General features: G+C 42.7%; 1 protein-coding gene across 1 annotated transcript; it reads right to left on the bottom strand.

The window, feature by feature from the left end:
* Nucleotides 1–53,985: 53,985 nt before the first annotated feature.
* On the bottom strand, nucleotides 53,986–108,925 carry LOC146695050 (uncharacterized). The gene is made up of 2 exons (XM_085478505.1): nucleotides 107,707–108,925; nucleotides 53,986–54,035 (listed from the first exon to the last, which is right to left on the bottom strand). The coding sequence occupies exons 1-2, from the start codon at nucleotides 108,911–108,913 to the stop codon at nucleotides 53,986–53,988; spliced, it is 1,257 nt and encodes a 418-aa protein (XP_085334631.1). The 5' UTR covers nucleotides 108,914–108,925.
* Nucleotides 108,926–128,253: the final 19,328 nt, after the last annotated feature.

The raw sequence follows: 128,253 nt of genomic DNA, 5'->3' as shown, positions 1-128,253 counted from the left end.
AAATTATCCTCAGACAACTGGGGGATTAAAACATCAATTCAGGATTTAGATGGACTTTAATTTTATATCAGAGTGACAGGAATTCAGTGACAAGAACTCAGACTACTGTCTTATATTTTAAGCCTATTTGTCATGATGGCATTTTATAGGTCTAACCTTTGTTGTAGAAACGTTAGAGAGAAAAGAACACACAACGACTCTCTGATAAATAACTGCATCAATGGAATTGCAAGCCAGTCTACAAAAAAAAAATCTAAGTTTTTCCAGCATGCATATATACCTTTTTTTTGTTAAGTTCATGTTACTGAAATAGGCTAACTGTAACAAATGTAACATAGTTTTAAAAAAAAAGATTTTCTATGGGTATATTTGAATTCTCGGGCAGCACGGTGGCATGGTGGTCAGCACTGTTGCCTCACAGCAAGAAGGTCCTGAGTTCAATTGGCCATCAGGGTCTTTCTGAGTGGAGTTTTCATGTTCTCCCCGTGTTTGCGTGGGTTCTCCCCGGGTACTCTGGCTTCCTCCCACCATCCAAATACATGCACTTTGTGGGGATAGGTAAATTGAAAAATCTAAATTGCCCATAGGTGTGAATGCAAGTGTGAATGGTTGTCTGTCCCTGTGTGTTAGACTGGCGACCTGTCCAGTGTGTACCTCGCCTCTCGCCCTATGACAGCTGGGATAGGCTCCAGCACCCACCGCGACCCTGAAAAGGATAAGCAGATGGATATATTTGAATTCAACTGAACTGAAAAATTCTTGTTTTTCTTTATACACTTTTTGCAGGTGCACACTTCTTTTTCTAAGACAATGAGCATTCGATGTGATCAGTTTGCTGTATATAAACACACAGTTTTGGCTCGGTGTGAGTAATTATATCAGCACAAACAAACCAAACAATACTATGGCATGGGCATGTACCCGTATGGAGAACTCACTGGGTGGCTGGTTTGTTCCAGAGATTGATGAGGAAGGACACAATAAGCAAAAACATCACTGACTGCACTCAACCAGGCTGATGGTGAATAATCAGCGTGATGGTGATGACACCTTTGTGGGCCAAATATGGGAAACAACAAAGAGAAGTTTTTGGATGGCCAGTCATTGAGTTTAGTGTTTTACAGGTTTGGATGATGTGTTAAAATCTCCCAAACAGCCAGCACCAGTCCAGCATGTGGCATTTCGCTGCATTCACACTCACTCAAGAAATTTGTTTAAAAAAACAAAACAAAAAATGGCAAGCTGACAGCTGAGGATCAGATAAGTTATTAAATAAATAAAAGCATGCATGGTGTATTCAATGAGACTTGGAATTAGTGACCAAAACCCTAAATAAGCTATCTCACAGACTTCTGTAGTATCAGATATAAGAGTAGAGTCGCCCCCTGCTGGCCACTAGAATACAATAACGGTTTAATGGACTTTGGCACTTGAGTCTATGTTGTATATGTGGCTCTGAGACAGCTTTTGAAATGTTGTTAGACATGTGGATGAAGACTTCCACACAGATGCTTTGGTCCACAGTATGCAACATCAATCCATTTACAATGGCAGGTCTCCAGTGCACACAGCAGCATACAACTCTCAACTAAAGCTCAACATAACGAAAGCAAGGAACCAAAATCAGGTCTGAAGGCGTCATCAGTTCAAGGTTTAAGTTTGATGCTGATGCCTGCTCAGCGCCAGCATGTCAGCAGATTTACATTTATCTCAAAGCACTGCAGTCACTACGTATACAAGCAAAAAAACAATGGTTTGGCTTTTCTGTTTTTGTTATAAAAATGGGCTCGATTCAAAATGAACACAAAAATTGACATTAGCTTGAAGCTTCAGTCCAAAGGACCAACGGAAAGTGATTTTCCAGCCGCTGACAGAGAAGATTCCTGTGATTTCAGACACGCCATCTCAGATCTGAGACCTGATGTGAATCCATAAATTACCGGGAACCACGAGGTCAGTGAAGACCACTTCTACCTGTCATCTTTTAACACTAACACGACACCGTGGCTCACTTTGGTTTGTGAGGTGGAAAAACATGGAGATTGCTTCGAGTATTTCACAGGGACTACTTTCCATATCAAGGAAAATTCTCCCACTGCAGGATTATAGTTTGTAGTTTACAGAACAGAGTGAAAATGTAATGTCCTAGATGAGGGAGCCCTCATCTGGGACTCTCCTCAGCTCTTACTGGAACAGTGGCGCGGCTGCCCCTCTGTTGGTCTTCCATGGTCTCTTGTGTTCTGGGGGCCTCTGGATGTCTGGAGTTTTGATCTCCTCCATACCTGCTTCACACCCTGGAGGACGGGGCTGTGGCCCCCCCACACTCCCTAGCAGATCGTTACATGGAGAAACCTTTGGAATACAAGCGCGCTGATCCACACAGGTATGCACACGGGTGTTCACTGCTCGTAGACCCAAATTACACCTTTCTTGGCTGCTACTTCGAAGCACATCTGTCCTGCGTGCTGCACAACAACATTGAATATTTAGTATTTACTGCTGTTTACACTTAGCTAGATTAATGCGATGGTGTTGTGTTTAGTATGTTGCTTTGTTTCTTTTTTTTGTCTTTTTTTGCTTGTTTTCTATTCTTCTCTCAACAGGTGATCCAGGAGATTTTTATTTTTTTTCTCCCCCCCTTTCTCACTGTCCCTCTCCCCTTCTGTTTTTCCTTTCCTTCCTCTTTCTTTCTCCCTTTCCTATCCCTCACTCATGTCTGTCCCGTCTGTAACATCTGAAAATAAAATATAATAAATAATAAAAACAAAGATCGACCAAATGGACCAATACGGCAATGCCACGATGATCCATTTGGCAAAGTAAATCCATTGGGTATCCTTGTTGGTCTTCAGACAACAATTCTGATGGCTAAAGAACCAAATGGGACAGGCGAAAAAAAACAAAAAGAAAGAAAAAAAAAAAAGAAAATGTAATGTCCTTACGGAGCAATCGGCTTCGCAGGCAGCAGCCCAACACAAACACATATACAGCATGATGGAAAAGGACTCTGCGAGCCACTGAGGGAAAAAAACACGAGTATACTGGTAACTTTGAGAAAATCAAAGCTTTGACTTAGAAGTCAATTCAATTCAATTTTATTTATACAGCACCAAATCAGAACAGTTGACTAAAGGAGCTTTATACTGTAAGGTCGACCCTTCAATAATACATACAGAGAAAAACCCAACAATCATATCACACCCTATGAGCAAGCACTTTGGCGACAGTGGGAAGGAAAAACTCCCTTTTAACAGGAAGAAACCTCCGGCAGAACCAGGCTCAGGGAGGGGCGGGGCCATGTGCTGTGATTGGTTGGGGTGAGAGAAGGAAGACAGGATACAGACATGCTGTGGAAGAGAGATTAATAGTCAACGTCTAACAGATGCTGAACAACATCCTTGAGATGTCCCACGTACCATAAAGAGATCTCCTGGGGCGACATGAGTTTGTTTCCATTTTTGAGACTGAAACCCCCCAAATTGACAAATCATAGAAAGAACACTGCAATCACTTCTGTTTTTAACAATAAAACACAGAAACAACTTTGAAGACAAGAACAGCTGCTTTGCCTTTTTTACACAGAGCATTAGTATTTACCAAACTGCACCTGCTGCATCACCTGTAATCAGACACGCAGAGATGGATTTCAGCTTTTTTGCCCTCGCTGTGGTTGATGCCAGATTTTGTGTGATTCATAAACTCTGGGAGGTATAATATAAGCAGCCCACACAGGCTATTGTAATTTTTATTCTACAACATTAAAATATATAAAATTTGTTCTGGTTTTGAGCCTTAAATCCATAAAGTTATAATTAAAGATTAGCTGCGGCTTTGTGTATCATTGTTTTCTGCTTCAGGCAACTTACAGCTATTTTTTTCCTGTTAACAAATGATTGTTCTCATGATGACCGGTGCTTCTGAAAGGGATAATAAATTAAAGAAAAAGATGTCACGTCTCACCTCAACCACAGCTGCTAGCACCAAATATGAGCCTGCGGGGTAATTATTTGCACAGTGCCGGATGTTATATTGTAAAACCTTTAAATAAACCAAACATGGTGACTCATTCGTATCTTTATACCCCACCGTGTCCTCTGCTCCTCTCGTCTTGCCCTGTCAAGAATTTATTTGCTGCATGTTTGAAACATGATATGGGATTTACAACATGTGCAGAGGAAGTGGAAGTAGGAGGCATGTTTTTATATATACAGAGGCATGATGTCAAAGGCTTAAAGAGAGTGTCACCCAAGGTTTTTAAAGGTACATTTGATACACTAAAAGCCTGTGTCAAAGAATATTTTTCCCCTCAAGTTGTTTCTACAGAGACCAAAGACATAAAATAAGAAAAGGCACTGGCTCTGACGTGGTCCTCTTCAAATGTAACCCACATTTTCAAACAGCAGGAGCAGAAAGATCACTTTATTTATCGGATTTTCAGTGAGTGACTTTGCTCCTGGAGTGTATCCAGCTCACCTCGATCCCTCACACAATAAACTCACTAAATAACTGGGAAAAAAGCCCCACGTCTTTACAAGAAGAATTTCAGGAAACACTTTCTTGCCAGCAGGTGCATGAGGGGATATACTGTTAGCTCGCTAACAAAGCAGAAGGAGCAAAGCGCAGCCTGGCTAAGTTCTCAGGCAACATTGAGAAGGAGGACGCTTTATTTCTGGCCCAGTACACATAAAAGGAATAACAGGAGTAGAAAAAAAAGACGAATCAATCATCCTAACCAGCCGCACCTCATACCTTCATCCACAGATATATTCAGTAGGAAACCACCTAAACATCCATATTACTGCCTGATCCTTTGGCCCATGAATCTTTTTCTACTCCTGTTTAATGACGGGAGCAGTCTAAGCAGACCCAGCAAACATGGTTAACACAGCAGCGTCATCTGTGCTACCAAGCATCATCTCATCCGGGTAACTTTGGGGTCAAACCTGGGTTTTCTGTAGTACGAGGGTGGATCACTTCTCCTTGGTAACTTATGCTGTGACCCTAACCTTCTCCGGACCAGGCGTGATCCAGATTAGAGATCGGCATGTGTGAAATCATTGATCGACCTACTGACCGACCAAGTCTGCAGAAAAATAAAGCCACCATTCCTCGAAGATCCATCGACCTTTGTGCATCCATAGCCGGAGGGTGGGAATGTTTTTTGTTTCCCAAATGAGCGTCAGGAAAAATACAGATTGTTTGAGGCAACTCGGTTCGTTTGTTCTACAAACAGCTTTTTGCACTTGTGCACTTTATATTAGTCGCACGCAGACTACATTTGTATTTATTATTTGCTTACTCTCAGACCATTAAACTCCATCAGTGCAGCAGCATAAAAATAAAATCTAAAACTATCTGAACATCCATTTAATGAAATACTTGATTAACACTCGATTAAACTAAAATGAATATAGTAGCTCTTTTCCAGTCTTACTGACCAAAACATTTAAAGCGAGCACACATTCATACAGCACCTTTAACACTAAACTGTAAAGTCCTTTCCTCTCACATCGATGATTCATCTGCAGCTGCTGTGTTACTTGAATTCTTTATTATGTTTAGAACCCCTTCATATTTTTCCAACTATCGTTCCCAATCAGCGACTGGTACAATAAATGTGCACATCACTGTATGATCCTTACAACACATTATTATTGGTCAGATGTTGCCAATGTCACACCTTTCATGTGAACATGCTCATGACTGGATCAGCCGACAGATCGGACCTAGCTCCGGGTGACCACTTACCCACTAAGACACCCTGGGTCTGTTCAGCTTGCTTAGTAGTAGGAATATTTTTCACATTTGTGATGCAGCATGCAAACAGGCCCAGGTCTATTCATATGAATTTATTTTATGCATCAGAAACTGTTCAATAAACAATATTTGCTTTGATATCATGAACACTGAACTTTTGCTGCTTTGCACTTTTGCAGAATATAAGTTGACAACATGAGCAAGAATATTTGACTGACCACAAAGTTGGTTAATTAAAATACTCTTGACATACACAGACCAGTATCACAGGAGCCTGTTCACTGTCATCATCATTGTCACCTGTGTGTAAGCTCAGTAGGATAAGGAGTGGGTAAGAATAATAAGAAATCAGGAGTTCGATAAGCCTTCATGCCAGGCATTTTTCTGTTGGTGATCATAACAAAAGGGTCTCAAACTATTCGAATAAAATTTTATTTAAATATAAAACAATTCTTGAAGACAAAGCCTTGCAAAGCCCAACAGGATGTTCAGGACACACTGAAAAGTCACTTCCAGCAGTTGTGGACTTGTATTTTTGATGCCGTTACAGCTTCCATGTTGGAACTGTTGTTCAGCCAAGACATCAAGATTACGCTGAAATGTTTGCTTTCTTCAGCTTGATACATGACCGCTTCTGCCGATAAACACAATCGCCTGCGTCTACCTCGAGTTCCCCTGTTAGAAAAGTACCTCACCTAGACATCCAAAATGAAGCATCCCATAGAGATGCCCAAATGGCCTCAGTGAGGGATGGGAAAGAATCACTGCAGACTCTGAACCAATCACCCATCAGTCTCCAACTCCTTTGTTTCCTCACTGATACATGAAACACCGAAGCTACAAAAGGATCTCAGCTTGGAGTTGTTCCCTTTTCATTTTTGGGATAATCGTCCCTATTCCCACAGCACCAAATCACAGCAACAATCGCCTCAAGGTGCTTTACACTGTAAGGTAGAGCCTACAATAACACATACAGAGAAAAACCCACCAATCATATGACCCCCTATGAGCAAGCACTTTGGCGACAGTGGGAAGGAAAAACTCCCTTTTAACAGGAAAACTGGTTAACTGATTCTCAGCCTGGCAGCACCAGACGCAGGGAGGGGCGGGGCCATTTGCTGCGACCAGTTGGGGTGAGAGAAGGAGGACAGGGTAGAAGACATGCTGTGGAAGAGAGACAGAGATTAATTTCTTTAAGCAAAATTAATTTGCAGATGTACGAAGATTTCTGCAAACACAATTAACAAGTTAAATTTAATTACTCTCACATCGATTTCTATTTAAAACTTGGGTATTTAGCCTTTTTATAACAGATAAAGCCTCAGTTAATGAAGTTTATGAGCTGATGACAGAAATATTTGCACAATTTTAAACCCAGGCTGCCCAAACTTGGTCCACCTGGCAACAAACCCGTTTAAAGCAAATCATGAGCAGGTTTTACAAACACACCATACACACAATGGATGTATTAAAGGCTGGAGACAAGCAGGCAAATCTTCCATCTGGACCACATTACCCCCAAATTCCAACTCCTGCAAATAGCTCTCATCTTCAGACAGGACAGAGTCAGAAGAAATGACTGCATAACAACATGAGTGCAGCTTGAGGAACGCTTCAGGTGTGTAAGTCCCCATCATACTGCTTAAAAAAGCAATATTTCCCAATTACGTTCTGTCCACAGAAGAAAGTCGACAGAGGCTGTTGTTCCTGCAGCGATGGCCGCCCAGTAAACGCAGAGTGCCACAACTTTATAAAAGAGTCACTGTTTCATTTGAAATGTACTGGAGTGAAGAAACGCCGCAAGAGAAATCATGTCAGTGGCCTAATAAGCTCTGACTACACTACATCGTCTTGGTAGGAGCTATTTTCTTCTAAGCAACAAGCAGTAAATGATGTGTCCATTCCCTCTGGGTTATGTTTAGCCAATACAAGCAGACACTTACAAACAGCCCTTTAGTTTTAAAGGGGACCAGCTGTTATTCTTTTCCTCATTTCTGTATTTTAATACTTATGATGGTGGATGTTTACTTTATAAATACGTTTGTTGCAAATTATTATAAATGTATATTTCTAATATTGCACTTTTTCCCCATTATCAATACATTTGATTAATGAAAAGAAAATGTAAAAACTGAGGGAAACATCATAGCAGAGGTTTGGGAGAGCTGCAGATGAACAGGAGGTGATGTGAAATGAGGAGGTCTTATACTGTATCCTGGAAGTTCTTGGTGAATCATGTAGGTTATAATGAACTTTGGCTGTAAATTCTCTCATTTGTTTAATGACAATGGCGAGTCAGGACTAGAGAAAAAAACATGCACTCAGTGTGCAAAGTTTCCAGTAACGAGTTCGTTGCTTGCGCAGGGAATCCCTGGGAGTCAAAAGTGCTCTGTGCTCAATGATCTGCAGTTCAAAGCAGCTTGAGGTGACCGTTGTCTGAATGAGCTGGGTGCAGGGCGCTCGCGAAAACTATGTTATTTCTTACACTAACTGCTTGGATCAGACGGTGTCCCAGACAAAGCTTTCGTACAGAACAGCTCAGGATGAGCACGTAGTTACACAACATTTAACCTTCAAGGTAAGGCCCCGATACAGCCTGAGAAACACAGATTTTCCATTTAGGGGATCAAACATGGCAAAGGCTAACATTTCATTTTGTCAGACACATTAGTAACTGTGGTCATAATTGTTATTGGCGTCCGTCCTACTTGCAGTATGTCCCTGGCCCTTACAGCTTAATCACTTTGAGCATGATCTCTCCTCACAATACTGATGCCCCACATTCATACTATATTCTATTTTCTCACAGTACAAATTTTCCTTTCACTGTCCTGATGCATGCTCAATCATTCAGGTAAGTAGATCCTAATGTTTCGTCACTCATCCAGGTGACTTCTTCAGTCTCAGCTGACTTATAAACAGGACATTTGCACAATGACTGAAACCAGCCCACTGAAGGAACAATGGGCTGGGAGGTCAGTTCCTTGATCATTAATATGCAAATTGTCATGACCACTGATCAAAGCCCACTGCTCTCTCTTACAGAGATTTGGGGAATGGCTGCAATCACAGCATTGTAAGATGGTGACAGATGATCCTTAGGCCCCCTCCTTCATTCAGAGATGGTCTTTCCCTTTTCACATAAATGGCCTCCTTGACTCCGTGCTCAAACCAGCGTTCCTCCCAGTCCAGGATGTGTACATGGTCTTTGGTCAAAAGTTTCAGTCATTATGCAAATGTACTGTTTACAAAGTCAGCTGAGACTGAAGCAGTCATTTGGATGAGTGACAAAACGTTTCTCCCACTGAAAACTGTACGTCCAGAAGAACAGAATCAACTTTTTGGTACTTTCATTTCACTGTTTTGGCAACTTCTTTAATAAACGCACTGACAGTGCTCTGGGCTCTTATCTTCCGATTGTCAGCCAAATGGAAAAAAGACGTTCCTTTAAGCTGTGTAAGCCGGTGAGTGCAGAAGTCCAATCCAGCTGTTTCACCTGAGAGAGCTAGCCAAGGTAAAGCCACACCTTCCAGCTGAGGTCCAGGTCAAAACTAACCTTAACTATTCCACGGTCTAAACTTAAATCTCGTGACCACAGAGCCTTCTCTGTGGCAGGTCCTAGACTCTTAGATCTGCACCAATGCTGGAACATTTTAAATTGTTATGGTCTGGCTTTTAACACACATTGACCAAAACATTTGGTTTCAACAGCCTTATTTGTCATTTTAGTGTTTTTTATTGACTTATTTTATTTATTTTTCTATATTTTACTGCATCACTGTTGTGCATTTTATTTATTTTAGTTCACATTGCTAAGGACTTTATGCAGCACTGTTGGTAATGTGCTATATAAGTAAACTTGACCTTGACTTGACCTCATACAACCCCCCACCCCCTTTAACAGAAGCTTTAACAGCTAAACTGGCTTTAATGCCAAAATACATGTTTTTGAAGTTTGGACAGAGAGAAACAAAACTGGAGACGTGTCCTCCAAATCGCTCCGTTCTCTCTGACCCTCTGAAATGAGTCGTGGGAAAATCTGCTATCACTGAACGCGCCGCGCTCTCTCTCTCATGTTCTCTAATTTGCTGCGTGTCTGATGAGATGACAGGAGAGGTGCTTGTCAATCACAATAAGGATCCAATTATTTTTGACATTTTTCAAAAACAATGTTGCTGGTCTGTTTCCTCTCAGTGGACTGTTATCAGCTGTCACTCAAGTGGTCATACACCTTTGATAGCCCACCCCCTCAGAAACACAATACAAATTGGATATCAATCACACGCAGTGATGTGTCACTGCTACCTTTGTCACAATAATATAGGAGACATTCTACCTGAAGACACTTCCTTGAATGCCTGCATGCAGTTTTCATGAGAGACCTCTCTGCTGTGTATTTGTTATTTTTGTACAGAGGGAGCGATCGCTTCAGCTACAACATTTACAGCCGTGCATTATTTACACACTCTGACTGGAGGCAGGAGCTGAGTATAAGTCAGCCCTGAATGAAGGCCCACACAGTTGTATCCCTTCCAGCATGCAGATCTGGGTTTTGGCTGCGGCCGACGGGTCACCGGAGTGAGTGCATTAGCATCATTATTCCACCTCTGCAGTCTTTGGGTACTGACAAGCCGTCCGGAGTAAAATGGTTTATTGATAAAATATGTGTGGCTGTCTGCCCGAGTCTTTTGATTTGAATCAGTACATCTGAACATGCGATGGAGAACTATTATTAACATATTTATAATCCCGGAGAGCTGACACACAACCAGGCCACACTAAATTGGTTTATTGATAAACTATCAGTCCTCTAAATCTGCAGGAGCAGTCAGCCGCGGGAAATGTTTCAGCGTGTGTGTGAACTCCTCTTTCAAATCCATTAAAAATTGTCTGCCTTCCTCAATAGGTGTTGACCTTACACAGGTTATCCATTTTTATTTGTCAGTTTACAGGTTACTTATTTATTTATTTTCCCTCCTGGGACATTTGCTAAGCTGACTGTGGTTACTATGGTAACAGCAAACGGGTATATTTGAAACATGAAATTACAAAGTTACCAGTTCATGGCTTGACATTATTTTGATCGTCCTCGACTGCATTTCATTTACGTTGACACATTTTTATTAACGAATTAAAGTGTAAACAGATGGATGTAGCCAGCATTGGTTTTGGAGCGAGGAGCGAGCCTACCCGAGGGGTGTATTATTTTTTCCCATCTTCCTTCTCTCACCCCAACTGGTCGTGGCAATTGGCCGTCCTTCCCTGAGTCTGGTTCTGCCAGAAGTCTCTTCCTGTTAAAAGGGAGTTTTTCCTTCCCACTGTCGCCAAAGTGCTTGCTCACAGGGGGTCATTTAATTGTCGACTTTGGACACAAAAGAGAGCCACTTTATGACACTGAATATTCTTTTGACTTTCAGCTCGCCGCAGCTTCCTAACCTAATTATTTCTAAGTGCTAAGTTTACAACTAAGGCTTGTTAGCCCTGTATCAAAGCTGCATCCATAAACTGAATACGTTTATGGTAAGCTAATCAGAGGAAAGTAATATAAAAATAATCTCAAGCACAAGCTTCCTGGAATGGCTTTTAGTGCAATGAGTTTTATTATTGGTCAGAAACACACTCAGACAAAAACTGGTTCATCCCAAAGAAAAAACTCCTAAACACAAACTTAACAATGTAGTGTATGCTGCACAGTGCAGTGAGGAATGCCCAGACCTCTACATTGGAGACAGCCAAACAGACCAACGCATGGCACAACATAGAAGAGCCACCTCCACGGGACAAGACTCGGCTGTCCATCTGCATCTAAATGACTAACTACACACTAAAAGTGTGAATCTTTACTTTTCTGCTGTAAATTTTAACACAAGTCTGTGGAGATTTGGTCTGTTTTAGAGAAACTCTCAAACGACCATCAGAGAAACTGTTTGAGGCGCTTTTATCAGCCTCAGAGGTTTCTGCTTGGATTACAACATTAACAAGACAATTTGAGTCCAGCATGGGGAAAATCACTAACAGTCAAAGTGGCTATGTAAAGATGGACACACACTGTCAATAAATTGAATTGGAGAAAAAGTGCAGACTGTGTGGGAGGTAATTATATCAACGATGCTGATGCTTTATGTCATGTTAACACACACCTGACCTAAGCTGGGCAGGCAGAGACTACACACACCACGAGGGAGAGCGCGACAACGAACAGAGGAAGACACAGACAATTTATACACAGGAGAGTGATTAAGGGAGATGGAGACACATGGGAACACAGCTGAACTAAATCATAACTAATGAGACGGGGGAAGCAAAACTGAACATCACTCCCACAAGACAGGAGTCTGTCAACACACACACACACACACACACACACACACACACACACACACACACACACACACACACAGAATAAGACATGTGAACTTGACACTGGGACTGGGGATAAACAGACATGGAGACATGACAGACCGGGAAGACAAAGCGGCAAAAGACAAAGAGATAAACATGGGAACAGGAGGGGAGACACGTGTCGCGACCACAAACGTATTCACGGAGACAGAACACAGAGACACCAGACAGACTCGGGGACATGACTAAGGAGATTGCAGGGAAACCCGGGGACACTGATGACAGAACACAGAGACGAGACAGAGATGGACTGAAGGAGAATAAAACAACCAAGCCAGAAATCAAAGACCCAGAAAATGACACAAAATGTCTGGAAAGTAAGGGTTATTCAAGAAAACGCACACCTTTGCTACACAAGGGCTGCCCACCACCAGTGTTGGGTGTAACACATTACAAAGAAATCTAAACTGTAATCACACTACATTTTTTTCAGTAACTCGTTAATGTAATAGTGTACAACATTCAGTAATCACATTACAGTTGCAATTATCTTCTTACTAGCATTACAGACGTTCATTAGATATCTGCATGCTGGGTGGAATCAAGCAAACATGCTTTTTTCTTCCTGCCTTGCTACAATCAGCTGTAGGAGTGGCGATGTGGACATCACCCAAAACAGAAACAACTGCAATATGTTGCTAACACAACTTCTGCTCTTTGCAAGAACCTGCACAGAAAGCATGCTAATGCTACGCTAGCCAAGAACCCAGAATAATGATAAAGGTCTTGTTATCTGTTGAAGTTCAGGGCAGCAACATGTCATCACTCTGGGTTCTTGGTAAGCTTAGCGTTAGCATGCTGTCTGTGCACGTTCTTACAAAGGACAGAAGTTGTGTTAGCATTGTGCTCTTGTTCGTTTGTGCAATAAAAATAAAAGTAATCTTCATATCACCACTGGGAAAGGGAATTGACAAGAATTTAGCAATTCCTGTTCCATTATCAATATCACTTATCAATTCTCACTGGCTCCACTTTCCCCATCACAACAATCACTGAGCAGCATTTCACTAGCAGGGACCACATCCTTGGTAAAGGGATGAGGAGTGTGAATAGTGCTACGGTTTGGGGAAGGCTTGAAGGGGACTGGGGACGGCTCTCAGGCCAGGCAGAACCCCATGTACTAACGAGAAATAAAGGGAGGAAAGGAAGAGAGGAGAGGAGAAGAGAGGAAAGAAAAAGGGGGGGCATGAAAATGAGAACAGCAGGTATTGGAGAAGGGGGGTTTTTATAGCCTGAGGCTGGAGGGTGCGTGAAGGAGGAGTGGTCCCGCTCCTGAAATTCAGATGATATCTCCACATCAAAGATGTTACATTCATGCAAATAGAGACAATCTTCCTCTAGTGTGTGGCACTATAGCCTCAGGTTTAATTCAATTCAATTCAATTTTATTTATATAGCGCCAAATCACAACAAAAGTCGCCTCAAGGCGCTTCATAGATACAGAGAAAAACCCAACAATCATATGATTGTTTACATGGTTAACTGTAATTATGAGGTAATTATGAGGTAATGCACTTGGCCATTTTACAAATAAATGATAATGTAATGAGTAGTGTAATACTATACTATAAGTAATACTATAAGTCACTCTCTCTGGCAAGTAATTAGGTAAATGTGCTATATTACTTTACTTTGTGCTGTCTCCAGCCCTTCCCATCTTGCATTTCTATACAAGCTTAGTGGGCACTAGCAGTTCCTCGATAATGACCACCCGTCTCTCCTCAGTAAGTCCAGTTCCATTGTCTTGGACTGCGTCGATGAATATAGTCCTTGCTCTACTCTAAGAGTTGGAGGGGCTACAACGAGAACCTGTGGCAGTGGTTAGGAGGGGGACAGGGATTATCACTGCCTGCTGCCACAATTAGAATCTAATTCAGTGGGACGCACCGAACAGACTCAGCAGAGAAATCAACAGTGCAATCTGCATCTTGCAGTCCCTTCCTCAACAGTTATTTTCCTCTAACAGAGCACCTTGTGTATTCTTTCTCACACAGACCTCGCTAATGTGTTCAGCAGTAACAAACTGAATGAGCCGCAGTCATCTGTTCACACGTGACGCAGCAGAATCTCATGCTGATGAATCATCCATCTTAGCTGTGCGCTCGCCACACTGTTGTTGTTAAAAGAGTTCAAACATCACAATCAGCAACCGAATCTTCTACATGCACAATGAGAGGTCATATAAGGTAGTAATATTCTGACACTGAAGAAGTCCAAATCCAGCCTGAAGCCCATGTAATGAAACCCAAACATGGAACTTTAACCCCTCTCAGCAGCTGTTTGATTTGGGTTTTTGAACCAAAGCTGTAATCCTACGCACACTTTGACCCTGAAATCATAGATCGCAACTTTTAACCGATTTTAACCAGACTGTCGATCCTCAAGAATTTACATCCCAGACCATCTCATTCATTTTCACTGCAGCCTCCCTTTTTACAGTGCTGGAACGTGAAGGTTCTGTAAAACAAAGGATTTCTTATGGAAACAAAACAAAACAGAAAAAACTCATTACTGTGTTGTCACACACGACTGGATTAACCTTCGAGGAGGCCTGGGGTAAATAAAATAAGCTGCTGGTCCCTACTGATTCCCCCATTTCTCTCTCCAAGCGCTGCATATATGGTAGTAATTAGCAATTACTTTGTGTTCATTGGATTAAGTGAAATTTCATTTAGTAAAATGCGCCGTGGAAGCACGAGATAAAATGAAATAATCACGGCCTTGAAACCACATCTAAACTCTGTAACCTGCATGGAAATTTTGAAAACAGGAGACTACTCGGGGCCCCTGGGGGTGTTAGTCCAAGGTGCAGCCGCCCTGTTGGTATTCCAGCCTGAACTCTCCTTCACACCGGACTACAATATCAGATGGTCTGGTCTTGTAATTGGTGAAAGTGGACCTGTTATACTTTCCCTTGTCTTCTGTTAGCTGTGGATGGTTATATTGAACATGGACAGTTATAAATAATGAGCAGGCCAAAAGCTCAGGGTTAAGCATGTTTTTAGAGCAGAGTCTACATTTTAATCCAGTGGACCGAGGAACAACAAACCACAGTCAGTGTGGAAGCAGGTTGTTCATCTAAAACAAAAAAAAAAGGAGCGAAGAAGAATCATGTTATTCAGGTTGGTCCACTCTGTTATCATCACAGACAGAATAAAAGTTTTATAAATATATAAAGTTTTTATATTGTCTGTTAGATGAATGTGCAATAATTGTACATTTGATTTTTAAATGTAATTATTCAGCCTTAGATCATTTAACCGGACAGGGACAAAATGTAGGAGACAGGAACTGAGTACAAGCGTAACAGTTTACTGATGGAACAGTGAGATTAGTGATGCATCCAAAATGAAGGTGGATGGAATGATCTAGAAAATGTCTGGAGCTGAACTGAATCTCCGACCCTTCTCTGTCTGACCTGACAGCTGGGATAGGCTTCAGCCCCCCCGCGATCCTAAACAGGATGAACAGAAGAGCATGGAAAGTTATTTCAGCCTCATCGTCATTCTAATATCCACATAATCTAACTGTGACAGACATTTATTGATCAAAGTGACCGATTAGAACGCAACAAATATTGAAACACTGATTCTACAGTAAAGTTCAGAGTCTGTTAACTGCTGATTGTCCACCTGAAGAGGTGTGGATAAAGTTATGCCTGAAGTCAGTTTGTAAGGAAGATGCATACTTCTTGCCTGACGTCGTCATGAGCTCTTGTCTGTCATTTTTAGCTGAGATTATTAAGCAAAAATAAAACCAGGTTTTCTAAAAACTTTGGGCTCACTCTCCTCATTATGTAGCAGCTGTCGAGCTGTTGGCCATCACATAAAGTCAGAATTTAATACTATATATCTGAGGTAAGAAGAAGCAGTGTTATTTTGAAATGTAGATCATGCAAAGTCACTCTGGTAGAATCTGACTACAGAAACATGGAGCTGGGAATCGGCTCAACAGGTCCAACTTTAAGAACTAAAGATTAAGGTTTAAACCCAAAGAGCCCCTATCTTCATAAAGGAAGAGCTCCTCAAGGTTAACACTTCTTAGGTGGAACTGCAAAAATCTGATCTGCAGCTCTAAACGCTAATATAACTTTAAAATAGTTTTGATCTAAATTTAGATTGAGCTACTTTTTGATCTGTAAAGCTTTACAGACTTTTGTCGTCAAACCAATACTGTGCTTTACACATTCTTTTTGTCCAACAAGTGCACTTCATTAAGTACCATTACAGTCACAAGATGACTTACTTCCTCGTGCATACATAGAAAGCCGAAGATGTTCCCCATCTGAGCAGGTCTCAGTGAAAACTTGGATGACCACTGGTTGGGTCAGATAGAGCTGGGGTCGAGGAGGGCTTGTTTAGAAGTGTAAACTCAGATCAGCTGATCAGGATCAGTAGGTTGATTTTGTCCTCAACATTTAACCATCACTGCGTAAACAGCATCAAGGTGATTTCAAGACCAATGCACTCAAATTGAATCCACAAAAAGAATTACCATGTCATAGCATTTCATGAATTTTGTGTTTTCCTCTTATGATACATCCTGTGTTTTATTCTCTCTCACTCACTCACTCACTCACTCACTCACTCACTCACTCACTCACTCACTCACTCACTCACTCACTCACTCACTCACTCACTCACTCACACACACACACGTTTTCAGATCTGAATGAAGACATCTAATTGACATAATGCTTTCCCTGGCTGCTTACCCTAACCCTCCACCAGAACCTCCACCATGAGCTAACTGTAACCCTGACACTAAAACCACAGAGTCTCAAAAATTCCTTCAAACTTGTGGGGACGGGAAATTTGTCCTCACAACTGACTGTTGGTCCCCACAAGTACAGTAGCAAGCCAATGTTTTGTCCTTACAAAGACATCTTTGTAAGGACAAAAAAAAAACAAAAAACACACGCGCAGACACACACACACACACACACACACTGTGAACTATCTATCTAATCTAATCTAATCTAACTGTCTTTTTGCCTTTTTGAAAACATGTTCTATAATTTAAAAGGTGTACATTTCTGAGTTGTCTTCAAGTGTAAAAGAATACAGTGGCTTGCAAAAGTATTCGGCCCCCTTGAACTTTCCCACATTTTGTCACATTACAGCCACAAACATCAATCAATTTTATTGGAATTCCACGTGAAAGACCAACACAAAGTGGTGCACATGTGAGAAGTGGAACGAAAAACGCTGTCCATCTAATCTGACTGGGCTGGAGCTGTTTTGCAAAGAAGAATGGGCAAAGATTTCAGTCTCTAGATGTGCAAAGCTCCCATATGGAAAAGAAATAGTAAAAACATATATGATTTACTCATGAAAGTGGCCACTTTCTCATTACTTTCATATATTTTTTTAGTAAGTATACAAAACATACAAGTTTCATTATATAATTTTTCAAGGGATCTTATATGTGTTTTCACTCTTGTATGCTTTTCATACAAGTTTCATACAAGACAGATACAAACTTTATAAGATTTATATATATCTTTTCCATATGGGCTAGTAGAGACAGACCCTCAAAGACTGGCAGCTGGAATTGCAGCAAAAGGTGGTTCTACAAAGTATTGACTCAGGGGGCTGAATAATTACGCACACCCCACTTTGCAGTTATTTATTTGTAAAAAATGTTCCACTTCTCACATGTGCACCACTTTGTGTTGGTCTTTCACGTGGAATTCCAATAAAATTGATTCATGTTTGTGGCTGTAATGTGACAAAATGTGGAAAGTTCAAGGGGGCCGAATACTTTTGCAAGCCACTGTAAATAGCTATTCCCCTTCTTAAATAATTCTCCTCATTCCAACAAAACCCTGCTGGTACTGAGAATGTGTAGTTGGCACCTCAGATTACTTTCTTTGACTGCTCCAAACTTCTGTCGTTCTGTCAGTGCTAATCAGGAAACGCTGGAGAGTGTGGACTCCACATGAAGCTGTCAGTCTGAACCTGATCTGAACTGTAGATAGTCCATCTGGACTGGTTAATCTACCTTAGCACTTTAGGACAGAAGATAAAGAGAGAGAGAGAGTCCCTGTCACTTTCTATTTTCCCCCTGGCTTCATCCGACTCTCCCTCCCTCCTCCCCTCAGTCAGATCTCTTCTCCAAAAAGGTTCCCCAGTAACTACATTCAGCATTCACCAGAAGTGCTCCAGCGCTCGGTGGAAAGTGTGAGACTGTGGCTTTTACTCATGTACCTGCATTAAACGCAGCGACTCGAGGTCAGTAAATATTTTCACATCTCCAGGGATCGGAGGTCCTCCGGGTCAGTGAGGACTCTCTGTTGGGCTGAACACTGATGTTAATATCCGGTGGAGCTGTGAAAATGTTGTGTCTGGAAATGGACTATGTGAATGTACAACCGAACATGAGAGGGAAAACGAACTGAGCATAGTTTCAGTTTTTCTACTTTCCAGTCAAATGAATCAAATAGACAGAAAATATTAAAACGTATTAATGCAGTGAAAATGATAATGAGAAAAGTTCAGGAAAAAAAGTGAACAGACCTGAGGTAGAACAAGTTACACATGTCAAATACTCCAAAATGCTCACATCGCCTCAAAAGTCCATCTGAATTCACATTGAAAGTAAATGAAGCAAATTAAGATTCATTCATGCGTTTGTGCCATTCTGATGGAAAATAAATCTTTCCTGCAAAGTTCGCAGAGGAAACACATTTGAAATTCGATTCCAGGCTCTTTTTGTGTTATCTCGACATCTTTGGTATTGAATATGAGGATCTCCAAGTATATGAGACTTATTCTTATTCACTGCTATCAGGAATGTTTCCAAGTCTCTCTCCATCCTCAACAGTTTGATCGCAAGATTGTAATTTAGATATGGATACGTCTACTCATGTATGTAAATATATTACACTGACAGTCGAGCGCTCTGCTTTCAGAGTGGGGGCTGTTTTTAATTCACTAGAGACGGAAAAGAGGAAATTAGAAAAAAAATGCAAAGTAGAGGCAACTAATGGCATACAAGTGAAGTGGTCTGAAAGCATCTCTCTACTGTAAATTCTCTACACACATATTACTCATAATACTAATTAAACTTGAAACAATGATCAGCAACTTTGTAACTGGAGAAATGACAGATGTGAGAGTGCAACGTTTTCACCCTAACAAGAGATTCTCTTTGAAAGACGTCAATATTTCACCAAGATGCTTGACCCTGAAGGTGATATCACAAGAGCAGCAAAAACAACAAAGAAAAAATGCATTAAAAGTTAAACACATTAAGCTGTGAAGGTTTACAGTAGGTGACATTCCATGTCCCTATTGCCAGTCTTGGCAGCTGGGGGTCAGTCCGCCAGGGCCTCCACTCCTGGCCGCCACCCGACACACAATGCACCCGACCCCTATGGCGCCTCCTGCGGGTGGTGGGCCTGTGGGAGGATGGGCCCATGTCTCCTCTTCGGGCTGTGCCCGGCCTGGCCCCATGAACTAAGGCCCGGCCACCAGACGCTCGCCCTCGGGCACCCTCCCCGGGCCTGGCTCCAGGGCGGGGCCCCGGTAACTCTATCCCGGGCAGGGTAAACTGTTCCCTCGATGTTCTTTTCATAAGGGTCTTCTGAATCGCTCTTTGTCTGGTCCCTCACCCAGGACCAATTTGCCATGGGAGACCCTACCAGGGAGCAAAAGCCCCCAGACAACATAGCCCCTGGGATCCCTGGGACACACAAACCCCTCCACCACAATAAGGTAGCGATTCAAGGAGGAGAATCGCTAGGAGGAGTTCAAGTATCTCGGGGTCTTGTTCGCGAGTGATGGGAGAAGGGAGCCGGAGATCGACAGACGGATTGGGGCTGCAGCTACAGTAATGCAGACGCTGCACCGGTCCGTCGTGGTGAAGAGGGAGCTGAGTGTAAAAGCGAAGCTCTCAATTTACCGGTCAATCTACGTCCCTACCCTCACCTATGGCCACGAGCTGTGGGTAGTGACCTGAAAGAACGAGATCGTGGATACAAGCGGCAGAAATGAGCTTCCTCCGAAGGGTGGCTGGCCTCTCCCTTAGAGATAGGGTGAGAAGTTCGGCCATCCGGGAGGGGCTCAGAGTAGAGCCGCTGCTGCTCCACATCGAAAGGAGCCAGCTGAGGTGGTTCGGGCATCTGACAGGTGCCTCCTGGGCGCCTCCTGGGTGAGGTGTTCCAGGCATGTCCCACCGGGAGGAGGCCCCGGGGCAGACCCAGGACACGCTGGAGAGATTATATCTCTCGGCTGGCCTGGGAACGCCTTGGTGTTCCCCTGGATAAGCTGGAGGAGGTGGCTGGGGAGAGGGAGGTCTGGGCCTCTTTGTTTAGGCTGCTGCCCCCGCGACCCAGCCTCAGATAAAGCGGATGAAGATGGATGGATGGATGGTTTACAGTAGTACTCATTCTGAAACTCTTTACTCTTCACATATTTCTCCAGACAGCATTAAGATACTGCTCAACACAGCCGTGAAAAATAGCACAATAACACATCCCTTACTGCTACACCTCAAATACACTCAATTAATTGATTATCAACAAATGTAACCGCCGCTCTAAAAGCAGGAGTTTGGTTAGTTTGCTTTTATATTGTATGTATTCCTTAATTGCAAATGACACCTGAATTGTATTCAGAATTGAGCCTCACTTATGGAGGTCCACAATTCTAAAGTGTGTGTAAATATCTGGTTTTAACTGTGAATATACTGCTGTGTAGAAATTCCTCTTGTTTTGCATAGAAATATACTGAACATCATACAAAGCATAATATATAAAATAACATCTACCTGAGTTTTTTCTTTGAAAGAAGCTCCTTATGTCCATTGTTGTGTTCATCAGTACATAACTGAAACTGATTTATAGAGTTTGTTTAGCCGTGGAGGGAAACAACTGAAAATATGAAGTAAACACACATGTGAGCTAAGACTCTCTAAAGAAACAGCATTGTTGTTGTTCAGCTTTTCATTTCACCATTTGTTGATTCACTCGAAGAGCAAGTAACGTAATATGAGTCAAGTGATCAGTTTGATATCAATCTTTTGTGATGCACCGTCATATTTACATTATTTGTACAGTACGAATGATTTGCTTTGCTACCTGGTCAAACTTAAGCTCTCCTCTGTCTGCAGCAAATTACACTCCAAAAGACCCCGGGCTTCTGAAACAACAACCTGGGCTTAAGCCCAGTAAGACACCCCCACCACCCTCCCCCGCTCCGCCGATGCCACACAGTGAGTGTTCTTCAAGGATTTATGAATTAGTCCTCAGACTTGTAGGGAGGTGAAAAACCTGAAAAAGTTGTCAGAGTTGCTCAGGGCTCTTCTCAGTGTGAAAATCACTATGAAACGTTATCAGAGATCACATTTGCGTTAGATTTAAATGACTTCCATCATCTACATCCAAAACGCTACCTGCGCATTTCTGGCTGCAAGCCCTCAGCTACCTTTGCGTGATCATGACCACAATACTTAAGGGCAGTCACTGTTGTTTCATTTCATACGACCTCTGTTCCCCATCTGCTTTCACCCATAAAACGTTTTCATAATACTCCAGGAAGCAGAACAAAAGTATAATGGTGAAGCGAAAGGTCAATGACCAGGGGAAATGTTAAAGGACACAGAAACACCAACACAAAACTGTCTGCAGACGTCACAAACTCATACAAGTTTGCAGCCATTACTGAAGCTCTAAACTTTAACTTTAAATTAAATGTCAGTGGTCAGAACACGAAACATATTTTTGGAAACATATCAACATGGCCGTCGTTTGGAACTAAAGGCCATCCTCAGGCCTCTGGTCAAGCTAAGTTTAGCTTTTGGTAAAACATACAGCTCTGGTTGTTTACCCAAGCCAGACGGATGCCAGCTGTTGCACAAATTGCAGTATACTTCAGAAAGACAAGCGCACAATCAAATCATTTCCAAATGTGAATCCCCATGTTCACTTGGAAGGTTGCCCCAAATGATGGAATAAACGTGTTGTGCATCTTTCAAGGCCATGAAGGATATCCTCTATGCAGGTCTCTGAAATGTTCAAATCTTTGCATCCAAAGTTTATGTTACCTCAACAAAAGACTAGCTGCAGCCGCTCAGTCTGTAGTCTTTACTTTATAATATAAAGCTCCTTGAGGCAACTGCTGTTGTGATTTGGTGTATAGAAAAACTGCATTGAACTGATATTAAAGCTGACATCAGTGCCTGTCCACAGAACAAAGCTGTACTGCCAAATAAATCATCGTGGATGGAAACAACAATGTTCTTCCCCCAAAACAAGTCTTTTTGGCAGCACCAATAATTATTGTGCACAGGATGGTCATACTGGTGGACATGGTCTCTCCACCTTCAGTTTCTCCCAGGCTCCAACTTCTGATACATAAAGATACGAAACATTTGGTCCTCAATCACGTTGAGGTTTGGGTTGATCCTAAAAAAAGGCACCAAACAGAATTTGCTCTTGCATTAGAGTTTATTTCAGCTCAGCCACTTAATGGCTATTTTTGGAAATTACCTCAAAGAGCTCCTGTTCTTATTTTAGAGACTCTTCATGTTCTAAATCTTAATCCTTAGTATTTAAATTTGGACCTATTCTGCACATTTCTAATTTATGTAATAACTGTTTTTCAAAGTGAAGACTGACACCTGAATTTTTAGAAATGCTGATTTTATTTTAAATGAATAAATAATATCAGCTAGAAATGACGTCCAGGAGAGCATGGCTGCTCCAGGAATGCTGTTCCATCAACAGTCAACACAGTTTTGTTTCAACCATGGCACTAATACTTCTCTTTCAGTGTAGTTATATTTTGTGGTGCGATTTGGAAAAGAACAAAACCAAGATTTCAAAGTGTCCATGTCCCTGAGCCCCTCTGTGACTGCAGGGTCCCACGAAACTGCTCAGATTTTATTTCATCAGCAAATTCAGTGAGTTGAGAACATGTGTTGACCTACTGTGTGAACAGTTTCACCCTTTTCCACTTGATGTTGCATGATCTAATGAGGCAAGTAACATCTTTATGCGTGATTTCCCTTTACACTAGGTCAAGCTTCATCCCCGTCTGCCTCCAGCTAGTTTTCCCCCAGGAAAGTTGACTGTTTCCATCCAACCACAAAGCTAAAAAATACTGCTTCTTTTTGTCATCTGAACTCCAAGTAGGTCCTTCTGAGTAATGTGAGGTTCTGAACACGCTCAACAAAAGTCCTTAGCTGAAAAAAATAAATGTTAATGTAATTCAGTGCACTCAATCACAGCAATTTTCATTTGATCTCTGGGCCTGACCTGTTCTTTCTTTCCTTTTACTGACTCTGAACACTCCAGGCGGCTGGTGGGAATTAATAGGTGTTAAATGCAGGTTCAATAGCATTAGACTGTGACAGTCCACGCTATGCATGGACCCAAACCAACCAATGATGAAGAGCACATATTACATTTAGAAGCATGCAGCTGAGGCAGCAGGACACACAGATACAAACCATAATCATGAGATGGAAATAGGTCAACATGCTCAGATAAACACGCACAGCAGGGCTGCAGGCTGCAACAGTCTGGTGGCATTTAAACTGGGCACAGTGAAGCAGTCACTGGTCAGCAGATCTGAGAGGTCTCTATTTGGGCTATCAAATGAGCAGTCCACAGATATAACCTGGTGCTGATGCAAAACAAAAACATTTAGGTTTTAGCTACGTGTCTTGGGTAATCCAGGAAGATAAGCCAGGACAGGACAGATATGGTCCCTCTTTTTTGTACCGAGCTTCACTCCTACACTTTGATCAAGCTGCCGACAAGATAAAACTGACTAAGCAAGTCCTACCAGGAGAGAAAGACAATTAACAAGTCAAGGAGAAATAAAAGGTTGAAGTATAGTTTGCAATTTTTGCTCAGTTTTTGAGCTAATCTATAAAATGAAAGAAGCTGGTGCTGATAACTGAGGTGGATTTGCTGCAAAGGGTTCAATATTGGCGCCGAGCCCCATTTTAATTTGGAAAACAAAATTAAGTGTACAACCAATAGACTTTCAGTCTATTCTTTTTTTGTTATTTAAAATGAAACAGATTTATGGCTTAGTACGGGTCTCTCATTATCTTTAACACTTAAATTGATTCTACAGTTGGGAGACTCAGATTCAGTCAAACGCAACAAAGTTGGCTGGATTATATGAAAGCGACTCAAGACGTTTTGAAAGCGACTCAAGACGTTTTGAAAGCAGAGCAGTGAAATATTCTGCCCAGGCAGTTTGATCTCATCTCATTCGGTCCACATTTCACTCACGCAATACAAAACAATTCAATTCAATTTTATTTATATAGCACCAAATCACAAATACTGTCTCCTCAATACAACAGATAAAAAACCCAACAATCATATGACCCCCTATGAGCAAGTACTTTGGCTACAGTGGGAAGGAAAAAGAGAGAAAAAAGAGATGAAAAACAGGATAAAGACATGCTGTGGAAGAGAGACAGAGATTAATAACAGATATGATTCAATGCAGAGAGGTCTGTTAACACATGTTGAGTGAGAAAGGTGATTGAAAAGGAAAAACTCAATGCATCATGGGAATCCCCGGCAGCCTACGTCTATTGCAGCATAACTGATCCACCTGATCCAGCCCTAACTACAGTGGCTTGCAAAAGTATTCGGCCCCCTTGTGTGTGATCTAATGTCAGTACAAATACAGCTGCTCTGTGACGGCCTCAGAGGTTGTCTACGAGAACATTGGGAGCAACAACACCATGAAGTCCAAAGAACACACCAGACAGGTCAGGGATAAAGTTATTGAGACATTTAAAGCAAGCTTAGGCTACACAAAGATTTCCCAAGCCTTGAACATCCCACGGAGCACTGTTCAAGCGATCATTCAGAAATGGAAGGAGTATGGCACAACTGTAAACCTACCAAGACAAGGCCGTCCTCCTAAACTCACAGGCCGAACAAGGAGAGCGCTGATCAGAAATGCAGCCAAGAGGCCCATGGTGACTCTGGACCCAGTTGGTGCGGGGACAGAACAACGAACGCTGTTAGCGGCTGACATCTTGCTTTAGTGATCCATAAAATGTGCAGATAAGCTGTGGCTGCAGTGAAGCTGTAACTGAGACAAAAGAAAGCCACAATAAACTGCAAAGACAGTCTGTAACTACAACCGGAAGTCATCATCTTTCATTTTGTTTAGTATCACGGTTATTGCCAGTGCAGAGGTGTCGTGACGCCAGAGAGAACAGAGCTGAGACAAACGTCCTCCTGCTGTGTGCTTCACGAGAATGATGTCCGACCTCATCCACCTGACGTTCACCATGGCTGACGTGAGAAACGGAGTTAAATGCAGAATATTTGTCACTGTGATTGGATTTAACAGCCAGTATATGTTATTTAAATCTCCTGGTGCCTTGGAGTTTGAGAACAGGGGAAAGCAAGTAAACCTTTAGTTTATATTTAGAACCAATAAACATCTGCAGTTAATAAAAAATGTGTGTTAAATATTAGAACAAAAGCATCTGAGACCTCACCATTCATGAAGTGCATCCCTGTGTGCACAGGGTATCGGAATTAGTCACAATGTTTGCAAATTTATGTTTAAAACTCATAATCATAAAGAATAGTTTCAAACACTTGTGCATGCAGACCACAGCTGACTCGAAAAGCCAACCACTCTGAGCTGGGCTGAGCATGAACTCTGACTGTTCATGCAAATCTGCCCATGACTTTATGAGTAATTCTGCTAACAAACAAACAAACGAACCAAAACAATCACATCACCTCCATCTTTCATAATGCGCATGAAAAGCTGCGTCATCATAGAAAAAATGAAAATTAGAAGTTTGTGGTGCTGCATCTTTAACATGTGTGCAACTCCAGCGCTCTTCTGTAGCTTGTTAGGTTTTACTTGGAAACAATCAGACTTGGGCAGAGCGATTAATGAGTTGTATAAAAGAGCATAATCTGAATAATCTGAATGTAGCATTGCCTACTTGAAAGATTGAAATCTTGAAAATGGGAGCTGTCAGAAAGCACAGATTCATTTAAGAGTTGTTTTAATAAATTAAAAGTTTGCATCCTGTTGCTTTGTGGGATGAATCAGCTGCGTGCTATGAAAAGATCAGTGCTACAGTTTTCTAACTCAATCTGCCAAGCTCGAAACCTCTTTAGTGCCCGAGCTTCCTCCCCCGTAGAGCCTCGTTTCATAATGCTGATACCTCTCATTTCCTCTGTGTTCTGCTCTGCTGATTTGATTTGATTGATATGACTGTTTGACCACGCGTGCTTATTTACATACATCTACTTTTCAGTGCAAAATTTCTTTTGATGTTACAAAAACCTAATTTGCCCTTCACCTATTCCCGTGCCTCCGATTTATCCTTTTACCACCTACAGATGCTGCTGCAGCCCACTTTCCCCTCAGGGATGACAACTAATCAACTAATCTGGTCTATTGATATTTTCCAGTAGCTTTATCTTACATAATCCTAACAAACTGCTCTGAGCTCACTCCAGCTTCTTGTGCAGTTTTCACTTTGTCAGTCCCCGAGGTAACCGTTTACAGATGGAGTGTGTGCGTTTGTGTGCACATCCTAATCTGAAAAGGCTGTGCTCGAGATCCATTATCAAGATGATTTCTAAAAAGGCCAATACCGTGGAGACTTTTATGATCTATAAGGTGTTTTTATTGTGTCCCCAGTGAGTTAATTTCAGGGAAACGTGGATTAAAAATGATTAGTTGGTTAGAAAGACCTTCGCAGACTTAAACGCAGACAGATTGTGTAATTGCCAGAGTGTCCTTGAGCAAGATATCATCCAGCATGAAATGAAGCAGCGACAGTGTTCTTGAGAAAAAGAATACAGTACATCTCAGGTCAGGTTCTGTCTGCTCAGGCTGCAAGATTTACAGCTCGAAACTTAAGGGAAACATAACGCAGGAGGGGCACAGCGGCACCGTGTCGTACAGCTGACGATAGACCTTCAGATTTTGAGTTAAAACCCACTTTTCTGCTACTTTTCTACAAAGTGTCCCCCTTTTAAGGTCAGTTGCAAATAATGGATGGAATGTGAAGTGAGGAAGTAATTTAAGGCTTCCAATTTCAACTTTCTTTCGATTTTTCATACCTGATCCAACAGAATTCATTTCATCTGACATGATTGAAAAGTGCAGGATCATATTCAGAGTTTTGCACACTTTCGCGGTTACTAAGTTCCACTTAAACAGTGGCACGAATATTAAAACTGCATTCATGCTACTTGATGGAGACACTTAGGATCAAAGCTGCCACCAAATGGCAGATTTCACGTAAATTTATAGCCACAGTACAACATTGGTAGTCTTGGAAAAGGTTAAAATTGTTAGAGGAAGAAGGTGAGTGGTACAGAACTTTTCCCGGGGGCGATTAGTGAACTATTCGTGAGGCAGAGAATATGCTGATCCTTTTAAAAGGTGTCCAAATATAATAAGATAAACTAAAAGAGACGAAATTTGATTTGCAGTGGTATGCACACAGCTTTGGCAGGCGGCACAGGGATCATTGTCACCCACAACTATTCATCTCCTGTAATTCTACTTCCTGTACATTATGTAAATTAATTTTCTTAGCTTTGACTTTTCACTCAGATGGTTCAAATCCTCACATTCACCTGTGGGCACTGACCTTTGTCTGGGCTGCTTGTACTCTGTCCAACACCAAAAACCAAACATTTATACCCCTTTATACCTTAAACTATGCAACCTTGTCCTCTTCTGGTTGTTTGTACCATTTTTAGTTTTGGATGAAGTTTTAGTTGTGAGCACAATGACTCCTGAATCTGTGACGTGAGCCCCCTGTCTCCAAAAAAAACTTCATTTTCATTTGAGGAGAGAGGACAAGGCTGTAAGAAGCTGGTGAGTACGACAGATGATAAGCAAAGTGTATTTTGGTGATTGTGCTGTATCCCTGTGCACGATACATGCAGGACAGTATAGTCTTAACCACGATAACCACAAAGTAATCACACGAAACACCAAGACCCTAACCCATCGAGTCACCAAAATGAGCGTGGGCACATCTAGGCCAAATTTGGTGCCTTTAGCTTAATGTTTAGTTTTAGCTGCCATTTAAAAAGAGTGCGTTGGGGTTAAGCCTTAGTCTGGATTAGAGAGACAAAGATTGCCTTATAACCCCTGCACTGTCTGCCAGCGTTGCATGCTCCCAATGCACCACTGGCTTCAACACTTTTGACTTTTCTACTGAAATCTGCTATTTGGTTTCCTGCTTATAGTCCCAGTGATCACCTTTGGAGTGAAAATAAGGTCAGTTGGATATAGAAGCTGACATTTGCTATTTAGACGTGCTTTTGGTTCATCGCAGAGGTGCAAGTGGACTTTAAGATGAGACACTAACGAAGCAATATTAAACAGCTGCAGGGGTTCAGAGGTGCATAAGGAGAGAAGGCTGAGCTGCAGATTGGTTCCACTTATGATATGTGTACAAGAACCTATGGGCATTATTCATTTCTAACAATAATGATTCATAAATGTCCAAAGCTAGAAAAAACTAAAGCTTCTTTATAAGACTGGACACTGGAGGAGAGATGGCAGAAAGAATGAAAGAGTCTTAGGTATTCAGAGTAGAGGCAATGATGTATTCCCATCATCCCTACCATAAATTAGGCCTTCGATAAGTATAATATATGTGCTTAGTTGTCGATTATCAGTTGCACCCACAATGCACAATCCGTGACGTTGTTTCGCCCACCGTTAATCACAGACCAACGTATTACACCAACAAACTTTAGTTAAATCCTAACGAGAAGTTCTGCTCTGGTAAAATAAGTTTGGCTGGTGACTCACAGTGAGTCAGTGAGTTGCATAAGGTTCTATTCTCAGTAGAAGAGTTTCTATGTTTCATTGTGGATTTATAATGTTGTATAATTATTTGAACCATTGTGTATAATCTCAATAATAATTGTAATTTGGGCTGGAATAATGAGTTAGACAGGACCGAGACTGAAGGCAGAGCCATGCAAAGTGTTCCTTTCTTTTAGGACGTTTAAATGAAACTCAAATGTAGGTAATTTCTATGAACTGTTAAAACTTTGACCTCATTAAAAAGTGTTTATCGATCCAAAAAAACGAAGCAGTTCTCCAAACCTTCATCATGTTCAGTGTAAGCGCTGCTTCACGTCAATGACACCATGTCATTGAGTGTCCTTGTGAAGTTTATCCGCTCAGAAGCCAAACTGAAGGAGAAAGTATTCCTGTCACCATAGCAACTCTTTCACTAAAGTACTTGTAGGGCAGGATTTTTCTCAGTGATAATTCACTGGAGTTTTTTACCTTCCTCTTCAGATGAATGCTATCATGACAGAGGATTTCGTTTTTAAAAACCATAAAAACCATATCCCACAACTTAGACATTCACATTATTCACACTCTCATTACACATACATATAGGATCTTGGGGGTGGGCACAATCACGGAGTCCAATTTACCATCAGGGTGTATACCTCACCCCTGACGTCGTTGCCCACCTCTCAATTTTAAATACACTTAGTCATTGAGGGCTAGCAGGAGGGACTATGCGCTTACCTGCTGCTCCTTGGCAGGTAGCTCCATGCCCTCCTGGGTTTTAATTGCACCTTAGAACACATATGCATCAACACTACAATGAGCGGGTGGAGGGAGGTTTGGAGTCTTCTCCCACCCCCATTCTCTGCGGCCTGCTGGAGCGGGAGGGCTAGTAGGAGGAGTTGGCCGTCCGACTGCGGTCTGGGGTGTGGGGCCTCCCTGCTGCTGCGGAGTCGGGGCGGTCTGCCTCTCCCCACCGCAGGGAAAAGGGTAACACCACCTGGGTCTGGGTGCAATTCCCCCCTCCAGGGGCAAGGGTACCTAGACCCGGTTTGTAGAGTACGCTTGGGGAGTGTGATTGTGTGTACAACGTCTCTTTATGTCTGTCTCCACGTTGGTTGAGTGTGGAGTAAGTGCATATGAGAGCATGAGGGTGGGAATGGATGTTTGTATCTGTGTGTGCCTGTATGTCTGTGTCTATATGTCAGGTTGGGTATCAGACGCCACCTCTCTGGGGACATCTCAGGCCCTCCAAGGTTTGGAGGCCTATCTCCACCCACCACCACTTCCCCTGCCGGTGGCGGACTCCCTCAGGTGTCGATGTGTTGGTGGTTCTTTGTGTCTGGGGGTGGGCGTCCGGGTACACACCGGCTCACTCCTTGGCGGCCGCTTGTCGGGGCCTGGGGCCTGGGGCTCGCTCGGGCCCCTTTGGAGGTGGGGTGCCCCCGGCCTCTCGGCCTGGGGCTCGGTCACTCAGGCACAGCTGGGGGCCGGCGGAGCTCACGGGCGCGTCACTGCAACTCCCCCTGACTTCTGCTCCGCGGCTGCTGGGCGAGCCCTCATCTGGGACTCTCCTCAGCTCTTACTGGAACAGTGGCGCGGCTGCCCCTCTGTTGGTCTTCCATGGTCTCTTGTGTTCTGGGGGCCTCTGGATGTCTGGAGTTTTGATCTCCTCCATACCCGCTTCACACCCTGGAGGACGGGGCTGTGGCCCCCCCACACTCCCTAGCAGATCATTACATGGAGAAACCTTTGGAATGCAAGCATGCTGATCCACACAGGTATGCACACATGGGTATTCACAGACGCGGACTAAAGCTTTCTTGGCTGCTGCCTCAAAGCACACTGTGCGCTGTCTATCTTGCGTGCTGCACAATATCGTTTATTATTTAGTAAATATTGATATCTATGACTAGCTAGTTTATTGTGATGGTGCTTTGTTTTCTCTATTATTATGTTGCTCTTTGTTGTTTGCTGTCTCCTCTGTTTGTTTTTTTTGTTTGTTTTTTTTTTTTCTCCATACAGGTGACCCAGGAGTTCTTTTTTTTTTTCTCTCTCTTCCCCCCCCTTCTCACCGTCTCTTCTCCCCTTTGGTTTTCTTTCTTTCTCTCCCCCTCTTTCTCTCATTCAAAAAAAAAAAATGACAAAGGATGAACTGAAGCTCTGCCATCACGTAATGTCGCATACTGCTGTTTCTGATGTCATTTAGAAAAAAAAAACAAAAAAACAAAAAAAAAAAACCATAAAAAGTTACATATTTAATGAAGGTTATTGTGGTGCAACTGTCAGTTTCAGGCCGTGATTGAAACAAAACAAAACAACTATGATCTGATTAGTCAGCAAACTCATTAGAGGAAGGCAGTGCTACACCCCTTCCATCTTATTTACTGAGGAAGAAACTGCTTATTTCATCCTGAATTGCACAGAATGTGAAAGCTAATTATTTTTAGTGCTTTCCTGTTGGCAGCTGCTGCTGCTTCTTTGTTCATCTGCTTGAAAAGTGGAACATAATGACACCGAATGTCTCATCCATTACTCTTCAGGGTTTCAGAGTATGAGACTGTTCGTTGGGGGGGAAACACTGGGAATCGCAGAGCTGCAGGACTCGTGCCATGCCTCACATCATCCAGACTTGTGACAACGTGTCCTCTCTGGGCCTCGGGGTGTTTTCGTGGGGCAGGTGGCCTCTGCAGCAGGGATGTCACAGTCACTCTCATACCGATGCCTACTAAAGCAGCAGGGACAACCCACCCGATCACCACATGCTGCACGATGGCATCCAGTCCTGCACATTCTTCTCCTCCACTGCACTTAAAAAAATTTCATGGCAGTTATTTTAGCACTTTATTAAATCCACAGACATATGAAGACTCCTTAAAGCCATCTGTGTAAGTGTAAATAAATGCTGAACAAATAAAATTCCCAAATGTCAGCCCACCATGTATTTGTCACTGCTGCACAGGAGGCTGCAGGAGGTGTTGCTGAATAAAGACCAACTATGGCCCAAAAAAAGGACTAATTTTTGTGCCTTCATGGTGGAGAAGTTCTAAGACCTGCTTTCATTTTATGAACAAATATGGTTTGTAACTTCACTTCTGGTTAGGAGACAGAAATAAAGCATTTCCACCTTAAACGCACTGTTTTACTGCAGATAAATAATCGCTCTGTAAGCCTGAGCTCTGGTCTCCTGCTCTAAGCATATTTGGCACCATGACAGACAACTGACTGCAAGAAAACAGACAAAAGAAAACTAGGGCAACCGCTCTCTTCAGGTCACGCCACAGCATCGCGGTTGGGTCAGGGCCATCGAGACGCATACATTTTATAGTATTGTGTGAGCTAGCTTCTGCTGAGCTTTTTAAGTGTTTGGTTTGATCTCCATTTTAAAGTAGCAACAGTGCTGAACTTCCTAGAAAGGTTTTTGTGGCTTCATAAAAATCCAGGACATTAGAAATATTTGTTTCAATTGTCGTTGTGATTGAGGCATGGTTCCCATTAAGCTTTCCTTCTCTTGACTTTCCCAGTAAAGACTGTAGGGTTAAGTCTCTTTATGACCCAGTCTCCAATCTCATCTTAACTGGAACACAAGACAAGAAGTCAGACAAGCACAGAGGTTCACTCACTTTTCCCAGATTTGTCCCAGTAAATACTCACTTTCTTAGTCAATCCAAAGGAGGCTAATACTAATGGAAAGGTGGAAGAAAAGAAACAGATGTTTTATTAATGCATGATTACAAAGACAGCTTAAAGCTACAAAGGTGTAAATATAGAGGAAAGTTCTATGATTTCATATTTTACTGTACCTGTTCATCTAATATCAGTCCGCTAAGGTGGACTAAATGAGTCATTACCGTACGTAATGCAAGCGAGGTCAGCTGTGAGTCAGTGCTCTGAAAGAGGGAAAAAATAACTGGTGTCTCTCTCTTGAAATCTTCCTCATACTTGTAACTACGTAGCTCAGGAGGAAATGGATACATGAAATAAATGCATGAAATGAGTGAAATGAATGACTTCTGACCCATTTACAAAACTTTTTTTTTATCAACTAGCTCTGGCTATTTAAAATAATGATCTTGAACTGGAACTTTTATCTCTGGAAGATCAGTCAACTGACAATTACCACAAATGACCACCATTACTAAAGGAACCGAGACGCTAAAGCACGGGACATATGTGGAAAATCAAAGTAAGATTTATGTCTTTTAAGTGCAACACACAAACACAGACAGTAAATATCCTGCGTCAGACCACTGCCCCGTCTCTGGCTTTGACCGTCAGCAGCACTAAAGAAATGCAGCACGTGGAGCACGTGCAGCCTCTCAGCTGTAGCTGCTTATTCAGTTAATCACTACTGCAAAGCAACTGTGTGTTGCACTAAAGGGTGTTAACATGGAAACAGTAGCATTTACTAGTGTAGCTTAATGAAACAGAGACATTCGTTAGAGGTTTACAGGCGCTGCCACACATCACTGAATCAGAGAAGTCAGATCGCAAATACTCTGAATGCTTCGTAGCTGCGTTGCTTGCCTGCAGACTCCTTTTCTCAAAGCGACAAATACCACTGCTGCTTCACTGTTTTAAAAAAAATGGGGGTTTAAAGCAATGAGTCAAAACAAACAGTCATGTTCTCGACATCTTAAAAAGTGTGCCATCTTCCTGCTGCTTTGCCTGTGTTTGTATATAAATTCTAAAACTGCCTGGATTAAATATATATATAAAGTCTATTTTGGCCAGAACACTGAATCTAATGAAAAGGTGTAAAGCTTTCTCATATATCCAGCTTAATGTTCGCTGTATTCCACTTTGGACTGTAAATTCAGGCCGTTGCCGCCATAAAAATGGCTGTTAATGTTGAGATGACTTTTCAAACCTATGAACCCCTTCAGCTAAATCACAGTTAAAAAACACTTAGCAAAAGGGCACCTTAGAAAAAAAAGTTAAGAAATTGCTTTCCCCACTCTCTCTGACACCTTGTAAGAATAAAACTGGGTTTGTAAAAGATCCAACAGAAGCAGGACGAGGATGAGGCTTCGAGGGAAGTACAAAGTCAATGAAACCATTGTGACTACTCAGCAAGAGCTGAAATTATTTATGCCGAGTACATTTTTCATCAAAGAGTGAGTTCAGTGGCCTCTAATAAACAACTTTGACTTAATTGGTGTACTGTTATAATATATCAAAGGAGAGAAAATTAGGTTACATCCACTGATTGGTGCGAGTTGTAAGGAAGCAGGGAGGCCTAAAGGTTAAAATCACTGGAAATTAGGCCTCTCGCCCCAGAGTTCAAGGAACGAGCACAACGTCCTCAATACAAATGTGCAGGGTGGCAAAGGCGGGTGTGTTTAACGGCTTGGGTGCACTTAGAATGAAACACCTACAACATAATAACAGAAAATAAATGATGTAAATAATTTTATAATCATAAAGGAAACAAGGTGTGAAACTAAACGACTTATTGATGCAAATATTACAATTACATTGATTTTTTTCATTATATTAAAAAAAATCTCAGCATTTATCCAATAAAAGCCACAAAGTTTGTTTTTGTTCAATATAAGCATTTCCTTTAAGTGCAGCTTTGTCAGCAATCTTTCATGTACAGTAACTTCATGTGATCAAAAAATAAAGGTAATCTTGACTAGTCGTGTTTCTCATATCAAAGAGGCCAAACGTTAAACTTCAGCGGAGCTGCTGCGTGCGCCTTTCGATCACACGCCCAGATTTTGACAGGTTTGAGAACCGATTCGTTTTAAAATGTCGCAGACAAAATTTACTGGTGCATGTCTTGCTCTCACCTCTACTGCAGCCGCTGGCATCAGCCTTTGCAGCTTTGGCCCAGGAGTTTGATGGTGCCAGTCTGGTGAAAGTTTTTTTGGCTAGCTTAAAACCATTTTCTCGATTGGGTACCGATGAGCGGGAAAGGGTACAGTTACTTTTACTGATTTACTAATTACATTTGTGCTTTTAGCAGGAAATCACAATTTTGTTCAAAATGTGTACGTGGGTACTTTGTAACTTTTTTGGATTTTTACAGTTTATTGAATAGCTTTAATAAAATGAAGCTTAGCAACATTAACCTGTGTGTCTAACACAGTGAAAGGTGTGTATTTTCACTCAGCTGTGATTTCAAACTTGATTGCTTAAAACTTTTATATATTTATAGTTTTATATTTACTGTTTATTATCAGTCCACTACTCTGCGCTGTTTTTCTGCTATGAAGAACCTTTCTTGACACAGAGTGCTTCAACTTTACTGCAGCCGCAGGGATTATAAATTTAACCATACACAAGGAAGAATTGCCCGTCTCCTCAGTCTCCTCCCTTAAAGTGATGGATTACATCCATCAGTGCAGAAGGAATTCTTTTAAAGTAAATATTATTCATAGAATTGGTCCTTGTGACAACAACAGGATGAGAAAAAGGGAACATCATCATCTTCTCTTTGGGGAAAATAGTAGGTTTGGCTGTTTAATATCAAATATTTTATACTTAATATCATTTAATTTGAATTTACTCCCAGGCTTTGTTTGTTTGTTTCCCCCACCAAGTCTTAGCTCGAGCTCCTTTTTCATTCATCCTCAATTCTTGCCAGAACACATAGTGAGCTTTAGAGCAGGCCAGACTACAACGTTTTTTATTTGATGTGGTGTCCTGAATCGAGAAAGGAAATAACGGCTGACTTTGAACCTCTACCGGCTGTTTATGTCATGGTTCTGGGTTTTGACCCGGTGTTTCGAGTTTTGAGTAGGGGCCATGAAGTTAGTTAGGTTCCAGTTATTCATTGTTTCATCCTTTGTACTCACTCTGGTGTTTGCATCCTCAGGTCCTAGGCTACGTTCACACTGCAGGTCTTAATGATAAATTCAGATTTTTTGATCAAATCCGATTGTTTTGTCTGCTTGTTCACACTACAAATGCTCTCTCTTCAACAACTTCGCTGCAGATTGTCACCGCTTACTGCAGAAAAGAATACAAGTGACTTTAAACAACTCAAAACTGTTTAAAAGTCTTGGAAAGAGGATTGTGTAAATGCCATGTTGGATTATGACGTTCTTTAAAAAAAGAATTAAATAATGTTGCTTTTTCCATTGTGTAATCCCCCAAACCCCCAAGACACTTTTTGAGTGTCTAAATTTTTCCTGTGTTCCTCCTGTCAGGATGAGCAGCCGTCTCTAACTTTGTCATTTTTGTTGAAGAAGTTTTACTTCACCAACAGTTTATTGTACTGGACCACAGTCTATGCCCACAGTGCTTCCTGCAACAAATAAAGTATTGAATTAAGTATGAAGCACGCTACATTCAAATTGGTGCTAACACCAACATTATGTATTTGGAAACAGAATGGGTTAATGTCATATAAGAACAGAGACTTCCTTATGAGTAATTTGACGAGGCTTAAAGGCAAAAAGTCAGCACTATTTTACCCCTCTGAGTAATTACTGCTTTTTCCCCACCTCTTTGTAGTCCTGCCTCTGAGTCAGTGGGTGTAATTTGTTGCTTTGTGGCCCAGAAGAGGTGGGTTTTTTTTGTGCTCTGTGATAAGTCAATCATACTGTATGTAAACCTCAGCTATCTTAACTAACCCAGCAACTTATTAATCTACACATATAAAAGGAACGGCTGAATTAGTATCTACAGAGTCTCTTAAGTAGTGCTCATCAGTAGTGCACAGATATATGTCACTCACTCACAGTCAGTTAGATGTCTTCATACGAACCAAATATGTGTACACGCAGCTACATGCACAGTCGCAAGAGCATAAAGCATGAATTATGCATCATGACATCAGTGGATAAGAACAAGACTGGTGTGCTTACATACATTGTACATAATGGAAAGAAGAATGTCCTACATTTAAAGGAGCTGTGGGTAAGCACTCACACTGCATTCCCTGCTGTTTACTTGATCTAACGTCTAATTAATCACCTTACCACTAATTAATCATTTGGCTTTGTTGTGCACTGCAAGGAAAACTACTGCTGTGAGATACAGACCATTTTCTTTCTCGAGAATGAAGTTATTTCAGGGCTATGTTGTAATTATCAACCCAAGTAGGAGCACAGAATGTGCTTTAACAAGGGAGGCCTAAAAATAGTGCAGAGATTAGATGGCGTCAGCGCCCTGACCCACTGGTGTCCAGACAACCATCTCACCCTCAACGTCGCAAAGACAAAGGAGCTGATAGTGGACTTCCGGAGGTGCAGAGAAGTACACACCCCCATCACCATCAACGGTGCTGCTGTGGAGAGAGTGAGCAGCTTCCGGTTCCTTGGTGTACATCTGGCTGAGGATCTTACGTGGTCAGTACACATGAACAAAACAGTGAAGAAGGCGCAGCAGTGCCTCTTCTTTCTCAGGAGACTGAAAAGATTTGGCATGAGCCCCCGCATCCTCAGGACCTTCTATCACTGTGCCATTGAGAGCATCCTCACTGGATGCATCACCACCTGGTATGGCAACAGCACCGCCTACAACCGCAAAGCTCTCCAGCGAGTAGTGCGGTGCTCTGAACGGATAATTGGAGGTGAGCTTCCCTCCCTCCAAGACATCTACAGGAAGCGCTGCCTGAGGAAAGCAGGAAGGATGGTAAATGGCCAGTATTTATATAGCACTTTACTAGTCCCTAAGGACCCCAAAGCGCTTTACATATCCAGTCATCCACCCATCCACACACACATTCACACACTGGTGATGGCAGCTACATTGTAGCCACAGCCACCCTGGGGTGCACTGACAGAGGCGAGGCTGCCGGACACTGGCGCCACCGGGCCCTCTGACCACCACCAGTAGGTAACGGGTGAAGTGTCTTGCCCAAGGACACAACGACCGAGACTGTCCAAGCCGGGGCTCGAACAGGCAACCTTCCGATTACAAGGCGAACTCCCAACTCTTGAGCCACGATCATCAAGGACTCCAGTCACCCCAGCCATAAACTGTTCAGACTGCTTCCATCAGGAAGGAGGTTCTGCAGCATCCGGTCCCGAACCAGCAGACTGAGAGACAGCTTCTTCCATCAGGCCATCAGACTGCTGAACACTTCATAGACACCTCAGCTTCACTACTGGAACTTCAACATTATGCACTACATACTGTATATAAATGCCACTTGCTTTGCACAATATCCAACTACAAACCTCTGTATATTTTATTTTAATTTGTAAAATATGACTCTTATATTGTACATATATTCATTGCTCTCAGATTTCTTATATTTTGCTTGTTTTATGTTATTGTAATTTTGCACACCTCTGTTGCTTGTGAAGCTCGCACACAAGAATTTCACTCGCATGTACTGTACCAATGTACCTGCACATGTGATGTGACAATAAAAGTGATTTGATTTTGAGATTACATTATATGAAATGAAACTGTAAACTGAGACTCAGTCATTCTGTAAACTCATATCTTATTCACAACGTAACATAAAAAATATGAACGTGTTGCAACAGAAAATGTACAATTTTAAGAAAAATAAAATTACGTCAGGAATTTGGCGACAGCGACACATCTCAAAGAAGTTGGCAGAGGGTCAAGCAGACACAGGTCACAGAGCTTTATCCTGTATTTGTGGACGGCACAGAGAACTGTGTTTGCAGGCAGGGATTTCTGGAAGTCTGCTATAAGCCATGCATTGATTTCATGACAGGGCTTGAGTGCCCAAAGGTCATTCAGTACTGATATTTTTAATTGTCCCAGATTCTTTTGATGATATTACGTACCAAAGATGATGAGATATTCAAAGTCTTTGCAATTTTATGTTGAGGAACATCATCACATGGTATGGTTTTACTTCTGAGAAACTGCCTATTAAAATATTGTTTTTTAATTTTTTTTATAGCTAATAATGTTGCTGACCTATTGCTAATTAACCTACATGTAATTACCTGCAAAAATGTTCCTCCAGCTGTTTCTTTTTAGTACTGTTACTTTTCCAGCCTTTTGTTGGTCCCCTCCCAACTTTGCTGCCGCCAACTAATTCAGAATTTTTCTTAAAATGTTACAATTGCTCAGTTTAAAAACTTGAGATGTTTTCCGTGTTCTGTTGTGAATACAATGTTGTTTAATGAGATGAGATTAACTACATTCCATTTTTCATTTACCATGCCTGTCCAACACAAAAACACAGGCATGCTAATTTATCATATTGTTCTTTTCCTGTTTCACTGTACGTAATCACTGTAAAAGATAAGGTAATCAGTGAGTGTACTGGTCACTATTAGCATCACTGTTTGATGAACACTTTTACAGATATGGGACCAAAAGTGGCCCCAGAGTGTCGCTGCACTCGTTGTTTAGCAAAATGTGTTTACAAATAACATCATCATCAACATAACGTACACATCATGTAGCTGTGACGTTGCCATTCATACAGACCATCTAAAAAGCATTTTACATTCCCACACTCGGCTAAGCAGCCTTGCTATACTTAGCTGATAGTGTATGGTCAAAACAAACAAAACAGTGACAGTAAAGTTCTGACTCTACAAATGAATGTGTGATGTCACAATGACCACCATAAGAACATTCAGAAGGAGGCTCCACCGTTGTGGACTGCAGTTGCTACTAATAGTCCTTAGTTATCCTTTGCAACCCTTGTTAGCTCATAAAACAAGGTCTAGCACTGGTAGCTGCAGACTACAACAGTGAAGATAGAGCATGCCTAAGTGCGAGAGAAGAGACTTTTCTACAGAGCCTGAATGATGTTGAGGGCCAATGCATCAGACTCAGTAAGGAAACACGAGATGGAAACGGTTAAGGCTAACCACTTAGAAATGGTAACATGGCAAAATCGGTTAATTGTGACCGAGTCAAGAAATAAATATTAAAGTATTTTTAAAAAGAAGGGGGGAACAATGACCCATGGAAGTTTTGTATGTTTGTGATATTGGGTGTATCTCAGAAGCACTAGTTAGATTTTCACAGATAAGATCTAAATTTGCCTTAATGGATTTGGCTTCAGTAGATGTGCACAAAAAATGTTAGTTAGAAAGGCAACTCAAAACGCAACCATGAGCCCCCATCATTATCTTCTACCATGCCAAACGCCAGCATCGGGAGCGTGTGGAGTCTCGCTTCCGCCAGGGCGACACACAGAGCATGTGACACTGACTACGGACAATCATGGATCATAAAGCCAGAGACACTGCAACGATCAACGCAGAATCTGCTTTCACCAATGAGTTGAACATGTACTACGCCCGCTTTAAGATTAGCCAGGCGGTTAATGCTAACAACCGCCTGGCAACTGAGGACGGTGACATCATCAGAGAGGTACTGGTGAACAGCATCGCAGAGCACGACGTCCAAGCGGCACTGAGGAGACTGAGCACAAGGAAAGCGGCAGGACCAGGCGGCACCGCCAGCCATCTGCTGCGTTGCTGTGCTAACCAGCTAGCAGGTGTGCTCACTTCCATTTTCAACGAGTCCCTTGCTGAAAAACATCATCTCTTCTTCCATCCCAGACACCACAGATCCGCTCCAGTTCACCTACCAACCCAACAGATCCACAGAGGATGCCATCGCCCACGTCCTGCACAACACCCTCAACCACGTGGACAAGAAACAGGGTAACTATGTGAGAATGCTGTTTGTTGATTACAGTTCAGCGTTTAACACAATAGTGCCCGGCAGACTGAAGCTGAGGGATCTGAGACTCAACAGCTGTCTGTGTGCATGGGTGTTGGACTTCCTCACTGACAGAACTCAGGCGTGAGGGTGGGTAGGTGAATTTCCCGACAGCATCATCATCGACACGGGAGTGCCACAGGGGTGTGCACTCTCGCCCCCCCATCAACCATGAGTGACTGAGATAGGACTCATTGTTATCAAATTCTCATATTATGCCTGATCCTTCTGGCTTCACTGCAGTTCAAGTCACTTTAACTCCCCACTCACACAATGTACATCACCAAATTTTGTAACTGTAAATTTCCAGATTGTTTTATTTTATTTACTTAATGTATATAATTCACTCACTTACTGCACATAATGTCCACTTTGTATATATTTACTTACTTACTGTATATAATGTTTTCTCTCTCTTTTTGCCCAGTCGTGGAGCGTAACAGGACACATTTCACTGCATGACTTGTATAACTATGCACGTGACAAAAAGAAGATTTTGAATCTTGAATCTACCATGTAAGCTAAAGAGAGGTTCTCCTCTCGTAAGAGCAGAAAGCAAACGGAAGCTAATGTCCACAAGGTCAGTATACTTCATCCAGATTTTGACCAACATGCCAAAAAATGGCTTCATATCTCAGCCTCTCAGTCGACAGGAAATCTCGGTTGCAGTGCTGAAATAACCTCCTCAGAAAAATCAATAACCGAGCCCATCTTGGGTCGACAACTTTCTTCTCCTGTCTGGTGTGTGATACAAGGCCTAGCGGTCAAACGTCAGTTCTGCTCTTCCTCGCCGAACAACGTTAAGCGTGAATTCAATAAACTGGAGTCAAGTCACATCCCTTCAGTCCATTCATTTTGCCCCTCATCTTTGCCCTGCTTCCTCTTATCTCCCTCTGAAAGCACAAAGGACGGGAACATCCGTGGGGACTGAAACTCAAGTTGAATTACATCCTTTTGCACTGTAGCCTTTCAACCCCTCCGGTGAGTACAAGTCAGACTGTGCTTCAGCAATATCAATCACAACTTTGAATGTGAGAGACTACTGAATGCGACTCCACGGGGGCAGCGCCCAACATCCTTCACTCAGATTTAACCCACAGAGTTTCCAACGACCCTTAGGGGTGAATGTTGTTAGGTAGATTATCCGTGTGGCAGTTGTGGTCAACACAACTCCCCCTTTTCTAATCGGTTAAAGCGATCCAATGACATTATAAGTTTTGTTTCAAGTGCAGGATAGCCCTACATGAATAAGGGACATGATTTTGAATGCAATTCCTTAATATTGGACAATGACTGGAATTCAAATAAGTAAGTTGTTGATTTCAAATTCTGTGTGGTTTTGGGTTTATTATAGAAAGTCAGTCAGAAGTCTAGCCAAGTCTGGTTATATTAACGTACGACTGTCTGAAAGAAAAAAAACTTACAAATGTCATCAAATATGTCATCCGCCCTCTATGAAACTTTATGCTTACATGTTTATTATTTTCTGCCCCAGTTGCAATTCTGTTGTTCCTCTAATATTAATAAGAGTCCACCTTATTGAACATTAAACCAAATTTTACTCACAATATTATTCATGCCTAGAAGCAGTGAGGGGGACTTAGCTGCTCCCCTCAAAGCTTGTGTGCAAAGGCTGTCTACCCTCCAGCAATCTCCTTTGAACAACTGCTTTAGGGCACAGATTGTTACGGACGGGTTAGGAGGATAGTTAATTCAAGGGTCCTCAAGGCAGAGGTTTCACCAAGCTTCCATGCAAGAGCCTCAGCCATAAATCAAATGGGGGGGGGGGGGGAGAAATCACAGCTTTCTGGTACAATCTGTCCTAAAGAATTTCTCCAAGTTTTTTGTTCTTTTAAAGTAACAATGGGAAACTTTGGCTTTTGTTCCAACAAAGACTTGAGTCTGACCAACTATAAGTATAATATCAGAATCATCGCCACTTCAAAAGCTGGAAGATCATTAAATGTATTATTATAATAGTAAGAGTAGTTAGTACATAGATCCACCAGCAGTCTGTGGCTAGGTTTCATCATCACCAGTCCAGCATAGCTTAGAAACATTAAATGTCATCATTTTTCTAGGCACGTGCCTCACATGTGTGCCATCTGTGGTCATGTGGTCATCTTGAACACAGGAAAACATCAGATTCACAGGACGGAACAATCGATGGGGGTCAAGGCAGCCTCACGACTCGGTCCACGAGGCAAATGACAAAGTGGGAGGTCAAGTGATGATGGCTTGACAGAATGAAGGAAGACGTGACAGACAGATGTCATCCCAGGATATAGCCAAGAGTGAAAGAAGTGCAGAATGGCACAAAAAGCAGCGCATCCGGATTGAAAACAGGATAAACACACGGAAAGATGAACAAAGAGTAGAGCGAGCATGTTATCTCTGCATAAGCACAGCGGAAACTAAAACATACCCTTTTTAAACAAGCCACACATGCTTAACTTACCTAGCCTTAAATCTGGGATCACTCTGAGATTACTCAGATATGGGAACAGCACAATGCCAGGTTTCAGCTGAATCGCACTCATTCATCGTACATGAAGATAACTCCACCTTAATTACATACAACAGTGATTCCTTAATGAGAGTCTCATAAATGAGCAAAATAAATAAAACAAACAAGAACGATGCAATCGTACAATCACCCAACTTTCGGGGACAGTTACAGGCGGGGTTATTTAGATGCCAAACATCCTTTTGTGTTAAACCTGTCATGTGATAAAACATTAAATTGAGACTAAACCTATTTAGACTTTTCTCACAGTGAAGGCATGTCGCTCTGATTGATGACATGTAAAACCTTCCACACAGTTTTAAGCTGTGGAGAAGTTTTAAATATGTTCTTATTCTTTTATATTGAATACAGAACAGAACTGTGCCTGAATTGAATCATTATTCACCCGGTGAGATTACACAAGAGGTAATATTCTTAATAAAATTGATGTAGAGACATTGTCATTTACATACGGCACCACCACACAGCCTGACTCATATTAGCCAGATGACAGGACCTCATTTGTTCTGCATGTATTCAGTCCAAATCCACCTTAAAATTTACATTAACAAATGAATTCTGAATGCAGACAGAGAAAAAGGAATAAGAAAGGGGGAGGCTTTTGAAATGTGCCTCTGGAGACCGCCATGACACTTTGATAAACGCCTTTTGCTTAGAGAGCTACTAAGAGTCAAAGACAGAGGGAAGATCCTGAGCAGGTTCTCAGCCTCAGGACTGAGACCCATCAGGCAGATACATGATGATGTTGGAGGGGCTGCGATGTGACTCGAGAGCCAAATCCATCTTCCTTTTATGATTTCTGAATGTCTGTAATAAAAACACTCATTTGCAGCCATTAGTGGTCCAGGTAGGCTCTGAATATCTTTGGTAATTTGTTGAGCAAAAACTGGAGAGAAAAAAAAAATCCTAATGCTGGGTTTTTATTTCACCGAGGCTTTGTTATGGATCTGTGAGGCACCGAGGTGGAGCATCACATCTCTGAGCAGCACCGGCCCCGTGCTCGGTACACTGGAGAACAGAAAGAGAGCCATATAATAAGTCTGTATCTGATACAACATGTCTGGTGGGGATGAAAGGAGGTTTCATTCTCTTTCTGGGTCTTGCCTTATCTCTGAATCACATGTATGCATGCATATGATTTTTGTTCAAACCTTTTCTGGGCTGGTGCGCTCATTCATGTTTGTCTCAATTACTTGCTTAGTGTTTATACCGTTCTGGCTCCCTGACAGCAGCAAATAAAGGAAATGATGAGGGAGCATAGTATTGTAATTACAAGGTTCCAGCTGGGTTCAAGAGTAGTTGAGATAATGAGCAGTACAGTTTTCACCTCCAATAGACCAAAACCAGGAGAAACTTTTTAATTAATGCCTTTTACCCCCTGGAAAAAAAGTGTTTTGAAAGCCATCCTCAAAATGTGTTTATGGAGATGTTTGCCGGAAGCACACAAAAAGCAGGAACAAATGATGTTATCCCAAGTCCAGAACTATTACATAAGCGATGCCATTTTTAGCCAGCAAATGCCAATATAAGGAGTCCAACCTTTAACCTTCAAATTTCAGTTGACTTCACTTTCCTATATGGCTTTCATCATCATAAATCATGAAAACAAACTTTCTCATTTTCTGCACGATGATAGCGCTGAAATAAAAATAAATCTAAGAGAGAAACTGAATCTGTGCGGCATGAATGTTTCATGAGGTCAGTGTTTTGACTGTGCAGTGAAGTTTTTTACAGCTTCTATAGTTATTCATTATGGGCATCTTTGTAAATGCAGGTCAAAGGCCTGACCCCCAGATTTGCTAAATCATATAGAGTATAACACAGCCAGCCTTCCTGTAAATTAGATTCTGCTATGACACTGAAAGTCATGAAGTAAAGTCATTACACAAGGCTAACAAAGGGTAAGTCTCAGTCAGTCTCAGTCAGCTTTGAATCTGTTACATCCATCCATCCATTCGCTTCCGCTTATCCTTTTCAGGGTCGCAGGAGCCTATCCCAGCTGTCATAGGGCGAAAGGCGGGGTACACCCTGGACAGGTCGCCAGTCTGTCGCAGGGCCAACACACAGGGACAGACAACCATTCGCACTCACATTCATTCACACCTAGTGGCAATTTGGATTATCCAATTAACCTATCCCCACAAGCTGCATGTCTTTGGACGGTGGGAGGAAGCCGGAGTACCCGGAGGGAACCCACGCAAACACGGGGAGAACATGCAAACTCCACACAGAAAGACCCCGGCCTGATGGTGGAATTGAACTCAGGACCTTCTTGCTGTGCGGCAACGGTGCTAACCACCGTACCACCGTGCTGCCTGAATCTGTTACATTTATCCTAAAATGAGTGCAAACACAAAGTCAGCGTATTATCATTGAGCACCGCCGCGACACCAGTAACATAAATAAACAGGCTCTACAACAATAAAGTCATTCAGGGTTCACCGCACATAGATTTTTCTTGGGCAGGCTGCCCAGGTCTATTATTGGTACTCAAAAAATACTAACAATTAATTTAAACATAAAAATACTGCACATATGATAAATATATACAGTGTTTATGCACAACTCTGCATTCAGTCATGAGTTATTATTAAGCACTGGCTCTCTTCCACAGCGTGTCTTTGTCCCCGTCTTACTCCCCTCACCCCCATTGGTTGTAGCAGATGGCCACGCCTCCCTGAGACTGGTTCTGCCAGAGGTTTCATCCTCTTAAAAGGGAGTTTTTCCTTCCCACTGTCTCCAAAGTGCTTGTTCTTAGGGGGTCATATGACTGTTGGATTGTTCTCTGTATTGTTGTAGGGTCTGTATCTTACAATGTAAAGTGCCAACAGTTTTTATTTGGTGAAAACTGAACTGAATTTCATTTTAATTCATTTTGGATGCAGCTAGTCTCCTTGTCCCAGCCCTTCCCATTCTGAGTTTTCCCCATCAGCACGTTCCCATATTGTTATCCAGCTACATCCCTAAAGAAAAGAGCTAATCGGCCATACTCCAACTCCACCAGCTTGAATTCCAGCTGGCTCTGAAACAGTTTTCTAACCAGAAGCAGCAGCAGGTGGTTCCATAGAGTTCCCTGAAGTTACAGAGAGGAACGAGGGCAGCAGGAGCCAACAGTCGTCTAAGTGGAGTTGGAATTCATCCACAGGACGACAGACTGACTGGAGAGGAGGCTCGTTGTCCTCCCCAGTTATTTTTTTGACACAAAGTCATAAAATAAATCTTCCAAAGAACCGAGAATTAATGGGAGCTATGTTATGGGCTCATTACAACTAATATGAACATCCTCCAATGAATGTACATGAACTCTGAACAATGTACTGAATAGATTCAAACTGTCACCAAAATCATTGTAGTACACTCAGGTAAACAATGTGTGCAAGAAGTATTATAATCTAATATTATTACATTAATTATGGTTTCAGGCTCCAAAAGTTAAATCAAATAATTAACATCACACACATAGATACTCTGTGTGTTCTGCTGTTTTTAAATTCAATGCACATCTTTATTTTATTTTTAATCTGTGTCGTTAACCCATCCATGAGGAGGAGGCACAAGCCTAGGCAAACCACAAAGAGCGAGGAGGCAAAGGAAAATGCTTGTAATGAATCGAATGTGAGGGTGGACAATAAGGAACAAGAAAATCACTTCGTTAAGAGAGATAGAGAGTTCAAGTTGGAAAGGATGTGCAGCAGGTTAGGCTGATTATTGTGAAAATGTTTTGATGAAGTGAAGAGTATGTGTTGATGAGACAGAGGTATAGTTTGAGGAATTGAATGAAGAAAACAAGAAAGAGAGAAGGGACTACGGATGGTAGGAAAGTTAGGGAATCAGGAGGTGCGGAAGATTAGCAGGGAGGAAGTGAGGGTAGCTACGAAGAATACGAAGAGTGGAAAAATCCAGGTATTGATGGAGTTGTAAGGGTATGGACCGAATCTGATGGAGCAGTGGACTTTTACCAGATTGTTTTAACACAGGTTTGGAGTGAGAGGATGTCTGAGGAACTGACCTGTTTTCAAGAACAAGGTGATGTGCTGAGCTGTGGTAACTACAGAGGAATAAAGCTGATCAGCCACACCATGAAGATGTGAGAACGAGCTGCTGAAGCTAGTTTAGGAAGAAAGGTGATGATCATTGAGCATCAGTTTGGCTGAAGAAGAGTACTACTGAAAAAAAAAATTAAAGGGAGAAGATGGAAAAGTACGGCGGTCGGAAGGAGTTGAAAATATATAATAGGATGCTGAGAGAAACACTGTGATACTGCACGAACAAGTCAGGAGTGGGAGAAAGGTGTATGGAAGAGCCATATACAGGACATGCATGAGGTAAGGTGTGTGTGGGGAGTGATAGATGGGTTTAAAAATGGAGGTAGGATTACGTCAGGGATCTGCTCTGAGCCCCTTCTTGTTTGTAGTGGTTGAGGAAAGGATGACAGATGAGGTCAGGCAGGAGACTTTGTGCCTATGATCTTAACATATGACATCGTGATTGGTAGTGACAGAGAGCAGGTGGATGAGAGCCTGGAGAGGTGGAGGTATGCTTTAGAGAAAAAAAGAATGTAGAAGTGAGGTAGAAAACATGTAACAGACCATGCATAAGAGAGATGAAGCACTGTGCAGCCAGCACTGGATAAGTGGAGACAAATGTCAAGTCAGATTTTTGACACAAAAACACCAAAACTATACAGCGAGAACCGACGTGTTGCCATACCCCTGCAGTAGAACGGTAAGCTTTACCAGATGATAGCGAGACATCCTGTGATGTATGTGATGTATGGTTTGGCACTGACAAAAAGATGGGAGGCCAGACTGGTGGTGGCAGAGCTAAAAAGGTTACAAGTTTCAGCAAGAATGACAAGGATGTACGGGATTAGAAATGGGTACATCAGAGGGACAGGTCAGCTCGGGCTGTTTGGAGACAGGCAAGTTAGAGAGGCAAAGATAAAATGGTTTGGACATGTGCACAGGAGGGACAGTGGATGCTGGGTGTTGAATATAGAACTGCCAGGCAGAAGGAAGAGAGGAAAACCACATAGAATATTCATGGATGTCATGAAGGAGGACATGCAGATGGTTGTGAGACAGTGGAGGATGAGATGGAGGCGTATGATCCGTGGTGGCAACCCCTGAAGGGGAGCAGCAGAAAGAAGTCTTCCCTAGAGCCCAAACTGCCCACCAGGTAGTGGCATGTTTAGCTCTTTTAAGGTCTTTTTTAAGTTTAATTATATAAGTATTTAAAATGAGTGTTCCTGCTTATTTTATTCATTTTTTCCAAGCAATAGTTTGCTGTGACCCACACACCGTTTGTTGTATTTTTCTTTTGAACTAAAAAGAGATTTTTATGCAAATGTAATGCTTTGTGTTGGTGTACGATCTCACTGCAGAGGAGGGGTTTGTTTGCTTTGTGATTCTGCTCTTGTTTATTGTGCTGCTGTTAAAATTCTGTTTAAAACAAATGTTTTTAACCTTACTTATGGTACTACTAGCATTACTTTGGTAATCCATTTGCCTTTGCAGCTGTTCAGTCTGCCCACTCCTGCAGTGTCCATTAAAACAGGAGTTGGCTTAGAGGACATTCTCTGCCTTCTCCATCTAAAATAGAAACACACACTGACCCTGTACAAGGTATAAAAGGAGAATCAAAGACATAACGACTCTAAAAGTGATGTAACATTGTCCCTGATGATGAAGAAAAAAAACCCTCCACCCCTTTGAGCACTTTCCTTTCAGTATAGCACGCTTAAACTGATGTAGAGTGTTATAAAAGCACACTGACACATAAATCTCCATAGAATACACTTACATGGTCTCCACTGGAAGCACAGACACCTGAGAACACGCCTGTGTTTCTGCGTCAGCTGTGAGGAAAGTGCCTGCAGTGCTCTGAGTGGAAGGATGGATTTATGACTCCCTTGGTTTAATGTTTATGCCATATGGGTGATGATTATGTGTAAGTGTAAGCTATGGAGATTTAGGTGCCTGTGTGCTTTTATAAAACTCTATATCAGCACAGCTGATCAAATCATCACCTACTAACTATAGCTTTGATCGCTGCACCCGTACAAAGAGGGGGTGTTTGGCTGGTTGTGATGTATAAAACCCCAAAAATGTCAGCATCCTGAAACATCTGGACACGCAGTCACAGAGACCTTTGACCACTAAAATCGAATCAGTTCTTCCTTTAGACCAGTCAGATAAACCCTGATGCCAAATGTATTCAAAAACTTCATGACAGTGTTTTGGAGATAGTGACTTCACATGAATGAGACAGATGGGACAACCCATGAAGCAGGTGTTAAGATAGGCCGCAACAATCCGAAATGTTAATCTTGGACCTTTAATTAAGTCTGACAGACAGGTTAATGCATTTTACTGTTGAATGAGTTAATATTGTGTGATTAATTTGAGATACTGTACTTGCTCAGTAATAAAGAAATAAAAATATTCCACTTCCTGTTCCACCCCCAAAACCTCCTTTCTTCTCTTTATCTCTGTAAACTGTTCATGGTGCAGATGTAAAGTTGTTGCTGGTCCTTAAGGCGCTAGCTAGAGCTACAGAATCAGGAGGTAATGTCAATTCAATTCAATTTTATTTACACAACGCAGTTGTCTCAGGGCACTTTATACTGTAAGGTAGACCCTACAATAATACATACAGCCCAACAATCATATGAGCTGCCATTTTTGAATCCCCCCCCCCCCCATGTGCAACACTAATAAATAATTAAATAAATAAATAGATAACACAGTAAATTAAATTATTAATAAACCATTAGAGATCAGAGACTAGACAGAACCTGTCGTTAGGACTACAATGCAGACTAAGAGCCAAAATATTAACTGAGCACTTCCTGCTGCTGTTACTCTGGGGCACTATTTTTGCACTTGAATTGGAAGTGATCCTCTCTCCCAGAAGAGAGCTAGCAGCTGTCGCTCTTCACACTGGTCTGATCTGCTAATGAGAGCATTCTGTTAGCCGCTTTATTTGCGACAACACGAGGCCTTGGTGGTAGGGTATCTGGAGGTTCATGCAAACTGTTTAACCTGATTCAGACCTCAACAAGACATGGGTCAGCAGTCCGGCTAGCCTACGTATCATCTCTGACCCCTCTCTGAAATTTGTGGCTCGCCCTCCTCAGGCTGTGGATTCTGGGCATCAACCTGGACATCACGTTTTGATCCCGGCTGACCCTCCAAACCTCGGCCCCAGATGCTGCATTATCTCTCCTGAGATTGATTGGTCAGAGTTTCAGCTTAGTCTGTCTTGTTTTTGTTCTCCTCAGGAGCTCAGCTGTGGAGCAGCGCCGTGTGCACCCATCCTTATGCTGCAGATGAACAAGGACGTGAATGTTTTTCTCAGTATGACTAAGAAATTCTTCCAGACCCGACAAACAGTGTTATCAAGTGGCTCTTGTGTTATAAAAGAAAGAATGAATTTCCAAAAATAAAACCATAAAGAAAATCTATTCAATTCACACTTTTTCAAAAACATAAGAGACAAAATTCACCTTGATTTTTGAGTCGGTTTTGTTGTTACAGTTTGTCAGACTAAAAGCAGCATCACACAAAGACAAATACTAAAGCACACAAGAGGAAAAAATGTTGGTTTTATTTCGGTGAGAGGCTCACTGAATAGTTCAGTGAGTAAGAAAAAGATGTGACTCTGATAGAGTGTGCAGAAGTGAGATAAATAAAAAGGGCAGAGTCTGGTCAAAATTTAAGATAAGAGCAAGGTCACAGAAGTAATAAAAACAGTGACACTTTCAGCGTGGCCTCCACTCTCCCCAGAGCTCCTCCTAACGAGACACGGTTGGTATATTCTGCTGAAAAGACCAATGAGGGAAGATCTTTAAGGAGAGCTGGTCCCTCTATTATGGGGATGAACTCTGTCTGTGTTTGCTTAAAAGTTGGAAATCTAAAACATAAGTAACAACTCATGTTTTAGATTGATGGCAGCAACAAGTTTCAATCTTCTTTTAAAGACAAATCTCTGGGAGCTGCTTGGGATATAAATGCTGTCGCGTTCTTGTCTGAAGGAGTATCCTAGCGGCTCAACGTTCCCAAATCTCCATTTTTATACTTTTCATTTTACAACGTGTCAAATTTCTTTTTAAATTGTTGAAACGCCTGGACGTCAGGCGGGCCAGTTCAGCACCCGGGCTCTTCTACTGTGGCGCTTTTTCAGGTGGTGCAGTATGCAGTTTAGCATCAACTTGCTGAAATTTTCAAGGCCTTCTCCAAAAGAGACCTCTGGATGGATGCTTACGTTGCTCTAAAACCTGTATATAACTTTCAGCATTGATGGTGCCTTTCCAGATGTGCAAGTCCTCTGACACTAAAGCACTCCAACACTGTGCAGGCTTTTGAACTGACTGCTGAGTACGAGCTGGATGATCCCTCATCTCTCAAGACAGAATTTCAAATTTCAGTTTGTCAGCTCACAGAACAGTGTCCCACTTTGCCTCAGGCCGTTTTAAATGAGTTTGGTCCAGAGAAGCCGGCAGTGTTTCTGGATCATGTTCACAGTTGCTGCCTTCACTGCATGACGACCTTTAACCTGCATTTGTGGATGTCACAGTGAGCCGTGTTCACAGACACAGAGTGGGTGCACTGATTTCCATTACAGAGTCATGTCGGGTTTTAATGCACAGTTGCCGGAGGGCCTGAACATCAAGGACATCCAGCACAGACGTTCAGCCTTGTTCCATGCACACAGACATTTCTACAGATTCTCAGTCTTTTGATGACATTATGAATTGTAGGTGATGACATATTCACAATTTTAATATTTATTTGCTGAGAATCAGAATCTAAAAGTTGCACAATGTTTCCTTTTAGTAGACTTACTTCTCCAGCCTTGTTTGTTAAACATTCTACAGAGAATGAAGTTTGGGTTTGTGAGCTGGGACAATGGGACAATGGGACATCATTTAACAAGGAGCCGGCTGCTTACACACCTTTTAATGTCTGATCAGACTGTGTTGGGCTCTCACACACACACACATCGTCTGAGTGACGTCTAAAGAGTTCATGGCTGCAGTGCGAGTGTGAGCAGTTTAAAACTTTCTTTACCTGGAAAACTTCAAATTAAAACGTCAACATGAGCTAAACTCATCTTAGAGCAAAACCTTTCATTAATACTGTTAGGGTCCCTGGGTCGTTGACCCAGTGTTTTGTGTTTTTGGTTCTTTGATTTTGTTATTTCATTATATTCTAGCTTTGCTGTATGGGTTTTAGGATTATTCTTAGTTTAGGTTCTCTGGGTGGGGTTTGGTTAGAGTTTTTGTGTTCTGGTTTTCTGTCTGTGTTCCATGTTGCTGTCTCCCCTTTCTGCTGTATCCCCACATCCAGTCAGTGTCTGTGTCTGCCCTGGTCCCACGTCTCTGTTCCCTTTGTTATAGTGCCTGCCCGTGAGTCTGTGTTATGTTTCCTGTTTTACTTTGAAAGTCCATGTCTGATGTTAATGTGTCTGGTTTTGCTTCCCCTTGTCTCGTTAGGCCTGATTTGCCCCAGCTGTGTTTCCCTCCTGTTATTCATTCCCTGATTGCTCCCTCTGTGTATTTAAGCCCTGTGTTTCTCTGTGTCTGTGTCGCGATCTACCGTTTACGTTGCTGTGTGTGTTGTCATTTTTCTAGTTTAAGTTTGTTTTGAGTTTTTTCAGTCATGTTATATTTTGAGTCTTAAATTAAAGCCTTTTTGTTCACGTCTGTCTCCGGAGTCTGCACCTTGGGTCCTATTCCTGCTTGCACACAGCCTCACCTAACAAATACACCGGTCAAGTTTGAGATTTTAGGTCAGGTTGCATCGCTAATACATGACATCTATAGAACATATACGCAGCTTGGCGCATATTATCTGAAATTACACCTCATTTATACATTTAACCTTAAAATTTTCATTTTTCAAGTTTCATAGTTCATAGTTTTTTCAGAAAAAAAAGACTATTTCATCAGATCAGGCTGCCCCCTGCAGAAATTTACACATTTGTAGAAGATGAATTATATATGAAAACTGCTAAAAGTAATAGGTTCACCCCACAAAATTTACATTTCTACATGATAGCCAAGAAAAGGCCTCCATTCATTCATATGAAACCAAGAGTAAAGACAGTGGAAGTCCTTGATTATATTAGATCTCATTATGAAAAGTCAAGAATATGAAGCTGGCTCTAATTAACCTAATTAACACTTTTTTAGCAGCATTAATGGTGTTTATGGTAAAAATCACCAGTAGTGTCTCCCTGTAAGTTGTCAGAGGGTAGGAGATGGTTAGAAGAATGTCAACGAGTTAAAAAGCAGCCAGACTGATTGGTAACACATCCAGGTTAGAATCAGCTAAAGACAAAAAACTTACTCTGCAAGTGATCCGTCAGAAGGATTTGAAAACATTCCTTTAACAGACTTGAAGCAAACGAACCGTCTCCTCTAATTGGAATACCGGGCGCAGCGTGACATCATAACATCAGCTGTAAGCCTCTGCAGGGGGACCACCTCGGGAAAATGCGATGTGTAATGACAGATGTGCTGCTACAGCAGACTGGAGCAAGTTACTAAAAAACAATAGACAAAGGTCAAACCTACAGTGTGCAGGAGGTAGATATAATGAGAAACCATAGAACGGATTTCAAACATTCACCAGCAAAAAGAGTCTTCATCATAGCCTCTGCCTGTTATGTTTCTTCTAGGTTTGATTAAAGCACCGAAGAATGCGATGCAGTGTAGCAGCCCTTCAGTGTGGCATGTAAACCTGTAACAGACATGGATGAATACTGATCTTCACCAGTGGCAGAAATCCCAGTCCGGGAGCAGCCTCCAAAAACGAAGTGGCCTGTGGGCCAGTTGGTATTCAGCTGCCATATTTCAGCCAAATCCGTTTGGGTTGTTCTTTAGAACAAGTCGTTTTCAGGCAGCCGGATGCTGGAGCTGACTCTGGCATCTATATACACACAGGAGAGAGTGTGGGTTTACAATTACAGTCACAGCAATATGTTTGTGCCGAGCTTATTTGCACTTCCACACAGCTTCCCTCATTCCGTCCAATGCATCCCTGCCTGCTGGATGAGCCCCCTCATCTATAAGTCTCACACCAGCTCCCCGTTTGGGTATACAGCAGGCAGAAGAACACAAATCACGCACGGCGTACAGCCAAAATACACTTATAGAAACACATTTAGTTAATTCATGCTGCTCCGGTCACAGGTGGAGCTAAAAATTCCAATAAATTTCAACATGAACAATTTTACAGTTAAAATGAAGGAAATTTTTTGCCTTCAGTCTTATTTCTATTTGATTTCTGTTCAGTTGGTGCAGTAAAACACTTCACTGCACCTGTATTACTTAGTTAACCACTTCATTATTATTCATGACTTTATTACTACTCATGTTCTACTTTCTCCCTTTCTTTTTATTATGTTTTAGAAGAGTGCTGTGTAAGACAACGTGTAAAAATAACATTTGAGCTATAGATGGTATTTCTTTCATCATAAAATTCTGAAGGCTGCATATTTAAATCTTCATTTAAGAGCTCTGACAGCTGTATGTGTTTCCAAAAGGAACCATAAATTTACCATTAGGCTGTTTCTCCTAATGAAAGGAAGCTTCCTCTGCCTGAGTCCAGCAACACTATAAAAAACAACAACAAAAACACACCCTGGTAGGCTGCAAAACCAACATCACTGAAGACACATACGCCAGACACCATTTGGGAGTTAGCCAAGAGGCACCATTGTCCTTTCTTTCCTTTCATCCTGCCAGCAAAGGGACGATCTCATCCTCAGTCGGTCTCATTTAAATCACCAAGCACACCCCCAGGAAGACACCACGGTAGAGGCTGATGAGTGCAAGAAACGATGCTACGCTGCAGTTGTAGGTGAAGTCGGTAGCGGAGAGTTTGTTAGAGTCGTTTAACCCGCTGGCACAGACTAAACTAAATATTCATTAATTCACGTACAACACCAATCAACTGTCAGGTGTTACACGGTCACTGGACAACAGACAGCAGAACTCGCTCTGGGAGAGATGTCAGCAGATTTGGAGCAGCTGTATAAAAGCTGTGTCAAAATGAACTGCTGCTGCAGCACGTAGCCACACTGCACGTCAACCTGCAAGGTGCAAGCGCTGCTAAGATCATCAGCATTTGGCAAACTGATCTGACATCATCTGTGTGTTAAACAGCACAAAGTGACCGAGCTCAAGCACATTTACAAATTTATGGGATTATTTAAGAAACAGATGTTTTCAAATGCTCATAAACACACACGCTCTTTCTAAAGACAATGTCTAACTTCTGCCTTCAGAGCGTGCTTAATATTTAGTGTTTTCTGAGTGCTTTTAGACTCTTCAGCAAGTAAATTAATAAAGGCATCCTTAGTCTGTGAGTGATGGCCTACTAACAAGCTGTCAAAGACCTCAAAAGAGCTGCACAAGTGGGTAATTTATGGCTGTACATGAATAGAGAGGATTTCCTGGATTCTAGGAGGTTAAGCCAGGATGCTGAGAATCACCACTGACCATCAACAACACATTGGAAAGCAGGTTCCAGCACTCCATTGGCCTACAGCATCCAGGCTGCATGTCTCGAGGGCGTAATTAAGGAATATTAACTACAAAACCACAAGCTCTTCATCTTTCTTGCAGACTGTAGCTCGTCTACAGTGGGTGCTATACTACAGAGAGTGTTGAGACAGGTACATCTGTGTAACTAACCGTCACATTTAGCCTGTGGAGTCTCGGCTGCGTGTCTCAGGAGGGCAATTAAGGAAAATTTACAGCTAGTGCTACATAACACATTTTTCTTCTTGCCCTCGTCAGAACGCTGTTACCACCTCACCTGGAGCTGTAGTGAATATACCGACATTTGCCCGCCTGTGACATTTTCCACAGCAGTTTGGCAGCGTTTAGAGGAAGCTGTCGGTGTAGGAAACAGGGAGGTTTCCATAAGACACGTAACCAGTACATGTTTTCTTCAGTGGAAGTAACAAATACTCTGTCCCCTGCATGCTCAAACATTACAGAGATGTTCCGCTTTCTTAATAAGGCAGGAAACTGGGGCACGCATGAAGAAGGCCTCGAGTTATTTACAACTTTGTCACCCTGAATCAAGTCTCTCTTGCACCTTTAGAGGACACTACGTTAGGAAAGAGGGTGCAAATGAACTCTGGCAGGAAATAGTCATGACTGTAGACACAGACAGATGCATTAAATTCTCAGATGCTGGTCTAAATTATGCACGGTTTGACTGAACCTGGAAGATGTCCATAAAATAAGATGGATTTTTTAAATAAACAGATGGTACTTTTTAAAAAAATGTAATCAATATGACAAAAACACCATTTTGTGCTGTCACCCTCCTCATAGCCGGAGACTTATATGGTAAAGCCAGATTTTGGGTGTTCAGGACATACAAAGCAGGCATATGAGCAGCGAAGAAGAATAATGCCAAGAGTTGGAGAAGTCGTACTGGACGCTTTCATACTTTATTGATATATAAAATATATTTTTGTTGGTATTCATGATAAAGATGTCAAGCTGGCAGCAACTTTCTGAATGAAAAAGAAACCCAAAGCATTGAGTAAGACAAATCTACAACTCACATCCTGATCTGAAGTTTAATTTACGTTGAGCTTTGACTAAACAAACAAACAAACAAACAAACAATCTCGTCCTTTTGGAGCCAGCACCAGTCACGCCTGTTGTCTTTCAGGATGAGCCTAATGTCACTGGAAAGGAGGCAAACATGTAAACCGACAACCAAAGCAGCGTGTGTGATGCTCGCTGTCTAGTTAATTTAACAGTTGGGACATTGTTCCATTTTTGCTTCGTCATCTTCACAGGTGTATGGAGCTAAGCAGGAGAAACCTCACTGGCTGGTGGGTAGCTCTAGCTCACAGAAGTGAAAGATTCATGAAGAAACCGGAACATGCACGATTTTCTGTCTGGACATCGAAAACTGCGAAAAATGCAAAAACTGCATTTGGGAGGCCTCTCAGACATGGTGATGCATCAGGTACTATTACATGTATAAAGCTTATTTTCTAATAGTCGTCTAATTGTCTGGGACAGGTTGCCACTGGCTGCAGGTACAAAGTAACTGTCCCGAGCAAAAGAAGGAAAATTTGATAAATATGTGTCTAAATTATAAACCATTAGTATTTGCATAGCACTTTACTAGTCCCTAAGGACCCCAAAGCGCTTCACACTACATTCAGTCATCCACACACTGGTGATGGCAGCTACATTGTAGCCACAGCTGCCCTGGGGCGCACTGACAGAGGCGAGGCTGCCGGACACTGGCGCCACCAGGGCCTCTGACCACCACCAGTAGGCAACGGGTGAAGTGTCTTGCCCAAGGACACAACGACTGAGACTGTCGGAGCCGGGGCTCGAACCGCCAACCTTCCGATTACAAGGCGAACTCCCAACTCTTGAGCCACGGTCGCCCCTGGTGTTTACCTGTGGACGATTTAGCTTTTTGTTCACTTTTTCATGTGAACGTATCTATTTCTGCGTCAAGAAATATTGACCCAGGTATCCGCCGGCTACACCTGAAGATCCAGAAAATTAACCAGGAAGCCTAAGAGCAGCTGGCCAACAGCTCCCAGATTTCCCTCAAGTTGACTTCAGATGAAAATTGAGTTTAATTGCGAGTGTTTCATGTCTGGAACATTTGTGCACTAAGCCGTACCATCATCGTAATTGTAGAGCCAAAAGATGTACGAGGTCAGGCCAGTTCCTCCGTACTTTCTGTGTTTGACTGGAGTCGTACACAATAAGCACAGAGCTCTGTCTGGGACAGGCTTTTTCCCCATCAACAGCAACATAACAAGTTGTTATCAGCTTGAGTAATGCAATCTTCAATTCACCGGCACTGAAGCAATGATAGGTGCGATTACCGTCTCCATCCTAGCCGGTATTTTGCTTCAGAGCTCTTTCTGCAAAGCTCTCCATCTTTTTTTCCGCCATTATCAAACTGGAGAAACTTCAATAGTGTAATTAGTGCAAATACATCTTTTTCAGCAAATCTGCCATCATTTTCTTTGCTTCCCCCACAACCAACTTTAAAACTTAATTTCAAAACTTTAACAATTTACTATGATTATCAAAACTTGAGCAGCTGAGAACAAAAATAAAACGACGAGCTGTTAAGCACATTACACCGCTGCTCTAAAATGAATTATGTGGTAACAGCTGCAAATACATGCACAATTTTCCTCCACTCATAAGAAAAAGTGGCAGCAGCTATAGTTGAATTTTTTACCCTTTTACCCAAAAAAATGTGAAAACATTGTTCCCATGTTACAGGGGTCGCCTGTACTAATAAAGCTTTAGAGAAGAATTACAGCTCCCCTTAGCAGGTAATAGTTTAAAGTCACTGTTTATCACACAGAGCACTGAGACATTTAACAGCTACAGAACTGTGCAAAAGTTTTAGCGGGAATCAAACTTGCACCTCCTGCTCCAAAGGTGTGTCGTCACGACACCATCCAGCTGATATGAAGGTACATTTAGGTACACTTGCACACATTTTTGAAGGAACTCGGCTGGTAGGTTGTTCCAAACATCCCAGAAAACTAAGCATCTTCTGTGGATGTAGGCTTCCTCACATCCTTCGGTCTCTTCATGTAGTCCCAGACACACTCCATGATGTTGAGATCAGGCCTCTGTGGGGGCCGTACCATCACTTCCAGTACTTCTTGTACATTTGGGGCTAATAAACAATCCTTTAGATATCTGAAAGCTTTCTTTGTTTACAGCATTTTTTCCACACCTGCCTAAAACTTTTGCACAGTCCTGTAAGTACAAATATTGTATATTCACTGTGAATGTGTGTTCGAGAGAGAGAGGGAGAATATATCGCTTCATCAAATTGCATTTAACTTTTTTTTAATATAGTGAAAATGACAACAGTGATCCCAAGGTGCTTTAGACTGCAGGGTTACAGAGTTACAGAGAAAATCCCAACAATCAGGAGACCCGCCAACCAGTAAAACTCCATTTTGACCCATTTTAATTTCACATACTGTCGGAACCACGACTAAACCAGCAGTCTGAGAGTGAAGTCCTCTGTTTGGGTGATACTATGAGGTCTTTAAGATAATTGATTATTCAGGAAGATTTGAAATTAAATTCAGGATCAGCAGCGAGTCGGTGCAGAGAAGCCAACTCTCTCCCTTTACATCCCTAAATGATGATCAGTCCTATTCTTTCCTGACACAGCCCTCGTCAGTTATCCAGGTCTGGTACTAGAAAAACACTCATTTGTGTTTCTATATATTATATGTTGTATTATTTTATTATAATTATTAAATCAGAGTATTTACAAGCCAGATGGGACATTCTATCACTCCAGGAAAATAGAGATCTCACAAACGCATCGTTTTCTGATGGCTGGTTTGCTTTGCTTGTTTTGTAAGCAGAGAATGAGCATTATGGATCACAGATTAATCAACAGCAACAAAATCTGGCAAAAATACCAGAAAGGAGAAGGAAAAAAAAATAACACCTTTTCTACTTGAACTCAAAAATCACCTCTTAAGGACAGTGAGATTAATGTGACAGCAAAAAATAAACAGAGCACATATTTCTCCACGACGGGGTGTTTTTGTTGCAGGGAGCCTCGGCTCACAGTTCACCTACTGATGTTTTCCAAAGGGATTTATTCATTTCCGGATCTTAAATCCCTGACTATCTCCTTTTTGGTTCCATGGAGCATAAATATTAAAATCAGCCCACTAATGCGTCCTGAAAGAAATTATCTAGGCAAGGTTGTCCCCTTGTTTGTCATGGAGCCTGAAACTATACGGAATTCAAAGGGAGTCGGTGCCGTCAGTGCAGATGAGGCAAGAAGACTGCCAGACGATAGATGCAGGGTTACTTTTGGTTTATATCCTGTTTTTCTTTTCTTCACCTTTTGATTTTTCCTCAAGCATATTTTCAGACTCAGAGGCATCCCGGGACAAAGACAGCACTCTTGATAGGACACACATCAGACCTCTGTGACCACTCATCAGAGTCACCCAGCTTTAAAGTTAAGCCCTGCTCAGGGTTATCTGCACAATGTTTCAAATCAAATGTTATGCTTGTTAACATCTTTAAAACAAAGAAAACTTTATACCTTTTCTAGAGCAGAACAAATGCACTTCAAACACAAAAACATCCTCTTCTAAGAATAAACATTAACAGCAAGCAACAGAGAAATCAAAGCCTCTTTAATGACCCCAATCCTACCCACATATTTAATCTACATGGACGACTGACTGAAGAATGATCTGCTCTCAAACACAATCGCAACAGCAAAATAATAATAGAAAAACTCATTTCTTCCTAAGGCATTAATAGTTATGGAATTAATGTCATCAAAGTAAATAGACTATTATTATAAAAACAATCTAAACTTATCTTTAATACATTGTTCAGACATGCCTAAAAAACACCACCTAAGAGGCGCCCAGGACAAACCTGTTCTGAATCTCCTCTGTTGGCTCCTTTCGGTGTGGGGCTATAGCAGCCCGACCCCGAGTCTACCCCAAAAAACTCAGTTCCTCACCCTATTTCTAATGTGATCCCAGACATCATTTGGGGAAAGCTTATTTCTGCTGCTTGTATCTGCAATCTTCTCATTTTGGCCACTACCCAGTCTATGCTTGTGAGTAAGAAAGGTGATTAAATATATAATCACTGGAGATTGGCCCACATGATCCTACATCGATCTGGTAAAAGTCCCGTCCTTCCCTACGAGGTTAACTTTATTAATAACACATTTCTAAATATTCAGCTGAATGAAACTTCCAAATCTTTCAGTATATTTTTGGAGAGTCTCACAGGAGGCAAACTCAACTAAATAGGACTCGGGTGAAAACAGAGAGTGATATCAATATAAAAAAAGCTTGCGTTATTTCACAGCCCTGTGATCTCAAGTAATTTGTCTGAGACCCCAGAGACAATTTCTCTCTGATCCACAAAAATTTCACTCTGTTTGAGTGTTAATGTCTCTCTCAGAGAAAGAGAGAGAAAAACACAACTATGCCCGAGTCTTTAACCAAGCCGTGGAGAGGGAATTCAGCGCTCTGAATCCAGGCAGATGAAGCAAAAATGCAACAGAAGGTGCAAAGGATGTGACAAATGTGCCCACGCTAAGACTGTCAATCAACAGCTAATAACTGTAAACTTAATTATGATTATTTGCACTAAATCCAGCATTTAAGACACATGGTGATATTCCATAATGCATCGCCTTCAACTTCAAAGATCTTCAGAATGGCACGCAGCACTGCGTCTGTCGCATTTCAGAGACGCCTTTATATTTACCTAAGAGGGAAACAACAGTGTATCGCACAGCTCGAGCATTTCATATTCACTCAATCATGTGGGATCATCGTCAGCACACTGTTCTCACTATGATCCTATTATGTACTTATATTACAACATTTTTCTCTTTAAGTACATTTAGTGTGGCATTTAGGATGCACGCAGGACACATCTTTGCTGTTACCAGTGCATGCATGATTCTGCTCTACTTCCCTGAGAAACATATCTTGTTAAAACGTTGAGTAGAAAAATGTTATTTTCATTAAAACTGTCATCTTGTCACGTTACCCAATGTTTACAAGTTCAAGCTGTAGAGTTAAAGGCATGGCTGCAACTGTAACTGAGCTGAGTTTCACACATATTTTTTTTTGGCTAAATCCACACACAAATTCTTTTTACACATACAAATCCTGATTTACAAGTACAAAATATTTATGACCACAATTTAAGCCCATAAAAGACGGCGGTGGGTTTGAAAACGATTTGCCGGGAGTCCGGTGTTCTCACAGGCTCTAATGAGCCTTGCCCCCGGCTAGCTATCGAGCTAGTGGGTAACAGACGCCTCCGAAAATGTCGGAGCGCTTTTGAAAATATGTGGTGTCTTGATAAACTGAGCAGATATTTGAGGTTTACACAGCTACATTCTCTCCTGAAAATATGTTAAACTTTATTTTGTGACCCAGAAAGAATAATAAGAGTAATATTAAAACTAACTAGCTGCCGCCATTGTTGACAACTGTGCTGGGCCGCGCTATGAATTCTGGGACAGAGCTACTTCTTCTTCGGGGTTTAATGGCAGCTGGCATCCTTGTACATGCAGTGCTGCCGTCTTCTGTTTCAGTCCGTTATTACACTCTTAAATCCAACTGCTTATTCCTGCGTCTTTTGTGATCTTACAAAGCTTCAAACGACGCATCCACTATTAAATTAATCGTCGACGTATTGTCGACGTAATCGTGACTAGTCGACTAATCGTGGCAGCCCTCATTTTGGCCACATAATCCAATTCTAGTACCTCAAATACAACAAGACAATACATAAATAAATGAAATCTTTTTGGCAGCAAACAGCAAACGAGACAGACTTTGTGTGTGGTCCTGTTTCTTGAAACACAATTCTGGGGAAGAAGTCACAATGCCATTATCCAGCTAATCCCAAATGACCACTCTTCCATCAGACACACCCAGGCCTCTGAAAAGGCAGCACAGGTTTGGGGGAATCTGTAAAATACCACGACTGGTGCAACCTGAGTGGGATCATGCCACAGGGATAAAGGAGACAGGCTGGAGAAAGGATGCCAGAGCAATGAGCTTTGATCTTTGTTTCCTCTTTATTTTATATTTGCACCTGTTTTCTTTAATGGTGGTTACACCTGTGCGGACTGAACCATTTGTGATAAGCAGGGGGGTGCAGGAAAGACTGAGAACCTCCTGTATTTGGTACAGACATCTATTTCAAATCACAGTTCACAGTCATATAAAACTAAGGTCTTATCTCAAAATTATTTCTCACTATTTCTTAATTAAAGGTCACATTAAACATTTCTATCTATAGAGCTCTTGAATAGCTCAGCTTCTCATCTCTGTGGATTTGAATTCATTCTGGAAGTGATTAACATCTTTACCTGATGAAATGATGTTGGTCATTTCTTCTGCCCAACAGTTTGACCTTTCAAACAACAACAACAACAACAACAACAAGGCTTTAAAAGCAGGAGTGACTTTATAACGAGTGTAAGAAGCCCAGTGTAACAAAACCTTGGATTAGTTTGAACAGTGAATCATGCAAAGCTACTCTAGCGGAGTCCAAGAATACAACTATGGAGCTGTAAATTGGCAGAATATTTCCACTGAGTACACATTACAGCGTTCTCTGGCTGAGCCTGATAGCACGTAGGCAGGACGGTCTCCTATAAAGAAAGTAGGAAGTGCAACAGGCGAGACAAACACGAGCACGGACTCAGCTGATGTTTAGTGTTTCGCTCTTTGGCTCGGCTGTCGTGTGGGTGGTACTTAAAGCGATAACTGATTATTTCTTGGAACGGCAACTGTTGATCTGCTTTCAGTTCCTCAGCATCTATGGCTCTCGTGTGTCTCGTTGGAATTAAAAGAGCATCATGTAATCTGACCTCTGTCAGCCTGCTGAATGCCAGAAACGTCAGCTGCCGGTGCAGAAAACAGAGTTTTTGGCACTGATAAACACAGCTGTCAGCCACGCTGAGCTCAGTTCATGATGCTGGACACTAAATCTGTATTCATTTGACACTTTATATAAGCCGCGACATTTCGCTACTTTAAAACGTCACATAAAAGGACTGAGAATCAGTTGAAGATAAACTAAACTAGGACTGCAAAGTCAAAAATCACAAAAATTACCTTTAAAGACACTATAATTTTGGTGAATGTTAATTTTCAGGAGCACATTTTTCATATTTATCAGTGTCACTCAAATCAAAAGACAATCAAAGTCAAAGCGTAATCAGCACAGAAAAGTTTTAAAGTTAACCCAGAGCGGATTGGAGGAGAGAGAGGATTAGTCTGCGGCACGATGGAGTCACAACAGCCTGATGAAGAGGGATGGATGATGTATGCGATAAACGTGCGCACAGATTGAAAACAGAGTTTGTCAGGCTTGATTGATACGTTTCTCATTCGAAGGGGCAAATTAAAGAGTCACAAAGACAAGATCTGAATGATAAAATGAGTTTACGTTGAAAACAAAAAAATAAATCACGTCCTCGCCCAACAAAAGCTCAGTTAGAAACAGAAACACGTTTTAATATTTTAATATTAATTAGTTTAATATTAATATTAAACTAATGAATGTTGTTGAAATGTGAAAAGGCTTTGAGTGGTTCATTAGCATGCATTAATGCATTCCATTTAAAGCCTGGAAGGAAATCTGAACGTCTGTCCCATCATCAGGGCTCCGGTAGATCTGATCCAGTCTTCTTCTTTCAGCTGCTCCATTCAGGCGTCGCCACCACAGATCACCTGCCTCCATCTCACCCTCCTCTGTCATACCAACCATCCTTCGCTACATCTGTGAATCCTCTCTGTTCTCTTCCTCATTTCTTTCTGCATATTCTGCATATATATATATTATTTTATCTATTGCTTAGATGCAGTCTTAAGGCATGAAATACACCTTTTCCCTCTACAGCCATGATGTTTTTAAAAGGTTTAAGAGCAACAAAAGAACAAATATAAGAACATCATTCAAATGATAAAGCGCACGTACTAAACGTAAGATTTACACGGTCTGTTACTATTTTAGGACTTATGCAAATATAAAATAGCTCTAAACATCACTGCACAGTAATGTGGTCCTTAACATCTTCCAGCAGTGGTAATGCCCAGAGCGGTCTGCAGCTGAAGTTCCTGTGGTGATGTCACGGTCACATGACCCCTCTGGTGATTAGTGTGTCCTCATTAACTTTGTGCTTTTACTCTTTTTTCCCTCATTTTACACTCAAGTTCTACTTAAACATGACTATGAAAAGCTCCTTTTAATATTTTACTGGTAGAGAAAATGGATGGATGTATACTTAGAAGTGAATTATCTTTACATTTATTAACTTGCCTGACAGCACCAAGAAGGTCACTAATGGAGAGAAATGTGCAACAATATTAAATTATTACATAAGACAATAGCAGGAGGGTGGAAAAAGAAAAGCCCTACTTTTCCTTTAGCATTTGGCTTCTGTGAAACTTTTTAAACAGATTTACACGAATAACGACTTTGACTTACTTCTGCTTTATTGTTATTTTTATCTATATTAAGTTGTTATCTATAAACGAGGTCCTGCTGATGTTTCACATTAAAAGCATTCCAGGAAAGAGCCAACATACTCTTTGAAATGGAGCGATTTAATGAGACATTTGAATAGAGGATGAACGCTTTCTTTCGTTGCACTGATGCATTAAAGCAAAAGCAAAATGTTTAATTAAGTTTGATTAAATTTGGTGACCGTTGATGGGATCGTGCATAATGATGGGCCAACCTTGGACTGAGGCCTGGCAACTTGAGTTAGGCCCAGAGGATCGGAAGGTGTCCGAGCACGCTGATGTGAAGGGGAATAATCTACACTTTGTGACAGAACTTTACATCTCTCTCTCTCTATATATATATATATATATATATATACATGCATGCAGCCCCATGCACAGATCACCCTGTGTGTGGGGCTGCATGGCGTCAAAGCGTTAGCTCGGTTAGCTCGGTTAGCTCGGTTAGCTCGTCAACACGTTAGCGCCGTCCAGCCCCGTGCACGGAGCAATCCATACTAACTCGCTAATGGAGATTTGCCACGTTAATGCGGTAATGGCGTTAACATATAAAAACACCCAGCACGCCCCTGCGGGCGGTTTATCCTTCAAGCTCGGGTCCTCTACCAGAGGCCTGGGAGCTTGAGGGTCCTGCGCAGTATCTTAGCTGTTCCCAGGACTGCGCTCTTCTGGACAGAGATCTCCGATGTTATTCCCGGGATCTGCTGGAGCCACTCGCCTAGCTTGGGAGTCACCGCACCTAGTGCTCCGATTACCACGGGGACCACCGTTACCTTCACCCTCCACATCCTCTCGAGCTCTTCTCTGAGCCCTTGGTATTTCTCCAGCTTCTCGTGTTCCTTCTTCCTGATATTGCTGTCATTCGGAACCGCTACATCGATCACTACGGCCGTCTTCTTCTGTTTGTCTACCACCACTATGTCCGGTTGGTTAGCCACCACCATTTTGTCCGTCTGTATCTGGAAGTCCCACAGGATCTTAGCTCGGTCATTCTCCACCACCCTTGGGGGCATCTCCCATTTTGACCTCGGGACTTCTAGGTTATACTCAGCACAGATGTTCCTGTACACTATGCCGGCCACTTGGTTATGGCGTTCCATGTATGCCTTGCCTGCTAGCATCTTGCACCCTGCTGTTATGTGCTGGATTGTCTCTGGGGCATCTTTACACAGCCTGCACCTGGGGTCTTGCCTGGTGTGATAGACCCCAGCCTCTATGGATCTTGTACTCAGAGCTTGTTCTTGTGCTGCCATGATTAGTGCCTCTGTGCTGTCTTTCAGTCCAGCTTTGTCCAGCCACTGGTAGGATTTCTGGATATCAGCCACCTCCTCTATCTGCCGGTGGTACATACCGTGCAGGGGCCTGTCCTTCCATGATGGTTCCTCGTCTCCCTCCTCTTTCTTGGGTTTCTGCTGCCTGAGGTATTCACTGAGCACTCGGTCAGTTGGGGCCATCTTCCCAATGTATTCTTGGATGTTCGTTGTCTCATCCTGGACTGTGGTGCTGACACTCACCAGTCCCCGGCCCCCTTCCTTCCGCTTAGCGTACAGCCTCAGGGTGCTGGACTTGGGGTGAAACCCTCCATGCATGGTCAGGAGCTTTCTTGTCTTTATGTCAGTGGCTTCTATCTCCTCCTTTGGCCAGCCTATTACCCCAGCAGGGTACCTGATCACGGGCAGGGCGTATGTGTTGATGGCCCGGATCTTGTTCTTACCATTCAGCTGACTCCTCAGGACTTGCCTGACCCTCTGCAGGTACTTGGTGGTTGCAGCCTTTCTAGCGGCCTCTTCATGGTTCCCATTTGCCTGCGGGATCCCCAGGTACTTGTAACTGTCCTCTATGTCTGCAATGTTGCCTTCTGGTAGTTCAATCCCCTCAGTTCTGACTACCTTCCCTCTCTTTGTTACCATCCGACTACACTTCTCCAGTCCGAACGACATTCCAATGTCATTGCTGTATAGCCTGGTAGTGTGGATCAGTGAATCGATGTCTCGTTCACTCTTGGCATACAGCTTGATGTCATCCATGTACAGGAGGTGGCTGACAACTGCTCCGTTCCGTAGTCGGTATCCGTAGCCAGTCTTGTTAATGATCTCACTGAGGGGGTTCAGGCCTATGCAGAACAGCAGTGGGGACAGAGCATCTCCTTGGTAGATCCCGCACTTGATGGTAACTTGTGCTATGGGCTTGGAGTTGGCCTCTAGTGTTGTACGCCACATCCCCATTGAGTTCCTGATGAAGGCTCTTAGGGTCCCATTGATCTTGTACAATTCTAGGCATTCCAGTATCCAGCTGTGGGGCATTGAGTCATAGGCCTTCTTGTAATCAATCCAGGCAGTGCACAGGTTGGTCAGTCTGGTCTTGCAGTCTCGGCTGATTGTTCTGTCTACCAGTAGCTGGTGTTTTGCACCTCTGGTATTCTTGCCAATTCCTTTCTGTGTCCCGCTCATGTATTGACCCATGTGCCTGTTCATCTTAGCCGATATGATGCCTGACAGGAGCTTCCATGTAGTACTGAGGCAGGTTATTGGTCGGTAGTTGGAGGGGACCGGTCCCTTCTTGGGGTCCTTGGGGATCAGGACCGTCCGGCCTTCAGTTAGCCATTCCGGGTGTCTCTCGTTAACTAGCAGCTGGTTCATTTGTGCTGCCAGACGCTCGTGGAGTGCAGTCAGCTTCTTCAGCCAGTAGGCGTGAACCATGTCGGGCCCTGGTGCTGTCCAACTCTTCATACTGGAGACCCTTTCTTGGATATCTGCCACTGTGATGGTTACTGGACCCTGTTCAGGGAGGTCGCTGTGGTCTGCCCTCAGATTCTCTAGCCACTGAGCATTGCCGTTATGGGTTGCATCCTTCTCCCATATGCTCTTCCAGTATTGCTCCGTCTCCAGCCTTGGTGGTGCTGTTCTCTTATTGTTCCCTTGCCACTGAGAGTACACCTTTGCTGGTTCTGTGGAGAACAGCTGGTTTATTCTCCTGCCTTCTATCTCTCTGGTGTACCTCCTCAAGCGGCTGGCCAAGGCTGTGAGTCTTTGCTTGGCAGTTTCCAAGGCCTCAGGTATGGACAGCTTGCTGTATTTCTTAGGCACCTTATTTGTCGCACCTTTCTGCAACTCTGTTAGTTATATATATATATATATATATGTATGTTTTCCACTTGACTTGTTTTCCACTTGTCAGTAATCTTTCTTGCTGTGGAATGATGGACTTGAATATGTTTTGAAATGGCCTTATAACCCTGTTCAGAGTGAGGGACAGCAACAACTGCTTCGCTGGGATCATTGCTTCCCTTCTTGGCATTTTGTTAACACACACCTGAATGCTCCAGACCAACAACTAGCCACGACTCGTCTGTTTATAAAGCTGTGCTTACAATCGGTGAATTAAGAGCATCTGATTATTAGCACTTGGCTGTTGCTTACATGCTTCATTTTTATGGAGGCAGTGAGGGTGTGTGTCATATGTCCTGTGAAAACTTTCTTTTTCACACTCCTGTATATGATGAAAAGATAGTTTTCATCAATAGCGATTGAAGCTCCACAATTTCTTACTAAAAGATGACAAAAACAAACAGGTGGATATTGAATCACAGTAATAAATTTTCACAGAAACACTAATACAACATTGTGTGGAGTTCCCTGTGGTCAGATTAAAGCTGCGAATTCACAGATGCAATGTAATTTGCATCCAATTATCCAGGTGCTAATTAACAGCAATGACAGCTCACTGCCAGCTCCATTCAGGTAAAAGTTCACCAGAAAATCATTATTTATAGCTGTGCTGTTTTTCTCACCGCGGCTCATTTGACGTCAGTTAATGTGAATCTCACACACATCTCATTGTTCACTTAATCACACCGGGCTGCTCACAGAGAACTCCGAGTCACGACGAGCAGATGGATGACAAATTAAAGGAAAAACCCGAGTCGCTGACCCCTATGAGGGGGTGCGGTGTTTCTGACATCCTCGTGGCGTGGCTTGGATCCAGTTGTCCCAAATCAGTACAGAACTGTTCAGAGTTATCATTGTGATCCTTTATGTAAAATTTCTAACCAGATGGCGGTGGTCTCTTTCAGGGGGACAGTGCCAATCCTTTGGGGGCATGTGGGCTCATGAGCAAGAAAAGGATATGAATCATATGCTCAGGCAAAAATCGCATATCGTCAACTGTAATCTTCATTATTTAACATTATTCATTACCTTGTATCATTTTGTATATAATTCAAATTCAAATTAAAAGGCAGTGGTGGTTAGCCTGGGCTCGTGGGTGACCTTAAAGTTCCCAATGCACGGCCTACAGTCTGCCATCTGCCACTACAAGATTCCTGCAGTGGCAGATGGGGATAACAAAAGGCACTGTGGCAGCGGACTTAATGTCTCTGGAGACCCGCATGGCAGCCACATGGAGCACAACCAAAACCCAAACTGAAAAACCAACATCAACCAAAAGCCCGTGGAATCTACAGGCAAGAGTAGTGGATGATAGGACGCGAGAGGCAATGTGTCTCTGCAAAAAGAAAGCTTCATTAGCTGATTTAAACCCAGGAAAACTAATAATAATGTAGAACACAAAACATGGAGGATCGGGAAGCAAACTGAGGGCTACAGCACCAGACAGACCTGATTATTTTTGAAATTTAGTTCTACTACCACGAGAACAAAATGAGGAATATCTGTTAGAAGAATGGATTTCATTTCTATGTCTTCTATATTCTGATTTTGTGCATGTCTGGTCTGACGTCTACAGGAATCACACGACTCTTACTATTAGAGGGTTCTAGTGATATACACAGTTTTACAGACCAGTGCTGGACATGTCGCTGTCACCTCAGAGTGACGTCAAAAATATGTGGAGCTGGCTGCAAATTGGGCTGCTGCTGTTCTTGTTTCTGATGTGCTGGTGGTCCTTTGGCTTTGTGCCTACTGCATAGACGGCAGAGGTCACAGGAGAACATCTCTGTAGCAGAGGTGGGACCAAGTCATTGTTTTGCAAGTCTCAAGTAAGTCTCAAGTCTTTATCCTCAAGTCTCAAGTCAAGTCTCAAGTAATGTCAGGCAAGTCAGAGTCGAGTCTCAAGTCACTGGTGTAAAAGTCCGAGTCAAGTCACAAGTCTGAAACTTTGAATTTCAAGTCCTTTCGAGTCTTTAAAAAAAAACGAAAAAAAGCATGTTGCAGTTATATGCTAAATGTAAATATTAGACCATGTAATTTTTTAATCTGTGTTTTTCTCAACACATGACAAAATAGTGAACTTAGAAAATATACACAAATTGTGAAATTGCACCTCTTTAAAATGCAGCTCAATTAAACCTAGCTCCAAGAATAATTTTCACCGACAGTTCTGAGATAAGCTGCATGTTATTCTTGGATGCGGTTGTAGGACCGGCTTTGAAATCGCATGACAAAAATATCATACATAAATAAATGATTTTTTTTTTTTAAAATATCATTTAAAAAAAAAAACTGTATCACCAACGTAGCCTTGAAAACATTTGCTAGTTAGATGAAGTCAGCTATCTCATCTTAGCATATTTATATGCATATTTATAATCATACGGTTCTTGGAGTGAGTGCATACACTCATGAAGTTTAGTAACTTCAGGTCACTGCAACAAGCCCAGGTACAGTTTACCGACGGATGGGTGCAGGACCTTGAAATGCACCGTGTAGAACGAAAGACCATCGTACGTATCATAAGTTTACCAGTCTCACAAATCGTCGTCATAAATACACATTCCTTAACCGTTTATTAATAGGACCTTTGAGCTCAACGGTAATTAATTAGTAGTGGAAATAATTTCTGGTAGCATCACAGAAATGTAGCAGTGACAATAATACTGTATGCTGTAATCGTACTGGACAATTAGTGATACAAAAAACCTGTTTTATCCTGTGAATAAACGTATATGTTTTTGTCAATGTACCATAATAACAGAAGCGAAACGCAATATTGTGTCAGGACAATTCACTATTTATGCACAATAAATAAAGGAGCATAGCGCGACAATTTCTGTTCAGCGCCAGACTTGCTTGTAACCTATATCACCAATTATGTTAAGAAAAATGACGCATTAACTACAACAGCAGACTGACCTTTGTGGAAATGCTTGGAGCAGACTAACCTGTGAGCTGGAGTGTTCTAGGACGTTATATTTGATCTTTGAATGGCTGCAATCCAGGCCACCCGTTGCGTCTTTGTCACTTCGGAAACATGGCTCGAACAATTTCTCTTCAACGACGTAATCCGATAACAACCGATCTCTTTACCCGTCGGCTTCCCGTGGCTGTCATGCGACCGGCTATTGCAGTTAATAATACAACAGCTTCTTGACATTTTTGTGTTTCTTTTTATCGCTGTATAACTGATTTTAATTGAAAGCCTGCGTGCGCTAGTACCTCTTGCCACGAGTTCCCAGAATCCTTTGCGGTTCTACCCGTGAATGACGTCACATTTTCAATCTCTATATAATATGCATGTTAAATTTTATATTTGGGGTAAAATATCAAGTCTTTTCAAGTAAACCGGTTCAAGTCCAATTCAAGTCCCAAGTCATTGGTGTAAAAGTCCAAGTCAAGTCACAAGTCTTAGAACATTTTTTCAAGTCAAGTCTAAAGTCATAAAATTAATGACTCGAGTCTGACTCGAGTCCAAGTCATGTGACTCGAGTCCACACCTCTGCTCTGTAGTGAAAGGTGCTGCAGCACTACTGGTAGCTCCTCTTCAAGTTGAAGAGGGTTAACAATGGAAACAACAATGGAAGGATGTCCTGTTTCTGCCTTCACCTCACTTTATCCATATTTCGTATTCTTGTGTCCACTGAGGCTTCAAGTGGATTTCTCTAAAACTAAATGGTCAAAATATGCTTTGTAAGAACACATTTTGACCATAACATAACATAAGAACTTACTGGCTAATTTTGCCAAATATTACACACATAACTTATAAGATAAGAACTGAAGGAGTAAATCTATGGCGTTATTTTTGTGCCACTACAGGCATCTAAGAAAACGTCAGAGCACTTTTGCAAATATGTGATGTCTTGATGAATCGAGCAGATATTTGAAGTTTACACAGCACCATTCTCTCGCTCAAAATGCAACACATGCACCTGCAATTTGTTTTTACGTGCGCTCGGAATAGTGGCACAAATAACGCCATATAATTCTGGCTTTTGCTTCAAGTCAGATCTTTATTGTCTTACTTCAGTGTGACACTGTGTCAAGTCTTGAGTTTGTGCATTGACTCATGTGAATTCTGACTGCATCTCAGGCCCACAATGAAATTTTTAATCACATCCTAAACTTTTGTTGCAGTGGTGCTAATGCATTCGTGTGTGTAGGAGCAACTGATGCTCATCAATTCAGCTGTACACGCGGCCCTCTGTGTGCATACAAACTAGGTTGCCCATGGGCAAAATGTCTTAGCCTCATAAATATGGATTTTAAAGAGCGACCCAGTTAAGGTCCATAAGCAGAGGACTGCTGCTGCCACAGAAGCTGATAAAGTTGCTTCTGTTTCTGTTGAAAAACAGAAATGATACAATGAGAATCATTAGAATTAGACAATGAATGTAAATATTTAAATATATAGCAACTGTGTAATAACATATTTTTTCCATTAAACAACGAAACTGCATTAATAACTATTTGCAGATGGACCAGTCACACACCCAAACCACTGAAAATCTGATGTTCTGAAAACTTCTGAAAAAGGAAGGTTTTAAACTTGCAGTCTTTCTCATGGCCAGCAGGGGCAGTACAAAAAACAAAAAAAAAAGAAAGTAATTCTGTGGTTGCAAAAAAGAAAAAGACATTGCTTGGCTGCATGATCCCAGTAAACACTTTCCCAATTAGTTTATGGATTCTTTTGTTTCAAGCTTCACTGAAAACAAAAGCACATTCACTTTTAAATAAAGTTTTTGTCCAAATTAGTGTCCAGCAGAATAAAAACGTAGCAAACCTTGCGATTGCATTTTCTGAGCATCTCTGCCACCAGGTGGCGATAGCAGTGGTCACAAAAAGACTTCTGTTCCCATAGACGTCTTTGAGAAAACCGCTTTGTACCTTGACTGGTGTCGACACTGAGTTTGTGCAAAGTTCGACTCAAGCCTTCAAAATACAGCTTCAGACCCAGTGGGTGACATCACGGTGGCCACATCCATCTAATAATGTCTATGCTCCCGCCCCCGATCGCCAGAATTCTCCTTAGTTACAGAAGCAAAATGTCACGCTCCTTTTTGTGTCTTCTCTTTCCTCTCCCGGCCGAGCATTATTACTATTATCAGGTGTTTCCTGAGGTCTCTTCCTGTAAAATAAGAGCTTCCTATTGTTGAGTTCTCTCTCCAACGTTGTCAGGTCTAAAGGTTTGAATTGTAAATGAGCTTTAACTTCCATAAGCAGCCCAGATTAGACTGTGTTGGTGAATGATAAAGTAGTTGTGACATATGAAATCGTAGCTATTTAGGCCTTTTTAATGAAGCGGTAAAAAATGGAAGGAAATAGACATCACAGTCAAGCACTGTCAGTTTCCAAACGCTGCCATTATTAGGTTGGCTGTAGGTCAGGAGGCTGCACAGGGCATCTAGTGGTTCGATCCCTGACTCTCCCAGTCTGCATGCCAACTATCCTTGGGTAAGATGCTGACCACAATTTGCTCTCTGATGCATCCATCAGAGTGTGAATGTTAGGTTAGAAGAAAGTGAATGTGGCATCTTGTATAAAGTGCTACATAAGAATCAGGCTGTTTACCATTACTTTATTCCCACATGATAACAATTGATAACATTTTAATCAAAGACATCTTGTATGTGGCAGAAGGGCGCTTGAGTTGATCTAAATGATTTCTTTCCACATGAACAAAATGATCAGAGAGAATGAAGAGATGCTGGTAAAAGTTCTGGAGGTATTCCACAGGGTCTCACTTCATTCACTGCAGCTAAATTTAAACTGCAGTTCTGAGAAACAATGCACAAAAGGTCCAAGCTGTGACATTTTGCTCTCCTGCAAATCTCTGCAAGTGTTCGTGGATCACCCAGCGACTGCAGCTCCACGACCAACAGCAGTGAACAAACATGATAATAGAAAATTTAATTCCTCTTCATATTGAGCTTTCAAAGAATTGAAAGTGTAATATCCCCGGAAGAGAAAAACAAGAGCACCACAAGGGGGAACAGATTGGTAATTACCACTACTGTCATGCCAAGCCATTAGGACCCACACTTTAGACACCAGCACTCGTCTGCAGAACAGAATATAAAACAACAGTCATTATGTTTGGAACACAGAGTCAAATTTGATTTAGTCTGCTTTAATTTTCTCCATTAAACCTCCCAAAATGAGGAGGATTTTGCTTTTATAGCTCGGCTTTGGGTCATGAAATGAGATTTTAACCACTAACTACTTTGGTTACTCATTAGCACAAAGACAAGGGACGTCTCCAGAGAGGCATTACTGCTCTTAGCGTTAAACCCCAAGTGCGTGTTAGCCACATTTGTTTTACTTTAAGGAGGTCATATGTACTTTTACTAACTTTATGTTTAATTCCAGGAAAGTACGCTGAAAAAAAATCTCTGGGGTTGTCTCATAATATCGCACATCACATCTATAGCATAAGAAACACCTCCTGGAGAATACACCTTTAACAAATTGAAATTAGGCACATTAAAATGCTCCATTTGCAAGTTTTACATGCTTGTTCATGCTGGTGTTAACAGCTGCACTGACTAGCTGAGATGCAGAGAGAAACTCTCAAAGTGGTTAAAAGTCAGAATATTATTGTGATCCCTGAAGGATTTAAATGAACAAACTGAGAACAGAGAAGCCCAGAAGTACTCCATATATTAAACAAAGTGAAAAGAAGTCGTTTTAATTTATAAAAGTGTCTTTCAAAGCATTCAAAGCTCTCATCAGCACTGACAATGGTTAAAACATATTGCATAAAACAACAGCTCGCTATTGCTCTGCAGAGGCTTGCCTGTGTGCCTTGGGAGTCTGTGTCAATCATGCATTATTATTGCATCTGCAAAAAAAGTAATGATTTCAGCTTTCATTTAGTATATTCATGCTTTGTAGGCACTGATTTCCTAAAACGGGGGCAAATTCTATTCCCTCAAAAAATGCAAATGTAATGATATAAAAACCTAATGTCAAAGGCCCTGGCTGCTGACGTAGAGGATAACAAGAGCTGAATTTGTGGGAGAAGGTGTATCGCTTTCTTGTGTGGAGCGAAACACAACTACAACCACCACAGCTGACGACCCACACCAGAAGAAAAGAGAGGAAAAACAACAATCAGTGGAAACTCAAGGATGGAGGACGTCGATAGCCCTCAGCCCCTCGTTTGTCAGGAGAAGTTTGTCCTAACATGGTGGGGAAAAGAGCTTAAGAGGCTCTTGGAAGCCAATCATGTCTTCTGATGAAAATTTGGCTTACTTCACAAGAGTGCTGGATTTAAACCAGTCATTCTTTGGACAGTATGAAAGTGCCGATAAATGAGCTGAGATATGTTCCGACATATCTGAAAATGCCAAAAACTCGAGGCATTTTTCATGCCTCGAGTTTTTGGCATGAAAAATGAAATAAAGCAAAATCAAGATAACAGCACGCAAAGCTTTGGGTAGGATAAAATTGCAAACATTCAGGTCAGTGTAATCCAGTGTGTGTCAAACAAAGGTTTTGCAGAAAAAGTGAGCTGTGAAACAAAACACACAATCTAAAGTGTTTTTAAAAAGCAGCAGCGATTCAGGACAAACAGATGGCAACAAATCTGAGAGAGAGACAAGACTGTAAATACTCAGGGAAAGTTAGAACTAATGAGAATGTTCCAGGCAATTTAAAAAGGATTGGAAATAGGCCAGGAAGGATTGAGCCACTCCTCTGCATGATCACAAATGTGCTGTGCATTTAACACAACCAGAAAGATGTTTGGGCTGCCATGAATGAGTTTTCCAGGTTTGTCAGATCCATTACAGGTGCTGCTACTCGTAAAGTTTTGGTCTTGTATATCTTTGACTATTTGCTTTGTAGTTCAGGGTCATGCACAGATTTCTAACAAAATTTAATAGAAACATAGAAGCCCAAAGAATATTAGAATTTTCTAAAGTATGTCTGAAATATTTGAGGCTGTGAGTTGTTCACGTATTAGGGTAACGCCTTCTGTGGAGTGAAGGACATAAAGAGAAGTGATTGATGCAATGAGTGGGTGATTTAAATGCTGCCAGGCGTGATTAGTGTATAAACTTGTAGCTTGCTGTTATCAAATCATGTCACAGTGTGATTTAGCCTTTGAGGAAATTACAAAGCTTGAATGAACTATTTGCACAGAATTAGCCAGTGATTTACAATATTTTGCAGATCGTAGAAAATGTATGTGAGTCCATGCGTTAGTGTTTTAGGAGTTCCTTTAGGCCCACTTCGACCCAGGGCTTTCACACAGAGATTAAAACCAGTCATTATTTCCTCTTCCTTCCAGGTGTAAATCCCATCTTGCCAGCGAAAGAAAATGAAACACCTGCTCAGTGAATTCATTTGCTGCTTTGGGAATGTCACAAATGTCTTGAGGCACCCATTGACTTTGACCCTGTCTGAATAAGATTGAAGTCACCTTCACTGTGTGGGCAAAGTTTTAGTGGCTCTGAGAAAATAACACAAAACTGTTGATACACACTGTATAGATTTAATCACACATTTTGTCTTAGAGGATGAATCCTCTAAGACAACCTCTAAGAGCTGATCCATTTTCTTAAGGTTTCATGAGTCAGTACTGTATTTCTGTCATGGAAACAGACCCCTGGGTTTGAAAAACAAAGTAAAAAAAAAACCTGCTGTTCCTCTAATAGCCACTGGAGGCTGTCTTCAAGAGTTAGCCAAATCCCATCCATGTCTATGTTACATCTACGTTCGACCTTCAAGCAGAAATTACAGCTTAAATTAGTCGTTTGGGTAGTTAGACAGGAACGTGGCCACTCTGACTGTTAGCTGTCATGACACAGGAAGCTGATATGACTTTGCCAGGCTGAACTGGATCTCTCAACAATTTCGTAATTTTTGGTGTTTTTTTTTTAAACGAAACCATTTGTCAAATAACATGATTTATTGAGAGATTTAGTTCATTTCAGATGTTTGTATTTCATTTCTTATCAGTGTTGTACCTATTTATGTAGCTGTACCTGGCAGTGTTGGGGAGTAACGGAATACATGTACCGCCGTTACGTATTTAGAATACAAAATATGAGTAACTGTATTCCGTTACAGTTACCGTTTAAAAAGGTGGTATTCAGAATACAGTTACTTTGTTGAAATAAATGGATTACACTGCGGTACTTTCCTGTTTCATATTGTCGCGGGTCAGGACTGTTTGGGTTTGGTTTGACAGCTACGTTCTGTTGTTCCAGGCGGCAGCGTTACGGTTGCCATGGTTACTGGGCGACGCTCTCTCTCTCTCTGCGACTGTGTGTTTCCTGGGTGAGAGAGCGCCTTTTCGTTGTTGTTGTTGTTGTGCTAAGCTAACAGGCAGAATGCTACAAGCATAGCTCTAAAGAATGTAGCATCATGGGCAGTGTAGTCCGTGTTGCAGGAAGAATGGACTGCCATACACGTTATGGGTCTGTGAGCGAGGAGGGAGAAAAAGGGGAGTGGAAAGGTACGAGTTGTCATCGAGCAAAAACGGGAGCTGGAAGCATCTAAATATAATAATAACCACTGCAGCCAAGAAGAGTGCCTGACGAGCCCAGTTGTAAGTAAGCTATTAAGACTCGACTGTACACTGTGTTCGTGTTTTCCTCCGAAAACCATAAGTTCCGTTGGAGCAGCCTTTCAACGCCTCTCTCTGTCTGTCGCAAGAAAAGTTGACCCACACAACAAAGTAAAGCTATTTTTCGGCTACAAGCCGTATTAGTCAGAGGTCCCTTTACTACAGTTCGGAGTCGTGGACCTTCAGTAATAGTAATAAATCACACAGCAATAGTACATTCACGTTGTTGTAAAAAGCATGATAATATATTAAGTAATCCAAAGTATTCAGAATACGTTACTGTCATTGAGTAACGTAACGGAATACGTTACAGAATACATTTTGGGGCATGTATTCTGTATTCTGTAATGGAATACATTTTAAAAGTAACCTTCCCAACACTGGTACCTGGTAAATTATCACTGAGCCCAGTGGTCAGAATAGAGCAAAAGAAAACATTATGGCAACAGCCAAAGTGCAAATACTGAGGCTTCAAAATACAGGTCTAACCAGTATGAAGAGTTGGACAGCACCAGGCCCCGTCATGATTCACACTTACTGGCTGAAGAAGCTGACTGCACTCCACGAGCGTCTGGCAGCACAAATGAACCAGCTGCTAATCGATGAGAGACACCTGAAATTGCTAACTGAAGGTCGGACAGTCCTGATCCCCAACCTGCCCCAGAAGGAACCGGACCCATTCAACTACCAATAACCTGTCTTAGTACCACATGGAAGCTCCTGTCAGGCTTCATAACGCAATGATGCAATCGTCTGCTACGTCCTCTACATGGAGGACATCGAGCTGCCACCCTGCCAGTGTTCAGATACCCTGCTGGGATAATATGCTGGCCAAAGGAGGACATCAGGACAAGGAGGCTCCTGAACATGCATGGAGGGTCCTAGTGGTAATCAGAGCACTTGGTGCAGTCACCCCCAAGCTAGGAGAGTGGCATCAGCAGATCCCAGAAACAACATCAGAGAAGAGCGCAGTCCCCGGAAAAGCAAAGACACTGCACAGGACCCTCAATTCAATTCAATTCAATTCAATTCAATTCAATTTTATTTATATAGCGCCAAATCACAACAAAAGTCGCCTCAAGGCGCCTCAAGCTCCCAGACCTCTGGTAGAGGACCCGAGCTTGAAGGATAAAGACCGCCCGTTTTGTTTCAGATCTATGATGTGATTTGATGGTTATACGATTATTTTCTTGAGATGTTTTATGAAATGTTTCCTCTTAGGAAGCAGGGAAGGGCCAGCTGAAATGTTCTTCTTGTTTTGGTGGCTGGGAACTGTGCTGCAGGGAGGTTTCTGCTGATGTTAACAAGAGTGAAAGTTCTTAATGAGTGTGGACAGCAGTGCTGGAATAAACACAGTGAAAACAAGCCCGAAGCTCTCGATGTGTGAAAAACAGGCCACAACAGCCGATCCTTGTTTGATTTAGACAAAGGTTTCTGGACTTTCAAGCATATATTGCATATTTGTATAATCTTATAAGATTGTGTAATATTTGTGTAAAAATAGTTTCCAAAACCACCAGCTTACTTTTACACAGCCAAAGGTGAGCACTAAGAATCAGACACAGATGAATCATTGGGATTTTGCATCATCATCATTTGATGTTATAGACTCAGGATAGAAGTGCTTAAAACTGGCATTTTTGAGGTTGTGATTTTTTTTGTAGTTCTTTGTGTTTGGAGTGTTTACTTTCTATTAGTTCGTGTTAGTTATTCGTTGCTTTGATTGTATATTTAGTCATATTTGCTTCCATGTTGTCTCAGCTCGGTGTCTCGTCTCCCCTGTCTGTCAATGGTGTCCATGTATGCCCATCATGTCTTGTTCCCTCTTCCTGTGTCCCTTGTGTTATTTTACCTTTCTCTCTCATGCTTCCTCTGTCTCGTTCTCCTCACTCCCTCTTTCTTTCTTTCTTTCGTACCAAGCTTGTGTGTCCCAGTTTTTATCTCTCCATGTTTCCTGTTTTATGTTGAAAGTCTTGTGTTTCCATGTTCAGTGTGTTTAGGTCCCTGTGGTGTCATGTTCATTTGTGTCAGCTGTGTTTCCTCAGGTGTTTCCATTTCAGTCATTACCCTTGTGTGTATTTAAGTCCTATGTCTCCTTCTGTTTGGTGTCGGGTCGTCTTTCTGCCTCGCTTCATGTTTTCTGGAGTTCGTGTAATTCATGTTTTCAAGTTTGAGGTTTTCCAGATTCAGGTTCATGTTTACATTTTTTCATGTTGAGCTTTAGCTTCACCAGTTTAAGTCATGGTTTAGTTTCCGTCATTGTTTCCTGCGCTTTTCTAACAGTCATAATAAAGGCTCGCTTTTTGTTGAACTTCAGTTCTGCCTCTCGTGTTGTCCGCTCCACAAACACACCAGCCATCGCAGCCGTAACAAAAATGGAAAAAGTATATTTGCATTATAGCAAAACCAAAATCATTTCAACCAGTGCAGCACACCACAAAGTGGAAATGTCAGAAGCTTTTTACATTGACGGTGCATTTAGTGGCCACTATAGCTGGTGAACATCATGTTTAACAACCAGGAAGAGACAACCCAGCTCCTCCAATCAACATACCCTTTTAATTGCTCTTTTGCAAACTAGGGATGTTGCAATCTCTGTCTCTACTTTAGCTTTGACCACTTCCTTTAAAAATCTTTAGGACGTTGGCTTGGCTGTGGCTCAGGAGGTGGAGCAGGTCAACTACTTAATCGGATGGTTGGTTGGTTGATTGTTTGCTACTCCAGCCTGCATGTCAAATATCCTTGTTAGCCCACGTTCCTGATGTGGTTTGTTTGATTTTGGGTTTAGTTTTCCTTCTTTAATAAAAAAGTAACCACCATTTACTTCTTTTCAATTTAATCAATTTTGCTTCTGTTAATGTAAGGATTTAATGTATACTCTATGGATCCCCGTGGGGGAATTATTCTCTCTGCATTTGACCCATTCACTCAGTGAAGCAGTGGGCAATCACTAATCAGGTGCCCAGGGAACAGTGTGTAGGGACGGTGCCTTGCTCAGGGGTACCTCATGATAGCCGTTCAGTGGATTCGAACCCCCGACCTTGTGGTCATGGGGCGACCACGCTACCTACTGAGCTCTCCCTGCACATACTCTGTTGTCCGTGTCCAAAGGTTGATTCTGTTCATCTGGGCATTTTCAGGCATTTTCACTTCTTCAGTCTCAGCTGACTGCAGGTTTCCCCAATCTTAGAAACATTCTCCGTGTTTTCTCCCATTTTGTCTGATCTTTGAGCTGATTCATGACAGAGTGAAAGTATAAAAGTCCAGGTGTACTCCGATGGTCATTATCTGTTATAATTTGGGTCAAAGAGCCAGGGGAAATCTGCGCCTGTGATGCACCACTGTGATCCCATTAAAATGAAATGATTAAAGTTTTTAAAAGTAATATGACAAACTGTGGCTTTGACCAAACTCACTTTCTCTGTTTCTCTCTCTTTTACCTTCTTCTCGTCTTTCTCTGTATCTGCATCTTTAACTCAAATGGACATCAGCCTAATGACTGTTGTGACTCCATCCAGGATAAAATTAGTCAAGACAATTTAAATCAATCACCATGTGACATCTGAAGGTGCTCTGGATGAGCTACAGTTACAGTACAGGAAATTAAACAGTTCACTCTTTGTCCTGCTCATCTTAGAGTAATTGGTCAGCATCCTTAGAGTACATGTATCGATTAAACTATCCAGTTTTATTTTGAAAGGATTCCACTTTCTCCTGCTCATACACCTCTCGGCTAATTGTTCACTGCAGTCAACCTGGTCTCAAGCTTATAAAAGACAACATTTAGGTGCAACGATTTAACACTTTTGCCGCGAGACCTCCCTGCCTCAGTTCATGTACACATGCAGATCTTCTCCCAGTTTCTGGATGTGATTGTATTTAAAGAAGATTGGATAACATGCATAATCTGTTGCATAAACATGCAGTAAAACAGGTGTGAGGTCCTTGAGCCATTCAGTGCAAAGTTTTCTAACTGTGCAGTGGTGATGATCAGGCTCGTGTTTACGAGTCAGAATGAATGTTTTTTTCTTACAGTTCTGATGGTTTGTACTGTTTCAAAGTGCACTATACTTAAACTCTTCCCATATTGATGGACAGCAACAGTTGCTTCTTCAAGATTATCCCTGATGTCTTTCCTCCTTGGCATTGTCTCAACAAACTGATCAGAAACAAGACATAGAAATGTTTCATATTCATCATTGCCGGCTCTGAAACACAGCAAGGCAGTCAGAAATCTTGGAATTGTTTTGGATGGTGAGCTTAGTTTTAATAATCGCATCAATAAGGTCACCAGAACTGCTTTCAGTGACTTTAAAATATATCTAACATTAGAAAATTCTTATCTCAATGTGATCAATTGCTGCATGTGTTCATATTTATTTTACCTTAATTTAAATGCTTCTAGAAACACAACTTGCTGAGAATGCTTTCAGGAACTGTGGTCCTGTTATTTGTGGTCCTGTGTGTGTGTGTGTGTGTGTGTGTGTGTGTGTGTGTGTGTGTGTGTGTGTGTGTGTGTGTGTGTGTGTGTGTGTGTGTGTGTTCAGGTTCAATATGTTAAACATATTGAGTTTATGCAAGATGAAATGTAGAAATAAAATTGCCCGGCACAGCAAACTACCAGAACGTTTATAGAGGTGCTTACATTTCCTGATGTAATTAAGTGCATTTGGTTATCAGCACTGGCTCCATCTTCCCTCTTAATTCTTATGGAAGCAGTCAAGGTGTCTTTGAAATGTGTTGAGGTTTTAGTTGCCTAATTTTAAGACGTGTGAAGAACCAGATGTTTTGTCCTGATGGATAAAAAGCTTAGAATTTCAAGAGGGTGCATTTCCTAGCTACAGAAATACGAAGAGGATGGTTGGCCCCCTTTAACACACAGCATTGGTATCGATGCATGACAGTGATTTTCTGACTAAATTAAATTACCACCAAAATTTAATAATGACCACGAGTCCAGCATCTTGTGTCTCAGTTTTCTTCTCCACTGAAGCTGCACTTTGTGATTAATACAGTTTTCTGCAGCGTCAACATTAGCGCTTTGGGGTTGTAACATTAAAAACTACCCAGCTAAGAGAAACTGGCAGAGTCACAGAAACATTTGATGAACTACCTTCTGTGAAAATGAACTCAGCCAGGCAAAGTGCTAAAAATGTAAATGAATAAATAAATGAAGTCGAATGACTTGGGCGTACAGGAGACTTAATTATCCTCCTGCTCTTTCTTTTCTCTTCTCCCGTCCATTGTTCTACACTCCTGTCCCCGCTGCCACTTTACTCTTTCATCCATTTCCTTCCTCATTATTCTGCCAGAGCTGTATCACAGCCTCTCCACTGTCCTCTCCACCCTCCCAGCTGTCTCACTGCAGTGACTGGGATTATCTCGAGATGGCAGGGCGACTCACTGGGACGTCTGGGTTTAGGCTCAGAGTCCAGCTGAGAACGAGAAAGTGAAAAAGAGGCAGAGGATGGACTGGATAATGAGATGGATGCTATGAGAAGAGGATGCAGTGGGCCTAATAGGATGATCAGTGATCTAAACTAATGATGAGAAATGTTGTTAATTCCATCTGGAGGGAAGGGAGGAGACAAAAAGCCTTCTGCTCTTTCATTATGGTATTTCCTCCTTCTGTGTGGGCCCTCATGTTCCCACTAAACAGCTGAAAATGGCCTTTTCTGTTCAGTATTAAGCAACAATGGCAAACATTTGAAGACAACAAAATATCATTTTAGTTTCCAGCTATTTGTTAGACAAACACATTAGAGGAACTCAATTGTTTTTATTTACTCCAATTAATAAGACCAATGAAGAGCGAATTCAGTTTGGTGAATAATCATAGTCATACTCAGAAGTGTTCAAAGCAGATAACGTGATCATTTCATGCAAAATGAGCCAGAGGGAAAAAGCTGAGGTGTTCTTGGTAATTACACGATGTTTTGTCTCGGTGAGATTTAAACTCTCTCGCACCTTTTTCGAGGTTAAGTAAGTGTAACGTGTATAAACGGGAATTGAACTCGTGACTTGCAGACTGACAGAACAGATAAGAGCAGCTTTAGCTTGAAATACTAATGAGCTTACAGTCAAAATCAAACAGGCGAGCGCTGAGGTCTGACCGTCTGGCAAATCCAGCACGCGCTCAGCAGGTTGGGAGGCAGAGATCAAACCCAGGAGGGATCAAGAAGTGGGGAGCAGCAGACAGACAACAGTCTCGGAGGAAAGTGGGGATCGTACTGTCAGCAGTTTCATATTAGATTGGATCGCTTAACTCCTGTTGTTTTGTATTAACTGAGTATCTTAAAAACCTTGCTTCTCTTTGCCTGCAGCAGTTGTCACGGTTACACTGATGTGTAGTAAGTATATGAAATGCTCAGACACAAATAACTGCGCTGGTAGGTTTTTCTGGTGACCTGGGGTTCTCAACATGTGGTCTCCAGGCCCATGGTGTCCATTAGAAGTATTATGTGGTGCCTACTGATGTGGCATGGAAGGAAAGTAGCTTACCAATGGATATTTCCATGCTCATCTTCATATAATACTCATTGAGCCTCATTGACCCAAGTCACTGAGCTGCCAGTGTCCTTCAAGACATCGTTGGTTGTTTCCATCTTTTGCTCTTTTTTTATGTCAAGATGATCAAACACTGACTGCTTGAAAAGACATGTGGCTCAAGATTTTTACATAGTAAAAACATACAAGTCAAATAATTGTAAACTTCATTTATTTCAAATATATTTGAGAAGTCAAGTTCAGAGGTTGAGAGGTAGGTTGGGGACTTTGCTCAGTGACAAATTAAGTTCTAGTATTTCATTAGTTTGTTACACTCCACTGTTTGTTTGGTCGCTTCTGGCTCCAACAAAACCAACATGGTAGCAGCCAATGTGCTCAAATGGTGAAGCTTTAAAATATCTAACCCCAGCGGGGAATATAATGGTGGCTCTGGCCATTAACTGATTGGTGTTCAGTTAAGGTGTGCAGTTCTGCATGTGTATGATGTTGTTCCATAATTTCATTGTAACACTCATTTATTTTTAATAAAAAGGTCGAGTGAAATATCTCAACCTTGGCTCCTGTATCAGTTGGTGAGTGGTCAGCCTGCTGTCTAAACCACATGTCATCCAATCTAATATCATGGCACAGTATGTAATAGACACACTGACCAACCAGCTTGCTGCAGCTTACTGCACCTTCTGCATGCGTGTCCATTTCACACTTTTGAGAGACAAAACATGAAGTGGACATGGTGGACCAGCATGTGTGTTACATGCTTTACCTTGATACTGGGTTGGTAGAACACATGGTGAGGACAGAAGACACGGCATGAAACTGGCATCGCAGAAGACACTGATCTTGGAGCAGACTGTTAACTTAGTTATTCCTGGTGTAAATCTGGCCATTTTGGCTTGACTCGGTCTGAAATGGCCCCTCGAGGGACTTCATGTCGGTAAGCTGGGTAGTAAATATGTACACACCTATAAAGTAGTATAAGACTATTGCTGTGTCAAAATCCTAACAAATACAAAGAGTATAGATATAAAATCTTTATATTTTTTCTCGCCCAGACCTAGAAAATGCAGGTATGTGCATCCATCTCCTGAAGACGCTGTGACATGACATCTTCGACATTTGGGATCAAGTTTAATGTTCAAAATGTAAATGTGACTTAAAGGTCAAAAACAATGACTTCTTATTTATGGGTGGCCTATAAATAAGAGGTCAGCAAAATATGTTTGTGTGTGCTTGGGAAGCGCTTGACCTCTCGGCTTACAGCAATATGAGTGTCGCATCGCTGTGATCCTGCTAAGGGATTATGGTAGTCCACACAGAAAGCAGACAGCCCACTGTTGTAACACACACACACACACACACACACACACACACACACACACACACACACACACACACACACAAAACCTTGTGGGGACCAGGACAAGGGCTGTTGGTCCCCACAAGTATAGTAAACTTCCCATTTTTGGTCCCCATAAAGATATGAATACAGGCTCACACATACACACACTGGCTGTAGTATGTTGTTTTATTGCTTTATGTGTGATTTAGCAAAACCGCAGTGGGCTGTGTGTGTGTGTGTGCTCGCGGATTCTTCAACTGACCGCTGCAGCACACCTGCACCAGGGTAAACCTCCGCCTACCCCACTCCTCCTCTTTGATTTTATTTATTTTCTGCTGTGTTTTACTTGCATCTATTTGAAAGACTGAGTGTAAACACACACAAAAAAATATTTTATGTGCTGGAATGTGCAGAAAATAGGTTTAAATGTTAAACTAATTTATTCAAGTCAGAGAATGTTGCATATAATTTAATTTTTGCTTGATGCATTAAGTTAAAAGATTAAAACTAATAAAACAAGTTTTAAAAAGAGACTTTTCCATTTGATTACATTTTGTATGATGGATCATGTAGAAAAAGCAGAATTGGGCTGAAAGTAACTAAGTAACTAAGTAACTAAGTAATTAATTAATTTTGAAAATAAGTAATCAGTAAAGTAACAGGATTACTTTTTGGGGTAGTAATCAGTAATTAGTTACTGATTACTTTTTTCAAGTAACTTGACCAACACTGATAATAAACTCAAAAACCCTGGTTCAACGACCCAGGCATCGTAACGTGCAGTTTATCTCCGCTGTGTGACAGCAGGTCTACTTTCTCCCGAATGAATGTGGGTCATTCTTACTATTCGGTGCCATTTGAGTCCTAATGACATAATATGGTATATTTAGTGTAAAACTTGTCTAATGCTTATTTCTAAACCATTTTCTTGTATGTTTAACCCCCCTCTACCATAGAACACATTGATATATACACAGGATAAATACATTAAAAGTAAATTACTTTTATTTTAGCACAAGTCACTAAACTACTATGTCCCCAGTCATGCTTGCTCGACTTCAGTTACAAATATAACTTAAAAAAAATAATAAAATCTAGATTTTTCATCATTTCTGGATTGGCTTATTTCTAATGTTCCTCATCAAATGTTCTTTTTTTTTATTATTAATGCATGTTTAATACTTAAAATCTTTAAAAAATGTTGTGTCCCTGAGTCAACTGTCACCCCTGTTACTCTGATAAGAATTCCATAGAACACATCACCTGATTATTCTTTTAGTCACATGACACTCCCAGATGTAACATATTTTGGAGGGAAAACTTTCAAGAAGAAGACGAGTAAGTACCACTCTTTAATCAACCCTTTTTTCAATGTTTTAGCAAGATTTTGTAATGTGGCAAAGCATAACACGTCCAACCTGTTACGCTTATTAATAGTGGAAACAATTTTTTTTTGTAATTTTTATAATATGGCTAATAAACATGTTAAAAATGCAACTGTGTGTGTGTGTGTGTGTGTGTGTGTGTGTGTGTGTGTGTGTGTGTGTGTGTGTGTGTGTGTGTGTGTGTGTGTGTGTGTGTTTGTGTGTGTTTGAAGCTTATGCACTGCAAAATGTAAATTAAAACAGGCTACAGTAATGTGGAGCTCTTAAAAACCCATATTTGTTGAAACTGAAATATTTTTTTCCGCCTCAGGTCCAGACCTTTCCCCAACTGAGAAGATTTTAGGCACAAAACCAAAAACAGGACACGGAAGACCCAGGACTGCTGAGCAGCTAGGATCCTCCATCACACAGGAACGGGACAGCATTGCTCCGCTAAAAGTCCAGCAGCTGCTCTCTGGAGTTCCCAGACTGTTGCTAAAAGAAGAGGCGATGCTACATGATGGGAAACACGCCCCTGACCCAACTCTGTTGGGACATGTTGTTATCAACAGATTCAAAATTACACTTTTGCAGTTTAAGCACTGAATGTTTGGAATGCTTTCTAGCTTATATTGTACATAAAATATGGGTTTATGGGGTTTACAAATGACATCATCCTGCTGTTGTTTACATTTACACAGAGCATCCCAACAGCTCTGGAGCTGGGGTTGTATTTGCTAACAGCACTTCACTGACGGGTTGTTACTATATTTGATATTTGTAAAGGATGATAGCTCTACACACACACACACACACACACACACACACACACACACAGTGTTGTTGCTAATATTATGTTGTGAAGTTAGTAAATGCAGTGTCAGACAGCCTCTGACTGTCATTTAAAATGATATTGATTGTAATTAGTTTCTTCATTGCTCATTCATTTCTTTATATTTTGAATAAACTATGCAGTGTTACGTGCAGGCTGTGTGCAGGCAGGAGTGGTAGTAGGAGGACCCAATGTGCAGACACTCGGAAGCGGAACGTGAACTCAAAAGGGTAACAAAACTAAGACTCCAAGGAAAACTTACACAAAGAGACCACACAGCAAGATAAGGGTAGATCATGACACCGACAAACTGAAACACAGGGCTTAAATACACAGAGGGAGCAATCAGGGAATGGGTAACAGGAGGGAAACACAGCTGGGGCAAATCAGGCCTGACGAGACAAAGGAAGCACAACCAGACGCATTTACATGACAGACGGACTTTCAAAGTAAAACAGGAAACATAACACAGATTGAATTTACAGACACAGACTCACAGGCAGGCACTACAGAGGGAACAGAGACGTGGGACCAGGGCAGACACAGACACGGAGATATAGCCGAGAGGGGAGACAGCAACTAAGGATTACACAGAGACATAAACCAGAACAACTAACAAAGAAACCAAAGACTAGAAATGATAAATAATATAATGAACAGAGATGGGCGTTACTGTAATTCGATTACTTTTTTCAAGTAACGAGTAAAGTAAGGGATTACTATTGCAAAAACGGTAATTAGATTACGGTTACTTTACTTTCCCGTAGGAACGCTGCGTTACTGCGTTACTAAAACCGTGATTCTTTGCGAGAATGTCTCACGACAGTGAGAAGTTCGTGACAACAGCTGTGTGCAGATCAACAATGGATCATATATCGATTGTGGGAGAGAGTATGAGCGTGCAGCGTTTAAAGCGTGGAAGTACTGACCTTACTTTGAGTTTGATTCCATAAAAAGTGACAAAAACATTAGCATCCGTTGTGCGTGAGAAGAAAACTTCTTTTTACAGCGAAAAAAACCCCTAAACTTCCGAGCAAGCACCGAGTGCGCTACGACGTGATGGGAAACTCACAGAGAAACTCGCGGATTCTTCAACTGACCGCTGCGGCACACCTGCACCAGGGTAAACCTCCGCCTACCCCACTCCTCCTCTTTGATTTTATTTATTTTCTGCTGTGTTTTACTTGCATCTATTTGAAAGACTGAGTGTAAACACACACAAAAAAATATTTTATGTGCTGGAATGTGCAGAAAATAGGTTTAAATGTTAAACTAATTTATTCAAGTCAGAGAATGTTGCATATAATTTAATTTTTGCTTGATGCATTAAGTTAAAAGATTAAAACTAATAAAACAAGTTTTAAAAAGAGACTTTTCCATTTGATTACATTTTGTATGATGGATCATGTAGAAAAAGCAGAATTGGGCTGAAAGTAACTAAGTAACTAAGTAATTAATTACTTTTGAACATAAGTAATCAGTAAAGTAACAGGATTACTTTTTGGGGAAGTAATCAGTAATTAGTTACTGATTACTTTTTTCAAGTAACTTGACCAACACTGATAATAAACTCAAAAACCCTGGTTCAACGACCCAGGCATCGTAACGTGCAGTTTATCTCCGCTGTGTGACAGCAGGTCTACTTTCTCCCGAATGAATGTAGAGAAAGATGATGTGATTTTATTTAAAAAAGAAAGAAAGAAAGAAAAACTGAATGTCAGCGAGGCCAGTAAAGATTGTGTACCTGCTGTTTACTACGTGATCTTCTGGCACCGATCCATACACAGAGCTCCTTCCTTTGTGCCTTTATGCCTTAAGGCAGGTGTTTGTGCACAGACTCTGACTTCCTGAGATAATGAAGCAATTTGCATCACTGTGTTCAGGCTATAAACATGATTCCAGCAGCTCAATATTTCAATTATGTTGGCTGGGCATTTGACAAAGTTGAATTAGCTTGAACAAATAACCTTTCTGGTTGGCTTAAATCACAGTGGAATGGTGCAAAACTCAGCAATTATCTTAGTCAATTAATGTAATCTCAGCATCACAGTCTATGCAATTATCCAGCAAACATTTTGACCACGAATAACGTTGGATGGCCATCTTTTCTGGGCATCACGTCTTTGTTAAAAGATAGCTCCAAAAGGACCATTGTGCTAACGTCTGTGACCTCATTTCACTGTTGGATGGATGTATTAAATTAGCATGCCAGATATCCTTGTTAGGCTCTCCAGCATGAGAAAGCTTGTGTTCAAGAATTGGTTTATACTTTTTATCAATGAGAAAAAAAATCAACAAGGACTTCTTGATCAAGACAAGGTAAAGAACGAGAAATGAATGAATAAATATAAAGCTCCAGAAACTCCTGTCTGCTCTGCACTTTTTCATCTGCATGAATTCCTGTTCAGTTCACCTCCGTTTTTCCTGCCCGCCTTTGTTCCTTTTTTGTACACTCATTTTTTTCTTCAATACACACATAAGGGAGTGGGATAATAAAGCACAGGCTAACTCATTTAGTCTGCTTCCCACCTTCTCATTTTTAGTAAATCCTTTATTCATCTCTTCATGAAATGTGCAGTGTGAAGGAAAAGACACTGAGAGAGCAGTCAAGGCATCAAAAATGCAAAATAAAAGCAACTGAATAAGACATCTGGCACAGCTGTATCTGAGACATTAATGCTGTATTTTATGATCTCAGATATAATATTGTCCTTTTTATTTGTTTAATATATTTAAGGCAATGTGCCGTGAGCTGATTTGGTTACAGAAAATCAAAACCTTTACATAAAACAAATGATGTGAATTATAATTGTGAGTTTTCTAGATTAGACACTTTGTTAGTTTTTAATGAAAGCATCTGAAAATAAGTCACTGACATTTACAATTAAATTATATTTTTGACCAGAATTCCCTTCATGGCATGCAGGTGTCCAAGGTAGTCAAGCTTCAATACACTCTGGCTAATGAGGTCTGTCTTGGCTAATTTATTTCTGCCTCCAGAGTCAATCTGGTGCTTCAGAAGAAATTCCAAGTCGATGGGATGTCAAGGGTCTTGAGAGGAGAGCTGGGGCCTGAATGCAATTAAAATTAGAATTTTGGTGTGGTTGAGAAAACTTTTAGCAATCTTCATTAACGTTTTTTCTTCAAAGGGTGTTTGAATTAATGAAATTAATGCTAACAAGCTCAAATGAAAACAAACTCCCAAGGGAGGAAAATGAACATAATGCAAGTAGAAAGCGAATCCACGTGCAGCTTTGACTTTCACGGTTTAATTTGTTTATGTGAATTTATTCTCGAGGGAAGGATTGCATCTGTGGCAAAAGCCACGAGGAATCAACAGACCTCTCCCACACAGCAGGCCTCTGGCAGCGCCGGCGGGCTCCTGGCTGTATTTTCTTGGCATGGTTTAGGTGAGAAGAGCAGCCACACAGGGGAAGAGTCTGCAGGGATTTATTCTAATCAGACAGCACAATGACTAACACGCTGTCACTTCGGCCGCTGTGGTGTTTTGATGGACAACAGTTGCCCAGTCCTGGCTGTCGGTCAGTGAACCATGAATAGACGTTAGAGAAAAAACACAACCAAATACAAACCTGTCTGAACAATCACATCTGATGAAGCGTCTTTGACAAACCAAAGTGATTTGATCTATTAAAGAGTTGTACATGTTGATATGGGACATGTCACAGTCAGGCCTAATAAAAGAACTGTGCACATTCAATTCAATTTCATTTTATTTATACTGTAAGATATTCCCTACAATAATACATACAGAGAAAAAACCCAACAATCATATGAACCCCTATGAGCAGCACTTTGGCTGCAAAAACCACTCAAAAAAAGGATGCAGTCATGTGTTGCTTCAAAACCACTTAAACGGTCCGATTGTGGCTCTTTTTCATCAGTCCCTCTCTGCATTAACCTTTTAGAGTAGCTGCTGAAGCCAGCTGAGTGGGAATATATTTACAGACTGATTTACTGGTGAGACTCATTAGCTCCTATTTCAGTTAAAGAAATGAATAGATGAACTTGTGACCTTATAATAGCGTCTCTGGGCAAACACTTGTTTAGAGAAAACCGCTCTTAACACAGATGCTTGCAGCTGATGGTTGACACTTGTTGTGATTTGTAAATGTCCCCATTTTGAAGCAGCCATCAACACGCGTTTGGTCATGACTGAGGTCAGTGACCTTTTTGTGCAAACCACACATCTGATCCACACTGTTGATTCTACATAAAGCAGAAGCTTTTATGTGACGTGTAAGCAAAGGTCTTAAAGGAAATCTCGGCTCTTAATTCAAGTTTTGCTTCAGTAAACAGGACTTTGTAAAAATCTTGACCTTTTGAAATTGAAAATAGCACTGCAATAATTTCACTGATCTACGCATCATACTGTAATAGGTAGCAGCCTGTTTCACAGCACTGGCATTGGATTGTAACGTTACGGTGTGCCCTTTAATCCTTTTGCTTTCTTCTCTATTGAGGTAGAGAAAACAGTTGGATGTGTCACCCGTGTGACCTCAGTAAAACTAAAACTGAAATGGATTTCATGTCCCTTGGTCCATCTCCCTCTTATCTTCACTTGAGCTGAAATATCTACAGTCTTCTGTTTTATGCGAGTAGTTGATATCAGCGTCAGCACTGCTTTTGTTTACATGCATCATTATTTTGCTCTAACTCTGTGTTGCAGTTTGTCAGAGTGTATCTGCAGCTTTTCTATTATTTTTTCGTATTTTATATTCTGTTAACGTTCATGGGCTGAATCAGCAGCGTCTCCAGACTTCCACTGAGATGATGATCATCTGTTCCTTCAAAGAAGTCCTTATCTGGTCGCCTCATTTGACTTCCTGTTTGTTTGCCCACTCACAGGGCAACACAGCTGATTTTATATAACTCCGTCTGATTGTAAGGAAACTTCTGTCCATGAAAAAGATGAGCCAGCTGGAGGAATTTGAACTGTTTGTATTGAATCAGTAAGACAAAGTCTTTCTGCAGTGCAACATCTTTATATTAATGTCCTTGAAAACTACGTTTTGAAACAAATTGTCACAAACAATAAATGCATTGCAGTTCTTTGGCAGATTATGGGACTATGTGGTGCATAAGGCCAGGATTATAATCCCTTGTGGATGGTCACATGGGCAGCTGCAAACATGCGGGAAGCATAATTGTTGTTATTATGCTACACTAGTTTGCTTGGAGGATACGTACACAGTCAGTGCCCTCGGCGCTGTGCAGTCTGGACACACTGGATGATGCAAAGTTTCAGTGTGCCTGCTGACGATCAGCTACATTGTCTTATATCCCTACATGTCTAATTGGATGCACACTTTTACTTGTGGAAGCTGTAATTGTGACAGTGTTAAAATAAGTGACCTCCAGTAGTGTGCATCTGCTCAGATTGGCTGCAGGAAGCCAAACATCAGCCACTAACTTGGAGACGAGGCAGCATGTAGAGCCGATGGAGAGAGGAACAGAGTCCAGGATTACACATATCAGTCAATTAGAGTTCGTCACTGTGGACATTATCGAGCACTATAAGGGAACATGCATGATTTAGAGCTATAGTATGTGTGTAACACTGGCTAGACTCCATCCATGTCAGCCATCTCCAGGCTGGATGTCACAGGGAGCCAGGGAAGAGAACCTACTGTGGGAAATTCAATCTCTCTTTCTAGTCACTGTCACTTTTACTGTGGTGTTTTCAATAAGGGGAAAGCTTTTTAGGGAACTTTCAGAAAAGCCTGCTAATAAGAATAACAAATGCCTAGTTAGAAAGTAACAAATACCTGCATGTAGACGAAAGAAGATTTATTCATGAACAAAGTAAACAGATATGACTTCACGTCACACGTCTTCAATCACTCAGCCAATCTTTATCACTCTAAACTTCACTGAAAGGAAACTAAACAAGTAACAATCCCAGCATCTGCTGAACATCGACAGCGGCTGACAAATGTAACTTTGAAATCTGATTGAACCGTGTGGTCATCTGACGACAGCCTTTTCCCTCACGGCGTGCCGCGCTCCTCTCTGCAGGGGGGTGCTATGCAGTAACTGTGCCACACAGAACACAAAATGTGTGAAGAAGACTGGAGTGAGGAGGAATATCTGGTGTGTGAAATTGTTATTTAACATCAACAGTACATTTGTCACGCGACCGAAGATAAGCTTCATGCTGACAGAATAAAACTCAAATTTATATGTAAATCCATTTCCCCATCTTAGTTCTTCTTGCACTTTTAACATTTTGCTTATATGTGTCACCTAAAAACTTTGATGTTTGGATGACACTTGTAGTCCGGATCTGAACCCTGTGGGAAAACCTGCTTAGGGCTGTGGTCGTGAGTCGGAAATCTGTTTAAGTTATTCTCCTGTGAAAACTATAATTTTATAACTGTCAGTGTGAAATGAATGCTCACTGTTCAGTGTTTTTCATGGCTGTAATTATTTAATTATTCAATTAGTCTTTCTAGGCACAGCGTTGGGATTGGCCCACCTACTCTCTATAATGTATAATTATTGGTGTATTAATTGATGTTCTCCTCACTGTATCCCTACAAGTATCATATCTGGCAAAAATTGGAGTGAAAAAGGGAGTGAAATTTCCCCCTGCTGATCTGATCTGATCTCACAGTTCATTAACCGAGTCCTGATGAGCACAGAGATAGAAACTTAGAAGACAATTATGTTACTGCAGGTTAACATTAAAAACACCAAAGCTTCTGGAAAAGATTATAACCATAAAATATAATAAAAAAAATTAGGGTAAAAACAGAACAATGAAGGTTTAGCTGAGAATCAACGGAGTGAAATGTAGTCACAGTTCACTGAAACGAGCAGATGCCAGATGTTCATGTGTGTTAAAGGGTCAACACAGGGGTGCTGATGATGTAGTCGTGCTACCACATTTCCTTTAGAGCCTGTGTGTCAGAGTGGAGAGTAGTGGAGCTAAATGCAGACAAACAAAATGTGGAAACAGAACTTGCTTTTAACAAGAAGTGTGCCTTTTATTATGTCTGAAAACAAAACACTAACCAGACACGAAAGCCAACTAAAAGAGAAACTAGTCACAAAAACCTAAACTGGGAAAGCTAGCTACATGAAAACCTGGAACACAGGAAACATAGGAAATACATGAACATTTGAGACATGGTAAGGTTAACAGACAATAACAGCAGGAAGCAGAAATACACAGAAGGGTAATGAGGGAAGTGGAAACACAGCTGACACAAATGAACATGACACCACAGGGGAAGCAAAACTAAAGACACCGAACATGGAAAAATAAAACAGCAAATAGTGAGACGCAGACTGTGACAACACGAGCTCGACAACAGGACGTGGAACCCGCAGACAGGAAACACATGACAGACAGGAGAGGCATGGAATGAAAGCGAGGAGGGGAACACGGGAACAGAGCAGGGAAACAAGACACAAGGACACACACATAAACACAAACACACAGAGAAGGACACAGGACAAAGACACAAGGGGAACCTAATACACGGGGACCTAAACTGATCACATCCATTTCTCTATTGATTATTTGTCATTTGCACGATCTGCCTCATTTGTCACGTTGCCATGTTCTCTTCCTGTCCCCTTATCTTTTAATATCGTCATGCAACCCAAAGGTGGATGACGTCCCTGCTTCGCCTGCTCTCACTCACACACAGGACACCACTTATATCTCCACCAAAAAAGCTTTGTGGACTTGCCACAGCTTGGCAGCACGGTGACTATTTTGTGCCCATAAACTGAACATTGACTGCTTTTCCTTTGTTTTGTTGCCATGGCTACCTGTTTAGATTGCTGTCTTTTTAGTCCTCGTCTAAAACGTAATTCCAGTGAAGTGTTGTTAGATACACAAAAGCAAGTTAGCCCCGGGTATTAAATAACCTACTACTGTTTGGAAAACATAGTTTCTGTTCAAACACAGACCTCAGACAACTCTTTGCTGCCTGCCTCTAACAGCTCGAGCTGGAGTGAATTTGATGTGATACTACGTGTATTTTCAAATATGAAAAACTTCAACAGACAAGAAGGAATGCATCACGGTAGCTGTATCACACTCAATCTCTCCTTCGTGCTTTTTGCACATTTGAAGAGTAGAAAAATAAATAAATCTGAAAATGTTACGCAACAGGTTTTTGATAAACTTCTCTGTGTCACACAAGTTCACTCCTGAAAAAAGTGTTGCTCAAGCAATTAACCCCGAGCTGAAAATAGCTGAGGGGTGTTATCTCAAACAAAGAACTTGATCATCCCATGAGTGGAAAACATGGTTGTGAGCCCTACAATTACATGAACTGATGACTCGTGCAGAGTCTTTGACAGACCAGTGCTGAGTTGCTCCCCAAAATCAGCCTTCTGAGAATTAACAGGAAGCTGTTCTGGATGGGCTCTTTTACACATGCTGCATAACTTATTGATGTATATTGCCATTTCCAGCTCAGCAGCTCAGCTCTACTTTCATCCCTTGCTTGACATGCATCAATCATGCTTCTTTTCCGTGCAGAGAAACTCAGCGATTTGCACTTCATAGGCGATCCTCCTTCGTGTGATGAAGTTTGACCTGGTGTGCAGGATGGCTCATAAGGCTCCATGTTTGAGATTAAGGTGTTGCATCCTCTCTGGCAGGACATGGATAGCTTTCCCCATATAGTGAAGTCAGGGTTGCATTATGAGGAATAAAGGAAGTGCTACATCTCATACCGTGTTTTTGCTCTTCTTTTTCTCTGCACTTTATCCCCATTATCTCCACAGTTAAGTAGTCCTGTCAAGATGAAGAAGGAATCTGCTTCTGACTGTGGCGACAAAATGCCTTCCATGCGTCAGTTTTTATAAGTCAAAGGTGGTCCCATTTGTTCCCACAGTGCTGCAGTCTGCTGGTCTGTTGCCGTCTGCTGAAAATCCCAAACTGTTATTGACAATGCTGACAAGTAGGCCGTCCCCCACAGCCCCTCAAAAGATAAAGGGCTCAACATGACATTTCAGCAGTGAAATAAAAAGTAATAAAAAGAGCGTAGACCTGTAAGTATGACACCAGCAGCAGATTACAATCAAACTACAAAATACATGTGAAGAAAATTAAAAAGAACAAGATATGATGAATGAAATAATGAAAAGTACTTTATTTACTCCATATTTGAGAATTCTTTGTTAATGTGGTATTATTATCATTATCATTGTTGTTAATAATAATAATAATAATAATAATAATAATAATAATAATAATAATGCTGCACTGGCTGGCCTGTATGTTTGTGTGTGTGGAGTGTGGATGTTCTCCCTGTGCCTGTGGGCTTTCTCCTTAGGTGCAGCCCAAAGACATGCATGAGATTAGGGGAATTGGGATGGTCTGTCCCTTTGTGTTACCCCCTTTCTTGGATGTATCTTCCCTCTCACCCTATGACAGCTGGCTTAGTGCTCCAGAATCCTGGTGATTGGATATTGGATGAGCAGAATAAAATGGATTTATCCCAGCTTGCATCTTAAATCCTGCTATAATGTCCTGGACCATCTCCAGGACCCCTTTTCACAGCCTGAGGTTTGGGTCCTGTCGGCCGTGGCAGACTCTCCTGCCTCTAAGGATCTGGTGCCTGTTCTTATGCTGCCATAATCAGAGCCTCTTTGTTATCCTTCAAGTCGTAGGATTTCTGGATGTCAGCCACTTCCTCTGTCTGCTGATGGTACATCTCATGAAGGGACTCCATGTTTCTTCATGTTTTCTCATCGCTTGCTGCGTTTCTTCCTGGGGACCATCTTCCTGATGTATTCAAGGATGATCTCGGTTTAATCCTGGCTCATGGCTCTGGCACTCACTAATCCTCACCCACATTATTTTTGTTATTATATGGCTGTAATTGTACACCTCTCACTCAACATTCGAGGTAGACTTGTGTAGGATCTAAGCCTGGGGACCCTTTCCGTCTCATTTTTTAACCCATAAATTATATTTTCTATAACCTAACCAACAAGAACTGGTGCAGAAAACTAACAAAAGTAAATAAATAGGAAACCATTTAAACCAAATAGTGATTGAAAGCTAGCATGATCAGTGATTGTTACAGAACTCCACATGTGCAGAAATCAATGACTTTAAGCATATTTTAACTTATACACTGTATGCTTCATTTCAAACTTAAACAATGCTTAAAAAGAACTCAACCACTGAATGCTATCCAAGTGAGGCTAGATGGGGGGCAGCACTTGGCCATCTGCGTTTTGTGGATGATGAGGCTCTGTTGGCTTTATTAGAGCGTGACTTCCAGCAACACTGGAGCGGCTTGCAGCCAAGTGTGACATGGCTGCTATGAGATTTGGCACCTTAAAGTCTGTGGCTATGGTTCAATGCCCAAAAACTGGGGAGTGCTCCCTCTTTGTTTTAGGAGGGAGGCTGCTTCGAATGAGGGGGTTCAAGAATCAAGAATCTTCTTGGCTTAATGGGAAGGTGGAGCCTGAGTTGAACCAGTGGATTGTTTCAATAATAATAATTCCTCCATCCGTTCTCTTCTGCTGATCCTTTCCAAGGTCGTAGTGGTGCTGGAGCCTGTCCCAGCTACCATAGGGTCTACCCTGTCTCTCATGGAGGCAGAGTAAACCCTTGACAGGTCACCAGACTGTGGCAGGGCCAACACAGTCTCTGTCAGTAATAATGCAGGTGTTTAACTGGACTATTGTGGTGAAGAGAGAGTTGAGTCAAAAATTAAAGCTTCACCAGTTCATCTATGTCCCGATCCTTGCCTTTGGTCATTGAATCTGGATAATGAATAAAACACGTTTGTGAATGCAAGCAGCTGAAATGAGTTTCCACTATGGGACTGATGGAGCGGTTTGAGGATCTGATGCCTCCTGGGGACCAACCTTTGGAAGTTTTCCCAGCATGCCCAGCGGTGAGGAGATCCTGGGCTAGACCCATAACCCACTGCAGATTATATATATCTCATCTACCCTAATCTTAAACATTCAGTTCAGCTTATATGATCAGTTGGAAAAAGGACTGAGATTTGTTTAGCTAACTCAAATCAAAGCTGTTCCATCTGTGGTTGAAGTAAATGCATTTGTTCTGATTTTGCTCTCTGTCTCAGCTGGGCTTGAAGGTATCAGTAACGTGGGTTAGAAACTCTGCTGAAAGATCTGGGAGCAACAGGAAAGTGGCAGATCTCCGACACGGTATGTTTCCCACATGGGATACTGACTTGTAATTTGGCACAATTAGAGTGAAGTGTAGCAAAGCCTTAAACTCGCACGCCTCCATACTTCGTTCACCATTTCTCTGGCTTAATGGTTTAATTTTTCCAACTTTTTGACGTTACCATATAAGTCATCTTGGATCTAATCAGCCAGAAGGACAGTTTTCTTTGTTTTAGGTTCCATCTCAAACAGAAACATATGAATTTTTCTTTCGCTTGCATCAAACGCCCTTCCCCCTTCATTTTGCTGAGCCTTACACCTTTCTTATTTACAAAATCCCGTCTTTATTTCCTCTGAATGTTTGATCCCTACAGCTCCTGACACAAATATGCTCACCCGCCAACCTCCATTTCCATCACCAGCAGCCATACATGACTTAGAGCTAGATGATGATGGGAATGGAAATATTTATGAAATTTAATTAAATATATATAGTTGCTCTACAAATTTAAAGCCATGTTCAGTAAGTAAAACTTTTAAAAAATCACCCCTCCTGATTAAAATTTCTCTTTAATCCCTGCTTGCTGAATCCTTGTCACTCAGTCTGTGATCATGTTTGTCAGCCTCCTCCTGTCTGAATGACAAATGACACCTTCCAGCTCATGTGAGAGTGACAACACTGGCCTTTGAAAATGTTGAGGTCCTAATGAAAAGGGAAACTTTAAAGCCAACCAAACCAAAAAAACCTGATCTGGCATGTCGACTGAACACCTTTGATCCATTCGTCCATGCCAACAACTGTTCTGCTGAGTAATGATCCCAACACACACACACACACACACACACGCACACACACACACACACACACACACACACACACACACACACACACACACACACACCGTCATCTGCAGATTGTCTCTGTTGCTTTAGGGCCAAGTATCATGCACACATTACTTTCTCCCAGCTTTGTCTTTCAGTTAAATCTTTAAATGTCTCTTTGGCCCACTGACTGTTCGCTGCACTCAGCTATTGTGTGCTTATATTTACAACATCAGCTCATTTAAAAACTATGGTTATTGTGGTTATTGTAAAACATGTTTAATGGGCAGTTACAACACTTTAGAAAACAGGAAGAGTTGCTCAGTTTTATGTGGGAGACAGACGCTGTACAGAGGAGCAAGGATAGCATTGATGTATGGACCTGTAGCAAGGTACCAACTATATTTAAGAAGCTGTAGGAGAGTGCAGAGGATGCTTGTGGCCATGCTACCTCATAAGCGAGAACTTTAGGAGAGAGGTCAGTAAGAATATGTGACAAGAAGAAAACAGAAAGAAGAATATCCAGCAGCATTTTGTAACTGCAGGATGGGTTTGTTTTTAGGTCCTGACTGTTTACACCTGGTGTTTCAAACTGATTCTAGTTTACAAGCCAAAGTGTGCCACCTGCAAATGTATCCCTGTAAACTGACTATGAAGTGAGGCATCCATTTGGAAAATGTTCACATTTATTTATTCATGTATATGCACAAAAGATGATGTTGAGGCTACTGGTGAAATAATCAGAATAATCAGAAGTTCAGATGTCTTCCCTTTTAAAAAAGGACTAAATCCTACCAAAGATTAAAGTTTTCACAGATCATAAAATAACTGATGTGAAAAACTGAGAGTTTCAGGTAGAAGAATTTTAACAGACTTGAGTTTGTGTTAAAAAGAGGAGATTGAGGAAAAACTCCAGAGTTTAGTGTTTTATGAGCACAGCACAGCTGTTTGCTGGCCCTTTTTCTCCCTTTGGTGAAAAATAAAACATCTTTATATGGTAATATGGTTAATTTATCTTTTGAAGCTAGAGGATCATCCACCACTAAGATCTATAAATCAGGAGCATTTTGATCATATCTGAATATTTACGGGGTAGATTCCCTCCAGCCTCCTGTACAGGGCCAGGTGGTAATCTAATTCAAAGGGCACAGTTTTCCTATTTGTTTCCCTTCTTTTATTGTTTACTGATCATTGCTGGGAAAAAATAACCATTTTCCTCACATTACAAATATAAATGCTATTTTGGTCAATATAAAACTTGTTGCTCTCGAAATCGGCGTCTGAAGAGCCCTTCCTTCAATGCATCGCAATCAGCTTTCCTCAAGAAAATAAGTGAGTCTAGTGTAGTTTGCAGTGTTTGAGAATCATGTAAGACAAGTGTTAGGTAATTATAAGATGAGGAACGTGGTGTTTTTCTGCATGCACAATATGAGCCGTTTGGAAATTCATCCCCAGCATTGAGCCTTAACGGTGAAATGAACCAGAACAGCTGAGAAAAAGCTTTTTATTTACTGTTCAAGGTGGGAAAATACATTATTTTTCTAAAAATGGAGTGACTATCATTTTGTCCCTGAGTAGATTCTCACCTTTAGCACATGTGTTTTCTTAATGCAGATTTTTCCCCCTGCATTTTACAAAAACACTTTCTTACACCGACTTCTCAATGACCCATCTGAAATGGGCTGATTGCCTCGCAAAATTGTTTTTTGGCCTCTCTCTGAGGTGATTGTTTTGATGCATTTTCTCAGATCACCTGCAGCCTCTTGGATAAAGAAAAATCTCTCACACCATGATTTTACCTCCCGTTAATGCCCCCCTCACTCGCCATCACAGAACATTTGGACAGATTGCTTACTAACAGCTTTCTCCCTGTGAAATATTACTGCGAGCCTACAGAATAATTCCCTTCAAAGATTTATTTTACCATGTAGCTGCTTTTCAACGTAACTGTCCCGTCTCTGCTTCACTGTCCATTAGTGCATTTACTCTAAATGTATTCCCTTTGAGATTGAACCCTGAAGCATTAAACAGCGTCTCTGAAACCTCTCGAGCTGTTATTGAAGCCGTGCTGCTCAAGTTCACAGCAGTTTTCAATTTCAGGGCCTTAAAGACAAAACGAGGAGCGCTGCTGCACCATCAGTATTGTTTCAAATTTCAGTTTAATTCAGCAAACAAATCATCTCAGAGAGGCGTGATATTACAGCAGGCATACAATAAATTCAACACTTGTACAAAATCTAAATGCAATTTTCTACACGAAGAGTGGACATAATGGAATTTTGCTCAGTATTCATATCCTGAACTGTAACAATCTTCTTTAATCCTTTGCACATGATGTCAGTGGGAATGAGAAGGCTCTCATGGAATGGTTGGGAATGGACTGTTTTCTCCAGGAGAGACATTTAAATGTAGAGAAGAGAGCTGTGGAGTTCTGACACTTTGTCATGTTAATTCTCCCCTCAAAAAAAGCTACATTTTGAGGAGCACTCCTTTGTTTTCAGGGTTTGATGTTAGATTATTCGATCTTTACAAAAAGCTGTTACCTACATTTGCATTCTATAATTGCCTCTTTATCTTAAAGGGTTTATCAGACAAAGGAAGGAATTCGAATAGCTTAAAATCACGAATACAGACATAATCCAACTGGCTTCCTTGATTTTTGTTTTTTTCTTTGGGGGGGAAGGGTGCTATTCTTCTTCTTATTATTATTATTAGAGCAACATGTTGTGTTTAATCCCTGACTATGTCAGAGTTAGCTCTGGGATTTTCATAGACGATTCATTTGTTACTGGTGTGGATCACCATGGTGTCTAGGGCTGGATCTGTGAGTTTATTTTGTATTTTTCAGGCTTTTATGTAAGTTTTTTTTTTCTTACATTAGATTGCATTAATGTTAAGTTCTTGTGTTATTTAGTTAGAGTTTAGTTGAGTCATTTATTCTAGTTCATGTTTCATCCATGTCTCTGTGTTTGAGTCTTTTCCTGTGTTCTGTGTAAGTCTGTCTTGTCCTCTATGTTTAATCTTTGGCGATGCTTTCATCTCCCTTATCTGTTCCCTTGTGTTCCCTTGTGTTCTGTGTCTCCCCAGTCTGTCGTGTGTGCGTTTCCATCTTCTGACGTCAAGCTTGTGTTGTCATGTCTATGTTCCATTATGTTTCCTGTTTTATTTTGAAAGTCTTATATTTCCATGTTGAATGTGTTTAGTTTTGGATTTGGGTCCAGACCATAAACACACCGGCTGCTCAGCCGTGACACATGGTAGCTGATGGTGTTAACCTAACCTGCTCTGCAGCACATATGTTCCAGCTTAGAGATCAGCAGGTCACAATCAATCACATGACCATTTCTGGAAGATCCCCCTATTCTTTTTTTTATTTATTTTTTTAGATTACAGGTAAAATGTATGATCCTGAATCTGTAAGTCGCTTTGTTAGTTGTTTAGTTCACAAGGACACGGATACACTCTCACAGCAGACAGAATAATAAAAGACCAGCTTTTTATCTGGGTTGAATAAAATAAAACCAAATAGATGCTAATATGATTTTAGCTATGCAGATGCCAAATGAAAGCAACAACAATGAACAGCACTTATTGGTGAAGTGGAAACAGAAGCGGAAGGAAACACCGCTGAAGACAATCAAGACAATCAACTGAAACAGCTAAGAGACAGCTAGCTTTGTAAAACTGAAGTGACAAAGTCCAGCTAAATACAGAAATCTCACAGTGGCAAAACACAAAATACTATGAGAAAATTAAAAAAGTATTAAAAAATTTAAACAATAGAAACTCAAAGCCAGTTATACTAACTAATGATTCAAAACAGAAAGATTAATCACAGATTTGGACTCTTTGGAAATGTCATGGTCCCTGTGCCTCCCCGGCCAGCCCAGTGTGGCCACAAGTGTTTGTTGTTTTTCTCTCGCTCTCTCTCTCCTACCTGTCTGCCTGGGCGGAGCTCTGATTGGGCTCCTGCCCTTGGCCCACGCACCTGCAGCTGATCTCGAGCGAATTGCAGTTCTCTGGCTCTTAAGGCTGGGGCTATGAGCTATTCGTCACTGGAATATTGAGTAACTCTCGTTAGTATTGCCTGGCTTCCTTGCGATTCTACTGTTCCCGTGTTTGCCTTCGACTTACCCTCGTCTGTGTAAACAGGTTTACCTGGATCAGCCCTTTTGTGACCCCTGGACCCCGTGAGTAGGAGAGTGAGCTGAGCTGCTTGTGTGGAGACTATTTGGACGAGGAGCAGAGCGAGTGCGAAGAAGTGTGTCTCCCCAGCCTATTGATCCCCGGGACCCTGGTGTTTCCCCCCTCCCTTCACGTGTATATAGCGCACCAGTGTGATTAATAAAGTGTCGTTGAACTGTGCTACCTCAGTCTGCGCCTGAGTCCGTTCCACCCCCGTGACAGAAAATTTGGACTATTTCCTTCAGTCTCCAGGTTTCTCTACAAAACAAGTTTGTAATTGTTAGCCAAAACTAATACTAATTATTGAATATTAATTTCATTCTATTGATTTTACAGTCTGGTAGTTCTGACTAACTCTGAATCTGACTCGTTTGTCTGGTTCTGCATGGAGGTCATGTGTTAAACAAACACCCTTTATTAAGCAGTGAGGGTCAAATTAAAGAAAATGATCCATCTCGTTTCTTAAGTCGTGATAACTTTAATTATCATCACTTTGTATTTTCATTTGTTTCCCTGCTGGCTGGGCCCAGGGGCCTGCTGACCTGTTGGAGCTGAATCTGCTGACAGTCATAACAAAGGGAACTACTTCTTGTTTACTCTGATGGGATCATTGAACGCTGTCTGTTGGACCCTGGCCACTCAGATTTCCTTTAATTTATTCACAGCATGTTTCCAGACAGCTTGATTTCCTGGATGATGTGTGATGTTACACAGCATTATGTTCATATAGCTGGGGAAGACCAAAATCCTTGACATACCAGGTTTTTTAAGTGGACTGGATTGGAGCTAATCAATATTCTTCTTACCGCTACATACCCATCAGCATGTTCAATTCAATTCAGTTCAATTCAATTTTATTTATATAGCACCAAGTCACAACTATAGTCGCCTCAAGGCGCTTTATATTGCACAGTAGATCGTGCAATAATTCCTCTCAGCACCTCATTTTCTTTTATGGACTTTAGTGATTAGTTCCCGGTCCATGTACGGTGTAGGAGGAGTGTGGAGATTTTTATTCCTTTCAAAAGTCACAACCTGGATGTTAAATCTTCAAACTTGATCACACATTTCAGTGAAGATCACATCTTACCTCATTTTCTTGACCTATTTATTCCTTTTGACTGTTTCATTTCCTTAACTCGCAAATGAAACAGTCATGGTTTGGAGAAATCCGTCTATATTACTACAAAGATTATGGCAAAGATAATACACTTTTGGTCGCTTGATCCTCGCCCTTGTCCAGTACAATGTTTTTTGTTGTTACTGACCAGAAAAGGCGGCGGCGTATCTCTATGATACTAACCAGCTATCAGGATCTGTTATTAAACTATTTCAATTTTTTGCCCTCTATGTCATCCTCATCCTCTGATGCTTTAATATCGCTGCCTTAGATTTTGATCAAATTCATCTGACTGGAGGTTTGAACTGGGACGGTAAATGTACATAAATGTACATAATGAATTAATACAATGAATCAATACTCAATACGCATAAATGTTTCCAGACTGAAGACCTCAAATAGCTTTTAAACAAGATTTGAAGCATTCCTGGGAGCAAGCTGTCTTTCATGATTTATGGGACTGTGACTTGAATAGAATCTACCTCAATACTGAACTAGCAAGTAAACACATTTGTAATGCTTTTATCAAAATTATAATCACACTCCTTCCTGTAAATTAGAGTAAAAGGACATAACAGTCCTTGGTTTTCAACTTTCCTCCTCAAAGAAGGAGCCTGGCTGATTTTTGGTCAGCTCATAAATAGTTCAGTGTCCTTAATGAAAAAGGTGAAGTCACAGTTTGACAACCTTAATGATTCTGAGAAATTTTCAAAAATAATGAAAATATTCTATCAGGCATGTAACTACATGTGTTGCACTATATAAAACGTCTGTACTTTAATTGAAAAATGCAACATTCGCTACTGCTTTAATTAACCTTTTTATTCTTTGGGGTCTTTATTTGAGTCTTTACATCTAGATTTAAAACCACTTAAAGAACAGGAGGCTCGAACTCAATCTGTGCTTCAACATTTGACTTTTGGTCCTCAGACGTCCACAGGGCCTCAAGGCTGTTGGATCCAAATGAACCTGCTGTCATGGCTCGGCTGTGTGGCAGGCAGGAGGAGGACCCAAAATGCAAAACTCACACACACGGGGATGAACTCAAAAAGCAGCTTTATTGCTGACAAAAGACAATGGGAGATACAAAACTAAACTGGGAAAAACTAACGTAAAGCTCACCAGGAAACACGGGGGAATCACACACAGCATGAGGGAGAACACGACGCCGAACAGAGGGAGACTCAGACAGAAATACACAGAGGGTAAACGAGGAAAGTGGGCACACACGGGGAACACAGGTGACACTGATAATCATAACGAGACAGGGCGGGGTGAACTGAACATGACATGTAGAGGCACAGAGGTTCCGACAGGAGGAGAGAGAGCACGGGGAAAACACAGACATAACGGGCTGGGGAAACATGAAACAACCACAAAGGGAGACGAGGGCTCATCAATACATAGAGGGCACACAGGGGGGAGAGAGCCATGAAGGGAAAAACACTTAGGGAACAACACAACAGGGCACCTCAGAAGACATGGCCTAAATAAGGAACGAAATACGAGAATACAAAGAACTAAGAATACTGGGCCCACATGGCCCAGGACCATGACACCACCCCCCCCTAAAGGGCTGGCTCCCGACAGCCCAAACCCGAGAAACAAAAACAAAAAACAACCCACCCAGGGCGGGAGGCGGGGGACCAGGACGGAGGAACCAGAACGGGAAACAAAATAAACAACAGAAAACACGGGAGCACACGACCATAGTCAAAATAAAGTTCAGGGGGCCGACCCAGAGCCCACAGGAACAAGAGTTCACGGGTCACACGGTCGGGGGGCCGACCAGGCGGGTGGCACAGGTGGCAGAGCTGGTCCGGAGGCCGGCCGCGCGGAAGGCAGCGGCGGCGGCGGAGGAGGAGACGACGGAGCAGTTCAGGGGGCCGGCCGCGCGGAAGGCAGCGGCGGCGGCGGCGGAGGAGGAGACGACGACGGAGCAGTTCAGGGGGCCGGCCGCGCGGAAGGCAGCGGCGGCGGCGGCGGAGGAGGAGACGACGGAGCAGTTCAGGGGGCCGGCCGCGCGGAAGGCAGCGGCGGCTCTCCAGTGTCAGGCGTGCTGGCCATGGCCCGGTGGGCACAGGACCAGACGAAGCACAGGCCGAAGCCGCGGCGGGCGAGGCTGAAGACTCGGAGGCTGGACCGGGCGAAGGCTCGGAGGCTGGACCGGGCGAAGGCTCGGAGGCTGCAGCTGACGAAGCACAGGCTGGACCAGGCGTAGCAGAAGGTGGCTGGATGGGCTCCTCGGGCCCTCCAGCTGATGTGGCATGGTGCTGAACGGGCCCCTCGGACCCTCCAGCGGAGACAGGAGGCTGAACGGGCCCCTCGGACCCTCCAGCTGACGAGGTAGATGGCGGCGTGGGAGCCGCGGAGTCCTGGATGAGCTCATCCGAGCTCCCAGCAGGAGCTGATGCAGAGCCAGAGAGATTTGAGACCCCTGGCTGGATGTTAAGCTGACCAGCGGACCGTACTGCTATCGGGGCCTGCGCTACAGGCGGCACTGGAGCTACTGGAGACTGAACTGAGGGTGGCTGCGAGGGAGCTAACTGAACTGAGGGTGGCTGCGAGGGAGCTAACTGAACTGAGGGTGGCTGCGAGGGAGCTAACTGAACTGACCTGGGAGGAGAAACACGAGCAGGAAAAGGAGCAGGCTCAGAAAAAACTGTCCGAGAAATGGCAGGCTCAGGGTGCCGGCGGCGAGAGTGCCGCTTCTTTCTATCCGTGGAAGCGGGCGGGGTGAGCGGTGGAAGTCCCTGGCAACTCCGGGGACCCCCAAGAGCCAGTCGAGTCCCCCGGAAAGAGCGCTCGTCATGATCAGGAGCGAGCCACGGCTCCCTCCCGAACTCTTCCACTAGCTGTGCGCCTGCGGCGTGCTGCTGCCCCTCGTGATCGACGTCCAGGACCCCCACAGCGTCCGCGGGACGCTTCGTGGAGGGCGAGACAGGACGTAGCAGTGCGCGACGGCGGCGCTGACGCCGGTTCTTTCTGGAAGTGTGTACGATGGATGCTGGAGCCACCGAAGCAGAGGGTGGTGTGGCGGCGATCTCCTTGTCGTCCGCCCACATCCTTGCCAGAAAAGAGGCAGGCGAAGTAAAGTCTGAGCAGTGTGGGGAGGGCGAGCGGCTGGTCCGAGGCGGTGCAACAGGTGTGAGTTCCTCCTCTGAAATGAGCCAGGGCTTCCAACGAAGCTCGTCCTCCCGTAAAGCTAGCAATACCTGCTGTCGCTCATCATCGTCGAAATCTGTGGCCTCCACCATCTCGGTGCGCTGGGCTATGTAGCTTGACAGTGGCGGAGACGAACTGTGAGTTGATGGCGGTGCAGCGGTGAGCCTCAGAGTCCCTACTCTGACTGCCTCCGGCTCGCGAGGCAGCGGCAACGACAACCGTTTGCGGGTCGGAGTCGTAGGTGCGGAGGCGGCGTTTAACACCCTCTGGGCCAGCGTGCGAGCGCGAAGCTCCTCCTTCAGGGGGGCCAGAGAGTCGAACGCCTCAAAAAGCTGGGGAAACCGCCGGAGCTGTGGCGCTTGCTGAAGGATTGCGTCAATGGCCGCCAACCCGGTGGACACCACTCTGGGGTCCGTGCACCCACAGATGCGCGTCATGAGCCGGCAGAGCCGTTGCAGCTCCTCCCCAATCTCGTCCGAACTGTCCGCTGGGTCTGACATGGTCAGATCGTACTGGAGGTCCGCGGAGGGGTTGTGAACTGCTGGGTCCATATCGTGGTCGTGTTCTTCTGTCATGGCTCGGCTGTGTGGCAGGCAGGAGGAGGACCCAAAATGAAAACTCACACACACGGGGATGAACTCAAAAAGCAGCTTTATTGCTGACAAAAGACAATGGGAGATACAAAACTAAACTGGGAAAAACTAACGTAAAGCTCACCAGGAAACACGGGGGAATCACACACAGCATGAGGGAGAACACGACGCCGAACAGAGGGAGACTCAGACAGAAATACACAGAGGGTAAACGAGGAAAGTGGGCACACACGGGGAACACAGGTGACACTGATAATCATAACGAGACAGGGCGGGGTGAACTGAACATGACATGTAGAGGCACAGAGGTTCCGACAGGAGGAGAGAGAGCACGGGGAAAACACAGACATAACGGGCTGGGGAAACATGAAACAACCACAAAGGGAGACGAGGGCTCATCAATACATAGAGGGCACACAGGGGGGAGAGAGCCATGAAGGGAAAAACACTTAGGGAACAACACAACAGGGCACCTCAGAAGACATGGCCTAAATAAGGAACGAAATACGAGAATACAAAGAACTAAGAATACTGGGCCCACATGGCCCAGGACCATGACACCTGCAGGTGCTGATCACTTCTTAAACTGGCTAGATCATTTACAGCAGAACCACTCATTTAAATTTTTAACCTTACCCTCTTGGCATATTGTAATCTTTCTGTGTTCTCATTTTATTCAAAGGAAGTGATCCTTCAGTTCAGTAGCAGAAGTTAAAAAGCCTAACCGTTTGCTAATGAAAGAATTCCCCAACATCTGTCAGGTTATTGAATAATACAGCGAAATAACTGCTGCTGTTATAAAAGTTAAAGAAGTTTCTGATGCAGTAGAGAGAAAGAAATACTGTGCTGCTCTTTTTCTTGATTTGTTACTATGGACTGGTTGGTTTCATTATATCATTCGTCCTTTAAAACTCACGTTGAAACTTTTCATATTTTTTCTTCTCACTGTGAGGAAATACTTTCTGCAACCTTTTAAATTTTTTTTTGATCATAATAATCTGTTTTTTTATTAGTGCATCCAGTTAGTAGCAACTTTTTTTTTTTTTTTTTTTTTACAATTGTGCTTTTCATTTTGTAACTGGCAGTCGGCATCATGGACACCCTTCTTCTCTGCTGCTGCTAAGTGGCCATCTCCGTCTCAGACTTCCCCATTGATCGTTTTTTAGGAAAAAATGAATTAAGAAGAAATATTTTAATAGACTACACCTGTTTCTTGTAGCAATCTGCAGAAGGATGTGACATTGCTGGAACTGGTTATGTGGGGAGTTCATTTCTTTACTCAGGTTTTATTTGTTGTAATTTCTGTTGCCCTCGAGACCAGGTCTCTGCTGAGAAAAGAGATTTTCAATCTCAGTGAGACTTTAATCTGGGTAAATAAAGGATAAGAGGATAGGTGTTGGTGTTTATATTACAACCAATGACTTATTTAGCTACTGATAGGCCTGTGCCAGTGAAAGCTTGAGAAGGCAGCCTGACTCCCACCTCATCCCCAGTGTTGGATAACGTTACCTTCCTGTCGTGTTTGGGTCATTCTATTCGGGTGATGGAAAGGTGAAGTGTAATGTGCTGTGTCGGGTTGTTTTGGTGAGACAAAGCCTTCAGTTTACCACATCATCTGGATTCCAACATTCAGCTGTAGTCATGAGATCTGAGCTCATGAATACAAGTGGCTGAAGTTAGCTCCCTCTGTAGGGCTGCAGCAGTCAACCTTAGACGTGGGACTCTTCTCTACTTCTCATGCACCTTTCTGTAGAACCAGGTTTCTCCACAATTACAGCCAATAGAACTTACATATAATCTATTTTTAAGTGGCTTGGTTTGTTCTTTATTTCTGGATTTTCTTATTTTCCATGTCAACTTAATGATGTATTATTCACTGGGAACATCCTGCCTCAGAGGGATGCTGATAAACTAGTTCATACTTTTGTTACTTGCAGCCTGGACTGCTGTCATTCATTATTATCAGGCTGTTTAAAAAGCTAATTGAAAAGCCTTCAGTCAATCCAAAATGCCACTGTGAGTGTAGTGACAGTGATTATATTTCTCCCATAATAGTTTCTCTTCATTGGCTCCCTGCTACATCCACCCCCGAGATGGTTAGAGTCTAGTCAATTTTAATCAGAATCAGAATCAGAATCAGAATACTTTATTGATCCCTGGGGGAAATTATTTTTTGTTACAGTGCTCCATTTTAAACCAACATTAAGACAAGACAGACAATACGCTAACTAAGAATAGTACAATATATACATATATATACATACATACATACATAAGTCACTCATAAATAAATAGCTGGAAAAGAAACATGTGTAGCTGTAGCAGCAAACAGTGTGTTAAGTGGATGCGTTGTACAGGGAGATGGCCACAGGCAGGAATGATTTCCTGTGTCGTTCAGTGGTGCTTTTCGGTAATCTCAGTCTCTCACTGAACGAGCTCCTGTGACTGACCAGCATGTCATGGAGTGGGTGGGAGGTGTTATCCAACATTGTCTTTATCTTGGACAGCATCCGCCTCTCCGACACCACCTTGAGGGAGTCCAGCTCCATCCCCACAACATTGCTGGCCTTACGGATTAGTTTATTAAGTCTGTTGGCATCTGCGACCCTCAGCCTGCTCCCCCAGCATGCAACAGCATACAGGATCGCACTGGCCACCACAGACTCATAGAAAATCCTCAGCATTTTCTGGCAGATGTTGAAGGACCTCAGTCGCCTCAAAAAATAGAGACGACTCTGGCCCTTCCTGTAAAGTGCTGTGGTGTTTTTAGCCCAGTCCAGTTTATTGTCAATGTGTACTCCAAGGTATTTATAGTCCTCCACAATGTCAACACTGACCCCCTGGATTGAAACAGGGGTCAAGTGTTTCCTGGTTTTCCTGAAGTCCACGATCAGTTCCTTGGTCTTTGCCACGTTGAGCTGCAGATGATTCTGCTCACACCACGTGACAAAGGAGTCGACCACAGCCCGGTAAATGCATTTTCCCTCAAACAAAGTGCTCAAAAAACGCCACAGTGACAATTTCAGTTACATATTTCAATCATATTATCTCCCTCCAGGCTTAGATTTAAAATTCAATTTTTAATTCAATTCGGTTTTATTTTCCATAGAGCCAAATCACAACAGCCGTCACCTTGAGGTGTTTTGTATTGTTAAGTAAAGACCAGCTGGAGGTGATGGGACGAAGATCCGAGGCTGTCGGTTGGGCAACTTGGGCAACCAATGAGTTGCCCAAGTTTAAAGATGTGTTTGACACACTGCTCCATCCTGCAGAAGTTCACAGTATCTGTATCAGTACTGGCCCAGTGTTTGCTTGGTTTTGGATTGATACCAAGCTTTGCAGTCTCGCATATCGCTGCTGTGAATCTCTGAGCTCCGGCTCTAAGAGACAGACTCACCTCTGCTCACCTGTCTCCAACCCAATAACAGATGGGTCACGAGTTTGAGTCCCTGTTCCATCAGATGTCCAGACAAAAATGCACATAATGAACCAAAAACAAATATTTAAAGCTTTTTGCTGGTCCGTGTGGCACAGTAGCGTGACCTGCAGCAGGAACCAACATCTGCACATCACACAGGCCAAAACCTGTCGGCCTTTTTGTGCACCAAAGTATCTTTACTACTGTAAAGAGCAGCCCTACTGTACTGAAGATGAAAATAATCAGACTTAAGTTAAAATCCACTGAAACGAAACGTAAAGTCTTAGTAAATGTTTCAACCAAAACATCTGTTAAGGAGAAAAATGGATAAGAAGCTTTTATTGTCACATTGTCAGTCTTCTCATTCAGCGCAGCTCTTCCATAAAGAAACACAAGAATACTATAAATAACAAGAAAGAGCTGGGTGGAGGTGCAGAGACGTGGGAGGAGGATGGGGTGCGTGCCGTCATCCCAGACACACTGGAGACACTTTAACAAAGAAACAACACGCTAATGACCTCCGTCACACAAAAACACACCAGTCCTTCAGATCACATCACATCATGTTTCCCTGATACAGGAAAGCTCGCCGGAGCTGTTTTTACTCACATCCTTCAGTCCCGGCAAGGATACAAGAAAATCACAAACATCAGTGTGAAAAAATGATCATGAAGACAAAAATCATGGAAACAGCTGAAAAAGCTTCAACTAAAATCAAAGCAATAACATATTTATTCCAGAGTAATGCACCAAAACGTTTAAGACAGAATAACAAAACTGCAAACAACTGAGAGGAATGTGTTCGTCGTTAACCTACCGTGTCCTGAAATGTGGTGTTATTGATAACTGTGTTGATACTTTGATTCAACACAGTTATCAATAACTGTTAAATGATTAAATCATCTTTTCACTGCCGCCATCCCCGCTGCTCATCGACCGATGAGTCATCAGTGTAGACACGAGCTTATAAAAGGGGCGGAGCTTGTAACCGTAACCCTCTTACTGTCCTCACTTGAGGGTCTGGAGGATCCCAGAGGTCTGATTGGTCAGTAGGTGGTGGGTTTGTGAATCAAAGCAATAATAATTTCAAGTGAGTTTTCATTTTATTGAAACACATTTATGGCTTTATTATTGAAATAAAAGCGTTTTCCAGTAAAAAGCACTGAATATTAAACTAAGCATCAGATCTGATAAATGGTTAAATGAGCACATGAGGTGTTTTAAGTTTTACTAATTTATCAAATTTACATTAAAAAAAAGTCTAATTTATTGAATTAAAGTTGCTTAAAAATAAACTCTCACACACACAAAGTTTTCCTTGTACTCTGAGCAGAGCATCACTCTGCACTTTGCTGTCTGTGCTGACAGCCGTCACTCCACCTGGACTCTACTGGCTTTCCTCATTTCTCTAATTTGTGCTTCCTGAGTGTGACCCGGAAATCCGAGTACGGCATGTCAGAGGACGTCTCAATTCCCAAAATGTGTGTGGGGGACAGAGACGGGAGGAGGAGGAGGGTGTTTGTGGAACAACAAATGCAAAAGTTTACCCTCATAGTAAGAATATTTTCCCAGCATGTACATGAATGAATCTGACGCTTTAAAAATAATTTTGCAGCACTTTTTAACCTGCATAACTTCATAAGTACAGCTGATTAAAAACCACAACCAATCAATTTTATACACTTAGAAAATCTGTAAATGTACGAACTGGGAAAACATTCACATCATGAAGGTCATGTTATTAAATATGTGATGCTCATATAAAGTCCAGATTAACTGGAAACAGTTTAATAAATTCAAAATGTGTCGGGAACTCAAAATATTCGAGTAAAAAGCTGTTTCTGTAATATTTAACACAACTTAATCTATATAAATACTCTGAGTATTCAAGTTCCTTTGTTACTGTTAATATTACGACTAATAATAATTGACTCTTAAAGGCAGTTATTAAGGTTTTTTAGGAATAATTTGGTAACTTAACAATATAAATGTATAAATTATGAATGTGTACTTTTATTATTACTGGTATAACAAATATCAGCATTTCACATCACAGTTCCCGATCATCTAAACAATCACAACAGCAAAAAGCATGGAACACAAATGAATTTCAGGTATTATTAATTATCATCAGAATGAGACATGAATATGAATTGTGATTGTCATTAAAGGCTATGAGGAGTTACAGTAAAGTAGGGAAATAAATATGCAAATTTGACTTAAGGGATGATTATTTTGTGCCATGCTGTTAGAGTAAAATATCTATATTTAATCGATTAATAGAAAAGTTTTGCAAAAATGACAGAAAAAAATCTGCCACAAAAACTAATAAAACTGGATGGAGGAGCAAAGAATTGGGGGGGGGGGGGGCGGGGCAGAGTTTGGGTCCACGCTGCCCTTTTCCACCCTCGAACACCACTGGTGGCAGATTCAACTGCTGTAGCTGCTAGCCAATCACCTCTCGCCATTTGCCCTGTCACCCTGCATCATCATAGGGGTCAAAGGGCGCTGTGCCTCCCAATTAATGGGCCACGGAGCGCTTCAGTCAGCCCCTCCCCTCCCCAAACTCCCACAATTCAGCAGGAGGCAGAAATGAAGCAGAAGCATTTGGGGGTCGGATATTTTCCGGCTGCCCCCCCGCACACCTCCGTCCCTCCAGCTGCTCTGAGTTTGCGTCCGGCCGTGGGTCGCCATCACCCACAACCCATTTGCACCTGCGTAGAATACCTGCCGCGTTTTGCCGGGCGAAAAAGCGCGGGCGCACGTTGCAAGCTCCCCGTTCCCCCGGCAGTAACTGTTCACCCTTGTAATCAGATCATGCCCGCTGAAGGGTCAGGAACAAAGGCATGCAAATTCTAATTAAATGCGCAGCGTTGGAACAGGCCCCGTTTGATCGCTGAGCCCTTTCATGCCCCCTAATTGCTCCTGACAGCCCTTTCCAACTGAGGGGGATTTTTGAACTTTGTTTTCTCCTGCAGCCTTGGCTCCGGGTCTGTCAAACAATCCAAATCAATGACCCAATTGACCACTGGTCCCCATGTTGATAACCTCAATGAGCTCTATGTTGCCATTCATTGAGTCAGAGGGCGAAATGCCGATAGCATTTTATGGTAATTAAACATTTGTTTGGCTCCTAGCTTTGAATACAAACACTGGAGGAGGGGTCCGGAAAGCACGGGCCGGCGCTGGGAGAAGGGGGTGGATGCAGGTGCACGGAAAGGACGGAGAGACGGGTACAACCGCGGCACTTTCCCACCAACATGGCCTGGCGCCACCGGCACACTCATTAGGTCATGACAATAAAGAAGTGGGCATTTTTTTTTGTTTTATTAAAAAAGTCATTAATCCCACAACAAAGGGCACATACTGACCTCATTGGTGCCCCTGTTATCTGAATATGCCTTTATATAATGGAGTGTCTAATTGCAGCTCTGTGCGGTATTTGGTGTGAGAGGAGGGAAAGGGGAGCTAAAAACAATTGCCCTCTGGGGGCAAGCACTGACCTAATGGGAAACCGGCTCGAGCTTTAGTCTGTGACGCTGTTGGAGGCTCGAGGCTTTCCACAGGTGGGGCGCTCAGGGTGACGACCCCCGAAGCTTTTAAACATGTAAACCTTCGGCTGCGAGACCTGAACACGTCGACCCCTGCAGCACGGTGGCTGCAGGTGGCTCGGTTTGGTCCAACAATTCTCCTCGTCTTCGTCCTGAAGCGTCTCGGTGCCGACGGCTGGAGGTCGGCACCCCCGAGACTCCAACGGTGTGAATCTCGTTCTCTGGCATTCGCGACGCCTGTGATGTCCAGGGACTATTAGCGCGACGACTCTCCAGGCCGGATTTTTATTCTATAAAAGAATTCATTTAAATTACATTTAAATTTGAGATTTATTGAAGACAATCTATCCAACATGGTTAACCGATCTCTACTGGAAACCCTTCTAAAACTCTCCTGTTTCTTCCTTTCACAATAAAAGTCCATCACACAAGAGTGTGTGACTGCTTTACGTCGAATGCGGCAAATTTACAAGAAAAAATTGGTAAATGTGCAACGTAGTGCACATCACTCCTTGTTGGCCGCCCCTCCCTGGGCCTGGTTCTGCTGGAGGGTTCTTCCTGTTAAAAGGGAGATTTTTCTTCCCACTGTTGCCAAAGCGTTTGCTCATACGGGGTCTCATGATTGTTGGGTTTTCTCTGTATTATTGTAGCGTCTTTATCTTACAATATAAAGCACCTGAGGCAACAGTTGTTGTGATTTGGGATTTAATTTAATTTTCCTTTTTTTGTACAAGTGTGTAAAAATTCGGTTTCTGGTCCATTACCTGATCAAACAGGTGTTTGTTTCTCACGCAGTGTTGATTCAGTCAGATTACATTTTAAATACCACATTTGACTGACAGCTTCGAGTGCGTGTAACTCTGAAAATATTTGTGGTATGAAGGTAAAATTTTGCATGGCTTCATTAAACATACTGAAGTTACTGTACAGTGAAAATCAGCTGATTCTGATGTGTTTCTTTAAAAATATGTGGATGTTTTCAAACTAATGACTTCATTTGTTTTGTGTGCTGATCACCTGACAGAAATAATCCTGCTGTTAACATAAGCCTCAGTGCCTCGGGTATAAATGGAAAATGTAACCTTTACATGACTTCCTCCCAGCTTTGTGTCACGCTCAGCGAATACATGTCAGTCACACTTTGACAGAGAGGATTTTAATTAATGCTGCGAATATTTGTGTAGGAGGACGCCGAGGTGTACGGCTCGGGGGGGGAACGGGGAAGCCAGTGCAGACGTGACTGAGCCTAATGCAAAACTTGTTTTCACGATAAAAGCCGGCGTGAAGAGAAGCGTGTACGGAAGATTAACGGCAACCTGCTCTGTAAAGGCAGCGAGCGGTCACATGGAAAGATATTAAGTGGAATAGGTGAACAGGAAGTTCGAGATCAGATTGTGTGTTTGTGTTATTAGATAATAGATCAGATGAAACTCTGTCAAAACAGGAAATTCATCATCAGGCAGCTGAGAATTTAAATCTGATGTTTGGCTTTCTTTCATCTCCCACGATAACACGTTTGCATCTCCACTGTCAATTTTCCAGCAGGCTGACATCAATATGGAGAGCCACACCCATATCTCTGTTCCTGATGGTGCCACAGCTACAGCCAGTTCCTCACATGTCCAACAAAAACTGTAGTTACTGGATGTGGAGGGTGATAAATGAGTCAAGTCATTTTCTTGTTCCGGGTGCTGGAAACTGGATCCAGGGATCCAGGAGGTGCTTCCCACTGTCACAAAGTGCTTCCTCATCAAACGGTTGTTGGATTGTTGGGGTTTCGCTCTAATATTGAACTATAAAGAACCTTGAAGCGACTGTATATTGTGATTTGGTGCTAAAGCTGAAGCAAATCCATGGAAATGATCCAAATGTAGGCGGTCGCATAACAAATAGCAGGTGTGGTATTGTATCACTTCCTGTGGTTCAGTGCATTCTGGTGTTCTGCTGCTAGTTGATCATCCCAGCTCTATTACTGCCCATCTTTTATGTTGCGACCTATTTCACACTGTAAGTTACACAACTTTTATCCAAGCACATAATCTTTGGCTCAGTGTTCAGTTATTGAACTCTTTTGGGTCTGTTTGCTGAACCTTTAGCTTAACTACTATCTATAGCGACCTGCAGCTACGTCACATGTTATTTACTCCTTGCTAATGCTAATGCTGCTAGCAACAAACAGACTTTTAGTTGGTGTAGAGCTCTGCACCGCTGAAGGAAACCCTGCAGAGAGCCAGACCCCTGTAGCCGGTGTGGGTTAGAGTAGCTCCGCCCTGGTTAGCTGTCCCTCAGCTCACCCTCAACTCTGCATCACACCCACTGTGGGAAATACTCCGCTTATTGGAGATTCTGTACTTAGAAACATGACACAGGTGCACTTCAGCATTTAAAACTGCTGCCTTGGGCCGTCTCGGGATGATCTTTGTGGAATCTTCTGCTTCACGTACGAAGTCCTGAATCATGATGATTCCATATTATCCAAACAGAGCACTACTCTCAGACTTACTTTTGTTAAAATGGGTGGACAAGCCCTCCGCTATCAGGCACCTGTCCCGAGGAACCAGTTCCCGGGTTGGATTCAGGGAAAAGACTCTCTCTATTTTTACGATTAAGCTCAAAAATGTTAAAAATGTCTTGTTTTTTGATAAAGCTTATAGGTAGAACTGGATTAAGTGAACCCGACTCATTGCTTACTTGAACTAGTGGCTGCTGGGGGAATCCCACTGAAGCACTGAGCACTGCACCTCTCATGTTTCCACTAAAAATGTGTTTGTAAGCCACTACTGCATGACACCAACCTTTATGTGCTCTCTCATAGTTTGTGTTTTGTCCCGTTTGTTGTTTTAGTCATTTTGTGCTCCCTTGTTTTCGCTTCACTTTCTCCTCATCCTCCAATCAGCTGAGGCAGATGGCTCCCTGATCCTGGATCAGCTAGATATCTCCTCCTGGTAAAAGGGAGTGCTTCTTCCCCAGGTCACTCACGTGGGGCGGTTGTCCAATCCTTGGGAATCTCTCTCTCTACTATTCTTTATGTTACTGTATGAAGGCAGTTCTTGTGACTGACCTTATATATTCAAATTAAACTGGCTTGCTTTATACAAATTGCCAAAATGGATTTATAAAAATACAAGTTTCAAGGAAAAGAGCAGAAAAGGATTTAGAGGTACAAAGAGAAAACACATTTAAAAAACAGAATGCTGGTGTAGATGAAGCTCAGAAACTGTCATGGTCCTGGGCCATGCGGGCCCAGTATTCTCAGTTCCTTGTGTTTTTGTATTTCGTTCCTTATTTAGGTCATGTTTCCTGAGTTGTCCTGTTATGTTGTTCCTTATTTGACTTCCCCTTGTGACTCTTATCCCCTGTGTGCCCCTCTATGTATCTGTGAGCCCTCATCTCCCCTCGTGTTTCATTCCATGTTTCCCCAGCCCACTATGCCCGTGCTCTCTCTCTCCTCCTGTTTGCACCTCTGTGTACTTCCTGTTTTACTTTGACAGTCTCCCGTCAGTGTTGTTTACTCCTGCCATGTCTTGTTATGTTTATCTGTGTCAGCTGTGTTCCCATGTGTGGCCACTTCCCCTGATCATCCCTCTTGTGTATTTAGTCTCTGTGTTTCATGTAGTCTGTGTCGCGTCGTCTGTGTTTCCACCCTCTATGTTTCCATGCCCGGTCTATTGTATTCTTAGTCATAGCTTTACCTTAGTTATTCCCAGTTTAGGTTTCTGTTTAGCCACGCTATCCCTGCTGTATTTGTATACCTTGTCATCAGCCACAATAAAGGCTCGCTTTTGTTTAAAGTTCACTCCCGCCTGCTCACCTGTGTTCGCACCTGGGTCCACCATACACACCACCGCACGGTCTGTCACAGCGGACCGTGACAGTACGACGCGACCATGCCGGACCCAGCGACACAAAGACTGGAGATTGTCCGGACAGTGGAGTCGCTATGCGACAAGTGGCTGCACTATTCCAGTGAGGAGGAACGGGAGGAGTTCGCCCGCCAGGTAGGGGTGTGCGTGTCTGTGTTCCCCTGGTTATGGGAGACGCTGCACCCCCTCGTCAGCGACCTTCTCGTCTCCGCTCTCCGACTCCGTCCGCAGCAGCAGCGGCCCGGTGGGCGTGCACCTTCACCAGAGCCGTGCCATCGCGCCGTTGCCCCGCCGCCTCATGAGCCAGTGGCGGTCAGAGTCGGAACGGTGAGGCTCACCACGGACACACCATTGGCTCGCACTTCATCAGCTTCCGCATCTGCGCCACCGCCTGCCTGCACGGAGATGCCCGAGGCTGTTGACTTCGGTGAGGAGGAGCGGCAGCAGGTGTTGCGAGCGTATCGGGCGGATGAGCTACGCTGGAAGCCCTGGCTTATCTCCGAGGAGGAGCTTCCGCCAGCCGCCCCGCCTCGGACCGGCCGCCCGTCCTCGCTGCCTCGATCGGACTACTCTTCTCCCGCTTCTTTTCTGGCGCGGATGTGGTCGGAAGACGAGGAGCCAGTCGCCACAGAAAACCAAGTTCCATCCGCGTCCACTTCAAGACGGAAGCGGCGTTCACGTCGCCGTCGCTCATCGCTACGGCATGTCTCGCCCTCCACTGAGCGACACGAGGAGGCTGTGGAGGTAATGGATTTCGACCCCGAGGAGCGGCAGCGCGCCGCATGCGCGCAACTGGAGGAGGAGCTACGAGGGAAGCCAGGGCTCGCTCCTCGCTACGGTGAGATTTTCCGCGGGACACGCCTGGCCTTTGGGGGCCCCCGGAGTTGCCAGGAGCTCCCGCCTCCTCAGCCCCTGCGACGCTGCAGGAGGCCCCTCCGTCCGCTTCAACGGGGCCCACAGCCAAGAAAAAGCGCCGTTCGCGTCGCCGTCACACCGCCCAACACTCGGAGGTGAGTGAAACCGTTTTGTTACCCCAAGTTTCCTCTGAGTGGAAGGCGTGTGAAGTGAATACAGACTTAGCCGGAGATACGGCTAGTAATGACCTATTAACCAAACCACAGTCTAGAGACAGTTCTTCCCAGTCACTCGCGACTACTTCACTCAATCCTGCAGGGACCACAGAATCTTCACATAGACCGAAAAAGACTTCCACTGCTTTTCATGTTACTAGCGGGAGGGAGGTGTTTTCTTTTGTGTCTCTTTCCGTGTCCGCAGTTCCGACTAAGTCTGAGCTGCCTATGGCGAAGGTCTTCCCTCCTGAGTCGGCCCTGCTCCTCCACCAGTCACTTAATGAAGGTAATGAAAGCATAACCCAGTCACTGGTGAAGGTCATGTCTGGACACAATGGTCTAACTAAAGGTTCAGCTGTACCAGATCGGACCAGCTCCCAAGCCACACCCTTCCTCAATGGGCCAACAGGTGTGCCTGTGTTGGAGCCGGACCTCAAGAAATGTGTTTCCCCACCTCTGGGGCCCTCTGCAGCCACAGTAAGCAAGGATAATGCAGAGGTGGCGAACCGTGAATTAAAGGGTGACATGACTAGTGATCCTGTTTTCCCAGCCACACTTGTGTTTAATGAACTGAAAACTGTGAATGCTGATCATGAACTCACGTTACGTCGTCAAGAGGCAAACATAACTGCAGATCATGGTGACCTGGACTGTGCAATGTCACAACATGCATTCTGTCTACCTGAAGGTAATAAACAGGGTGATTTCGAACTGTCTTGCTCCAGCACCATTACCTCCAATCAGGAGATGGAGGCCGAGATCAGGGTTAATGTGACACCTTTTTCTCCTGTCTCTGTGAACACATCACTAGATACGATTTTGGCCTCGAACAATGGTGTTACCACGCACTTACAGCCTGAAGTGTCACCTGTTTCAGTTAATGGTTCGAGTACTGTGTCTGTCCCTCAACTCAATATAGCTATCACTCCGAAGGCACAGACCTCTACGGGTGTGGGTTCCAGAAAACGCATCTGTCCAACATATCACAGTCATGCTACTACCATGCCATCAGTTAGGTCCATACCCGAGTATTTAATGTTTGTCCAGGAGCCACACTCTGATGGTCTAAGCCTTGTCTTTGTGGGTCGAGTGGCAATTCTTGTTTTTCATATGGTTAAACCAGCTCCTCTGAGCCTTACACTACCATTGATTAAGTCCAACCAGCTTATCCTGAGTCCTCCTGTGACTACAGAGACTGGGCCATTAGCCCTTAAGCCACTTACAACTGATGCAGACTCTGGGAACCTAAAGAGTGCTGGCTCGGAACTGGTGGTCTTTAACACTGCTCACTTCATTGACTCCTGTGCTAAGATAGTAAGCCCTGTAGACTGTTTTCCACCTGCTCTCTCTCTGTGTGGGATTATGCCTCAACAACCTGTGTTTCCTCAGCCTTTAGCTCAGCTCCCTGTCCAGTTAGCAGCTCAGCTCCCTGTCCGGTTAGCAGCTCAGCTCTCTGTCCAGCCGGCAGCTCAGCTCTCTGTCCAGCCGGCAGCTCAGCTCTCTGTCCAGCCGGCAGCTCAGCTCCCTGTCCAGCCAGGGGCCTCCATAACTGTTCATCCTGCGTCTGCTGCTAGATGCCCGGGTGTGCCTATCCGGCACCCTGCAGCAGTCACACCACTTCACGTCACGTCAGCTGGAGGGCCCGAGGAGCCCATCTGGCCTCATGCCTCGTCAGCTGGAGGGCCCGAGGAGCCCGTCCGGCCTCAAGCCACGTCGGCTGGAGGGCCCGAGGAGCCCGTCCGGCCTCAAGCCACGTCGGCTGGAGGGCCCGAGGAGTCCGTTCAGCACCATGCCACGTCTGCTGGGGGGCCCGAGGAGCCCATCCGGCCTCATGCCTCGTCAGCTGGAGGGCCCGAGGAGCCCATCCGGCCTCAAGCCACGTCGGCTGGAGGGCCCGAGGAGCCCGTCCAGCACCATGCCACGTCTGCTGGAGGGCCCGAGGAGCCCATCCGGCCTCAAGCCATGTCAGCTGGAGGGCCCGAGGAGCCCGTCCAGCACCATGCCACGTCTGCTGGAGGGCCCGAGGAGCCCGTTCAGCTTCCTTCCACGTCAGCTGTACAGGCTGGGAAGCAGCCTGCTAGGAATGGCGTGAGCTTTCTCTCCGCCTCAGACTGCTTTCTGCTTCAGCCGTCTCTTCCGGCTGGAGGGCCCGAGGAGCCCATCCGGCCTCAAGCCACGTCCGCTGGAGGGTCCGAGGGGCCCGTTCAGCCACCCGTCTCCGCTGGGGGGTCCGAGGGGCCCGTTCAGCCACCCGTCTCCGCTGGGGGGTCCGAGGGGCCCGTTCAGCCACCCGTCTCCGCTGGAGGGTCCGAGGGGCCCGTTCAGCCACCAGCTGCTCCACTGGCAGCCTCGTCCACGTTTGCAGTGGCCGTGTCTTCATCCACGCTAGCTGCGGCCTCCGTATTTCCGTCCACATCGCCGTCTGGTCCAGCCTCCGCCTCTGCCATGCCTGGTCCGGCTCCAGCCTGTGCTTCGCCTGGTCCGGCCTCAGTCTCGGCTCCTGCTTCACCGTCGCCTGGTCCAGCTTCGGCTCCGGCTTCAGCCTCATCTTCGCCTGGCCCAGCTTCAGAGTCTTCGTCCTCGCCTGGCCCAGCCTCAGAGTCTTCGTCCTCGTTTGGCCCAGCTTCAGCCTGTGCTTCGTCTGGTCCTGCCTCTGCCTGTGCTTCGTCTGGTCCTGTGCCCACCGGGCCATGGCCTGCATGCCTAACACAGGAGAGCCGCCGCTGCCTTCCGCGCGGTCGGCCCCCTAAACTGCTCCGTCGTCTCCTTCGCCGCCGCCACTGCCTTCCGCATGGCCGGCCTCCGGACCAGCTCTGTCACCTGTGCCACCCGCCTGGTCGGCCCCCCGACCGTGTGACCCGTGAACTCTTGTGCCTGTGGGCTATGGGTCGGCCCCCTGAACTGTATTTGGACTATGGTCATGTGCGCCTGTGTTTTCTGTTGTTTGTTTTGTTTCCCGTTCTGGTCCCTCCGTCCTGGTCCCCCGCCTCCCGCCCTGGGTGGGTTGTTTTCTGTTTTTGTTTTGTTTCTCGGGTTTGGGCTGTCGGGAGCCAGCCCTTTAGGGGGGGGGTGGTGTCATGGTCCTGGGCCATGCAGGCCCAGTATTCTCAGTTCCTTGTGTTTTTGTATTTCGTTCCTTATTTAGGTCATGTTTCCTGAGTTGTCCTGTTATGTTGTTCCTTATTTGACTTCCCCTTGTGACTCTTATCCCCTGTGTGTCCCTCTATGTATCTGTGAGCCCTCATCTCCCCTCGTGTTTCATTCCATGTTTCCCCAGCCCACTATGCCCGTGCTCTCTCTCTCCTCCTGTTTGCACCTCTGTGTACTTCCTGTTTTACTTTGACAGTCTCCCGTCAGTGTTGTTTACTCCTGCCATGTCTTGTTATGTTTATCTGTGTCAGCTGTGTTCCCATGTGTGGCCACTTCCCCTGATCATCCCTCTTGTGTATTTAGTCTCTGTGTTTCATGTAGTCTGTGTCGTGTCGTCTGTGTTTCCACCCTCTATGTTTCCATGCCCGGTCTATTGTATTCTTAGTCATAGCTTTACCTTAGTTATTCCCAGTTTAGGTTTCCGTTTAGCCACGCTATCCCTGCTGTATTTGTATACCTTGTCATCAGCCACAATAAAGGCTCGCTTTTGTTTAAAGTTCACTCCCGCCTGCTCACCTGTGTTCGCACCTGGGTCCACCATACACACCACCGCACGGTCTGTCACAGCGGACCGTGACAGAAACAACCTGAGTACTGGATGTAATGAAGGTGGAACTAATGAGGGAGGTGGATGCAGGTGAGAGAGAAATGTGGGTGGGGACGCAATCAGCCAGTGCAGGCTACAAACAAACAAAGAGAGCAGAGGGAAACCTTTTCTAGAACATCTGATTTTCTCCCTTGTTGTACAACATAACTGCAAAACTGTCATTTGTCTGAGAACTGTGTTGTGACTCTCATAATAACTAATCCAAGTAGAAACCCATAAATATTAGAGTAAAGGATTACAGCTGTTACTCATGCATGTGAAGCTCAGCATAACCAAGTGAAATCTGGATTAAAGCTAAATCCTTGATTCTTCTTAACAGAACAGAAACGTGTGCAGAAACTGCATTTTTAAGACAAAGTCTTTAATCACAGTTTAGAAGAAAATATGCTGATAACGAGCCCCTTTTGTGCGATACAAACCAAATCCAGAAATGCATCAAATTAAACTTTTCCAACCATGGCTCAGATCAAAGAAAATGAAGCGCACACCTGGGACTGCACGCTGATTACGAGGCTAAGTCATTTCGGATAAGCGCTTCGGCTAAACGACAGTTGGTGGCACATCGTAAGTCAGCAGGAGTGAAACGTGGAGATGGGAAGAGTGACACGCAGACGCAGAGAAGAAAGAGAACAAAGTGTGGGAAGCAAAGTAAGAAAGAGACAGGGCAAAGAAGGTATGAAAGAATGGCCGGTGGGGATGAATGAGAGCTGAGAGGATGTTTCCGGAAGCTGTTTAAGAATTAATCCAACAGCGAGTGGTAAGCAGAACACAAATACATCAAACCCAGCCGTACAGCTCCCCGTGCTGAGGCAGCTGAAAGGGAATATTATAAAGATGCAAATGTGGCCCATTTACTGAGGTGCAGGAGCTTGGATTGAAATTTTGGATTTGTGTGTGTGTGTGTGCGTGTGTGCCTGTGTGTGTTTGGCGTGTATATAAATGTCGATTTAAGCAAAAGGACATTGAGACAAATGCACACACTGCCGATAAGATGTAATAGTTTCTGCAGTGTGTTCATTTGCATCCTGGGCTGCACTGCCTCACACGTTATGAGGCTGAGATGCCGAAATATTAAAGAAATGGATTGAAGCAAATAGACTTTTAGAATAAAATGATACATGTCATGAATTGATTAGATCATTTTGAAAGGACTTAATGCACAAGACATGTTGCTGACCCAGATGCACGTGCACACACACACCATTAGCCATTAGCCTTGCTGCTCCACTACAAAACCCGACAGCAATGCAAACGTCAAACAGTGGCAAACATATGGAAGTGCTGTGGCGAACAAAAGACTTCCCCACTGGAGAGCTTCTTCACAAAAGATATTTCCGCTGCGCGCTCGTTTTCAGAGAAACTTCAGGCTGCTGTCTGAATAAACTTTCAATAAAGGGTTTCTGTCAAGTAGTGACATTTCAGCTGTGCCTCTAAATGAGAGGGGAGGTTTTGAAAACAGGTCACCTTCTCAGCTGCTCAGCATTGTGTTCCCATCTTTTGTACATGCTGATTGCTAAGCAACTAAGAAATTATTGGAATCAAAAAAATGGCAGCTCATTTCACTGCAAGAGTTATTTTAGCTTTTAAGTTGGCGGCTTGATGCCTGTTCTATAATTATAATTAATGTGAGAGGGCAACCTCACAGCACAAGGTCACCAGGTTGATTCAGGGAAGAGTCGGCGTGTTCTTTGTCTTTAACGTACGGTATTGAACTTGCTCTAATTAGAAGATCATGGTGCCGATTATTAACCTTCATCTTAATTGCTTTTCAGGTTTGAGATACCTGGATATGTCAGCCCTTGTGATGTAGTTTGGTTTGTGATGTTCTTTTTCAGACATCTATTGCTTTCTGAGGCTTTGATTTTAGACAATTGTATTTTTTTCGCACAAAAAGTGACCCTCGTTAAAAGACTGGAGTGCTAAGTTATCAGTTAATTCTAGCAACCTTGGTTTCCATGCTTTCATAGACAGTGTAGGTGTCTTTAGAGCGGTGGGTTCAGCAACTGTTCGACTCAGCTTGGGCATTTTGTGTCACTTCTTCTAAATCTCCTAAAATGCATTAAACAGCAAACTTGGTGCTCTGCAAGATTACTTCTCAAGTTTGTGTGCATAAAAGTGTCAGAGAATAAGCTGGGACTAAGTGACTCAGACAAACAGAAATGTTCTAGGCCCCAGACCATTAAGCACGGTCTCATAATTCACCAGTAAGAGAGTGGTGAACCTACATGGGGCTGTGTAAAAAAATAGCTAGCTATCACAAATAGTTGATTGCACCGTTTAGGGAGCAATCCCTTTTTCACACAGGGCCATTAGACTTGGATTTTTTTTCCCCTTAATAATAAACACCTTCATTCAGAAACTGCACTTTGTGTTTACTTGAGCTATTTTTGTCTAATATTTAAATTTGTTTCATGATCTGAAACAATTAAGTGTAGCAAACATACAAACAAACAGGAAATCAGGAAGGGGGCAAACACTTTTTCACACCGATATATGTGAAACCAAAACTCCGTGTTGCAGTCACTGAAGTGTTTGGGCCACACTTGTAGAAAGCTTCTGAGTCCGTCTTCCACCACTGCTATAAGCTGATTTAGCCACCACGAGCTACAGAGGCACATTTCTTTTTTTCAAGCTCTCCACTTGACAACGTTTAGCGACAAAGGTGCCGAGCAGAGTGCCAGAGGCTGGGAGAAAAATACAAACAGAAAATAAAGAAGAAAAGCTGCTTGGGGTGAACTGAGGCACTGCAACAGATGGCTCACCCCACTTCTCTGCACGTTTTAAAGGTATAAGAGGTCACACACTCATCAGTGAGACTAAGCCTCAGACTTTCTGCGAGTACGTGATTGTTCAGTTCAGCACCAAGGACAGCTCTCTCAGGCTGAGGTCTGCATCGAGGTACTTTGCATTTTCTCTCACATGCACAGAACTGAACTGCAATGGATGTCCTTGCTCATATGTATATACAGTATATCCTTTTTTATCCCTGGCAGTGAGCTTGAATATACTTTACTATCATCTGTACTTTGTGTCAGTCACTGACAAAACTGCAGGGACAAGGTTATTGAACGTCAGAGGTACAGAGATCTTAATTAGACCCCTGACAGTCGAGTAGAGTGCAGCAGACTGCAGCTGTCATCTAAACTCTGCTCCGGTGTCACCGTGATTGACTGTGAGGGTGTAATTAAATTTTGAATGAGGTTAGTCAGAAGACAATTGAGATAATTCCCTGCATCCTGCCCACAGACCTTTTGGGTCTGAGGCAGATTCCCACTTCTGGTTTTAGAAAATTTTAGACTTAACTTTACATTTTCTGTGGACTATATTACTGTATTCCATTCATTTTATGACTTCAAGCTCTTATACATGGAACAAACGTTACTTTAAAGAGCAAAATTAAGAGGAACATCTTTAAAAAATGAAAATACTTCTGAAATTGTCACATTGAGTTCTGACCTCTCGTATGGGAAACTCATTAGAAAGTCTAAGGGGAACTTGAGTTATGTACATCAGGGTTTGGATGAATTTGAAAGTGGTTCAGGCTTCGTTTCTCTTTTGTTTTATGTCACTGCTCTGGAAGGAAATGAA

This window comes from Copadichromis virginalis, linkage group LG13 (assembly GCF_057382275.1).
Source record: "Copadichromis virginalis isolate Kocher_CV1m ecotype Utaka linkage group LG13, C_Virginalis_male_GT1.1, whole genome shotgun sequence".
NCBI classification, from domain to species: Eukaryota; Metazoa; Chordata; class Actinopteri; order Cichliformes; family Cichlidae; genus Copadichromis; species Copadichromis virginalis.
The sequence above is the reverse complement of the archived record's forward strand: the minus strand, read 5'-3'. Positions and strand labels throughout refer to the sequence as shown.

Coding starts and splice junctions, on each gene's coding strand:
- LOC146695050 (XM_085478505.1), bottom strand. CDS start 108,913: ATGTCAGACCCAGCGGACAGTTCGGACGAGATTGGGGAGGAGCTGCAA. Junction 54,036..107,706: donor GATAGCAGTACGGTCCGCTG/GTCAGCTTAACA, acceptor GTGTGTATATAG/ATGCCAGAGTCAGCTCCAGC.